This window comes from Homo sapiens, chromosome 9 (genome assembly GCF_000001405.40).
Source record: "Homo sapiens chromosome 9, GRCh38.p14 Primary Assembly".
Taxonomy (NCBI): Eukaryota; Metazoa; Chordata; class Mammalia; order Primates; family Hominidae; genus Homo; species Homo sapiens.
Window position 1 is genome coordinate 86,637,074 of NC_000009.12, and position 144,179 is coordinate 86,781,252.

General features: G+C 41.3%; 2 long non-coding RNA genes across 4 annotated transcripts, besides 1 other annotated feature; one reads left to right on the forward strand and one right to left on the reverse strand.

The window, feature by feature from the left end:
* Positions 2,386 to 2,886: an enhancer, noted in NCBI's record as "H3K4me1 hESC enhancer chr9:89254374-89254874 (GRCh37/hg19 assembly coordinates)". NCBI's record gives its function as "activates a minimal SCP1, AML or CMV promoter by ChIP-STARR-seq in primed H9 embryonic stem cells {active_cell/tissue: H9 hESC(primed)}" and the evidence as "EXISTENCE:reporter gene assay evidence [ECO:0000049][PMID:30033119]".
* On the reverse strand, positions 32,199 to 71,232 carry LINC02834 (long intergenic non-protein coding RNA 2834). 3 transcript variants are annotated; one of them, XR_930070.3, is made up of 3 exons: positions 71,142 to 71,232; positions 68,115 to 68,385; positions 32,199 to 33,357 (listed from the first exon to the last, which is right to left on the reverse strand). It is a non-coding gene; the product is annotated as a long intergenic non-protein coding RNA 2834 (long non-coding RNA). The 3 variants fall into 3 exon arrangements; XR_930071.1 differs by lacking the exon at positions 32,199 to 33,357 and adding an exon at positions 63,602 to 63,964; XR_930069.1 differs by lacking the exon at positions 32,199 to 33,357 and adding an exon at positions 63,602 to 64,164.
* A 42,731-nt stretch (positions 71,233 to 113,963) lies between these two features.
* LOC124902195 (uncharacterized) lies at positions 113,964 to 118,133 on the forward strand. The gene is made up of 2 exons (XR_007061637.1): positions 113,964 to 114,632; positions 117,897 to 118,133. It is a non-coding gene; the product is annotated as an uncharacterized LOC124902195 (long non-coding RNA).
* Positions 118,134 to 144,179: the final 26,046 nt, after the last annotated feature.

Sequence of the window (144,179 nt, forward strand, 5' to 3'; positions counted from 1 at the left end):
AATATGTATGCATATATGTATGTGCATACATATAAATATGTATATGTATGAATTATTCTTATCATTTCCTAGTCATCATTTTATGTGAAATGCGGCAATAATGGAGAACTTACGGGAGGCAAATTCAATGTTATGATTGACATTCTGAAAGGACCCTATGTGGGGGAGGAGGGGGGTGCAGTAATATATGACTTCGTTTGCGGTGAGAGGGCGTGCAGTTTTAAGTATGTGTGGCCTTCCAATTGTCTCTAGTTTGTTTTCTAAAACCACAGTTCATGACATCCAGCTTTTACAAGACGAAATGTTTCCCTGATGAAAAAAATATTAGCAGTAGGTTAGAAATATCGAAAGAAACACATAAGTTTGTGCCCTCCAATGTGTCTGTAAGACTCCTCGGAAAGATATCAGCTGGTATTCAAGAATTTTTTCTAACTTAAATTCATTTCTCCTCCTCCCTCCCCACCATTTTTTCCTAGTTAGAATTTAGTGTTTGCCGGCTGGGCTTGTTCAGCCTGTGCTTGTCGGCTCCAGCTTGGGTCAAACGTGAGCGGCTGGACATCAGGGACCACAAGGTGGCGCTCTTGCCCGTGGGGGTGGGATCTGGCCCACCTTAAGATGGCCTCCATCTCCCCTTGGCTGTGGTTCAGAATCCCCCCAGACTCATGCAAAGAGGGCACAGCTATTTGTGAAGGAGGTCAGTGCCTGCAGCGAGATGATTGAAAGAAGGGGCGGAGCTCTGGATTCCTCTCTCTGGGTCAGCCTCTGGACTGATGCAGCGTTGATGCTGCACGTCCTGTGGAGTGGGTACACTGGGAGTCTAACCTGGAGACAGCCACTCACGCTTGACCCCTGTCCCAAAAAGAAAAAGGGTCACGAAGCTTTCAGGAAGCTCTACTCTGCTTTCTTCCCAATGATCTCCACAGCAATGGGCATTTCTTTTCTTTTTCCCCCTTGAAATTTAACTTAACGTTACATTTTATTTAATTATTTCTCCCCATGCCAAAAAAAAAAAAAGATACAGAATAGCTTAATTGAGACACTAAAAGAGAATAAACTGAATAAAAGGAACTCATGGCAAATGGAAATTAAAATGAAGATCAAGTTAGACTCAGTGTGCAAACCTATAGAGCCTATATATTTATGCTTGAAGTTCTCAGGGAAGCAAAAGCTCTTGCCTTGGGCCCCCTGCTGTAATGCAATTTGTGCAGACCCTGAAGGTATTCACAGAGCTGTCTGGGCCCTAAAGGCTGTCAGCCCCATCCTCCAGGCCCTCTCTCTCTTCCTTGACGGCTGGTCAGATGTTAGAGGTTGCAGCAGAGGACTCTGAGACCCTAGGGAATGGCAGGGCCACAAAAAGAAAGTGCCTGGGTCCCTGAATTGCTGTGTGGATGAGAGCTTCCCACTGACCAGGAACCCCTCTTGGAACTTTATAAGGTCTGTTGTGTTTGAAATTGTTGGTTGAAGCAATAGCCTGTCTGATTAATATGCTTTCCATTGTAGTCTGGGCAGCCTTGAGAACCACCAGGAGCTTGAGCGACAGTCAGAATCATGTTGGCTGTGAGCCTGTAACCTGGTTGATTGTGTGCCTGTCCTGTGTGTCCCAGCTGGTGCCATGTGCCTCCTTAGGCCTGCTATAGATTTGTGATTCTATCACTGAAATTTGCTTTGGTCGCTGATTATCACTTTCTTCCTACTGCTGCTTATTTTCTGCCCATTCAGAAGTGGAGGATGATTTTTTTCTCAATTGACCAAAGATTTAGCTCTAGCATTAGATATTCAGCTTACCAAGGCATTACACCTTTTGCCTATAGCTTTTCTTCTTTCCCAGTCCATTCCCCAGGATACCGTTTCCCAAATTGTTCTGTGGAACACTAGCTTAGTACATGATATCGATAAATATGTGGGGATAAAGAAGGGTTTTATGGCCAAATTATTGAGGAAAAAAATGGATTAGATGAAGTTAAAGATTTCTTGATGAGTATGGTGGCACATGCCTGTAGTCCAGGCTACCTGAGAGGCTGAGGCAGGAGGATTGCTTGAGCCCAGGAGTTAGAGTCCAGCCTAGGCAACATAGTGACACTCTCTGTAAAATAAATAAACAAGACAATTAAAAAAAAAGATTTCTTTAATGCAGGACTTCTCGGAGCTTTTAACATTCTAGTGAAGGGAACAGCAAAGTGTGGCTCATAGGCCAAATCTGACCTGCCATCTGCTTTTGCAAGTAAAGTTTTATTGGAACACAGCCATGCTCATTTGTTGACATATTCTCCATGGCTGCATTCTTGCTGCAGTGGCAGAGGTGAGTAGCTACCTCAGTGACCAAATAGCACACAAAGCAGAAAATATGTACTTTTTGGCCTTTTAGAGAAAAGGTTTCCCAACCTCTGCTCCCATGTCTCCAAAAGGAGGAATACATGTGGGTTCACACATAGGGGTTCACACTTTTTTGGCTTCAAATCCCTTCCTTCCTTGGACAACCTATTAACCTCTTGAGAGTTTCAGTTACTCTTGGAAGATGTCATCAGAAGATTGGAAGGCCTTCGTATGACCCTTCGTATTACCATATATTCATATTATCTTTTATCTCTACCTCCACTGCCAAACTCAAACACATTTCTAGTTGCCCATGAACCCTCATCTCAACTTTTTTCTCACAGCAAGTTCCCTGCCCTGTTTCTTTTCCAACTCCTCAGTCCCAGGAGTTACTTCTCTTAATCCTGGTGTTCTGAATGACTGCAGGATTGAAATTCTGCGTCCTACTTCTCTCTAAGAGCACTGGATGGCAAGGTTCTGCAGGTGGGCAGGTCTGCCCATCCCCTGTATTAACCATGGTGGAGGGCGATGAACCTGACAGAGTGCACAGGCTGCCAGCTGCCCTGGAGCCTGCCTGCTCCTAACTGGCATGCAGGCCATGTATGGTAATGCAGGAGGCCAGCCTCCGGCCTCGGGAAGGCTCATTCCTACCTCCGGGCAACTGTAGGTGTGCAAATAGCTCAAGGAAGGATCATTTTAAATGCCTTGAAAGCCTGATTTGTAAATAATCTAAGACCAAAGACAGAGCAAGTTAAATATTTATTTGAAGATTATGTCTCTAAGGAGGGATTGTTGAAAATTAGTGAGTGCCTTCCCTTCTTGCCTTCCCTCCCATGCTGGAGGGCATATTATTTTTATGGCTGTGTTTGACAGCCAGAACAAGCCTCTGTAGATTTACTGGTTGTTTGTAGTGGCATTTATGTGTTTGAATGAGCTGGGCAAACAAGAAGGAGGGAGGTGCGGGTGGTTAATTAACTCTGAGAATCTCTTTGCCCACACTTCCATACTCGGGAAATGCTGGTAAAAGAACCATTCACAGGTTTTTTAAGAAGAATAGCCACACAAAAATCCTTCCCTTCACAGGGCTGGTTTGGAAAGCACAGCAAATCAGCACTCCTGCCATTGTAGACTCAGAATCTCCAGGGTGAAAGGCTTGCTTCTGAGCAGAAAATATATGTGGCCATGACTTTCTGGATCAGAAAACCAGCAGTCCAGTCAGTTCCTGGGATACTGGCATTCATTCATTCACCCAATAGTTTCTTGCCACTTGATAGCTGTAGGGCCTGGGTATGTTCATATATATATACATATATCCAGGTCAGCCTGCTTTCTGAGGTATACACAGAAACAGATTTGAAAAATTGCTATTTTATTCTTTTTTAATGAATAAATATATAGTGAAAATCAAGCCTGATGGGAAAAAAAAAAAAACTCCAAAAGTCTTGGTCGATCAACCTTGCATTTAACCATCTATAGCACTTTCCTCTCCTGGGATATTTTATAAGATAAACTAGGCTCAGACTGTGGGCACCTGGATTCTCATCCCATTTCTCCCAGACAGAATCTGTGAATTCTTGGGGGAAGCCCCTCACCTCTTTTGGCCTCACTGTTGAGATGAAGGTGTTGGATCACCTCACTCTCTGGGCCTCCTTGTTGAGATGAACAACTTGCATTAAATAAATGTCCCCTCAACTTGCATGATCTTAGGAATCATCTGGAGGATCCAATTCAGTAGACCTGGGGTAAGGCCTGGGAATCTAAGATTCTATTAAAAGCCCCAGGTGATGGTCATGGGAACATCTGGGAAACACTGGATTGGATGATCTTTGTGGTCCCCTCTGGATATGACCTTTTAATATCATCATTTTTCCAGGAACTCCCCAACCCACTTCAATGGATATCTCTGAAAAAGCTTTAATAAGAGTCCAGAGAATCACTGGACTTTTCAAACCACACAGACAAAAAGAGAAGCATCAGAGAAAGGTCATACACAAACGTTTCAAAACCACTGATGCACCGTAGCTCACAGGTGTTCTCCTTGAATGGGGTAGCAGGGACATAAATGGGGCAGATTCCCTTAGTGACAAAAAGCACAATGGCGAAATGAGGACAAAGTCACTCTACTGTGCCGTGGCCCCAGGAATGTGGAGAGTGCATGGGAGGATGGGACCATGTGTGGATGTGGGGTCAGAAGCCACCCATCCAGCTTTGACACTGTGGATGCCGTTGGGCACTGATTTCAGGAGATACACAGAGGAAGGGGGAGCTGTGGGCACCTCTTCTTTCCCTGACTTACCATGGCCCTCTGGGGTAGGGAGGTTAAGAACTTATAGGCACTCACTCTCCCCTCTGTCCCAGGCTCTCATCCCAGGCCCTGGGATGCTGCTGCCAGCTCTCTGGGTCATCCTCTAGTACTTGCTCTCCTTCCATCTCTTCTCCAAGGCACCTTTCCTCCCTCTGCAAGAAACTTTTCATGCCTACAAGCCCCACTCCTTGTGCATGAGAGAAAAATGAGAGAAGCTCTTTTTTGTTGTGCACAGAGGTTTTGCAATACCTCCTTCTCCTCTTGCTCTGTGGGTCTAGCCCTAACTCCTGCTAACTCCTGCTAGGTGGCTTAAGCTTTTGGGCTCTGGTGAGCCCTTCACCACTCATTGTCCCTCTAGCCTTAGGGGAGGCATCAGCTTTATGCTCTTCTGAGCTTTAGGTTGCCTCAGCATCTCTTGTTGGGCTTCTCAGCTCTTACATCATCTTTGTGTTAGTTTGTGGCATTAAGTTCCTTTGGTGTAAGAGACCTGTATGCGTTTCTGTTTTTCTGACTTGACCGCAAACATCCTAATTTTCAAGGTAGGCCCCCGGGCTTAATTGCTGCTCTGAGTAATGCATATAGCAGTAGCATCTGACAAGTGACTGGCTGAGATGCCATACTTAAACAAAAACCTCACACTTAGGATGTCCCAAATTGAATACATTGACCTTTCCAATTGTCTTCTGATCTCAGTGTTTACAGAATAACATTTCTGGCCTGTTGCAGTTGCCAGTGTTCAGATTCTCAATGTTCTCTACACCTCTTCCCTCTACCTCACCCCGCACATTCAATAGAATGCCAGTCCTCTCGATGACAGTGCCCTGATAAGTACGAATCCACACCCCCATAAGCATCCCCATAAACCAGCTTCAGGCTGTTATTTTTCCTTTTGCTGCAAAGGCCTCTGCTGGTCCCTGGCTTTTGGTGTCTTCCCACCTCTGATCCACACATGTGCTTCTGGAGGGATATTAGTCAAGCACAACTGTGTTCTGTCCACCGCTGACAAGATAAAGGTCCCACTCTCCTGGCAAATGAGCCCTTGGAGGATCTAACCCATCTATATAGCCTCACTCCTGGCAGGCGGTACCTCTCACCATTTCTCAGGCATACCTTGCATTTCCTGCATTCACACTGTTCCCTCCTCTCAGAATGCCCTTTCTTCTTATTTCTACCTAGCTTCAAGTCCTTGGTTTAATGCCAGCTCCAACCTAAAGCCTCTCCTAATCCTCCTATCTGGAACTAATCTCTCCTTCCTCAACGCGCTCCTGCGTTTCATTGTTCAGCCCCTTTGCCTCTTACCACATTCTGCCTTATAGGGTCGCTATGTTGCTAAGTCACCCCCAAATGGAAAGTCCTCTGGATGTGGTGCTTGTTCATATGTACAGCTCCTATCAAATAGTTGCTGTTCAGTGGAGACTGGGTAGAAGACATGTTATGGTCACTCAGTTAATGCATATCACATTTGTGAATTACAGCAATGCTTTCATACATACCTCTCTATATTTAAATCTATCTATTATTTTGTCAATGACATTGCTATTCTTCTTGGGAAATAGTACTGGCTTCTCTTTTTAACCCAGTCTCTTAAACACAATCACTGGATATTAATAATTTATTAGACAAAATTTCCCATACAGATGATTTGAGTGTCAGTCACATGCACATGTTAGGTGATTTGCATACATTATTTTATATAATCCTCTCAAGGCGGGACTCTCTTTATTTTATAGATGAGAAAAACTAAGGCTCATACAGATTAAAGACTTTTATCAGCACTGTTAGCTGGTGAGTGGCGGGGCCAGGATCTGAAGGGGGATCTACATGATTTAAAACCTTACGTCATAGAAGGATACGTTCTTTACCTTCATCTTGGGGAAGAAAGATTTATCTCATGAGAAAAGACTAAATTTACAGACGAAAACTTCCATTTCTTGTGTCTTACTGGGCTTGGAATGTCTCCGCTGGTCTTTGATGACCCTGGGCACTAGTGAGGTTGCCCACCTTACTCCATTTCTCCTCTGGTTTTCTCCATAGTAACACAGATACTTCTTAATGAAGTCCTGCACCCCAGATTCCCAATCTAGTTCTTTCACCAGCTCACTATCATTAACCCCACCCCCGGCCCCAGGTAGGCATGCCATCCTAATTCTCAATAGCTCACCAGTTGAAAAATAGCTTCTCCTTGGAAAAGACCCAGAGGATGCCATGCTGGCTGGTGGGAGATGGATCTTGCCATCACGGTCACAGACGCGAGATGAGCAGCAGAATTCCTGGCTTGGCCTCCGTGTCGGGTCTGAGGAGGCTGGAGCTGTTGGCAATTCTTTCCCGGGTCTGTCTTGCCTGCCAAGTTGGTTGACCTCTGGGGCATGGTGAAAGGTGTAGCTTTTTGGTTAGCTATTTTTCAGGGCTTTTCGGTTCCCTTGCTTTCTTTCCCCTTTAGTTTTTCTTTTCAGAGAGACTCTTAGCTTCCTCATTCAATGCAATAGCCCAGATGCATTGAGGCATGGGGGCCCAGAGGCACTGGACTCATTAACATGAGTCCTGTAAGTGAGTATAAAAGTGTTAATACAGTAGCAACGTGAGCCGGCTCCCTTTAAAAACAAAAAACAAAAAACAAAAAAAACTCTTAGTGTTAGGTAATCCTCATTGTCTTTCTTGCCTTATTTCTTCTCCACTCAAGAGTTTCTGTCTTTCCTTTTACCCTTTCTTTACTCTTCTCTCCATCTCCCTTTGTCTTTCATCTCTCTTTAAAGGCAAAACACGACACAGCTTCTCAGTGTATGCCTGTCAGACTTGTTGGCCCTCAGGCTGAAAAAGTTCTCTGAGTTCTCAGGAATCCTCCCAAGGCTGGCTGGCTGGCTTTGAGGACTATCACACCAAAAAGTACTGCTGCCTTCCAGGTACAGACCAGGTTGGACTGGATTGGGAGTCTAATTACCAGCAGAAAATTAAAGAAAGGTAATAATTGCCCTTAAGCACTTAACAAAAGCAAATCTCACCTTGAAGGTTTGTAAATTTGTAGTGAGGACTGATTTAAGGGAGCTTGTGCTGCACTCTTTGTGTTTGATTTGCAAACCAGAATGCACACGCCTCCATATGCATAATTGGATCCTCACGGTCTCTGCCTCCATGTGACCATGCAGTAGTTTATTTATCCAGTGCTCATTCAAAGAAAAGCTGAATGGAACAAGAAAACTCCTACTTTGCGATAGGATTAGATACCATGGAGTATTCCTCCCCCGTACTCTTTCAAAGATTTTTTTTTTAAGTTTCTAAATCTGCTTGGGAAGAAAAAGTAAATTGCCAGAAGTGAGATTAGTGGGGAATATTGTTCTTAGGACAATAGTGTCTTTATGGCTTGACTGGTATGAGCTCCCCGCTTCAAAAAAATACAAGAGCTGGAGGTGTGGGGGTTCTTAATTGCCTACATCTGATCAACTGGCAGCAAAAAAAAAAAAAAAAGAAGAAGAAGAAGAAGAAAGAAATCTCATTCAGCTCTGATTTGGCCTGGATCAAGTCCACTTGCTAATCAGAGTTTAATGAGGATGCCACTGGCCCTGTTGTATTTGCCGATGCTCCCACTAAGGTCCCTGGCCTTATGTTTGTGCAGGGAGCCCTTGCATCCCGCCGCCCCACGAAGCAGGATGCGGGCTGAGATGGAAAAGTCCCGGCCCGGAGAAGTTAATTAAGTTTAGGCCCTTGGCATTCCAAGTCACCGGAACCGATGGTGGGAAGCCTCACCCACCGGCACAAAAGAGACCCACATGGAGCTCTGAATGACTGTCCCTGGCGGTGGTAGCTGGGCTTCTGCGCGCCCCACTGCCAGCTCTTAACCCCGGGAACTGTGTCCCCTCCCCTCCACTGCACAAACTGAATAGGCCTTCAGGACCGCGGAGGGCCCTGGCTCTGGCGTAGGAGGTTTTGGGAAGCGCATGGTCCAGCATCGGATGTTACAAGAGCGCGGATGCCAGGCCCTGGCAGGGATTGACAGATCTGTGAAGGCTCAGACGAAGGCCTGATTTGTTTTGTGACAGTTCCTTTGGTTTTTAACACAAATTATCATAAGCAAAAAAATTGAACTTGAGGTGAGCAAGCCACTCTTTCTTTCTTTTTTTTTTTTCAATTGTATATTCCATAATCTCTGAGTAGAGGAAACTGAGCATCTGTGTCTCCATGGGGATGCTGCGGAGAGCTGTAGGTCTTGGGTTCAAGGAGCCCCAGGGTAAGGGACTCCCCCTCCTTGCTGCCTGTTTGTGTTCCTGGCAAGCAAAGCCAGGAGGACAGTGGAAAGAATGGGAGGTTGAGAGGCTTACTGACTTGGGTTTGAGTTCCAGGCCCACCTGAATTCTTTGAGGCTCAGTGTCCCTTATGACAAATAGAAAAATCATAGTCATTGGCCAGATAACAATGTCTCGGTCAAGACAGGGCTAGTATATGACAGTGGTCCCATAAGATTAGATGGAGCTGAAAAAATCCTATCACTTAGAGACATGATAACTGTGGTAATGTCATAGCACAAGGCATTGCTCACGTGTTTATGGTGATCCTGGCAGAAACAAACCTACTGCGATGCTGGCTGTATAACAGTCGGACACATACATACATATGTGCAGTGCATACTACTTGATAATGATAATAAATGACTGTTATTCATTTGTGTATTTACAATACTATACTTTTTATTATTATTTTGGAGTGTACATCTACTGAAAAAAAAAGTTAACTGTAAAAGAGCCTCAGGCAGGTCCTTCAGAAGGTATAATAGCAGAAGGGATTGTTATTCTAGGACCAGATGGCTCCACGTGTGCTTCTGTCCCTGAAGACCTTCCAGTGGGAGAAGATGTGGAGGTGGAAGACAGTGATATTGATGATCCTGACCCTGTGTAGGCCTAGGTGTGTTTTTAGTCTTAGGTTTTAGCAAAAAAGTTTACAAAGTAAAAAGTAAAAGCTTAAAAAATAGAAAAAGCTTATAGAAAAATGATATAAAGAAAAATGTTTTTGTAAAGCTGTAAAATGTGTTTGGGTTTCAAGCTAAATGTTATCATAAAAGAGTCAAAAAGCTTAAAAAAGAAAACTTTAGGCCAGGTGCGGTGGCTCACGCTTGTAATCCCAGCACTTTGGGAGGCCGAGGCAGGTGGATCATGAGGTCAGGAGTTCAAGGCCAGCCTGGCCAAGATGGTGAAACCAAGTCTCTACTAAAAATACAAAAATTAGCTGGGCGTGGTGGCGGGCACCTGTAATCCCAGCTACTTGGGAGGCTGAGGTAGAGAATTGCTTGAACCTGGGAGGTGGAGGTTGTAGTGAGCTGAGATTGCACCACTGCACTCCAGCCTGGGCGACAGAACAAGACTTCATCTCAAAAAAAAAAAAAAAAGAAAAAAAAAACAGAAAAAGAAAAAGAAAACTTTAAAAAGTAAAACAGTTACAATAAACTAGGGTTAATTTATTATTGAAGAAAGAAATTTTAAACATAAATTTAGGGTAACCTAAGTGTCCAGTGTTTATAACATCTGCAATAATGCACAGTCATGCCCTAGGCCTTCACGTTCACCCAGCACTCACTCATGAACTCACCCAGAGCAACTTCCAGTCCTGCAAGGTCCATTCATGGCAAGTGCCCTATAAAGGTGTATTGTTAAAAAAGTAATTTTTTTTAATATTTTTTTTTTCATTTTTACAAGACAGAGTCCTGATATGTTGCCCAGGTTGGTCTCAAACTCTTGAGTGATCTGCCGGCCTTGACCTCCCAAAGTGCTGGGATTACAGGCATGAGCCCCTGCACTCAGCCCTAAAATGAAATATTTTATACTGTATTTGTACTGTACCTATTCTATGTTTAGATATGTTTAGGTACACAAATAGCTGCCATTGTGTTTCGGTTGCCTACAGTATTCAGTGTAGTACCATGCTGCCCAAGTTTGTAACCTAGGAGCATAGGCCATACCATATAGCCTAGCTGTGTAGGAGGCTATACTTTCTAGATGTGTATAAGTACGCTCTACGATGTTTACACAATGAAGAAATCACCTACAGTTGTGTTTCTCAGAATGTGTCCCTGCCGTTAGGTGACACATGACTGTACTTACCATAGTGTAAGGATTGAGATATGTGTGGACATTGTCAGGAGTGTCATTCTCAAGGTCACATGATAAGTGGGCCTGTTCCTTCCAGGCTGATGGTTCTCAAAATCTAGCCATCATTAGAATTCCCTAAAGAGCTAGTGAGCATGCGTGCTCCTGGGCTCCACCTACAGAGACTGATTCAGCAGGCCTGAGAATGTGCATTCCTAACAAGATCCAGGTGATGCTGATGCAGGTGAATTGTGGACCAGGTTTCAAGACATAACCTTAGATGATAGGGCAGTCGGGCAGGGTTCTGCAAGTACTAAGTAGTTTTATGACATCTGAAGCCACCTGCATTTACAGTATTATGGGTAGAATTTATTCTACTGGTCTATAATTATTTTTTCTTTCAGTGTCTCTCTTATTAACATTTATTGAACATTTTCTGTGTCCCAAGCATTATATTATACTAAGCCTATTACCAATATTATCTCATTTAATCCTCTCCTTTTCTCATTAAAACTTGCAACTAGCTGCATGGCTTTCTCACGCCATTCATAATAACTTAAGCTCAAACTGTTACCTTTTCAATGAGGACTTACGCTTTTTAAAATCAAATCCTCTCTTCGTTCCTCAGCACATCTTAGCCTCCTTTTCTGCTTTTTATTTCCCTTTGAAAAGTATTAATCGCTATTGAATATACTATGTATTTTATTTATTTCATTTGTTATCTGAATACCCTCAAGATTTCCTTCCTCCCTCCCTTCCTTCCTTCCTTCCTTCCTTCCTTCCTTCCTTCCTTCCTTCCTTCCTTCTTTCCTTCCTTCCTCCCTCCCTCCCTCCCTCCCTCCCTCCCTTCCTTCCTTTCTTCTGTGTTGTTTACTGGGATTTCTCTAGTCTCTACAACAGTCACTGACCCATTCTAGGTGTGCTATTAAAATGCATTAAACAAATGAAAGAACCAGCTCAGGAAGTAGATACTTCACTTTGTGGATGAAAAACAGGTTTAGGAAAGATAGGTAATTTGGTCAAGATTGCATACCAATAGGTGGACAAGAAACAACAAAAACTCAGGTATGTGTGTCTCCAAAGCCGTGCTCTCAACCCGGGGCCACCTGCCCTCACTGCCATCATGCTCTGGGCTAATTTGGGCAGGTTCCACTGGGAGCCCAGAAACCTAACATGCAGCATCCCACGGGGCTCCGAAGGCCTATTCTCTCCTGAGAGAGCAAACTGAGAGTGTAGGGTGCAGGTTGACCCGAGGTGGGGAAGATGGTCTTCTGAGAACATCACACCTCAGCCAGCCCATCGTTTTGGAACATCTGGGTGCAGCAACAGAGAATTTTACCAACACACCACTCCCTCTTTGCTGAAGAGCTGACTGAACATGTTTTTCTGCTTCACAATTTGAATTCTCCCTCCAAGAAAATCCTTTCTCCAGCCCATAGGCAAGCTCATATATCTTATTTTATAATCCCACTGCTGAAATGTCAGCTGTAAACTGTGGAAGCCCATTTGGTTTTAATGCATGAGTGGCTCAATACATATTTGAGCAAATTAGTGAACAAAACTTTTTAAATTAAACTATTTTTTTGAGATAATTGTAGATTCATGTGCAGTTGTAAGAAATAATGCAGAGATATTCCTCAAACCCTTTACCCTGTTTCTCCCAATGATGATATCTTGCATAGCTGTAGTTCAATATCACAATCAGGATATTGACATTGATGCAGTGAAAATGCAGAACATTTCCATCTCCACAAGCATCTCTCATGTCGCTCTTTTATAGACACACCTAGTTCCCTTCTATCTTCCCTGTCCATAACCTCCTGGCAATCACTCATCTGTTCTCCATTTCTATAATTTTGTCATTTCAAGCATGTTTTATAAATGGAAACATACAGTATGTAGCCTGGTAGGATTGACTTTTCTCACTTAACATAATTCTCTAAAAATTCATCCAAGATGTTGTATGGGCCAGCAGTTCATTTCTTCACTGCTGGGTAGTATTACTTCATGATGTAGTTATACTAATTGTTTAACCATTTACCTATTGAAGGACATTTAGATTGCTTCCAATGTTTGTCTATTAAGAATAAAGCAGCTATGAATATTCATGGATAGGTTTTTGTGTGAACGTGAGTTTTCATTATTCTGGGATAAATGTGCAGGTTTATAATTGCTGGGCCATATGAAAGTTGATGTTTAATGTTTTTCTAAAACCACCAAACTGTTTTCCAGAGTGGCTGCAGCATTTTGCACTCCCACCAGCAATGTATGAGTGACCTGGTTTCTCTGTATCTTCCTCGGCATTTGGTGTTGTCATAAATTTTTATTTATATCATTCACATTAGGTGTGTAGCAATATCTCACTGTGGTTTGAATTTGCATTTCCCTAGTGGCGAATGATGCGGAACAACTTTTCACTTGCTTATTTGCCATCCGTATTTCCTCCCTGGTGAAATATCTGTTTATGTTGTTTGCCCACTTTCTAATTATACTGCTTGCTTTGTTGTTATTGAGTTTTCAGAATTTTGTATACATTCTAGATACTAGTCTCTTGTGAGAGATGTGATTTGTAAATATATTCTCTCAGTCTGTATCTTGTGTTTCTTTTTTTTTTTTTTCCATTTTCTTACCGGGGATTTTCACAGAGTAAAAGTTTTTAATTTTGGTGAAGTTCAGTTTATCAATTTTTTTTCTTTTATGCATTGTGCTTTGACATCTACTGTATGAACTCTTAGCCCTCGATACTGAAGATTTCCTCCTACATTATTTCCCAAAAGTTTTACATTTTACACTTAAGTCCATAATACATCTTGTGTTAAGTTTCGTATAAGGTATAAACTTAAATCAAGTTTTATTTTTTTCATTGGTGAATGCCCAATTACTTTAGCACCATTTATTGACAAGACTATCCTTCCTCCATTAAATGAGTGGCACTTTTGTCAAAAAGTTGAGTATATTTATGTGTCTGTTTCTGGGTTCTTTATTCTATTCCGTTGATCTGTGTGTCTATCTTTCCACCAATACTACACTCTTGATTAATGTACGTTTTGATTAATATAAGTTTTGAAATCGAGGGGACTGATTCTTCTTACTTCATTCTTCTTTTTCAAAATTGTTTAACTCTTCTAGTTTCTTTTGCATTTCCATATAAATTTTAGAATAATCTCATCTGTATCTATAAAAAATCTTGGCAGTGTTTTGGTAGGAACTGCCTTAAATCTTTATTTAATTTGGGAGAATTGACATCTTTACTATGTGGAGGGTTCTAGTCCATGTCCATGTGAGATATACTATGTCTTTGATTTCTTTCATCAGTATTTTGATGTTTTAAGCATGTGAGTCCTATACATATTTTGTTAGATTTACACCTGCTTTGTTTTTTGAGCTACTGGAAATGATAGTGCTTTAAAATTTGTTACCCTGTGTTTATTCATAATGTATAGACACGCAATTAATTCCTATATATTGATCTTATATCCTGCAGCCTTGTAGAAGTCACTTATTAGTTTTAGGAATTTTTTTTGGTAACTATCTTGAGATCTTCTCTGTAGGAAAATCTGTCTGCATGTAGAGGCAATTTTATTTCTTCCTTTCCAAGCTATATGCCTTTATTTACGTTTCTTGCCTTATTGTCTTGGCTAGAACGTCCAGTACTACATTGGATTAATGATGCATGCAGATATCCTTGTCTGATTTCATTCTTGGAGGAGAAGCATTCAGTCTTTCACCATCAGGTATAATTTTGGCTGTAAGTTTTTTTTGTAGATGCTCTTTATCAAGTTCTAGAAGTTCTTCTCTATTCCTGTTTTTCTGGGAATTTTCATCATGAATGGGTATTGGATTTCATCAAATGATTTTTCTGTATCAATTGATAAGATCATGTGACTTTTTTCTTCTTTAACTTATTAATATGGTAGATCTTGTTGATTGATTTTCAAATATCAATTGGTTTTGCATATCTGAGAATAAAGCCCACTTCGTCATGGTGTATAATTATTTTTTTGTATTGCTGAATTTTATCTGCTAATATTTTGTCAAGAAGTTTTGCATCTAAATTCATAAGGGATATTGGTCTGTGTTTTCTTTTCCTTCTCCTTTTTTGTACTGCCTTATTGTCTTTATCTGGTTTTGGCACCAGGGTAATAGAAGCTTCATAAAATGAATTGGTAAGTATAACCTCCTCTTCTATTTTCTGGAAGAGATTATGTAGAATTAATGCTAGTTCTTCTTTAAACATTCTCCAATGAAACCACCTGGACCTGGAGATCTCTTTTTTGGGAATTTTTAAATTACAAAGTCAATTTCATTAGTAGTTGTAGGGCTATTCAGATTTTCCAATGATTGATTCCAATGTTGGGTGAGTTGTGAGAAATTGGTTCATGTCCTCTAAGTGTCAATTTTATGTGTGTAGAGTTGTTTGTAGTACAGAATGGGGGGTCCCTGACTTATGATGGTTTTAATGCAGGACAAGTGGGGCTCAAAGTGGGACTTAGCCCATGAGGGTTCTTGGCTTTGCCCAGGAAATAATTCAAAGGCAAGCCAGAGGTAGAAGAAAACAGCTTTATTGAAGTGGCAGTGTTACTGCACTGATGGTGTTACAGCTCCGTGACTGCTCCTGCAGAGCAGGGCTACCCAGTAGGCAGAAAGTAGCAGCTCAGGACAGTCTTGCAGTCGTATCTATACCCACTTTTAATTGCATGCAGATTGAGGGATAGTTTATTAAGAAATTTCTAGGGAAGGGGTAGTAATTTTGGGGTCATTGGACCATTGCCATGGAAAGGGGTGGTAACTCCCGGGTGTTGCCATGGCAATGATAAATTGCCATGGCACACTGGTGGGCACGTCTGATTGGAAAGCTGCTTCTGCCCCAGCCCTGTTTTAGCTAGTCCTCAATCTGGTCCGGTGTCTGAACCCTGCCTCTGGAGTCAAGTCCCGCCTCCTACCTCAGTTCCATGAGAGTTTTGGATGGTGGGTGCTCTAGTTTTTTCTCTCTCGAGTTTTGTCTCTCTTTCTTTCTCTAACAGTGACTTATACCATCATTAGATTTCTCTAGTCAATTTTCCCGGCAATGTAACAGCACTTTCATATGTGAGGCACTGAGAAAATACTGAAAAGACAGGCAAAGGCATAACTTGGCCCTCAGGGGAATCATAAACTAACCCAGACAGATGCTTGCTTGCCCAAAATGATCCTGTTCAGATAAAATAAGATGCAATTTGAAATCTAGCCCCTAATTCAAGTTAAAAAACAACCTCCATGGTTTTATTTATAGCTTATTTCTTGATTCCAGCACCTTTCCTGTCCAAGTAAGAACCAGTCCTCCCTCATGTGTGAAGGCACAACAACTGAGTCTGACTCACTGCCTAGCTCTATATGATGTAAACACAATAAAAGTATATTAAGCCAACTTTGATTCAATAATACAAGCAAATTTTCTTTTATTGTGGTAAAATATACATAACATAAAATTTACCATTTTAATCATTTTTAAGTGTACAGTTTTGTGACATTAGTATACTCTCATTGTTGTGCAACCATCACCACTATCCATCTCCAGCAGTCTGTAATTATCCTTGCTGAAACTCTATACCCATTAAACATTAACTCCTCATGTCTGTCTCCCCCACCCTCCTGGTTTAAACTTTATTTTGATGGTAAGGGTTAAAGAACATGTAGCCCTTGGAAGGCGTATGAAGCACATGCTCCAACTCTTTCTTTCTTTTTTTCAATAGTCCTTTATATCGGACCCAACACTGTGTGTATTAGTTAGGTTTCCATACCTATTTTACAGATAGGAAACCAAGGCCTAGTAAGCTAATGTCACCCCCTTTAACTGAACACAATTCTTGCTTGGCCTTTCCTTCTTGCCTAGGTGAATTATCTGCCCACCAAGAGTCAGATGACATTTTATGGCCTCCGTTGCTGGCTCATGCACTGCCCTGGGGTTTCTGAAATTCCAGCAGTGTGCAGGTGACTTGTAGATGATTGTATTTGTATTAGTCCGTTTTCACACTGCTATAAAGATACTACCTGAAACTGGGTAATTTATAAGCAAAAGAGGGTTAATTAGCTCACAGTTCTGCATGGCTGAGGAGGCCTCAGGAAACTTACAATCATGGTGGAAGGAGAAGGGGAAGCAGGTCCCTTCTTCACAAGACAGCAGGAGAGAGAGAGCTCGGGGAAACTGCCACTTTTAAACCATCAGATCTCATGAGAACTCCCTCACTATCATGAGAACAGCATGGAGGAAACCAACCCCATGATCAATCACTTCTCACCAGTTCCCTCCCTGGAGGTCTGTCCCTCCCAATTTGAGATGAGATTTGGGTGGGGACACAGAGCCAAACCATATCAGTATTGATGGTTCTGCTGTCATTGATTCTGTTTTCCAGTTACATCAGCAAGGAACCTGGGGCTCCACCTACAGGTGTTTAACTATGAGAGAATGAGATCTCTGGTTTTAAAGGGGTTCTTAGCCTAGATTCCAGGCTTGACTCTACCTCTCAACCACGGTTCAACTTTGAGCAGATTACATGGTCTCTCTAAATCTCAGCTTCCTCACTGTAAAGGAGCTTCAGTTTCTCCATGGTGCAACAGGGATAGTAACATGTTTGATGTTCCCACTTAGATATCTGATAGGCATCTCAAACTCAACAGAATGAAATTGAATTTTGATTTTTTTCCTCCTGAATTGGTTTCTTCTGCAGTCCTCTTTAGATTAATTAATGGATCTGACAGATGACATGACAGAAACCCAGAAGGAGACCTCCATTCCTTTTTTTTTCTTGATCATCAGAAAGTCCTATTTATTATGCCTGAGTTACAGTTTTGTTACGTACATCAATTTCTCTTCAATTTCACAGCCATTACCCTGGTTCAGCTCCAAAAAGGACTATGAAAATAGCCTCTCAACAGGTCTACCTGGTGCTTCTCTATCATCTTTAACAATACAAATGAGGATAAAAATAAGAATGTTTTTACAGTGCTTGGTCTGCCAGCCACTGTTCTAAGTGTATTACATATATTAATTTATTTAATCCATGTACCAGTCTTAGGCAAATCCCCTACTTAAAATTAATCCATGGCTTCTCATTGTTTTAAGAATAAAATTCAAGCTCTCTGTCTTGCTCTGCAAGATTCTGAATGATCTCACTTCTCCCTCCAATCTCTCCTCCCCAGTCTTCACCTTCACTCTTCAGAGGCTGACTACACTGCCTTCCTTTTTATTTCTCAAATATGTTCTCAAGTCTTTGCAGTTCCTGTTTTTTTCTGTTTTGTCTCCCAACTCTTTGCATGGCTAGGTTATTCCCATGCTTGAAGTCTTAGCTCATAAAATACCTCCTTGGAGAGGCCTTCCCAATCTTGTTTATCCTGTTTATGGGCCAAGAATTCTTGATCACATCATCCAGGTTATGATATGATGTGAACAATGCCTATCCCAGTTTGTATTGATCTTGTTTGTTTATTTGTGTATTTTTTTATTACCCCATTAGGCTGAAAGCTCTATGAGGGCAGAGACTTCATCTGTTTTGTTCCCTGTTCTTTTCAGCACCAAGGAGAATGCCTGGGTCCCAAGGGACTCAGTGGCTGTGGCTAGAATGAATCAGTGAAAGAATAAATCACACATGACAGAGGGCCTTTGACCTCATAAGGGTATTGGAGGATTAAAATGCATGGGATAGCCTATTGGTTGTACTTTATGAATCAGTCACCAGCTCAGATGTTTGAAAAGAATAATTATTTTCTTTTCTGTTATTTATCATTTCCTATAGCAGTTTTAAGTCGAAAGTTTCTTTTTCTTAGACAAGCAGACATGATAACCATAGTCTTCCTCTTTCAGACCCCTCCCAGATGTGTGCCAACTCAGGAATACCTTGTAATGCCAAAATTACATGAGGCAGGGCGATCAAGTTACTGCCAAGAACCAAGAGCCATGTCTACACAGCTCTGGGTGTAGCTCTTTTTTTTCTTTTCTTTTTCTTTTTTTGAGACAGGGTCTCACTCTGTCGCCCAGGCTGGAGTGCAGTGGCACAATCGTGGCTCACTGCAGCCTTGACCTCCAGGGCTGAAGTGATCCTCCCACCTCAGCCTCCTGAATAGCTGGGACTACAAGTGTGTGCCATCATGCCTGGCTAATTTTTAAATTTTTTGTAGAGACGAAGTCTCATTATGTTGCCCAGGCTGGTCTCGAACTCCTGAGCTCAAGCAATCCTCTTGTCTTGGCCTCCCAAAGTGCTGAGATTTGAGTGTAGCTCCTTAAAGAATTCAGGACCCACTCAGGTAGGGGACCTTCGGAGACTCCTGGCATCTGCTCTGTCTGGATGGACATGCAGCCGCTTCTCTGGGATCCTGCCCCTTCCTCTGTGGCATTGCCAGGAGAGGCCCACTGGTCTTACTCTTCCCACCCCTCCGCTAGGCTAGGGAACACTTAGGGGAGGGGGGAGCAAAGGAGGAGTCCTGCTGAACCCCTTACGCCTGGCAAAGACCTCATTCCTGCTCTTCAATCCCCTAGGGTCTTGCGGCTTAGATTCCTGGGAGATGATGGTCGGGGAGATTTTCAGGCTGCCTCCATTTATCCTCCCTTGAGTCAGTGATTACAGAAAGGAAAGGAAAAACACAAGAGGAAAACCATATAATGATACATCATAAAAAATATCTAGCCAACACTCACAGAGCACCAGTTACAGTGACCACCTAATAGATATTAATTCCTACTTTTGTCACATTCCTCCCTCCCTTAAAGGTCTCACAAATGATCTGTGGAGTGAAACCCCATTGGGTCATTAAGGCTGACCAGGATGAAACAACCACTTCTCTTACCAACTTATCTGTTTCCACAGGACTCACACTGTGGGGTAGCATGTAAAGTTCTTTCTCCCATTAGAAATTGTCCAAACAGGCATCCAGGTGACTTATCCAAACTCCACTTTTGTATGGAGTTTGGATAAATCCTCCTTTTTCTCTGCTTCCCAGAATGGTGCTATTGGGTTTGAGATATTCATATGCACAAAGTGGGGGTGACCTGCTTCAAAATCCCCGGGCCTGGGTTTATCCACATTACCAAGCTTCATCTCCCATCCTGTGTTCTCTGGTTTCCAGATGCCTTTGTTCAGGGCTTTGTATGAAGCAGATCCTCTCCAAGGACTGTTGAGAAAAGCCAAGGCCAAGGGCAATGTCCCTGTGGAGTGCCTGGAGAAAGAATTCAGGGACAATCTCCATTCTCTGTAACTCTCTTCACCGTGGTCCTACTTTACTATATATTTAGTATCTCACTGTAGGTTTTTTTTTTTTAAATAGACTTTGTTTTAGAGAAGTTTTATGTTCACAGTGAAATAGACCAGAAGGTATAAAGATTTCCCATATACCCCCTGCCTCCACACATGTACAGTTGATGCCATTATCAACATTCCCACCAACATGGTCCATTTGTTACATTTGATGAGCCTACATCAGTACATTATCATCACCCACAGTCCTTAGTTTACATTAGGGTTTACTGTTGGTGTTGTACATTCTATAGACTTGGACAAATGTGTAGTTGTGTGTATCCAGCACTGTAGTATCATACGGAGTGCTGTCACTGCCCTAAACATCTTCTGTGCTCCACCTATTCATCCCTTCTTCTCCCCACTGATCTATTTAGCCTTACCTTTTCCAGAATGTCATAGAGTTGGAATCGTGTGATATGTAGCCTTTGCACATCGGCTTCTTTTACTTAATAATATGCACTAAAGGGTCTTCCATGTCTTTTGTGGCTTGATAGCTCATTTCTTTTTAGAGCTGAATAATATTCCTTCGTTTAGATGTACCACAGTTTATGTATTCACCTACTGAAGGTCATCTGGTTACCTCCAAATTTTGCCAATTGTGAATAAAGCTGCTGTAAACATCTATGTGGAGCATTTTGTGTGTGAACATAGTTTTGAACTCTTTTGGGTAAATACCAAGGAGTGCATTGCTGGATCAAATGGCAGACTCACTCAGTTTTATTTTTAACCACCCATTATGGAGAATTTTGAACATATGCAAGAGTAGTCAGAATAATCAAATGAACACCTCTAAACCCATCAGTGAGAGCCAACAATCATCAGTCCATGGCCAATCCTATCCCATCCACACACTCATTCATCCCCCTACCCAAATTATTTTGATGCAAATCCCAGACATTATATAATTTATTTTGTAAATATCCCAGTACACATGTCTAAATGATAAGGACCTTTTACTATGCCATTACCACAAAACCATGATCATATCTGAAGTAAATTAATAAAATATCCACCTTTAATATCATCAATTAAGCAGTGTTCAAATTCCAGTTATCTCATGCTTATCATACATACTTTTATAGCTTTATGTTTGAATCTATTCCAGTAAGATCCTCACATTGTCATTGTTAGATGTGTCTTATAAGTATTCATAGGTTTCCTCTTTTGTCTTTTTTTTCTGTAATTTTTAGAAACTGAATTGTCTCTTTGAGTTTCCTGCAGCCTGCACTTGGAGTTTCCCACAGCCTGCACTTTGACGATTGTTTCTGTGTCACGCAGGAATTTTTTTTTTTGTTGTTGAGACGGAGACTCTCTCTGTTGCCCAGGCTGGAGTGCAGTGGTGCGATCTCGGCTGACTGCAACCTCCACCTCCCGGGTTCAAGTGATTCTCCAGCCTCAGCCTCCTGAGTAGCTGGGATTACAGGCACCCACCACCATGCCCAGCTAATTTTTATATTTTTAGTAGAGGCGGTGTTTTGCCATGTTGGCCATGCTGGTCTCGAACTCCTGACCTCAGATGATCCGCCCACCTCGGCCTCCCAAAGTGCTGGAATTACAGGTGGGAGCCACTGCGCCCGGCCATTTTTACATGTTCTTCCAGTTTCTGCATTTCCTTGAATCATAGTCTTGATAAAATTCAAGTTCTATTATTCTGGCAATAGTACATCAGAGATGGTGTCCTGTTCTCAAACCTGGGTCTTGTAGAATAGCTCTGTCCAATAAACTTCATGTGATGATAGAAACAGTCTATATTTGTGTTGTAGAATTATGGTAGCCACTAGCTCTATGTCACTATTAAGCACTTGTAAAGTGGCTAGTGCAACCAAGGAATTACATTTTAAATTGTATTTAATGAAATCTAAAGAGCTACCTGTGGCTGGTGGCTACCATATTGAATAGCACAGCTCTTGAGTTTCTGAAGTCATTGTTAGTGAGCAAAGTGTGGCCTGTGGGGCTGTAGTTAGGGGCTGGTGATGAAACGTCTTTAAAAAACAAGCAAGCCAGCAACTTCTCCCTCCACATGATGCAGTCAACACAGTTGCATCATTTACTACCTGAAAGGGCCAAAGCTGAGCTCCAGCACCCATCTTTTCCTTTTGGACTGAAAGGAGAACTCAGTCCTGTGTGCATCTCCTATACGCTGGGACCTGGGCACTGGCTGCTGCCTCCTCTTCATCTGTGGATGTCCTCAATAGTCCTAGCCCCCAGGCATCCTCAAGAAAACATACAATGATCATACATAATTCTCATAGCTATCTTCTGTAGAAGACCCTTTTGAGTATATGTGGTTTTAGTTTTTCAAATGAGTATCAATTGCCTTGAGAGGGATCTTTACTATGGAGTAAGTAAAGAAAGGCAGGATATTATCCAATCAAAGATGCCACCCAAGAAAAAACAGTGGTACAATGGGATTTGGCTGCTCCTGGGCTGACACCAGCCTTCCTTTCAGGTGACTTTGATCCTGTGAAACACACAGAGGTAGTCATTAGTGCTACACTGGTACCCAATTCTTTCCTTCAAGACACACAAAAAGCTGTTTCCTGTCCCCCTCTGTGGTTGAGCAGAGCCATCTGACCTGATCTGGCCAATGAGATGTGATAAGTGTTTCAAGCTAGAACAGTTCATCTTCTTTTTTTTCTTCAGAAATGAAACTTCCTCAGCTTGAGTTCTTGAGTGAAGATAGTAAAAAGAAGAATGTGTTCCAAGTGAAGGACACGTAACATGAGAAATAAACCTTTGCTGTTTTCAGCTACTGTCATTTTAGGAGTGCCTGTTACCTCGGCTGAACATAACCTGTTCTAGTGAGTGCACCTGTTTTAAGCCTAGCAAGAGGATGACTCAATGTGCTATGAAGAAACGGCATACACAGATTACAGTCCATTTAGAAAAAAAAAAAAAACAAAGGAGGAACTTATTAAAGTTGGTAACTAGGTTTCCTGAAGATTGGGTCTCTGCAATTGGATCTGCTCTTCTCTCCATAGGACTTCACTGGACCTCCAGAATCTTCTTCATGGATATTCATTGCGTAAGATAAAGACTCAGTGCATTAGCACTGAGATTCTAATTCTGCATTAGAACTGAGAGTTAATGTAAAGTGGTGTTAAAATGAGTGTTATATGTACACATATTTATTTTTTGATTGTTGGTTAATGTTTGCTCCCTAAACTAGACTCTAAAATCCATCATAGCAAAGACTGAATCAGTTTATCACTGTGTCCCTAAATAACTATGAATGAATGAGTGAATATATGTAGATATGTATCACTGAGCATTCCTTGAGTGTTTCAGTGGGTGTGGAGCAGCTGTCTCTGTCAAAAGGCACAGGATGTGGTGGGGTGTGGGGTGAGAAGGTTTGTGGTGTGATCCACGATCCACAGCCAGCAGATTTCCTGACTCAGAGCTCAGAAGAGAGAAACCTGCACACTTGAAATGTAACAGGAGAAATGCTTATAAGTACACTACTGTGAAGTCAAATACAATAGCATATTTCAGTGACATGAAAAATAATAAATATGCATTATATAGATTCTCCTTGATTTACGATGGAGCTACGTCCTGATAAGCCCATCACAGGTTGAAGATATCATTAAGTAGAAAATACATGTAATACACCTAACCTACCAAGCATCATAGCTTAGCTCAGCCTCCCTTAAACATCCTCAGAACACTTACCTTAGCCTACAGTTGGGCAAATTATCTGGCAACACGGCACACTCTAGGGTGTGGGTTGCTTACCCTCGTGATCACAGGGCTGGCTGGGAGCTGCAGCTCGCTGTCACTGCCCAGCATCCCAAGAGTATTGTACTGTTTATCAACATCCTGGGGAAAGATGAAAACTCAAAATTTGAAGTTTGATTTCTACTGAATGCATTTTGCTTTCGTACCATTGTAAAGTAGACAAATCATAAGTCAAGCCATCATAAGTTGAGGACCATCTAAAAAACAACGCAGCTGCCTGTCTTGTTTCAGCTTTGGTCCATGTAGAATACATGTACATTTGTCTTCATTTATAAAGATGCCAATGCTAATTTAGCCAGTTGTCCCAATGCACAGCATAAGAGGTAGTTACTTTTTTTTTTTTTTTTTTTTTTTGAGATAGAGGCTTGCTCTGTTGCCCAGGCTGGAGTACAGTGGTGCAATCATGGCTCACTGCAAACTGCCTCCCAGGTTCAAGCGATTCTTGTGCCTTAGCCTCCCGAGTAGCTGGGACTATAGGCATGCGCCACTATGCCTGGCTAATTCTTGTATTTTTAGCTGAGACAAAGTTTCTCTATGTTGGCCAGGCTGAGGTGATTACTTTTAAAACATTGTAAATGGCTTCTAAAGCAATTGTTGATAGTTATTCATCATGCAGTACTCATACACATTTATATATAAATATAAATAATTGCTTTTCAGTCCAACATTGCTATTAGTTTTTATTCAATTTCAAATTCTGGTTTTGTGACTCGTTTGTAGCATCAGCTATCTTAGCGTCATGGGTGGGCTGACTGGCCCTTTAACATCATCTGCAGCTTTTTTCAAGCCATACTGGGTGCAAAATTGACAGGTAAGTAATTGAGAAATATGGATTATACTGCAAATAATTTTAATTTTAAATTTCTCGATGGTGGAATTTGGATAAGTGTTTGTGTAATTCTTACTGTATCTTTAGAGATAGAAAAGATATATGTGGATTGATTTCTTCCTTCATGGGAAAACAGTTAAGAAGACAAGGCTAACAGAGGTAGAATGCTTTTCTATCATTTTGTATAATTCAATATCATACACCATATTATGTGATAAAGAACTGTAGATGCTATAGAAATATACAGAAAAAAGAGATGATTCAGCTGAATTAATCAGAGAAGGCTCACATGGGCCTCAGAGCTTGAGTTGGATATGGTACCCCGAAGATAAAGGGGAGGGAAACCAGACAGGTGAGCCTGTGCACATGAAATGTGGGAAGGAGTACACACAGCACATGTCCATTAAGATTAGAGGCTGTGTGGCTGTGAGTCCTCAGAAATACGGTAGGGTGGGGAGGATGGGTACAAATACCAAGAGACTAGAAAACGACTGTTGTATAGCTTTGAAAAGACTCCATACACTTCCATAGTTTGCTATGTGAGTGACATGTGTTTTGCTGTGCTAAGAACTTGCCCTGCCCCTTGGGAATGTGATGGTTCCACTTTATCAGACTCCATATGTGAGTTACTGATCTCAACCACTGGACTCCATCATACATATAAACCTAAGAGTTTGACAGAGACTTTGGGAGCTTAGGTTGTGGCAGGGTGCACTCCGTCAGCCGCCTCTTTAAAATCTGAGAGCTCAGGCTACGGCAGGGCCACACCCTATTGGCTTTGGAGCTGATCTCTGGAGCCTCACCAGCCTACACTAGCACCTCTCAAGCACTAAGCATTCTTGCATGTCATTATAGATCTTCACTGTGTTGTTCACTGTGTTGATTGAGCCTTCTCTTCCAAGAACCTCTTGTATAAAGCTACACCTCAAACTTTAATTAGACTTACATTCCACCGAGGCTTGCATCTATCGTCATTGAGCAACCAGACTTTAATAATTGGACTCTAACAAAATTGAAGCTACGTGGTTACTGTACCACATTAATAGTACACAATAATGTACACTGCACACTATATATACAGTACAGTATGCAACGTATACCATGTACAAAATAATGGTACACAATAAAGTCTATTGAGTATATTTTCAATGAGATTTGTCCTTGTTACTCTCCTCTTAAGCTTTATGAATGAAAGCAAAACTTTGTCTTTGTATGGCAAACCATGTGATTTGTGAAATCATTCTCTGATCATCCCTTTATTTTAACTGTGCAAAAAAAAATCACCCCAAGAGGGTTGTCAGAGGCAATGGAGAGCTTTGAGAGAAAGTGTATCCATTGAGAAGCTTTGAGATACAAGTAATAGAAACTTTGACTCAACTGGCTTTAAGAAAAAGAAAACATATCGTTACTTCACACAGAAGTCTGAATGTGGGGCTGGGGCTGGCTCTTTTCCCTCCATCATTCTCTGCTGGTTGGCTTGTTCTGAGGCTGGCTGTCCTCCCTGTCACAAGATGGCTGCTATGATTCCAGAAATCACATCCAAACACAACAAAGTCCAGATGACAAAGATAGGGCACTCCACCCTGGGTGGCTTTTAAAACAAAAATGAAAAATATAAAGCTTTAATCAAAGAAGCAAACCTTTCACCAACTCCCCCAGTAGACTTTTCTTCCTATTCATCGCCCAGAGTTACACCACATGTGTATGCCTAAAACAGTTACTGGAAGGGGAATGGGGTCCTATGGGAGTACAGCTGGAACCACCTCCCTTGAAACCCAAGGTCAGACAGAAGAAAGTGGGTCCCTGAATACATTTGTATTCTCTTAGGAGAAAGGAAGGGGAATTGACTATTGGCAAGGTAGCTCAGGTTTTATATGGCTCGCTGCTCATGTATTTTAGGGTCCTCTTTAAGAAAAGGCATACAAACTTATAAATGCAAAATTAGGAATGAAAAAAGAATATTTTCATAGACTGAGAAAGGAAACCGTAACAAATTACAAAATAAAAAAATGGTAAAATGTCATAAAAAATCTAAAGATGTAAAATGACTTTTCAAATAATTGCCTGGGGTATTCCTATGACTTTTTTCCTGCTTTTTATTTGAGGCAGGGGCTATATAGTCTTTAAAAGTCTCTTCACATGACAGTGATTTTGCATATCATCTTCTATATCATGATAGAAATATAATTCAGTTTTTCCTTGACATGGTAAATCAAATAAAAAAAATTGATGGTTTAAGAAAGTTCCTTTCAGCCTGATGCCTTCCTGGGGGTAAGGTGAGGTAAAGATTTAGGGTTGTTGCTAACGTTGCACAAACCTCCATCCAGCTTCTTTCATACATGAGTTTGTAAGAGCTCTCAGATTTCAAGCTGTCTTATGTGTTGACTAATCTCAAATACTCTTTTCAATCATTACACTCATCAAACATTTGATCGTCAATGTCCTCACTGTAATGTGTATTATGAGGTTTGGGCTAAACTTGTTGACATTGGTATTTTGTGCCAAATCAGCAAGAAATTAAAATTGTTTCCGTTGTGTCCACATGATTCAAATTATTAATCAAATTATCAAATAATCCAAGAGCCTATTTATCACTTTTATTCAAAATCTGTCTTTTCTTCCTAATGTATTACTGTTTTGTATTTATTTATTTGTTATTATGTAGAGTTGATTTAAATGTAGGAATACATGTGAGTTTTCAGGGGTTTTTTTAGGAGATACAGTTTAATTTTATTTATTTTAAATTTTTATTTATTTTTGACCCATAATTGTCCATATTTATAGGGTATATAGTGATGTTTCAATACATACACTGCATAGTGATCAGAGCAGGGTAATTAGCATATCCATCATCTCAAACATTTATAATTTCTTTGCATTACTGCTTTTTATTCCCCAAAATGTTCTGAGTATAATCAAAACAGTTTCTAAACCTCACTATTTGCTTTCAACCAATGCGGGCACCTTTAAGTAAACCACACAAACATGTTCCACTGAACCCGAACTGAATGTATCACCAACTCCACTTCCCTTTATGAGCATATCATAAAAGACCTGCAGACACCCCACCGCCATTCAACATGAGGGAAACGGGTGAAAAATGACAGGGGTCACAACCACGGTGGTTAAAATATCTTACACAAACATGTAACCTTGTCAGTGAAATGCTCGCCTCTTCCTGGGCCTTGGAAAGGAGCCCAGGCAAGTGAGTGCGCTTGGAACTCCAACCTCAGGAGCTTCATCCTGATCGCCCTCTGGCAAGGGTGTCTGGAATCAGGGATGGCAGGAACCAAGCCATGTCTGCGATCCAGGAAGACCTGGACAGGGGAGAGGCAGCAGGCCTGGAATGGATGTGGGAGGTAGGAGACCCAGGAGGCAAGCATCTCAACACCTGGGGAGTGAGTGGATGTGGCAGATGAGAGAGTGACTCAATCAATGACAAGTCTCACTGTTCCAGGTTGGATCGGCAGGAAGATGGGGCATTACCGATGGGAGCAAAGAGGTTGGAAGGGTGGGATTTTTTATATCCCATTACAAGACAGAGCATGGCTTAACTAAGTGCGTCAGGAGAGCGTTAGACCTGAAGCTGGCTGAGCCCTCAAAGGATTTCGGAAGGTGATTTGGTGCTAGGAGAAGTGCCTTATTCAGGGCTATTCCTTAGTGCATGGGAAAGCTGGAAAGAAACCCAGTTTTTCTGACGCTCTGTTCTTTTCTTTACCCCAGGCTGCCTCCCAAATACAACCTTTACCCCACACTAAGCATCCCAAACTTGAGGAAGTTCTTAATTCTTGCTTAAGGAGAGCCTTCCTGGGCGGTTGCTCCAGCAAGTCTTGGTGGGTGGTTCCTGTTATTGATGATTTTATCAGTTGTAGGAAATCTGTGCTGGGTGCTAAGAACATCCATAAAACAGGGGAGGCATGGGGGGAATCCTATTGTATTAAGTCCTTTTCTCTCACTTCAGTTCTCCCCCACCCTAAGGCCTCCCACAGACATCTGGGATCCAGTGCCAAAATATGCATTCTAGAGCCTTCAAGCAAAACTAGGTCTTCTGCCAGCAAGAACGCTGAATCAAAGCTTTCTGTATCCCACTCCCTCTAAAAACCCTTTATCAAACTTTCACCACACAAAAATGGAAGCATTTCAGTCTCTGAAGCAGTTCAATGTGACTGTGGCTACTGCATCTTGAAGGGGATATTCATTCATTCAACAAATGCATTTTAAATTCTGCAATGTGATCAACACCATGCTAGACACGAGAGATACAGCAGTGAGCATGTGTAGTCACGGTCCCTGCCATCTGGGAGACTCTTCTCAAATAAATCACAAACAAATGTAAAATTGCAACAGTGACCCAAAGGAGAGGGACATACATGGCTGATGTGTATTCTGCCGTCCTTCACTTTCCTTCCCTCTGTACACACAATGCTGTTCTGCCCCTCAAGAGGTGAAGTCTTTTCCCTCCCTTGAATCAGGACTGGCCTTGGGAATTGCTTTGAGCAGCGTACTGGAGGGACACTGAGACTTCTGAGCCAAAGCCTTAAGAGAACGGGCAGATCTATTTCTACCCTCTTAGAAGCCATTGGCCATATGAAAAGCCCAACTATCCAGAGACCACCGTGGTGTGAAGAAACCAAGCTGGTCTGAGGGACAGGCTCTATGGAGGCAGCAATGCCCAGCCATGTCTCCACTCTTCAGCCACCCCAGCTGAGACACCAGGCACGTGATTGGAGAAGCCATCTTGGACATTCCTGCCCCAGTAAACACACGGGGAGCAGGAAGATCACCCCGCTGAAGCCAGTCCAGACTGAAAAATTGTGAGAAAGAATCAATTGTTTAAAGCTACGGAGTTTTGGGGAGGGGTGTTATACAGCTGTAGAGCTGTTGCCATGGGCTCCCAGAGCGCCCAATCCCCTGTGTCCTGGACCCTTCAAGCCCTGTCTCCAGTACCCCTGGGACTGCTCCCCCTACCTGTGTGTTAGTACTAAGTGGTTAATTCCTGGTCCAGAAGGAAGCCTCCATGATCTTGTCCCAGCATCCATTCTAATGGGGCCTAGGTTCTGGTTGGTCAATATCTGCACAGTACCAGTCAAGGTTTTGAGTAGCAACCTTGGCTGCAGGGTGCTCTCAGGTCTTATAGTGATGGCGTTTTACCTCTTCAAAGAGTCCAGGAAAGGAGTCTGTGAGGAAGTGGCACTGAGCTGAGATCTGAAGTGTGTAAAGGTGTGAATTTGGTGGTGAAGGAGAGGGAGGCATGACTTCAGAGGGGGCATGTAGGAGGGCTTTGTGGTAGGACAGAAGACGGTGGAAAGAGGAACTGTCTGGACCTTATAATGCAGGGCACGGTGGATTAGACTAGACAGCACCCTTCCCTAGGCTGGCCAAAGACCTAGGAGAGTCTGACTAAGACTGATGCATGCTGGAAGGTGACTGACCAGCCCAATCAGGTCCTGTCTTTCAAAGAGTTCAAATCAAGATGCACCAAGAGAGCCAGTTGGTCAAGAGCAGAAGTGCAGCTGAGCCACCATAATGAAGGCTGGGGCTGGGGCACAGGACACCTATCCTCAGTTGAGGACTGACCTCCATTGTTGCTGCAAAGCAGAGGTCGCAACCCGCAGGGTGGTTGGTTGGGGTGGCCAATGTGTCCCTTTTTTGGTCCATCCACATAGGGTTGCCAGAACAATATTTTATTATTAAATTAGTTGCCAGCATTGAAATATCAAAGGTTTTCAAATATGAAGATCTCAAACGTGGGAAATTTTGGAATATTTCTGCCACATCCCTGATTGCAGCAATAGCTAGAGGTGAGTAGGAACTACTCACTTTAGATGGAGCGTGTGTAGTGCACACCAGTGTATTACATGTCCACTGCTCCCCGGGGGGACCCCCACAATTGAGATGAGTGTGAGTCATCATGCGTCATCCCACACAGGCCCTGCTGCACACATTCACACTGCCTACCCAGCTCCTGCAGGCATTGGACAGTGTAATTTCTTTTGTTGGGACACTGAGGCTGCTGTTGTAAACCAAAGACCTTAATGTCCTCCTGGTTGTCTGTGTGGTGGGGTTGCTAGATTTAGCAAACACAAAATGCTGAAGCAGAACAACCACCACCCAAGAACAAAATAAAATGGAATGTCCAGGTAAATTTATATTTCAGACAAACAACGAATGATTTTTCAATATAAGTATGTCTTCAGTACTGACATTTTCTCTAGCCTCTTTGTGAAGCAAAGCAGCATTGGTGCTGAGATGGTGTCCTGACCTTGTATTTCTGGTACACAGAACCAGGTACATTCCCTACCCATGGCTGCCCATTCTATGCCTCCATTGACTGAGGTCACCTCGAGAGAGGCTCTGCTTCTTGCACCTGATGCTCCACAATAGCCCAGGTGTTGGATGAGTAGCCTGTCGGAATAGATTGGCTCAGAGGAATGATGAGAGCCAAAGTTGGAAGGTCATTTGGGGACAGACTGCAGAGGGCCCTTATGCCAGAATCAAGATTGAAGGCGACACCATGGCAGTGGCATTTCAAGAAGATGCAGCTGACATTGTTTTGAGAAACAGGAAGACAGCATTCCTGGGGGTGAGGAGCTCCCAAGAAAGTTGTGGGGATACTGAGGTTGGCAGTAATGAGGGTCTCCATTGGAAGGTGGAGGCTGGAATGGAGAGGAGTTGACATAGGCAACCAGTGTTGTAGGAAGAATCAAGAGGTTTGGTGACAGCTTGAATGAGTTGGTGACACTTCTATGGTTATCGAATGGGGGCAGCAGCACTGCCCTGAGCTATATTTCCCAGGAAGCTGGGAGGGGAGCTGCCCTGAAGAGAAAAGGAACAATGCCTTTTTAGATGTGTTGACCTGGAGGTGCAGTCAAATAGAAAAATCCAGTAAGAGGTTGAAAATTCTGGTAAGTTACAAAAGGAGTTAGGATTTACTGTGTGCTTGCTATGTATTTCCTGTTCTAAGAACTTTATATATATTAATTTGTGAAATCATTACTAAAACTTTCTGAGAGATATACTATTTTTATTCCCACTGTATAGATTAGGAAAGTGAGTAACAGTGTGGTAACTGGCCTGAAGTCACACAGCTACAGCTGGTAATGTTCCACCCTAGCTGTCTTGTAATGACTGTGCCTCACTTCCTCACAATTTAAACCCAAGGATTCACTCCTCCACTTTCCTTTTAGCTGATCAAATCAATCTACAGCTAAGAAGAAAAAGTTTTGTCAGTATCATGTTAGTTAAAATTTTATAATAAAACATGGACAATAAAGCCCAACATCCAAAATCAAATTAGATTTATATATAAAAAGAATCAAAATGGGTATATGGCCATGTGGGACATTTATTTTGTGGCTTCTAACTAGGATGCTTTAATTTTACATCGCCATCTCTGTATTTGGTAAGGCCATAGGTGGAGATCAGTAGTGAAATGAACCAACAATAATAATATTATGCCTTTGAATAACTTTTTAAATATGATTAAAATTATTAGCCATAATATATTAATTAATGAATTCTAGCCTTAATTTAATGCTATATATCTAATTATAATTAAATTCTACTTTAATATATCATATTCAGTTATAAAATGCGAATCCATGGCAATTTTCCTATATAGTTGGCTGAAAGCAAGCAGCTTGCAAGTAATACAGTTTATCTTTAAGAAATCTTTATTTTTTTCTGTGTAAAATGCTAATGCATTTTCATAAATCAATTTACTTGTCATACATTCTTGCTGGGCTGAAAATTGTTATTTTGTATTTTTGGAGAGAATTGTTGGATCTAAGTTCTTGGATTAATAGCTGCCATTGCTCCCTTGTTTTGGAAACATTTTGAAAGAGACCGTTGCATTCCTGAAGTCGGAATGTGGTTAATTCAGCTTTCATACACACAAGTTCTATTGGAAGGGAGAAACTTGAGGGAGGGGAAATTGCATCCCTGGAGATGTAAAGGGCTCATCACCAGTAGAGGAGATTTAGGGCACAGGTGCACAAGACAACTGTTGCCTCTTCCCGCTGAGCCAGCAACAGTGCTTCCAACTTCACAAGCAGCAGGGAGAAATCTGGGGAAGAAAAACGTCTTCACTCTTGTGCATGTTTTGGCCTGTTGCTGACTCTGCTACAGGTCATTTGGGGTGTGAGAGCAGCCTGGCTCTTTTTAACACCCTGTTTTTTTCCTGGTAATGGAGCAATAAAGAAACTTGGAAAAAGTGATAGCCTGGAGAGTGAAATTCAGGAACACCCATGGAGCCATGGGGAGTTCCCAGATCTCCCCAACAATTCACTGCTGACACTCCTGGTCTGACTCTGAGGAAACTCATTTGTGTTATTATTGATGGCAGGGCTGGGGTACTTTGGGGTGGACTGAAGACAAAGTCTCTCAGTGCTCTGTGAAATGCCAGTGGGCTCAGGGTCCTGGGTTGTTGAACCATTGAAGGGTAATTGACATGTGCATTTCACAGGCAAATTGGCAAAGTTTTTGTGAACTTGTGCAAATCATATAAATAGGCTTGAAGTAGATGAATTATGATCAGTTCCTATAATGGGGCCTAGCCTGAGAGCTGCGAGAATAAGAATCTCATGGAGAAATCCCGACAGGTTGCTAAATAGGGTTGTATATGTGTGTCTATGTGCATGTGTGTTTAAGAACCCTGCTCCCAAATTGCTATATGACTTCCAGTACTTGTATCCAAATTCCTCTTTCTGTTCTAATGGCATTCCTTCTCAGCTCTCCCCCTGCAGCACATCATCCCTTTCTTCTCATTTCTAAACTTCAATAGTGAATTCAACAGTATTCTTTTTCTCTTCTTGGACGCATGATTTTTTTAACCTAGGAAAGAAGGGAGAAAACTCCTTGGAGATTTATTTGAACACTTGATTAAAACAAATCTTATAATTGAAAATATTAATGGTTCATATTTTTTAGGGGATACAAAATTGACTTGTTTCACACAAGTTCTATTGGCCACTTGGAATAAAGTCAAAACACCTTTTGGATAGGTCATCTAAATGTATTTTTTCTTGTACATAGGTTTAAGTAAAACCAGACTGCTATGTCCTTGTTTCCTTGACATTGCTATGTGATGTTACTTGTCTGAAGGCGAGACACAAAATGAGGTGTGTGTGTGCGGACATATGGAACTAGTTTTCCTCTCAATGACAAACACATGAGTGGATACTATGCTTCCTCCCTGGTTATGCAGCTTCAAGCACGTCGACAATGAGGCTACCCCAAAACTGTGCTATTTGGGGTAGAGTGGAAATTCTCTCACAGACTCCTTCAACTTCTTTTCTGGTGGTAGCTTAAGAAATAAGATGAGAACAGGAAATAAGTCTCTTCAGAAATAAAAGGTCTAAGTCAAACTTTTAATTTGGGAAATCTTCTGCAAACTTGATTACTTGACTTAAACTTACTGATTCACACTCTAGGGGGTTCGGCTGACTGTATATTGTACTCTTAACAGCCATGATTAGTATTTTATTTGCTTTTATTTTTTTCTCTCTGGAGTAAAGGGAGGGTAGGAGGCAGCATAAAACTATTTCCAAGTTATTTAAATGAAAACTATTAAGCAATGGATGATTTATTATATTCATATTCTACATTTTTAAAAAAATCTAGGCCATTTATGTTTATTGTGTTTAGGATACTCTGAGAAAATAGTGGGAGTAAAACATTTCACTTTTCCTTGTCTAACAGTTTTACATGCAAATTTGGTTAAATGATAGAGGATGCATGTAAGGGAAACAAATGAAAAAGTGGTAGTGAAAAGAAAAAAATTGTATATATTCTTAGAAGAAGCTGTTAAACTAGCTTTATAAATATAAACTGTAATCACTAACAGATAAGTAGCAAATATATTTTAAATTTAATAGCACATGCAGAACCATAATAATTACTGTCCAGTTATACTAAGATGTATATATTATGTTATATTCCTTAATGGGGTGGTGTGAAGGACTTTTTGCAGCCCTTCCTAGTAAATGTGTCATGGTTGGGTAAATGATCATTTTAAGGGTCTGTTGTAAGTGGTAGATGCCTCAGAAGCCTTTTGTTGTTTAGTTGTTTTGGGGGCAGTGAATATTTTCACTTTGTGTTTTATACAAAGGCAGGAAGGAAGAGCTGCTGGGGAGGATAGATGGGCACATCCCCTTGTCCTCTGGGGCTTTTGAAAACTGCCTTGTCTTCCTGGCAGGTTATGATAGGCAGAGCCTATTACCTCCTTTATGGAACACCCACTTTCTCCTTTATCCCCAATCCATGCCAGCTCCTATAACTGAAGAGAATGTGTCTTATCAGGTGTTTTGGGACAGGAAAAATGTTTGAGAAAATGATTAGTATTTCTGAGAGAATTTTTATTTCCAAAAATAGGGTGTATTCTATCACCAAATATCACTCTGCCAGTCAAGCAAGATAATGTTATGCATCTATAATCAGTGATGATTTCCAAAAAATTTATATTTTATACTCAACATACTATGCAAGATCTTGCAGAATTCATTTTGCACTGCATGACTGCTTAAAGGCTCACCCAGAGGGCTACTTCAAGCAAGAAACCTTTAAAGTTCTTCTTTTGAACCGTGGTAGGAAGAAGAGGATGTAAACATGATTTCTTTTTTTAAGTCACTGAAATATTTTATTTCAGTTTATTTTAATTTAAATGATTCATCTAAAAGATTGTTTAAGGTGGTATCAAACCCCAGTGATCATGAGAGAACTTACAACTTCTGCCAGCCAAAAGATCTGAAATGTTGCCAAGATGCCCTGGATTCAACCAACTTGAATGATGATCTATCAGCTTTGGGGATTCGGATTCTGAGATTAGAGGCAGCTGTGAGTAGAAAGAAAAATCCACCCCGAACTCCACCCCTCCTTCTTCGTTCTAACATTCCCACAGAAATGAATATGCTTTTAGTTGAGCCGACTCAGACACAGAGGACTCAAGGCTGGAGGATTTATTTGAAAAGGAAACCCAAGAAAAATCCTGACACATCTTGAAAAAGCCTCTATAAATCTAAACCTAACTGCAGTCCGAAGGCCTGCCCACGAGATGCAGGTCGAAGGGAGATGGTCCGGACTTGAAGAGCCTAAATCCACCGATAATTTTTTGTGAATTTGGGTCTGGCTCTCTGACACATATGGCATTCAGGATTCCATAAAGGAGACAGTCCATCTGTGGGGCACAAACAGCTCCTTCTTGGAGGTGGTGGTTCTCGGACAAAACATAGTATCTCCAGAGTGTAGTACACAATAGAGTGTGGGAAGGTACTTTTAAATACTTCCATTTTGGCTTTTCCACTGTCAATTTCTGCCCCATTTATAACACTTATAAAGATGGATAACTTAGATTCTGAAGAAAGGTTATTTTTTCTTCACTTTTCTCCTTCAAATGGGAGATAAAGTAGTTTAGGGGAGGCATGTTAAAGAAGGCTATCAAGACCTGTCCCCCACACTCTCTGTGTCCTATAAACCAGCAGAGCGCTGCATGGAAAAAGTCTTCTGTCTTCTATGTAGCTGGAATAAAAGGAAAGGGAAGGAAAACACCCCAACTGCCAATCCCACTGCAGTCATGAAACTTGAGAAGTCTCTGTTGTCTGTTCTCAGGAAATGGTGTGGGTTCTTTTTGGAGTGGTTATGTTCAGGAAACCCAGAGCTGAGATGGAGAGGACTTCAGGAAGTTTATGCAGTGTATCCTTCACTTGCGCAGGAGGATAATGTATAAGAACAAACTGGACTACATGTAGGCATGCATGAAAATAAGTATTCCTGAACATACTGAAGTTGGACTAGTATAATTAGTGATTGCTAAGTGCCCTTGGGCCAAGAAGGAGTGATAAGTGAATGGAGACCCTTAGGGCTGATCATCCTGGGAAGAAAGTGCTCTTTGGCATGGGATGAAGCAAGAGCTGGGCCATAGCCTGAGTGAGTGGGGCCTCTTATTCTCTCTCTCTCTCTCTCTCCCCGTCTCAGGGACCTCATGGCAAAAGTCTGCACCTCCAGAAAGAAGATAGGAGAGCCGGACTTTGTGACATGGTGACAGGCTATGACACAGGAAGGGGGACTCCTGGGACCCATAGAGGATGAGCCTGTTGGTTGGCGATTAAGCAGGTTTACCTATTAAGCAAGGTCATCCCTAAGGAAGTTCCCATAAGGTACTTCCATGAGTGCTCAGGCTTTTTGGAAAACAAACTCCAACAGATAGTGAGCACCTTAATCGCTCAGTTGAGTGATCAGTTGTGAAAAGGGATTTAATATTTTTGGAAGTAAATGGGCCAGTGTTCCATGCATCTGCTTTCTCACCCCAAACCTCTCTTCTCACTGCTAGTGGTTCTTAGGCTAAAGAGGCTTGATTTCATCATCTTTCATCTTGCTTCTGTTGCTCCCTGTTGCTAAGAGAATAGTTATATTTCTCAGGTCTTCTCTTGCCCCACAGTTGATGATTCTATAGTAGATGATATGGAGAAGGAAAGAAAATAATCAAACAATTGTCCATGCCAAGCCCTTTGCCTATGTTTTTGTATTTGTTCCTTTTGGAAATTATGACACATGAATATTATTATTCCTATTTTACAGATGAGAAAACCAAGGCACAGAAAAGCCAAATCACTTGGCTAAGCACAGCTCACGAATGAGGGGAAGACCCATGTATTGAACCTAGAATCATCTTCCTCCAGAATACCTGCTGGGTTTTTTTTTATGCCATCTCCTTGCGTTTCACTCCTGGGCACTTTTTCAAATTCACTCTGGAGAGATGAGTATACATTTAGGTAGCATGCAGGAGCAGGATAGGTATGCAGATGTGCAGGTGATATACAGGAGCAGGATAAGTGTGTGGATATGCAGGTGGCATGCAGAAGCGGGATAGGTGTGGGGATGTGCAGGTGGCATACAGGAGCAGGAGACAAGCCTGGAAGCATAGTAAATACTAATCTCCTGGCCTTTTCTGACTCTACCTCATGCCCCCTCCTCCCAGCCTCCAACAATCTCCTGCCTCTGAAAGAAGTCACAACAAGGGATTTTTGTCATGAGATCAAACCAGTGATCCATCCAGCTCTGTTTCCTGCCTCTTCAGTTTGGTTGAGTCATGACACTTGAGCAGGAGGCAGAAGGCTCAGCAGCCCCTAAGGCGAGCAAACAATATTGCATATTGTAAATGGGATGAAAACATACCAGCTGACCCCCAGACCCATGTGTGCCCGAAAGCAGGAGATTTAATGAAGCAAATGGCCAGGTGAGGTCACAGACCAAATTCCAGGCATGCTTTGCCCACACTGGCTTCAAGGGTCTCCTTGCATCTCCCTGTCATATTTATAGACACATCTGAATCTCATTTTTAAAATTCCAGCCTCTGAGCTTTGATATATTCCTTTCTAATACTTTTCTGCTGTGACCTGATGAGCAAGAGGGGACATTTGCATCTGCCTTGCAATTAAGCTAAACAAGAGAGGAAAATTTTAAACAATCTTTAAAATTACTTTAATAACACTTATAACACTTGCATATTAGGGTACAGGAAGAAAAGCGGCTTCTATTTTAAAATATTTTCTTATGTCAGATGAAGCTGGTTTATATCCACAACCCTTCCTTTCATGTCATCTCTTAACTTATTTTCCCACCACTTAAGCATGCTGGCTGCTGCCAAAAGTGAGATCTTCTGCCCTACCAGGGCTAATGGTTCATCAGCAAGCAAGGCCAGTCACAAGAGCCATCTCAGTGGCTGGTCGGATAGATTCTGGGTCAGATACAGAAGGAGCAGGAACTCAAAGGACCTGATGTCTTACAAAGCACTCAGCTCTGGCTCTGAGAGTGGCAATCTGGGAACATACTGGAAATGTGGGGAGCCACAGCAGAGGGGAGCTTGCATGGGTATGGAAGCTATAATCAGAGGCCAGCCTCCAAAGCTGCTTGGATTAAAGATCCATGGTGCAGGTCCCTGAGGTGACCAGGCCAGAGGTCGCCCCCTTGCCTCTGCAGTGGATCCTCTGTGCTGTACACTGAGCCATCCAGGGCCAGGCCAGGGCTCCTGCAGGATGCATGCAGGGTCTCCTGCAGGGACCGGAGAACTTGATACTGTTGGTGCAATTGCAGGATTGAGTCTTTTTTTTTTCTTTAACTTTTCCCCTGCTTCTTTTTTTGCCCAACGTGTGAATTTTTGTTTATTCCTTTCACATCCCTTTTGCACTAATTTTTGTCTTTTTCTTTTTCTGTGAGGCTGAATTAAGTCTGGCCTACAGGAGATGTGCAGAGTCAGTTGAAAGAGGAGCAACAGAGCAACATTCCCTTTTCTTCGTGCCTTTTTTTTTTTAATGGCATTTGAACACAAAAGGTGGATCTCAGGATCTTGCCTGGAACTTTTCTCAGATTACCAGGGTTGCAATACAGTGGCTGAACTCTGAGTCATTTTTCGAGCCCTTCCCTGAGAGCCAATACCAGGCATGCAGAGTCTCTTCTGATGGCGTACGGAGTCCAGAATCAGTCCCTGGGGTTTGAGAAGAAGGGCAGATTCGCCTTGGTAGGGGTGGTCAAGGGTTTAGGTTGATTACATTGGCATTTCTCTTTGGAAAGTTGCAAAGCATTGACATTAAAATATCCTCCCTGTTAATTAAGAGTTTTCATATAACAGGGGTAAAGAACTTTAATGAGCATCATGGCACCCTGGTCGCTGAATTAATGGCTAAGCGAGGGGGTCTCGGGCTTCAGGCTTATCTGCCATTAGGCATCTCTGAGCTGGCAGGAGGAGCAAACTGACAAGAATCACTGTGGAAATGATTGAGTTTCTCAAGCAGCCTGTGTTATTTTAATTAGACCAGGATATTGAGAACATGGTGCATTGATAAATTGGAGAAATAATGAAGGTTGTTTCTTCTCCTCTCATCTCTTTCCACCCCCTTCAAATGAAGCAATTATTTCTCTGACCTCAGGAACTGCATTTCAAAGAGGTCTGAAGACAGGCTTAGGCCTGCTGCTCCAGTGAATTCTGTGGTGCCCAATTACTGACCTCAGGAGTCAGCATTCTGAAGATTAGAGTCACGGGGAGTTTGCTTCACAGACTCACTTCTAATAATATACCTTCCATGCAGACACCATTAACCTGCCTTTTCCAGTTAGCCAATAAGGTACATCGAAGGGCAAAATTGTTATCAGCTCTCCAGGGGTCAGGCCCCTGGCTCTAATTAGAAACAGGGGTATCTGCAAGGGAAAGTCATAAAAGCACCTAGTCAGTAAAAGCTGACAGTGAATGAAGGCGAGGTGAGAAGTCATTCAGGCCTGGAACCTGTGGACATAATGCATCTTTGGTGCTGAAAGAATCACAGCTCATTTAGGCTATCCAGCATTTTAAAGCTTAGCTCTTCTTTTCCTTGCCAGTTTTATTCCTATAAACTGGTGAGGACACAGTGAATCCTTCTCCTTGCCCCCAAACCTGGAGACCTTAGTCATTTAGTTGAACTAAACACACATTGACTGAGAGCTACCGTGTGTCAAACACCATGTGGGTGGATAGCTGGCCCTTCTCCATGGGGTTCTCTGAGAGAATTGAACCCTAATGCCCAAGGCATCTATAGTATATCTTAATGTTTTTCCTACCCATCTAGAAAGATGCTAGCTACATGGTATCCGTGGGAGTGAAGCAAGAGAATAGGGTCTGGAGGCAGGGAACCTAAGGCCGATTTGAGCTGACTTCTTAGAACTAAATCAAAAGGAAAACCCCAACTTCCCACACCTAAGTAACAAAAGGACCAGAGGCTACTCCATTTGCAAAGCACCCCCCGCCCCGCCCCGACACACACCCGTTTTCTCTGTGACAGATAGAAAATGGAAAGTATCTCTAATTGATGGAAAATGGAAAGTATCTCTAATTGGTTGTTTTCTGCACCAGACGTTGGCATAGGAATGTAACTTTGTAACTTCACTTCAGCCTCTGACTGGTTGCTTTCCACAACCAACCAGACTGATTGCCGGCCAAGTCTTCATTTGCATAGAAGTTAACTTTATTACTTCATTTTAGCCTCTGATTGGTTGATTTCCACAACCAATCAGATGCTTGCATAGGGTGTAACCTTTGTAACTTCACTTCAGCCTCTGATTGTGGGCCATGACTTCATTTACATAGGGTGCACACCAAGTAACCAATGGGAAACCTCTGGAGGGTATTTAAACACCAGAGAATTCTGTAATCGGGGCCTTGAACCCCTGTGCTCAGGCCCGCTCCCACTCTGTGGAGTATACTTTCATTTTCAATAAATCTCTGCTTTTGTGGCTTCATTCTTTCCTTGCTTTGCTTGTGCATTTTGTCCAATTTTTTGTTCAAAAACGCTGAGAACCTGGACACCTTCAACTGGTAACAACAGGATTGAGAAAATAGTCACCCGTTTTCTATAGGGCTTAATTTCCTTGGGTGGCCCCCATTGACAAAGGCTGGATCATAAACACAATTTCTCCTCTCCCACTTGTCCTATTCCAGCCAAAAAGGAAAGTAATAGCATGAAGTTTTGTGATAAAGTCTGGAGGAGGGGCATGTGCTCCCTCAGCATGGATGAAGCAGCTAGCTTGGTCAGAGAGGCTAAGACAGTTAAGGGAAGTCTTCCTAAGGGAGAAACATTTACGCTCCTGTCTGGTGGAAGAATTAGAGCTAGTCAGAGGAGGGGAAAAGAAATTTCCAGGTGGAGGGAACAGTGTGATAACATGAGTGAAGGCCTTGAAGGAGTCAGAGGGTGGCTATTCCTGAGTGGACATTTTGATGACCAGTGATTCTTCAGCATTGGGCACATAGTCTTTTTAGCATGACACACAGAAGATGTTCTGTAAATGTTGAAGGTTAGGGGGAGAATGGTGATGATGGAGAAAGGGTTGGGAAGGAACAAGTCTGGAAGTGTTAATAAGAACTTTACCAGCCGCCTTAAATAATTAGGGCTTTATGCCAAAGGTGCCAGGAGCTGCTAAAGGACTGTGAAACTGATTATGTAGCTTCTTAGTCAAGTATCTGAAGTATGGGAGGGAGCCAGGTGTGGGGGCTCATGCCTGTAATCCCAACACTTTTGGAGGCCGAGGTGGGAGTATCACTTGAGGCCAGGAGTTTGAGACCAGCCTGGGCAACATAGTGAGACACCGTCTCTACAAAAAAATTAAAAAATTAACCAGGTGTGGTAGCACGTGCCTATAGTCCCAGCTACTAGGGAGGCTGAGGTGGGAGGATTGCTTGAGCCAAGGAGTTTGAGGCTGCAGTGAGCTATGATCATACCATTGTACTCCAGCCTGGGTGACAGAGCAAGACCCTGTCTCAAAACAACAACAACAACAACAACAGCAAACAACAACACAAAACAAAAATAAGTACTGGAGAGTATATAAGTCCAATTCTGCACCGGAGAGTAAGTCTTGCAATTAGCTGATGACAAACAGGCTGGTTGAGAGGCTGGTAACCCATGCAGAGCCCACCTCTGTTGGCCATCCTGAAGTTCTCTTCTCTCACTGGGCTCTCTGTCTCCTTCCCTCTTCTCCTTCTCTCCATCCCTTTTCCTACCCCTCTGCCCTTCTTCAGGACCCTGGCCATACTTGGAGAAGCAGCCTCAGATCCTGAGGTCCAGTGGTTTGGGAGAAAGCCCCAGTTTCTTTGCATTCTGTGATAGAGCATCTCTGAGATAGCTCTCTCATCCTATAGCATAACTTTGATATGCTATTATGCTTGGGAACTTTATTCAACTTTGTATGATTCTACACTTGTCCTTTTTGACATTTATCATCTTTCCAAATGTCCCAAGTAGTTAACGGCAGCAGTTGTTTTAGGGCAATGAGGTCAGTGAGAACTTCTCTCAAAGTCATTAATAATATAATTAGGTTAGTTTTATTTTAAATATTCATTTTATAATGAAAGCATTGTAGTTACAAGTTATTATTATTTTTTTCATGTGGAGCTTTGCTTTCTCTCCAATGCTCTGGAATCTGGGCTTTTATAACTTTCATACCTCATTTCTTCTATCAGTTAGATTCCAACACACTCCAAGACTTAGAGAATGGTTTCCAAACTGGGGCCCCTGGTGGGCCCCAGTTTGATGCGTGTAGAAGGGTGTGGGGGGGACAATGGGGGAAGGCAGGTTCCAGGCTCTCACATCCCTGCTTCATCCCCAGCGTTGACCTCAGGGTTAGATTCCACTGGAATCACGGACTCCACCAATGACCAAATGTTGAAAAGAGAGTAGCTCAAGGTTGACAGCATAGAAGTAAGTGAGGAGCCATTAACTGTCAGTACCACGAAGAGTGTGTTGTCTTCAACCGTAGACCTAGAGGAAAAGCATCTAAGAGTCTGGGAGCCTTGGAGTCACTCACTGCTGCTACATTTTAAGGACCTGCAATAATTCCCCACCATTCGTTTGGGAATCCTCAAGACAAACCACTATGAGATTTAAGAGATGAACTGAATGGAGGAAACCAGCCAGCATTTATTGGCATCTCCTAAGTATCAGGCCCTGTGCTGAAAGCTTTATGTATGTTATTCCATTTACTTTCCTTAGAAACTGTAGGAGAAAGGTTTGGAAAAGAAGAGAAACATTGCTGATTCTAAGTCCATGTAGCTCCTGATGGAGCACTCACAAGCCAGAAAGAATGTGACCTTACATTCCATAACTTGCAGTTACTATTGATTGGAAAGATCAAGTTAGAAGCAAGGTCTCCAGATGCTCCAACTTGCCATTGGCCGGATTATTAACCATAGAGGTTATAAAACAAGGCTGTGGAAATTTTAGAATTGAGGTTTTCAAACTTTAGTCTGTAAATATCACCTGGGAACTTAATAAAAATAAAAATTTTCAGTCTCCACCTGTGGAGATACTGATCTGACAGGCCTAGAGAAGGGTCCGAGAAACAACATTTCGTTATGTGGTTGAGAAGTGCTGGTAGACCATGTGAATAGGAAGGCAAAATAACCTTCTATTAAACCTGGAAGCTGGCTTTGCTCATGTTTGTTTGCATTAGATAAGATATGACTGCTAATTGATTTGGAAATCAAAGTTGTTGCATTGATTTGCGTTTGGTTATTGTCCTGCAAAGCATTGGTAAGCAAGTGTGGCTAGAATTCTTCAAGATGGTGCAATATCTTCAGCATCTATATTAGCATAATAGAAATGTTCTTACCTCCCTTTTTCTATTTTTCTTATAAGCTACAATGTCTGATGGCAAGTAATTGAGCATTCCCTTATAGCTGATTATTTTGTGAAGTGTATCTGTCCATACCACTAATTCAACCTTGCAAATACATTCCATTTCCAAAGTCAGTAAGCCTGAAGACCATCTGGGGAGATCCTTTCTTCACCATGGGCAGGAGCCCTTGCACCCCTGTGCCTTTGTTTGTTTCTTTGGCATAGGATGCCCTCTTCACCTTGTCAAATCTTATTGATCCTCAAAGGCTTATTGAAAATGTCATGTTCTTCTAAAGCATTTCCTGATTTGCCTCTTCTACTTCCTTTTTATTGTGTAGTCAAATAGGGATTTTCATTATCTTTGAGTATGCAAAACTTGTGATTATAATTCTTTAATGTTGCATATGTTTTCTTTTTACATTCAATTTGTATTGTTTTATTAAATTACTAAAAATGCTTATTGTAATACAGTCATTTGTTTCTTAATGGTGTGAATATGTTCTAAGAAATGTGTCAGGCTGGGTGTGGTGGCTCACACCTGTAATCCCAGCACTTTGGGAGGCCGAGGCAGGCGGATCTTGAGGTCGAGAGATTGAGACCATCCTGGCCAACATGGTGAAACCCCATCTCTGCTAAAAATACAAAAATTAGCTGGGCATGATGGTGTTCGCCTGTAATCCCAGCTACTTAGGAGGCTGAGGTAGGAGAATCAGTTGAACCTGGGAGGCGGAGGTTGCAGTGAGCTGAGATTGCGCCACTGCACTCCAGCCTGGTGACAGAGTGAGACTCCGTCTCAAAAAAAAAAAAAAAAAAAAAAAAAAAAAAAGAAATGTGTCATTAGGCAATTTTGTGATTGTGTCAGCATTATAAGTTTACTTACACAAACCTAGATGGTATAGCCTAATACACACCTAGGCTACAAACCCATACAAGCTGTTACTGTATGGAATACTGTGGGCAATTGTAACACAACGTTAAGTATTTGTGTATCTAAACAGAAAAGGTAGTGTGCTGCACATTATGACAGCTATAATGTCACTAGACAATAGGAATTTTTAGCTCCATTGTAATATTATGGGACCATCATCAATATGCAGTCTGTTGTTGACTGAAACATTATTATGTGGCATGAATGTAATTAAGTGCTACAGAAGCACATAGAATAAAAAGCTAAGCCTCTGTCATCTGCATCAGTTCACTCCCCACTACAGACCTTTTAAAAATGTGTTTGCCAGTAAAATAGAAAGCATAAATTTAAAGTTTGATAACAGGGCAGGATAACTATACATAAAAAATGTATTGTACTCAGGTGAGGACACCCCAAATGCCCTGACATGATCACTACCCATTATATATACATGTAAAAATTTTCTCACGTAGCCCACAAATTTGTACTAATAATTAAAATAAAATAAAATGCATTTGCAATCTGCATCTGTCACATAAGCACCCCTTCCTCCCAAACACACACAGACTTACTGTACTTTTTAGAGAAGGTTTCAGCTGTGGCAAAGTCGGCTTCCCGTCAGCTGCTGCAGCACATAGGTGGAATTGCAAAGAATGTTCAGTCTGTCCCTAATTTGGATTTAAACAATATGATGCATTCCATAGAGAAATTAACAAGTGGATATCCTAGTTTATCCATGTTGTCCTGATCTCTTTGAGGACACCGGTGTTACTTCCTGGTTCTTCAGGTTCCCCTTACACGTAGTCTCACAGTCAGAAATGAAAGTGGCCCCTGGATTGGCCCCTTACTCTCATGTTGCTCTTTTCTCTCCTCCTCGGTCTTTCTCTTTTTATCTCTTTTATTTATCTCATCCAGCGGTTGGCAAACCTTTCCTGCAAAGGGCCAGAGAGTAAAGACGTTGGGCTTTGGGCCATGTGGTCTCTGCTGGACCACTCGACTCTGCTGTTGCAGTGCCAGACAGCCATAGACCATGTACAGACAAATGCGGGCGTTTGTGTTCCAGTGAACCTTACTTATGGACACTAAAATGTGAATGTTATATAATTATTACATCACAAAATATTGTTCTTTTTATTTTTTCCAACTATTTAGAAATGTAAAAAAACCCCTGTTAACTTGTTTGCCATACAGAAACAGGCATCTGGCCACTTTGACCCAAGGACCAGAGTTGCCATCCCTTGCCCTCCTCCAAACTCTCATTCCCTATTGTATCCAGTTTTTGATGAAAATGACAATAATTTTCTATTACCCCTACAAAGGATGGTATAGGGGCATGGATCTTCAGATTCTGAAGCTCTAGGAGGGATGGCGAAAGAGGTCCTCAAATTGTTTTGGGCTTTAGGAAAATATCTAGATGGCAACAAACAAAAACAGTATTAGATCTTCATATCTTTTATCTTACAGTGCTAAAAGAGTGTACCCTTGCTGGTCTGGACTTAAAACATCATCGTTTATTGTACATATTTTATTCTACTTCATTAGATTAGCTTTCTGAAAATAAGGACTTTGAAAACTCTGTTGTCTCTGCATCTGAATGCCTGGTACAAATTCAGTGGTCAAACCTCTTGAACAGTTCTTGATATCTCTATTAACCCTATACTTCTTAGCCAATACGCTTTATCTTTCTATCTCTACTCCTTTCTGCTATTCCACATATAAATTAGTAAATAGAAAATGAGGCCGGGTGTGGTGGCTGACACCTGTAATCCCAGCCCTTTGGGAGGCCAAGGTGGGCAGATTGCTTGAGGCCAGGAGTTTGAGACCAGCCTGACTAACATGGTGAAACCCTGTCATTACAAAAATTACCTGGGCATGGGGAGCATGCCTGTAATCCCAGCAACTTGGGAGGCTGAGGCACTAGAATCGCTTGAGCCTGGGAGCTGGAGGTTGCAGTGAGCCAAGATAGCACCACCTGACTCCATCCAGCCTGGGCCACAGAGCGAGACTCTGACTTAAAAAAACAAAACAAAACTGTGAGGATGTATCTTTAAAATTCTTTTATAAACAGAGACTCATGAAAATAAAACAAAAATGGAGTAGAATCAAAGGAAGACATTTACCTCTCCAGTTTCTTTTCTTAAATCGCAAGGTGTGGTTCACAGGGGATGGAGGGTACAAATCTTTTCAGCTGCTATCCTGTAATAAACCTAAATGTGGTGAATTTGGGCTGGCTTTCTAAAAAGTTCAACATTCTCAGCCACTTATATGAAGATGGCAATAAGATTCTGTCTGCATACCGGTTGAGTGTATCTTACCTCTGTCACCAAATCTAGAGTTGCTTCTGACCACCATCTCCACCCCATTCTTGCCTTCTTTGCCTTTCTGGCAAGAAGATGTGGAATTCTTAGTAAAGACTGAGTCTTTCTTTATATTAGTAACATCTGAGTTTTGGTGACCATGGAGAAATGGACATTGGTCAAAATAGCAGAAGGGAGGAGATGGGTAAGAGGGGAACTTCCAGAATGCTGAAATATACCTTTGACTCTGAAATCTGAGCTCACACATCAGGGTCTTCAGTTTACAAATGTTTCCCTGGTCAAAAAAAATAAAATGTCTAACAAGCTTACAAGTATACTCAGTAGCCATATTAAAGTTCTCATAAATCATTTATAGGATTCAAAGTAAACATGCCTGGCTCTTTGTATTTTAGTTCCTTGGCAGAAATCTCCATTCCAGCTGGCCTCAGGTCAGCATGGGTGCTTTTCCCAAACACTCAAGTTCCTTCTTCTAACGTGATCTTCTTTCATTTTTTAGATGAATACCTAACTGTCTGTCCTGTTTACAGCTGCACATGTGGCCTACATGAACAATTTAGAAGTATGCTTTGCCATCACTTGACAGAATGAGACCCTACTGCTCATAAGCCAGAGAATAAACACATGCTGCCTTTATCTAGAAAAAGCCTTTCATGGATATATTTTCAAGGAATCATGGATCCACTTGCAAATATTAGCTTTGATTCTGCTAATGCAGTGTAAGAGCAAGAGTTAGCAAACTGTAGTAATGTCTGCTTTTGTGTGGCTCATGAGTTAAGAATGGTTTTTACATGTTAAACTTACCTTGAAAAATCAACGAATAATATTTAGTGGCATGTAAAAATTTTGTAAAATTCAAACTTCAGTGTCCATAAATTAAGTTTCATTGGATCCCAGTCATGCCCATATGTTTACATATTGTTTATAGCTGTGTTCGCACTGCAGTGGCAGAGTAGAGTCCCCCTGGTAGAGACTTCTGAAAGAGTTTGCTGAACCCTGGTTAAAGGCATGGGCTTTGGGTAGGACTTTCTGGTTTGAATTCTGGCTCTGCCACTTATAGTGTGAAACCTGTAAATTTTCCTTGTCTATAAAATATTTTCTTGTATGCAAAATAGGTGCAGAATATGATTCACTTTATTGTTTTCTTGTGAAAATGAGTTGGTATCAAGTTGGGGCTTCTCCATATTCTGCATTCCCTCCAGATGCCACTGTTCCAGTTGTGGGAATTCTGCTCCTTCCTGATCAAGGACAAGATTTGCAAATAGACTTTGCAAGGATTTAACTGGTATTTGGATTCAGTGAACAACAGTATCAGTCTTTTGGGTTTTGGCTTTCCATCATCTCAACTCTAAGAAGATAAGAAACATTTTCAGCACTCACGGAAAAGCCATGTGTGGTGTTGTTTTCCATGCCACAGGCTGGAAACTCCAAGGTTTCCGCGTGTATTCTGTAACTTTAATTCATCCTGTGCATTCAGAAGTAGCTCTTAGTGCTTACATGGGCTGGTTCCCACCCCTCTCAGATCACAGATAGGAATCCCACTTCTTTTGTGCCTCATCTCAGTATGATAACCACATTTCTTTCATTGTACTCTTTGTCACTATGTTATCAGCTGTGGTTGTTTGCATGTATACAACGTAAATACAGTCTGGTAAAGAATGAAGCAATTGTTGGAAAGATATTGGGTGGCTAACAAAATTGGAAGAAGAAATAATGAGTTGCCCACTCAACTTCAAGGAAGCCTTGAGGGTTTGAGAGCACAGAACTTGTAGACTATCTCAAGATGCTGCTTTTGGGTGACTCACCCACATTACTGCTGTCCCTATGACTTTAGGGACAACAGCCAAGGATCTGAGAGAACAAATCTGATGAGCTACTCATGTGGTCGGGAGGAGGGTCCTGTCATTGAAATCCCTTTAGTATCACATGAGGAGGGATGCCCAGTCGTCCAAAATGAGATACATTAACTTCACTCTATCTTTTATATTTTTGGTTCTGGTGGGTGCAGGAGAGGGAGAAGGGGGATACTATTTAAGTTTTCTTTAAACCTTAGTTTCTTAATATACAAAAGCCAGATAACACTCTTTTAACTCTATTGATGTAAAGATTAAATAAAATAATATATGGAAAGTGGTTTACACCATGCTTGGCACACAGTGAGCGTATAGTGACTGGTAACTATTATTCAATTATTGTTCTCTATGTCAATTTCCATATATAACATTTTTTAAAAAATCAAAAGCTGTGATCTCAGCACCCAGGACCCATAATCTAGAACCCATTTCCTGTTTCTAGGCATAAGACACAGCAGAAATTGCACTTATGGATAAAGGGTTTGATCATGTAAATGGCTCATCACTCTTTAAACAAATGGTTTAAGTCCCTGCCAAGGCCATTTGTATACCAGGTCAGTAGCTGTTTGCTGACTTGTTTATGCGTTAGACTGAAATCTCTCTTAAAACAAGACTGGGGGCTGGGCGCGGTGGCTCATGCCTGAAATCCCAGCACTCTGGGAGGCCGAGGCGGGCGGATCACGAGGTCAGGAGATGGAGACCGTCCTGGCTAACACGGTGAAACCCCGTCTCTACTGAAAATACAGAAAAATTAGCCGGGCGTGGTGGCGGGCTCCTGTAGTCCCAACTACTCAGGAGGCTGAGGCAGGAGAATGGTGTGAACCCGGGAGCCATGCAGTGAGCCGAGATTGAGCTCCTGCACTCCAGCCTGGGAGACAGAGCGAGACTCCATCTCAAAAAAAAGAAAAACAAAAAATGAAAAACAAGACTGGGTCTTTTTTTCATTTTTAAGCTTAATTCAATTAATTTTTAAGTAGACGGAGCATCTACTACAGGCAAAGGTCTGCTGAGGAGGAATGGGGAGGCATACAAAGGGAATTCTTCATTAGTAGAAGCAAAGCCATTGTCCCTTCATTACAAAACAATTCCAATGCAGGAGCCAGGGGTCGAGGTGTTACCCTAAAGGTTCTCGGGATTACCAGGCTACAGAGACTAATTAAAGATCACAGAGATTATAACAATGTTCTGTGGGTCCATCTGAATATGATAGTGTTGAGAAGATGTTATTGTACTATGTCTGCTGCAGTTTAACTGTGTTTTACTAATGTAGCCTGAGTGTATTTACCAGCCAAATTGTGGATGAGAAAAAGGGATATCCAACTAGTTGTCTTTGTTTACATTTTACAGCAGAGTTTTCACGTTTAAGAGTCTTTATCTCAGTCCCATTGTGTGAGTAACTTTATATAATAAGAATTCAGTGGTAAACGTATATGCAGGCAGAAATGCATCTCTAGTCTTCTCCCCATGTTCATTCTCATGAATATTTGCTCTAAAGATCTATGAAATATAAGAACATTTTCGGTTTATCTTTGTACTCTAGAAATCAGTCTTAAATTAGCTGGGCATGGTGGTGCGTGCCTGTAACCCCAGCTACTTGGGAGGCTGAAGCAGGAGAATCCCTTGAACCCAGGAGGTGGAGGTTCCAGTGAGCTGAGAGCGCACCATTGCACTTTAGCCTGGGTGACAGAGCAAGACTTTGTTTCAAAAATAAATAAATAAATAAATAAATATAAATAAAAATCAATCTTGCTCTGCACAAGTCTAGTATCTCTAGTATCTCTCAATAATACTAATTGAATTAGAGTTAGAGCTAGTTTATTCCTTCCCTCATGTTTTTTAATCTTTGGGGAATTACTGAAGACCTTTTGTGACCAGTTAATATATCATTTTAAAAATGATTAAAAATTTGTTTTTACCAAAGAAATTATTACAGCTATTTATTATAGTGTTTTTGTGGGAGTTAAAAATAATAGTAAGAGTAGCATAAGAGTGAGTATAAAATAATAACATCATTTCTCAAGCACCTTATACTAGATGCTTTGGTTATCTATTACTGTGTAACAAATGACACCAAAACTTAGTGGTTTAAAACAGCCATTTTGCTTTGCTCATGATCTTGTGAGTCAGGACTTTGGGAATGGCTTGGCTGGGTGGTTTGTCTCTGCTCCACATGATGTCCGCAGGGGCAACTGGCACCGGAGGCTCCACTCCCTAGGTGGCCTCTGCAATCACAGTATCTGACTCCTCCCTGCTTTTTGGTTTCTCTCCCTTCACATGGCATTTCCTCCTCCAGCCTCCCTCCATGTGGCTTGAGCTTCTCACATCATGGCTGTCTCAGAACAGTTTTACTTCCTTTTGCGGCAGCTAGTTTCTAAGAGGCAGAAGCAAAAACTGCCAGGTCACTTATGGGCTATGCTCAGAAGTGGCACAGCATCACTTCCTCCGTATTTTTCGCTTGTTTGTTTGTTTGTTTGTTTGTTTGTTTCTTTGTTTTCTGAGACAGAGTCTAGCTCTGTTGCCCAGGCTGGAGTGCAGTGGCACCAGTCATGGCTCACTACAGCCACGACTTCCTAGGCTCAAGCAATCCTCCCACTTCGGCCACCCAATTCACTGGGACTACAGGCATGTGCCAACGTGCCTAGCTGATTTTTTTTTTTTTTTTTTTTTTTTTAGAGACAGGGTCTCATTATGTTACCCAGGCTGGTCTTGAATTTCTGGACTCAAGCAATCCTCCTACCTTGGCCTCTCAAAGTGCTGGAATTATAGGCATAGGCCATTGTGCCTGGCCCCTTCCTCCACATTCTTTTGGTCAAAGCAGACCCATGGTATGCGCAGGTTGAAGCGAGTAGAGAAATAGAGTGCACCTCTTGATGGAGGAGTGTCAAAGTCACTTCAAAAAAGAGCACATGCAATGGGGGTCATCTTTGTTACAGGCATCTTTGGAAAATACAGTCTGTCACATTAGAACATGTTTAAGATACTTCTTCAAGAATTCCACTCACTTAAGCCTTTCAATAACTCTCTTAAGTAGTCACTATTATCACTACCATTTTGCAGATGACAAAACTGAGTCCCATGGAACTAAATAACTGGTCCAAGGGTACACAGCTTGTAAAAGATAATTTTACTTAAATAATGAGGAATCTGGTTCTCAGGCCAAAGTTCTTCACCCTGTGTTTTCTTACCTATGGTATTAGACACGTCTATATAAGCTATGTAAGCTGGGCAAGTTGCTTAACTTCTCTGGATATTGGCATCCCTAAAAGCAAGAGGAAAGGTACTCTCCTTCAAGTGTTTTTGTAAGGATTAAAAGAGAACATGTAAGGATGATGCTTAGTACAGCCTGGATAGAAGAGACACATGATAAGTGTGTCTTACTGAAGCATATGAGCTCAGAGGCTGTGAACATGTTGATTTTCTTCTTGTTCACCTAAATAAACCTCATCCTGCCTCTACATTCTGGTGGCAGAGGTGCAGCTTGCCCTGTTATTCTCTTCATTGCAATTTGGCTCTGGGTTCAAACTCTGGCTATCTTCCCCCAGGCCATGTTTTCCCTTTACTTACCCTTAATTTTAGCTTAAATTAAGTAAATTCAGAGGCTTTACATTTTAGAGTGTGCACAGAGAATACTGCAGTAAATATCTTTGTAGGTGTGTCATTGGCTTATTTTGTATATCTATATACAAAAATGACTTGCTAGATGAAAAGGTGCATAGTTGTAAATTTGATAAATTCTACCAAATGTCTGCCCATAGGCTTTTTTCAACTTATAATCCCCCAACAATGTATGTGAGGCCTGTTTTCCATCACTTTGCCAAAAGTGTGATTTGAAGCTTTTTGATCTTTGCCAAATTAGTCAGTGAAATATGGTATCTTGTTGTAATATAATTAGCATTTCTCTTATCAAGGGTGATGTTATTTGTCTTCTCATGTGTACGAGAACCACTTGTGTTTCCTTTTCTGTAAACTGTATCTCCATATTGTTGCCAATAATTTTCTAATAGAATATATAACATGTATATAAGAAATTTGCTTCCAACAGCACTTTTGTATTAAGAACCTTAGCATTTTGCCTGCATATGTGCATCTTTACTGGCTTTTGCATGTGAGCTTGCTGTTTTTTGTTATGCAGAATTTAAAATTTTTTTATATAGCCATGTTTTGTGTTTTTTTCCTTGTTTCCTGCCATACCTAAAAAGATTTTTTTTCCATTCTAAGATTAGGAAAATCATCTTCCATGTTTTATTTCACACTTTTATGAATCATGCAGTTTCTCTTCATTTGATTGAGACAAACTTATAAAATTAGGTTAACTTACATAAAAATCTGGAGGCTTGGTTTGGGAGATCTGCAGCCCTCCCCTATACTTCCACATGGAAACAATTGGCTGGAGGTGAAGGGCAGGCCTGCCCCTTTGGACAGGACCAGTTCTCTCTGCCTTGCCAGGGTCCCTACCTTGCCCTTTGTACTCACTGGCATTCCAAGCAAGTCCTCCTAGTCAATTAAGCTTGCTACTTCTGAATTAGAGCCTTATGTGGGGTTAGGAAGTGGAAGGACTGAGCTGATGAAAGAGAGTTGGGATCTCTTGGCAGAGCAGTCTGTTTTTGTAAGTTTTCACATTTCTCTTCATTTTGAACATTATAATGTGGCTTCCAAAAATCAGGTACACACCTATGTTTTGGAAGTAGACAAAGCCATCAAACAAATGTCGTACATCTTACATAGTTTGACTATGAAATTGGTGTGATGATAGTGGTGTGCAATTTAATTGGTAAATTATTTAAAACGTTGTTAAAAACAAGCATGGATTTAATTTGGAGTATAAATAAATATTTGGATGACTTTTTTTCTAAGATTAAAAAACCGTGGCTATATTCTCTTGCCTCAGGCATGTGGTCATTCAACTCTGATGTCAGGATCACTTGGGTATACGTTTGATACCACTGGATAATGACTTCTACAAGATGCCTAGAGATAAATAAATTTCATTGACAAGTCAAGTCTTGTACTTTATATAATCATCTTATTTCCAATAGCTGATATTGGACTGGTGCCCTGTTAATTTGAGTTTTCAGGTAAAAATTAGGTTACTTGGTTCATGAAACCAGAGGAGTATTTTTAATTAACATAGTGTGTATAAAGACTGTGTGTTAATCAAACGGAAACATTTCTATGTATGAGAAAAGAATTAAAAATGAAAAGCCAAGAGGGAGAACTTATGTTGTTTCTCTGTAAGTCTTTTCAGAATTTTATTCAGATAACAGAGAATAGATTTATTTCAAACAAGAAACATTTATTAACTCTTTAATGTGTGCAAGGAATTACTAGTGTAGCAGAATAGAGCAGTTTGAGTACTTACAATCTGGTTGGGAAAGAAGGATAACTCCATAAATAAATAAATAGTGTTAGCCAAAAAGCACTCTAGACTCTATGCATGTGTCCCTCCAGGTGCATAACACTTAAAATGATGAATGAAATGTATTTTAAAATAAAACATTTAAAAAGCATAGCTGAGCTGACAGCAAAGAAAATACCGAAGCTAAGAAATGATGAGAGAACACCTATTTTTTTTTTGGCTTGGGTACATCTGTCAGTGTATGGTGTTCTACAGACTTGGTTTTAATGGACTGTAGTATGGAAGTCACAGGCCAAACCTAGAATCGAGACAGGTGAGAAATCTGATTGGGGAACCCTGAAGAAAAATGACACCCTAAAGGTTAATGCTCACAAAGGGCAAACTAGAAAGCCCAACCCCACAAAGGGGACTTGACTGCCTTAGACTTTGCCCTGAATTCTGTAAAAGATGACAAGGAAAAATAAAAGCCTCATATGAGAATTCCTAATCATAAGCCAGAATGGGCTTGTATTTGGAGGCCATAATTCACACTGTATGAGTAGTCTTAACAAAATTTCAGGATGGAAATTTAGTAAAGAGTGGTCCTACGTTGATAAGTACCTGCAGGCAACTGATGGAAGCAAACAGATCCTTTTTTGAGGATGCATGTTAAACACAGGTTTCAGAGAATTCTGAAAGAAACATGAGCTCACAATTTAAAAAAAAATTTTAAAAATCATTAAACATACAAGAAAATTGGACACTATGAGAGAGAGACAACAGAAAGCCAGCAAATGGCAGAATCAGGTTTGTAAAAACTGCAGGCTCAACAGACACAGACTATAAAACAAATATATTTCACACATTTAAATAAACCAGTGAAGATACTGAAATCATGGTAAAAGAACAAGAAACTATGAATATTGATGAGGCAGATTTTTTTTTTCTGAGACAGGATCTCACTCTGTTGCCCAGGCTGTGTGCGATGGCATGATCATAGCTCACTGCAGCCTCGAACTCATAGGCTCAAGCTATCCTCCTGCTTCAGCCTCCTAAGTAGCTAGGATTACAGGCACACACCACAAAACCTGGCTAATTTTTGTATCTTTTGTAGAGATGGGGTTTCATCATATTGCCCAGTCTGGTCTGAAACTCCTGGGCTCAAGTGATTCACCCACCTTGGCCTCCCGAAGTGCTGGGATTACAGGTGTGAGCCACTGTGCCTGGCCAAGGCAGATTTTTATAATAAAACCAAATAAAACTTCTATAAATAAAAATACGTAGTATTACATTTTAAAACAGTCAGGTAAACAGCAAATTAAAAACAGCCAACAAGAAAATTAGTGAAATAGAAGATAGATCTGAAGACATTACTCGGGAAATAGCACAAAAATAAAAAGATAAAACGTACAAAAGAGAAGTTTAGACATAGAGGATATAGTATGAAGGTCTAATAAGTGTTTAAGTGAAAACCCAGAAAGATAAAATAGAGAAAACTGGAGAGAGATAATATTCAAAGAGATAGTAGCTGAGAAGTTTCCTTAATTGATGAATAGCTACAATCCTTATGTTTATGTAGCTCAAGGAACTTTAAGCTGGATTAAAATGAAATTTCATCTGAAAACATCCTAGTGAAACTGAAAATAACCAAAGACAAAGAGCTGATCTTGAAAGCAATCAGAAAAAGAAAAAGCAGCCCGAGAGGAAAGAAAGGTTATCTGTAGAGGTGTGTTCACTTATATAACTTCTCAATAGCAACAGTGGAAGCCAGAAGAAAAAGTAATAATATTCCTCAATATACTGAAGAAAAAATAATTGACAACAAACAATTAAATATAGAATTAAATATCTATTACAAGTACCTGTTGAGAATGAAGCCAAAATAAAGATATTTTTAGAAAAAACAAACAAGGCGGGACACGGTGGCTCACGCCTGTAATCCCAGCCCTTTGGGAGGCCAAGGTGGGTGGATCACGAGGTCAGGAGTTTGAGACCAGCCTGGCCAACATGATGAAACCCTGTCTCTACTAAAAATACAAAAATTTGCTGGGCTTGGTGGCGCATGCCTGTAATCTCAGGTACTCGGGAGGGTGAGGCAGGAGAATCACTTGAACCTGGGAGGCGGAAGTTGCAGTGAGCCAAGATTGTGTCATTGCACTCCAGCCTGGGCAACAAGAACGAAACTCTATCCCAAAAAAGAAAAAAAAAAAGAAAGAAAGAAAAGAAAAAACAAGCAACAGAACTGGCAAAAACCTGAGAGGGTTTACTGTGAGTAGCTCCCCATTAATGCCTAAGGACTATATTTCAGGAAGGAAAAAATGAGCCGAGAAGGAGTACCCAAGATACAAAAAGGAACAATGAATAAATAATACAGTGTACTTTTGGGTAAATATAGATAAACACAGACTACATAAACAAATTAAAAATCTATCCTATGGGTATATAAGATCGATACAGCAATAAAATCCTCAAATACATAGCATATAAATCAGAAGGCATGTGACCAATGTTTAAATGCTCTAAGTTTCATTTATTTTCAAAGGAAGGTAAAACTATTGATTAGCCTCTACTTTTTAAAGTTAATAAGTATGCATGTTGATCATTTCTAATATACTGCTAACAGAATTAACATATAAAGTATGATTTTCAAGTGAGAAGAGGAAAAAAGTGAAATGAGGAGGGGAAAAGCAACACTATCAAGTCAAAAGGAGGCAGAACAAGCGGGAAAAGTTAAAAAGTTAAAGAAAATACAAAACTAAGTGGTAAAAATTAATCCAAATGCAATATTAAGAAAATGAATATTAGTTGAGTAAAATTTATAGTTAAAAGTCAAAAAGTGTCAGACTGGTTTGAAAACATCAACAAATAAACATCAGTGCTACAAATTCAGATATGGATTTGTGGAGTTATAAGTTCAAATAAAAGGTTATAGAAGGTTGAAAGTAAATGGATGGAAAAAATTATACCAGACGATACAAACTCAAGAAAACTGTTATAGCCAGATTAATACTAGACAAAAATCTATTTTAAGGCAAAAGACATTCTGGAGATCATTACAAGATGTCTAATTTAAAAACTTCAACATTTGACTAAATTGCAGAAATGGACAAATCATCCATCATAGTGGGAGATTTTCAGACTATTTCCTTAGCCATTTATAGACAAGGCAGACAAAGAATCAGTAAATGTATAGATTAAGCAGCTCTAATGGACATATATGGAATACTTCCCACAACCAGTGGAGTACATTCAGAGGGTTTATGAAAACTGACCTGGGTGTGAGGCATAAGGTAATTCCCAATAAAAATTATGAATGAGTGTCATATGGACCACATTATAGAAACAGAATGGAGTTAAGCTAAAAATCTATAATAAAAAGTAACTTTAGGACACACTGTGGGCCTAGATATTTAAAAATACACCTCAAACTTCCCTGAATCAAAGAAGAAAGCAATACAAGAATTAGAAAATTGTGTAAAACTAACATTTAATAAAACTGCTGTTTATGGAAATCTGTGGACAGTTGCTGTTCAATTCTAGCTGGTGATGTGGGGGCTAAAAAATGTCAGAACTTCTGTTTTTTTTTCCCAAAGAAATTCAGGAATCTGAGATTTTTATTGAAAAAATTTCTGGTGTTTATGACATTGTGTGTGTCTCCTCACCTCCCCCCAAAATATTGGCGTGCCTGTATCCATTTGGTTTGACATTTCTAATGTGAGAAATAGGAAATCATTGAAGTTTTAATGAACTGAAGAATGACATGATCAAATTAGTTTGATTGGAAATACTCAGGTGCTAGTAATATTGTATATATTGTTATTATTTCATATCTTATATATCTTCGTTATATAAGATATACAAAATACTATACATATATATATTTTTTTTATTTTTGAGGCAGAGTCTCGCTCTCTTGCCCAGGTTGGAGTGCAGTGGCATGATCTCAGCTCAATGCAACCTCCACCTCTTAGGTTCAAGTGGTTCTCGTGCCTCAGCCACCTGAGTAGCTGGGACTACAGGCACATGTCACCATGACTGTCCTATACATATATTTTTAAATAGAAATAAATCTGGCTCAGTCTTTCACTGCCAAAGTATATACAGCATTTATCAGTTGATTTTGAAGTTTCCCAACATTAATCACCTTCTTTTAGGTTGCACACAATCCCTGCAGTCTTTATAAGCCCAGGAAAATGTAAAAGGTCCCCAGTCCTAAGCCTGGTGACAGCTGCGGCCATTGCTTCTTTGCATTGATCTGTGTGGCACAGTGTAAGCACCTAATAAATATTAGTTGTTGTTATTCTTGTGCCCAAGAAGTAAAATAGATTTAATAATACCAGCATCATAGTGCTGTTCTGAGGATCATCCAATACTTCGGGCAGAGACAGTGAACAGAGGCTACCACCCTTTTTCAGTCTGTTGAATAAATGAAACTAGAAGTCAAGGGAATGGCCTGCTTAGTGGAAGGCCTGGCCTTGGAAGGCTGTTGCAGTATAAGTATCCCAGATCTACGGTAGAGGAAAGGGAGACGGAAAGGAGCTGAGTAAAGGAAGAGAGATAGGGTAAGCTTCTTGATCCTTCCTGTCACTGAAGTTTTAGGTTATAATGTCACTTCAGAGAGGACGTCCCTGATCACCCAGTTTCTTCCATGGCATGGCCTTTTCTAATGATGTGGAAAGGAAGTGTTACAACCTGACATCTTCTTGTTTATTTGTTTGCTATTGTTCACTCTGCTAGAATAAAAGATAAATTTCTGTCTTGTTCACTACGGAGTCTCTAGAACCTAGAGCACACACTACACACAGTAGGCAGTCCATAAATATTAGTTGGCTGAGCAAGTATATACTTTATAAATTTGCCTGACTTTACTTTTATTTTTGAACATTAGGAAGAGCCTACTGAGGTCTGGATTCTGGCAAGATAGGAATTATTAGTAAAGATGACTCAGCGATTGCATTTACATCCTCTGTCTTTTCTCCAAATTCATTCAGGCCTTCAGGACCTGGACTTCCTTTGGAAAGTCCAAACTTCCTTTGGAAAAAAGACTAAGAGGAATTCTTCCTGAAGTTCCTTGTCTGACTGTGGCCACTGTCTCCCTGGAGAACTGCACTTATTTCAGAAAGAAGAGAGACTTCTAGATAAAGCGAGGTGATGCTGGCTTCAAACCAAATTAAAAAAAAAAGCTGGAGATATGCAAGTTGCTAAACCAGCCCTTCCCTCAGGCTCAAATCAGAGGACAATTGGTAACAACCACCTTTCTCTCATTTGGTTTTGCAGCTCAAACAAAACTGTCACCCTCGCCAAAACCCCTGAAATACAGAAATGTGGTATTAAAACAGTTATGACTGGAAAAGAGGTTCAATGGCCTCATTTCATGATGAAATTACCTATTGCTCTTATTATGAATAGTGAATTCTACTGTTTATATAAGTTTTGATTTAATGTACACCTGACATTTCAAAGTGCTCTTTCCTTTACATTTCACTTTATACTTGTGACATTCTTAGATATGTTATATCCCATTTTAGAGGGTATAAAAACTGTGACTCAAAATGATTACAAGCTTTTCCCAGGATCACTTAATTACTTATCAGAAGACCAGGATTCTAGTCTTGGCTTTGCTGCTGTGTAATGTCCTGTGCTTCTGTCTGTCTGTGCTACCCGTCTCAAAGCTAACTCTTTCTTAAGAAACTGAAAACGTCTTTAAATTATATCAAATAAGATACAGATTTAGAAAATGAGAGGAAATACTCTAGGATTCCTTGTTGAAGAAAGTCTACATGTTATGATTATCCAGGTTTGTGCTGATTATTTTTGACAACATTACATGCAGTAATTTAAAAATTATATTTTATACAAGACATAGATAATAGTTTTAAGGAGATAATGATGATACTCTGTAATTACACTGTGCTTTTTTATCTTTCCAAAGAACATTAAAATCTATTATTTCATTTTATCCTTACAAATGATACCTTAAATTATCATAATATTGTATTTTTTTAGCAGGTTATAGAATCAGGTATCTCTAAATAATGTTTGCAAACTATAACAGAAGGCCCATGCAATTGCTTAGGGTGAAAAGGAAGTTGAGTTGCCTTTAAAAATACCTGGCAGTAAATTAAAAGTGGAGAAAGAAAAATCCTCCCCATTTAAAAACTTATCTATCTAATTCCCTTGGGATTTCAGGCTCTGTTCACGATAGTGACTGTTTTGGCATCAACTAAAACTGCAAGTTGTATTCATTATAGTCAAGAGTGAAATGGCAGTGAGCTTTGGCTTTCACTGGTTGCTGGGATTAAGAACATGCTAGTAATTAGCTATAACTCATTTGCCTCAGCAATTATCCACAATTACTCATAATCTCATGGGTAATGGAACACACAATGCAGTTGGCTCATGCTGCCTTTTGGGTACTGACCTCTTGGGTGAGAGGTCATCCCAGGCATGAGAAGGGGTGGGCTTTCAGCAGAGTCAGTGGGTCTGCAGACAATAATTTACTAGAGACACCACAGAAACATTGTGTACACAGGGAAATATTGTCAATTTTTTTTAGAAGTGGAAGAACAGAAATAATTTTTGACTTGTTTTTTGTTTGAAAAGAATGCCCTGGAAAACAATATGGTGGACTGTCCTTGGAGTGTGCAACACAACTAGGTCTTGTGTAGAAACCATGTATCTCTTCTAGGTAGAAAACTATACGGGAGAAGGGAGTGGATTGTGGAGCACAATACCTGGGCCAAGCAATCCTTGGGATGGAAGCTTGTAGAGCCTTAGCCCACAGCCCTTTCAGGAGCAAACATACATGTAAGCATCATGTTACTTTATTCTTTGCAGAACCCCAAAGGGAGCTTACAAAGGAAACTCTCGTTCCTTCTATATTCATTAACTGGGATTCTTCTGTAAGCAAGAGCTGTCCCTTCCTCCCCCATTTATTTGTTGATTCAATTATTCGTTAATATCAATATACAATCCTAGACAATTATTTTATTCTATGGGCTATGATCCAGTACTACAATTAATACTTTCTTTGCTCCAGTTATGGCAGCTTGCCCGTGGGGATCTCCTCCAAGTTGTGTCTTTGTCTTTTGGCATGTCCCATCCTTTCTTGAACATTTTCTTATTTCCTGGCAGCACAAGATCTTTCAAGCTCATCTTTTAATTTTCCTGTCCCAGCCTTGGAATCAACCTCTTTTCCAAGGAACCTTGTTTCTTTCGTTGGAAAATGGTATATAGGAACCAAGATCCAGACACTAGGGCTGCTCAAATTGCTATGGGATTGTCATTGCTCCGAGGCTGTCTCACAGCTAGGAAACATGTACACACAAATACACTTATATTTCTATATCTACCTATCTGCATATATATGAATTCATATTGAGTGCAGGAGTTCATACTGATACCTCCCAATTCAGCATGCATGTTCATTCTAGCCTGTCCTTTTGTTTATCTGTAACTTCTTTCTCCAATGATGAGAAGTCTGGCTCTTGTTATCTACAATATATTTACTTACCAAAGAATGAAATAAATTGTTGTAGGTTTATGCTATATATATAACACGCAGGAAACCTTTGTAACAAAAACTATACTACTACTATACTCTCTATATTCACACTACTCTCTATATTGCAATATATATATTCACACTACTCTCTATATTGCAAGATTTCTCAGCTCTGTTTTCTACATATATTTCACATACAACCAGCCTACAATTTTTCATCTTTCCCACTGATTCTCCCACTTGGCAGCCTCATGCCTTTCTGCACATTGAAGGCTGTGGTATAGTCTGTGGTACTGGCCATGACACAACTGTCTGGTATACCAAGTTGCTAGTAGGGGTGTTACTAACTGAAGACTGGAAGAAGCAACATCCCTTGCTACAGTTTTATCAGTGAATGCCCTACATGCTGCCCTGAACAAGGAAATACTAGTCACCTTGTGTCTGAAAAGGGTCAGGTATGGCGGGGGGAGGCTATCATATGGTCATCTCTCAGATTTAACCACATGTTTATGGGAGAACTCTGTTTTCCTTCCATGAGTTTCCTAAGGTACCAGACAAACCCACAGCATAACCTGGAAGTCTAGAGTGGAAGTCTACCAGACCTCTCTTGGTGAATTACCACAAATGTTGGCTAAATGTACTTCTTTAAAAACATCGCAGACAGCAGGCATGTTTGGGTGCTCCCAAGGTAAGCCAGTCTGGTGAACTAGCTATAAGATGACTTACTCTCTATGTAAAAGGTCTATGATACCTTTTTCTCCAAATCCTCATCTCATTTGAAACACGGAGAAGCCAGAGTCAGCAGAGGGAGGGAAGGAGGAGAAGAGAAAGAGCCAGATTAAAAAAAAAAAATCACAGAGAGGCTCATCACACCCCATCCACTCCTGCAGGTTTCCAAGCTGGTTCTTGCCCAAGCAAGGCCAGGTGAGAAATTTTAAATTAGATAACAGCTTGGCACTTTACTATGGAATCTTCCCGGTATTTCATCTAGGGCAGAGAAGAATGATTTGGCAAAATTTGGTTGAAAGTGTTTTGCAAATGAGAATGAGTTATATGTAGGAGGACATTTCTCCACCGTGTGTGTGTGTGTGTGTGTGTGTGTGTGTATTTTCTTCTGAAATTGGGATGCATCTTAACACCAGTGAGTACGTTTATGGAGGTAATTTTCTTCCTTTCCCTCCCTCCTTCCATTTTTCTTTTTTTCTTCTTATTTTTTCTGAATAGTTGTTATTGAAACCATATTGTATCTTACAATCAGAGCTGAGGAATTACTGCAAGTTCTATTTTTTAAAAATTTGTATACGTTTATGGGGTACAAAGCACAGTTTTGTAACAGCATAGTGGCCAAGTCAGGGCTTTTAGGGTATCCATCACCTGAATGATGTACATTATACCTGCTTAGTAATTTCTCATTATCTATCCTGCTCCCACCCTTCACCCTACCTGTCCTATCATTCCACTCTCTGTGTCCATGTCCACCCATTTTTATCACCCACTTATGAGTAAGTTCTATTGTTACTACACTTGTTCTTAGCCAAAAGGCCAAGAAACGATAAAAGTTCTATTGTTTAATGCAATATTGCTAGTGTGAGTTTTTCAGTGGAAGAATGCTTCTTAAGCATAAAACTGTTCCTTAATTTGTATTATGTTATCAAGCTCACAATCTCACAACAAGAAATGGACAGCTAACTTTCCCCACCGTTAGCTATCTTTGGACTTACTTCAAGACAGATTTAATCTTTTAGGCAGAACACTTCGTCTGTAGTGAGTATATTTTCCTTTCTCAGGATGGTTTCAGAAAGGGAAAAGAAAAAGAAGTTTATTTCTGTAGGAAAAATTGGAACCAAACTGACAATCTGTCTATTAACTTTGGCTATTTTGGTTTTTCTTTTTAATTGTACAGTAAAAGGCAGAACCAGATTTAAGTTTCTCAGAATCTAACAACAACAACAACAACAAGAACAACAATAACCACAACACAACAAAATGTCCTCATTTTTGACGAGCTATGTAGAAGTTTCTACTTTATGTGATTTAAAAGGGGAGAGCTGGAGAATCCTGAAAAGATGGAGCTTCTAATGGAAAGGCTGACAGACCCTTAACGACGAGCCTGTTGCCAGGCGCCACCGTAATAAATGGTGGCCAGCTTCCAGGAGGGCTCACAGCTGCATGTCTGAACTTTATCCAGCTAGAGTTTGCAGGCTCTGGCCAGCTTGTAATTCATTCTTGGCTGACACATTCCAGTTCATAATTAGTGTAGTGCTAATATGATCCTCATTTTTTAATTCTTTCCTGTAAAACTGGACTGTTTCAAAAGACAAAGATGTACTTCACTTGGCCATCAGGAAATCCACACGGTTGGATTCTCCAGGCGCTCACGTGTGGCTGGAATCTATAGAAAAGGGAAGTAGGTTCAGCTTTCTTCTGTTTCCCTGTGAAGCAGCCTATAGATCCCCAGATTTTATTTCAGCATATGTTGTCAGTCTCTCCCCTCATAAAATCTTGTTTTCTTTTGGCCTCCTAATGCATAGAAAATGGATCACCACTCTCCCTTGATCTCACTCCTCATGGACAAGTGTATATAGATGCAGCCTGTCAAATGGAATGAACAGTATGTGCACAGATCATACATTTCCATAATGGATCTGCAACTTGCATGTTTCACATTTGTTATAATTTCCTGAAGTTGCTCTGATGGATTTGTAGTGTGGGCACTTGGCCGAGGTGAAACTACATTTCCCAGAATTCTCTACCTGCATGGTTCCAGGTTGGCTTGCACCACAAGAAGTGAGAGGTAGAAGTGACATTCGGGGGTGCAGAAGCACCTTGTTGGTAGCTTCTCCAATTCCTGGGCCAAGTGTAGATTTTGTTCTGTGATGAGAAAGGTGCCAGAATCACATCCTTTAATGGGATGTTTGGAGAAACCAATATGGATTTCAGTCCATCCTCATGGGTTCAAGCTCATTGCCATGGGATCCACTTTTGTCCCACTCTCCCCCACTTCAATTCCGTCTTTCTTTCCCAGGTGCCTGCCCTGCTGACTTTAGAGCCAACACAGACACAACAGCCTTACAGCCTTACACAGACTGTTTAATCATCACCTATCATTGTGTAAGGTCAAATTCTCATAACAAATCCCTTATTTTATATCACTGTAGTGATTCTTCTCCTCTAATCTCACTCTGCCTGATACAGTTACATAACCCTTCACAATCTTGCCCTAGAACAGTGCCCAGGAAGTACGCAATCAATTTTTGTTACTGAGGCAGAACGGGTATCTTTATTGTCCTTTTATAGCTGAGAAAACTGTGGACAAAGGGATTCAGTGACTTAACCCAGCCAGTAAATACCAGAGATAGGATTTGAATCAGACCTTCTGAGACCATACCCAGTATACCTGAGTGGGTACCATATGTAAACTGAAATCAAAAGAAGTAACATGTGAAGAGGTACTCAACATTCCCAGTAATCAGGATCACACAAATATGAGATGCCATTTTTTTTTACCCATCTGGCTGCAAAAGTTTGTAATGGTAGATATGAGAAAGAATCTTCTCATGAGAAGAGGAAATACTTATGAACTGCTGGCATTAACTGGGGTAGTCACTTGCGACAATTTGGTATTTGCTAAAATTTAAAGAATTCATATCCATGACCCAGCAAGTTCATTATGCATGATTTACTTCAGCATACACTTCCATGTGTGCGCAAGGAGGCATTTTTAAAGATGCTCAGTAGAATAAAATGATGCACATTAGCCTGATGAAAAGGTGATGATGCATTCATACTCCAGAACAAGGTAGTCCTGTCTACACTCAGGTGGAAACCACTTCATGAGTATTGTAACATAAACAAGAAGCAAATTACAGAATTATATGTTTAAGGAGTACAATTCGTGTAAAAACACACAAATTAAACGGGGCTTTATGTTTTCCGTGACCAAATATATGTAAGTAAAAGTATTTTTTAAAAAGTTGGCAAGCTAATGATGATTAGAAGAGAGAGGGAGGAAGCTGTGATAGGGAGTGATAAAGCTGGATTTAATTTATTATGTTTTTTTCTTTTATAAAGAAAATGCATTTATTACCTATGTAATTAATTTTTTGGCTCCAAAAATAAAGGTAACATGTATGAAAGATGAGTTATAGGCCTCACTGAGTACTAAAAGAGGAATGGTATGTTTGAATTAATTTCATTAACACTTTCATTTTATAGAGAAGGAAATTGGTACCCAGAGGCAGGAAATGATTGGCTGAAGGCAGAATCCAGTAAAAATTTGAAATCAGGAGTGTCTCAGAAAAGTTGTTGACAGAGTTTCTGAAATAATCTCTGAAAATACTTTGATGAAATCAGAGTGTATTTCAGAGCACCATTGTGGGGACCCCCTGAATAAACATGATCCAGTTTCAGGGGCTGTGATTTAGCCAGTTGGCAATGTTGCCCAGGGACCCTGTTAAGATCACACAACACCTTACTATCATCTTTGATTCTTATAGTCTATTGCTAATTCTATATGTTTTTCTAACATCTTCAACCTTTGTTGCCTCAGTAAATTCATTTTCTCTGTAGCAAGTTCAAAAACACTTTGACCTTTGTCCTTCCTCAAGGTGGGCCATTTTTGCAATATTTACCTAAAGGACAGAAAACTCAGAGGCAGTTCCCTACAAAGCCGTTCTTTAAACCAACAGAAATATGTTGGTGGTAAATTTTTGGTGGTAAATTCTGAGTTTATTTTTCTGATGACCCAGGATAGAGGGAACTGGGTTCTGCTTCTACGAATATACAGTACAATCGTGCTGCATAACAACGTTTTGGTTGATGACAAACCACATATACCATAGTGGTCCCATAAGATAAAGGAGCTGAAAAATTCATCTTGCCTAGTGACGTCGTAGCTGTCAAAACGTAGACAATGCATGACTCATATGTTTGTAGTTATGCTGGTATAAAGAAACCTACTGCACTGCCAGTCATATAAAAGTATAGCATATACAATTATGAATAGTGTATAATATTTAATAATGACAATAAGTAACTCTGTTACTGTTTTTTTACTATACTTTTTAGCATTTTAGAGTGTACCCCTTCTACTTAGACACACACACACACAAGTACACACACATATGTATATGTATGTAAAGTTAACTGTAAAACAGTCTTAGGCTGATTCTTCAGAAGGTATCCAGAAGAAGGCATGGCTACCATGGGAGATGATGGCTCCTTGAAAATCTTTCGAAGGACAAGATGAGGAAGTGAAAGAGAGTGATATTGATGATCCTGATGCTGTGTAGCCTTGGCTATTGTGTGTGCATATGTCTTAGTTTGTAACAAAAAATTTAATAAGAAAAAACATTTTTAAATAGAAAAACACATAGAATAAGGACATAAGGAGAGAAAATATTTCTGTGTAGCTATACAATGTGTAAGAATTTTAAGCTAAGTTGTTACTATAAGAGTCAAAAAGTTAAAAAAATTAAAAAGTTTATAAAGTAAAAACGCTATAGTAAGCTAAGGTTAATTTATTATTGAATAAAGAAAAATATATATATTTTTATAAATCTAGTGTCACTTAAGTGTCCAGTGTTGATAAAGCCTACAGTAGTGTACAGTCATGCCCTAGGACTTCACATTCACTCACCACTCACTCACCGACTCACCCAGAGCAACTTCCAGTCCTGCAAGCTCCATGTATAGTAAGTGCCCCATACAGGTGTACCATGTTTTATCTTTTATATCATATTTTAATTGTACCTTCTCTATGTTTAGATTTGTTTAGAGACACAAATATGATGTGTTACAATTGCATATGGTATTCAGTATGGTAACAGGCTGTTCCGACTTACAGCCTAGGTGCAATAGACTACACCATACAGCCTGGGTGTGTAGTAGGCAATACAATTTAGGTTTGTATAAGTATACTCTAAGATGTTTGCACAACAACAAAAATGCCTAATGCATCTCTCAGAAAGTACTCCTATTGCTTAGCGAGACATAACTGTAGCTGCACTTGACCTTCTCAAGGTTGGGAAAAAACCAACCATAAAGCAGCCTGACAGATAGAAGTCTCTTTGGCGGATAGCCTAACTGCAGTCTGTTTGTAGAGTTCTGCTTGATGAATAGAATTGACGAGTGCCCTGACTTGTACCCATCATTGAAGTCCTATATGTGTCATCCCCAGCTCTAAAGATCTTCTCTGAATCGCTGACCCTCACTCTCTACCTTAGGTGCTCTCCCTTCAGATCACCTGGGCTCACCCAATTTGTGTTGGAAGAATCTACTCTGTGTTTTTCTCTTTCACAGTATTGTGAGCAGAGGGAGAGCTGCTGGGTGCTTGTGGGGATGAAGCTCAGAGGCAGGGGACCTCCCTGTGACTTCCTTCCCTCTGGGCCTCAGGCTCTATCATTGCCTTTACCAGAACATCTTTTTCATCATAGTTACAGCAACCACCACACAGTATGGTACCTGAACAAAATTGCTGAAAAGATGCAACTTATGGAGATGTTACTCAGCCAGAACAATGTCTTTCCTTGTTGCCGCCTTACCTTTCTTAGCTCTGTGTCCGCCAGCCTCCTTTGCCTCTCAGACAGCAAGCTCTTTCCAGGGCCACCGTTTCCTCCTCTGCTATTCTTTTCTCACGGAGAGTGGAAGCTCTCATGGTGCTTCCAGAAGCAATTCTGTTCCTCTCCTTTGGGGCTGAGCTCTTCTCTTCAATCCTGGTTCCATGATGCAGAAGAGGCACTCGAGCAATCACAACTGCCTACAGCTCTCACAAAATGTTTTATTCCATTAAATGTGTTCACAAGGTTCACCTTTCTACAAGCAAAAAAGAAACACTTTTTTTTCTGTACTCTGATACCTGGAGGTGTAGTATTATATTACATCCCCTTTTCATCCTCTGCAATGTAAAGGGTGGGGGAGATCGTGGCCTCATCTCTATGCTGAGTCTCAAATGAATCAGAATCCAAGGCTGTCCAGCATCCAGTCTCCTCCAAGGCTTACTCTCTTTAGGTTAACATTTCTGAGCTCTGGATCAACAAGTATCAACACACGCCACATATGTTACTCATATTCTTCAACGTACTGAAAAGAAAAATACCCAAGCCTACTGTGTTACCGGAACTGAAGTAAACATTGGCAACAAATATGGAAAGGCTGACCTGCTGGTTTAATATTTTCCCATTTCAACCTCTTAAGTGCATCGTGTGAATCACCTAACACCAAAATATTGTGCTACCCAAGCTCTATAAGGTCTTTTTTGTTACTTATACAGTGAATTTTGCCTTCAGTTTTATGTTTTGTGTGATCACGTGTTTGTGTGATGTTTTTGAAATGTTAAGGGTTCTGTTGCTTAATTCTTGGACCGATTTATTGGAAAAGGGAACTCCTCTCCTCTTATCTATCCACCTTAGTCTTCCAAGATTTTATTTCTAATGTTTACAAAAAAGAAAAGTTCCTCTGATGATGTGAATTGGTATGATCTTTTGTAGGGAGATGATAAAGAAACAGTAATTAGTTGATGTTTTATCAAAAGTAGCTTATTCTACTACTAATAAAATCAATGAAAAATGTACTGTGAGCTAGGTATTTTGAAAGTAAAAACCATGAATAAAAGGTGGTTCTATTCCCAAAGAGGGGACACTTACATGTATTTGATGAAAATTAATAATCACCAAATTCTCTGGCCATGCCATTGGGTTCTGTACTGCTGGTGGCATTAGGGGGGTCTGCTGGTATACCCTCTCGTCCTCTACAGAGTCTACCCGCTGAGGCAATGCCTCTCACAAACCCCAGCCCAAACCTCCCTGGAAGAGCAGGCAGGACAAACCAACTCTGGGCTGTACTAGTTCATGCCAGGACTCAAGATTCCCCCCTCCACTCTTAAGATGATTGTATGAGACTCACCAATCCAGCTAAACCCACAGTTCCTTGTCTTTTAATCAGTGGTTAACAGAGTGTGGTCTCCAGACCAGCATCATCAACATTGCATGGGAACTTACTAAAGAGTAAATTCTCAGGTCTGACCTCAGACTTCCTGAATTGGAAATCCTGGAGTGGGGGAGGGGGCTCAGTGATCTCTGTTTTAATAAGCCTTCCAGGTGATCCTGATGTCCTCTCAAGTTTGAGAACTACTGTCTTCAGCCCTTTCCTGGGTAGAAGCCCTCCTGCTTCGAGTTCATTAAACACGGGGCTCCCCCCTCAGCCCCATCACCTTGCCTGGGAGGGGAACCATCTCTGGAAGTACATTTGCATTTCACCTCTAGGCATGGGCTGAAGACCTACTAGCTCTTCCCCCCAACCCCCAAGCCCTCGTCCTATATTAGTTTAGAGCTTTGATTGTACCTTTATTGTCAGCTCTATTTATTTACTTTTCTTTTTTGGTGGCCATTGATCCTTCAGTGGGCTAACTCACCCAGGCTGGAAGCAAACTTAATTTGGGAGAGTCCAATTTTATCAAATGTATCACAGAATCTGTTTTTGAGCTAAAATGAAACTACGGCTATAATTCACCAAAAGTTAGTTAGCGTTCTGTCCTGCAGTTATTGCAAACCAAGTTGCCTGCCAGATTTCTTCAATACTCTGGGGTTGTTGGAAATAGAATTTCATGCGTTCCCACCTTAGGAGTTGGTGGAAGCCAGGTAGGGGCCTCAGATTAATGTCAGAATGTCCACTTTCATCTATGATTATGACAGTGTTGTTGCTGCCCTTGCTGGAAAAATCTCGTTGTTAGCTACATCTCTCCAGAGCCAGATGGAAGACTGCTTTGGTATGTGAGAAAGTTCTCAAAGGAGAAGGCAGAGACCCTTCTGACAACTTGAATGAGCTCTGCTGTTTTCCCTATCACTTCCTATCCCTTTCCTTTCAGTTCTAAATCTGTTGTCCCTTTTCCTCTTTTGCTGGCTGATCCCTTTTGGCTCACCCTTTAGAGATGGGCTTCGGAGTTCCTCACTTCTGTCCTGTCTTCATTCTCCACTCTGGGAATGTACTTTCGTTCCCACATCTATACCTCTGAACCTGAAGGTTCCACTCCCTGCTGGGCTATTACCACTGGGCCATCTCATCAGAGAAGAGATGAGGGCTTCCACCAGCCCCTAAGGTGAGAATGCATGAAATTCTATTTCCAACAACCCAAGATTTTTGAAGAAATCTGGCAAGTGACTTGGTTTGCAATAATCTCAGGACAGAACACTAACTTTGGGGAATTATAGCCATGGTTTACATTTTAGCTCAAAAACAGATTCTGTGATACATTTGATAAAATTGGACACTCCCAAATTATGTTTGCTTCCTTAACTTCACTAAGTGGAGCCTTTGTTTTCAAGTCCCAGCTCTTCCTCTTCTCATTGTCCATTTTATACACATTGGCATGACTTCAACTACTCTTCCCCTCTTGCTGTGTGTCTGCCAGTCAGTCAGTTATACATAGTTTATCCCCATTGCACATCATATCTCTGCCCTCTTGCCACTGCTTGGCCTCAAGCTGTGGGCAATTCTTGTTTATGTTATCACAATAACCTTTCAGCTGTTCTCTGTCTCTCTAATCTCTTACTAAATTAGCGTGCTCTACATACCACCACAAATGATCATCTTTCTAAAACGCAGATTAGATATTTCTTTCTCCTTGTTGAAACATGCCATGGCTTCCTATGGCCCTATAAGGGAATAAAGTCCCAGATCCTTAGTAGGTGCTCAAAGTTGACACGATGAGGCTGCTCAACCTACCTTCATGCCATTGTGACACGTAACCTCCATGAAGTAGCCTGTTTCCTGAGCTGTTGCACATTTGTATCTGCCTATTTCTTTTCTTATGTTATTCCCTGCACATTACCCCAGGCCACTCTTCTGCTTGTCAAAACTCTGCTCATTAATTAAAGTTTACCTTAAAATATTACTCACAATATTTTATTCACAAGGACACAATATGTGTCCCTTTCTCTGTTAAATTATTCCATCTGTTGAACTTCCCACTGAATTTGGATACACTGTGATTGCATTCATTTAATCTTACTTTTCTATGAGTTTGTCTTTTTTACTAGATTGTTCATCTCTGGGTAGCTTAGGTGTCACTTTGTCCCCTAACTGCTTTGGATGTTTCTGCATCCACTCTTAGGTTGGTGGAAGTCTGAGGCCCTCTCTAGATTTCTGCTGAATATGGGGAATGTAAGCGTGTGTGTGTGTGTGTGTGTGTGTGTGTGTGTAACACGGGGGGCCACATTCTCCTGACTTTCTCTGCTTATCTGACTTTGTTCACTTGTTGAGTTTGATGGCATCATTTTGTTCCCAATAAGAAACATCTTTGCTTCCATAATGAGGAATGTACTTATTTCTCACACTGAGGTCTCATGAGTTTGATAGACTTTCTAGAAAAAGAAAATTGTTGGGTGAAGCAGTCATGGGGTGACCACATCATTGAGTTCTCAGCCTTCCACCAGCGGGAGCTCTGCTGCCTCCTTCCCCGTCTCTCCCTCCCAGCTTCACTTCCCTCCCCTCGCAGGTGGTCTGGGACCTGCAGTTGGTGACATTTCAACTTTCAGGACAACTTCCCTTCTCGTTAGCCTGGGTGCAGGAGGAGCCTGTGACACTCAGAACGCTTACCTTTTCCAAGACTCTGATAAAAGAATTTTACTTAACACAGTTGCTTCTTAAAGGAAATCCTGGTGTCAGCTGTGAAGATCCTCACATTGTCTCTTTCTCAGAGCAGCACATGTGTATTCTCACATTTTTGGTATAATGTTGCCAAAGACATTCAGAAAACAAATAATTGGCTGCCTGCCACTGAATGCTTTTCTCTTTAGAGAGGGAATCCCAGGAAAGGTAGAAGTTGATGGCGCCCGATATGGACTCTCCAGAGGGTCTTTGGGAAATGATACAGATCTAACTGCAGAGGCAAGTGTCCAGTGCTGTGGAATGAAGGGCCTAAAGGTGGTGTGGTGGTGACAGTGTGTCTGAGGTCCCCGGCACCACTGGGCATGTCCTATGACTGTTGCTCCTGTGGCTGGATCACAGCTGCTCTCTGCCTTCCTGGGTTCCTTCCAAGTCTTGCTCTCTAGCTGTCTCACACATTTCCCAAGCTTCCCTCTATTTGTCTCATAAGTTCTTTCTTTCGGTGCCCCTTTTTGTTGTTTGCCACCAAAAGCCCAGACTGGTACAAAAGCTTTGCATATGGTTTATGCTGAAAAATATCTTTAGAGGAATCTAGTGAATGCTTAAAATTACCAAAATTATAAATTATAATTTCTTTTATCATTTGGGTAGTATGAACTTGACCAACATTATCCCATGTTTTTCCTCTGTCCCCATGTTTAATCCAACTATTTCCATGTTTTAGTCTCTGTGAATTTAAGGCTAAAGTAATTTTTTTTTTTTTTTGAGACAGTTTTGCACTGTTGCCCGGGCTGGAGTGTAATGGCGCAATCTTGGCTCACTGCAACCTCTGCCTCCCGGGTTCAAGCAATTCTCCTGCCTCAGCCTCCTGAGTAGCTGGGATTACAGGCTCCCACCACTAAGCCCGGCTAATTTTTTGTATTTTTTTAGTAGAAAGGGGGTCTCATCATGTTGGCCAAGCTGGTCTCGAACTCCTGACTTCGTGATCCACCCACCTCAGCCTCCCAAAGTGCTGAGATTACAGGCGTGAGCCACCGCACCTGGCATTTTTTTTTTTTTTTTTTTGAGACAGAGTTTTGCTCTTGTTGCCCAGGGGTGGAGTGTTATGGCATGATCTTGGCTCACTGCAACCTCCACCTCCCAGGTTCAAGCGATTCTCCTGCCTCAGCCTCCCAAGTAGCTGGGATTACAGACACCTGCTACCACCCTTGGCTAATTTTTGTATTTTTGGTAGAGATGGGGTTTCATGATGTTGGCCAGGCTGGTCTCAAACTCCTGACCTCAGGTAATCCACCTACCTCGGCCTCCCAAAGTGCTAGGATTACAGGCGTGAGTAAATTTTTTTATTAGATTATAAAAGCTTATTTTTTATTGAACTCTCAGAGAGCTTAAAATGTCTAGATGTTATTGGTTCTGAGTATACACCAATTCCTGCTTTTGTAGTTAACTCTAAGTGACGTGCTTGGGGAATGGATTTAACCTGTTTTCTTGGATGAAAAGTAGGTGCTTCTAGACAAAGCATTGTAAAGAAAGTCCCAAAGTCATTTGCAGATGTTAGTCATCTCCTAATTCCTTTATAAGTTCCTCATTTTGGTACGCCTGGACCACATGCCATCCACAACTGTTGAAGGGAGTGTCTGTGGGCAAAAAATAGCTCAAAACCTTTGAATTTAGAATTTTATTTAAGTGGTGCTTATAGCAAGAGTTTTGAAACAGTGATCTGCAGAGCCAGGCTGGGGGTCTTACAGGAGATGTGCATGGAGAAGTGACAAGGCCAACACCTCTTCATGCAGGACAGCATCTCTCTCTCTTTTTTTTTTTTTCTGTTCAAGTATTACATTTTCACACAAACCAATGGGCCCCTGTTGAACCTAGCAAAAACTGGACTACTACCCCTTCCACGTACACCTAGGAAAAAAATGTACATATGCACATAGAGAAATTTTTGCATGCAACTTAGGATGTTCGTGGACCCTCTGAAGATCTTCGTAGACTTCCATTCCATAGGTTCCCAGATTAAGGAATTTCTAAAAAGCTTTCTTAGTTGAAAGCTGCTTTGACTCAAGAAGGAAGAAGATGAAGGAAAGCCTCTGTTCTATCTATATTCCTATGCCTTCAGGTTCTCTCAGTATCTTCATATCTGGTTGGTTTTCAAGAACCGCCTTTTCATGGCCCTCTGAAAATAGATTTCATTTGCACAATAAAGGTGTGTGTGATGAAGCTTTGCTCTTGGACAAACCCAGGCTACCTATTGGCTTTGTGTTCAGAAGATCATTTACTAAGACAAGTTTGTTTCTCTGCAGAGTATGTCTTTGCATGCTTTTGTGCTGAAGATGACTCCAAGTTTCATAGGAACAGGCTGACATAAGGAGCTCATGGTCTGGAAGCCATCCTCAGGACCCCAGGGACCCAGTGGGGCCTAGATCAATAATAGAGAAAAGGCAAGAGAATGCTGAGAGCCAGGTATGGGGCAAGAAGAAAAGAAGCATAGGGAAATGAAGAAGGAAGGAAGGAGAACTTGGTGAGGGTCAGAAACTAGCTGATGCATTTTTCCTTCCCTAGAAACTGCTCAACTATTGCTCCTTTTGCCTGGATCTTTTATTCCCCTATTTATGGAACTGACCCCCTCACATTCTTTGGGTCTTAGATGAAATATCACCTCCTTTAACTTACCCCTAATATAAGTAGATTTCCTCTGTTTGTTCTTTCTCATAGCATTTCAAATACCCTGTTTATAGCACATATCACAATTTAATATTGTGTATATGTATATATATATGTTTGTGTGCGTGTGTAAATTTGTATATGTGTGTGTGCATAATTTTATGTAACACACATATACACACATATATACATAACATTACATATATATCAGTGTATACTCTTTCTTAATTATTGGCTATCTCTGTCTTTTAGTGTAAGCCACAGTAAGGGCAGGGACTTATGTCTCTTTTGTGCATGATATAGAGTACAGTTGTTTACCCAAAATAATTATTGAGTAAGTGAATGAATAAACGGATCATTGGAAGTTTTTTGGGGGGGTCTTGTTTTGTCACCCAGGCTAGAGTGCACTGGCGTGATCATAGCTCGTTGCAGCCTCGAACTCCTGGGCTTAAGCGATCCTCTCACTTCAGCCTCCTGAGTAGTTGGGACTATCGGAGTGCGCTACCATGCATGACTGTTTTTTTTTTTAAAGATGAGATCTTGCTATGTTTCCCAGGCTGGTCTCAAACTCCTGGCCTCAAGAGGTCCTCTCACCCATGACCTCCCTGAGCACTGGGATTATAGGTATGAGCCACCACACCTGGCTTTCCCTGGAAGTTTTGATGCCAGGAAGATGCCTGAAGTATGGTTCTCTCTGAACTATGGAAAGAGCCATGCTACCCAGTGGCTTAAAGATGGATGACTTAGACTCGGGGAATTCACTGGATAAAATAGGAGAATGTGGACTTTTCCCAAAAGGACACAATTGGGAAAAATCTAAACTCAGAAATTGCTTTGCTCTGGATTTCAGTGTGAAAACCCCAAAGGGAGGACCACCACAAACTAGATCTAGCTGGGATCTGTTGACAATCTGAGCTTTTATTGCTAGCTTGGAAGGTGTCGTGCCCCTGAGAAGGAATGCAAGGGAGTGGGCCGAGAGCAACGCCACTTTCTGGAGTCCAGAATGTTAAAGCAGCAGATCCTAACACATCTCATGAAGACAGTGGAAATAGCAGGGAAGGTGACCAGCCTTGCCTTCTTTTGGTTTCACAAAGAGTGATCTCCAAGCTTATGTATAGCCCACGGCATTGACACCCCATGAGAAACACTGTTGAGGGTGAGTAAGAACTGCTCAGAAAGTGGGCAGTTTCTATCTTCTCTGACATTTGCTGATAAGTCTCAAATCTTTAGCCTTGTGGATGCCAGCAGATACTTTAAAAAGCCAGCATTCAAGGAAGACATTCTGCAATGCAAACTGGAACTGGAAATCTTCCCCTTCCTAGACTTAACCCAAGGTAAAAGGAAGATATCTGCTGGAAAAGCAGATATTTCCTCTGGAAAGATGTCCTAAATGGAAATGGAAGAACTGAATCCATTATATTTAGAAGTTTTCTCATTTGTAGTATCTATCTCTAAGTGTATTAGCTTTCTTATAAACAATGATAAAATGTATAAAAGGCGTAAGCATTACATTTTCTTAGTTTGGGTTCTCATGAGTTGAATTTTCTTGATCAATTAAAGGAAAAATAATTCTCTCAACTTGCCTGGTTTGCCTGAATTATTCTAGAGAGTGGTTTAAGTTTCCACTTCACTTCATGTTCTGTAGATGTGGTATTGGCAAATCCTGTATACATTCTCTGCAGTAAAAACTCTAGGAATGTTTGGCGATTGAACTTAAGGAGTCAGAAACTTGGTTTTGAGTCCAGGCCTGCCACTTACTACATGGATGACCTTGGAGAAGTGACTCAGTAACTGGCCATTTGTGACTAAGAATGAAAGCATTGGTTTAGATGGTCTCCAAGCTCCAATTATAAGATCAGGTGATATTCTTTGTGAACCCGGGAATTTATGTTGATGTCCTTTTTCTCCTGTAAATTAAAGAAGAGGAGGCTGACCAGTGAACATAAATGATGTTCCTTCTCCAATTTATCCCACAAATTAGCACGGATCTTACCTCTCACTTGTCCCTACCCTTCCCGGGGAGGGCCAAGATATGTCCCTCAGTGGGTTTCACCCATCCTGATACAACATAAGGAAAGGAGTGGGGGCTTATATATTCTTGCTGAACAAACCAAACTTATAGGAAATGTCAAAATCCTGGACTTTACTTCAGCCTACAGTCAAAGAATGTGCTAAGGAGATGAAATAGACCACTCCACCTAAGAGAGAAGCCATCCAATCCCTCGCAAACTGAAGTGAAGTCACTTATATCATTGTTTCACAGTTTAACAATGTGGGAGTTAAAGCCAAATTTTTATGAAGAACAGATGGGCCCACAGGCCACAGAAAGGGAAAAAACTGCTCCAAAATAGGCTTGCTAAATATTATTATCTCTAAATATAAGCAGGGAGAAAATTCATTCTGTTTAAAACATGCTAAAAATGTCTTATGATATTTTGTAGTATTTTTAATTAATATATTTTTTAAAGATGGAATCTTGCTATGTTGCCCAGGCTGGGCTCAAACTTCTGGGCTCATGTTACCCTCCTGCCTCAGCCTCCCAAGTAGCTGGAATTACAGGTGTACTCTACCACACTCGGCTGTCTTAGGGTCTTTTTAGTTCAGTATCATTCCTCTAGCACGTAGATAAATGAGCCGCAAACCATGTAATACTGCCCATTCTATTACACTTAGCATTATTTTCATTAGCAAATTCAACTCTGTTTTATAAAGTATTTTATCCAAAGACATTGTCTCTGAGAGATATATTGAGAATCTAAGTACAGCCTAGGAAATGTGGACCAAGGTCGGCTTTTCTAATCTATTGGATGGGTCAGTAACAAGTGGTCTGGAAACCAGGAACTTCCCCTTGCTTCTCCCAAGTATTTTTTTGTCCTGTCTGTTACAGATTCCTGAAATTTCTTTCCCAGTGACTTTCTTTCATTTTATAACTAAAATGAGATATAAGAGACAAATGCTTCTACAGATGTAGCACCTTGGCTAAAGTTCTTACTAAAGTGTAAATGACTGATAGAAAAATTTTCCTCAAAGAGTGAATTTCAGTGGGGTAGCTGGGGTAGGTCATGTAAAGAAGGTACAGATTTGCCTTCAAGGAGCATATCTACCACGAAAATAATTTCTTATGTCAGTTTACTCTGCATTTTTTACAACACAACATATGCTGTATTTCAGGTCTGTCAATCTCTAAATGTCCAGTTGCACATAAAGCTCACTCCCATGCAATCCAGATGATCTCATCCAGAGAAGCTCCACATTGCACTCAGTTAGCTGCGTCATTAGGAGATCATGCGAAAGTCAGAGGTGGCCAGAGTCAAGAGCCAGGTTTCATTATAATTCTCGAGTGGTCATGGATAGCTGGAGCCTTTGAAATGGACATGGATTATTTATGGATAGAAAGCATTTAGAGGATAAAGTCTCTGGAATGAAAATCCAAGAGGAGAAATAAATGGGGAATGCATCTCAGGGAGATGAATAATATTTCCTAAAGTGTGTTTTTTTCCAAGCAGATTCCTTTATTTTTACTGCTTATAGAGGTAGTCTTTGTGAGAAATTTCAGACCTGAAGAAAGGGCTGGTGGAATGAAGTCTGCTTTGTGAAGTGCTCATCTTTGGTGTCTGCATGCATGGGGAGGGGGCTGGGTGGCTTCTCTAGGGGGGCTGTATTTTTTTTTTTTTTGAGTTGGAGTCTCACTCTGTCGCTCAGGCTGAAGTGCAGTGGCGCGATCTTGGCTCACTGCAACCCCCACCTCCCCGGTTTAAGCAATTCTCCTACCTCAGCCTCCCAAGCAGCTGGGACTACAGACGCGTGCCTCCACACTCGGCTAATTTTTGTGTTTTTAGTAGAGACGGGGTTTCACTATGTTGGCCAGGCTGGTCTTGAACTCCTCACCTCAAGTGATCCACCAGCCTCGGGCTCCCAAAGTGCTGGGATTACAGGCGTGAGCCACTGCGCCCGGCCTGGAGGGCTGTGTTCATATATTTGCCTTCTTTTTCCTTCTTCAACCTCTTCCAGAAGCTTTTCCTTCAGCAAGTATTTCCTTAAACACCGATTATATACCTGCAATGATACTAAGCAAAGGAGGTACAGCAATAAACAAACGATCCACAGTCCTGCTGGAGACACAGGCATGAAGCAAATGACCACCAACAACTCGCCGATTTTACTTGGAATAAAAATGTTAGGAAGGAGAAGGACACAGCAGTGGACGTTTCAGCCACTTGGTCTGAAAATGGAAGCTTCCCTAATTGTGTCCTGAGTTCCAGACTTGGTTTGTCTTTATTGACTGTGAACAGGATTTGGTCACACTGAGCATAGACAAGGAGGACCCCATCCTTTGCTGCCCTTCTGACCTGGGTTTTTCTCCACCACCATAGTCCTCAGTGCCCCCATCATTCTGTTAGTCCTGTGTAGACTGTGAACTCCTTTAGGAAGGAGGAACCACGGTCTTACCTTTGAGTATTAATGTTCCATACAGTGACTGTTGCATAGTAACTGCCAAATGAATGTTAGTTTGATTGAACTAGACCTTCCTGTTTCCTCTGTAATTCCAAGTACAGACATCCTCTGGGAAGAAGGGCTGTGGGTTCCATCTGGGTATTATTCATCAGTTACACCCTGTGGAGTGCTTTTTTCACTGTGGTGTCTGGCTGAGAGGCCCGGACAAGATGCTGAAAGGTGAACAGGGCTGGTTGCATGAGGCAAAGTCTTCTACTCCAAGCCCTCCAGGTCCTCTGTAGGATGAGACAGGCTTTGTGAAGATTCCTCTCTCACACTCTCAACAGATGGGGGAGATTTGGATGTCAACTTTTCCCCTAAAGGGTTCCAGAATCAGACTGATGGCTACATCTCAGCCAGCCTTCCAGATCTTCTCTGAGGTGCCTCCAGCGCATCCAGATGGAAATTGTCAGCATTTCATGGAAAGCACGCCATAATAAAAATTAGCTCTACATTCCCCCCAACAAAAAATAGTTTTTCCTTGCATCCTTTGGGTTGCTACCATCCACTGAGAAACATTATTATTAGGTTGGTGCAAAAGTAATTGAGGTTTTTACAATTAAAAGTAATCACAAAAACCACAATTACTTTTGCACCAACTGAATATTATCCTAAAATCCAACTTTCTTTCCACCACTACTTGCTTTCCCTTCAAGCTCATAGCTGCTAAGTCTACCTCCTAAATCTGTTTTACAACTCTCCTCCCAGTCTCTAAGTTCTAATTACTTAGAACAGGCAACTGGCCACCCTCTTTCCAGCCCCGGCTATCTGCAGAGACATCTTTTCAATGTATAGAAATTTGTAATGACTATCTTTAATGGGATGCTGTCACCCACAGTGTAAAATACAGTCCTTAGGTGGACATAAAAAGCCCTGATGATCTGATCCCAGGCCACATGATTGTCCTTGTCCTCCATTCTCTGTCCCTTCTCAGACGTTCTCTGCCCGTTACACTTGTGACACTGTGTACCATCTCTTCGAATACCCCTCCAGCCTCTCACTGCTCCTTTCTCCATATCAGCCTTGTCAATGTCTACTCATCATTCAAGATCAAGCTGAAGTACCTTTGCTTCTGAGAAGTCCGCCTCCCAGCCTTCCCACCCATTCAACTTACCCAGTTAATTGCACCCTCTTCCAGGACACTATGGTTTCTGCATGACTCTCCTGGAGATCATCATACAGTGCTGGAATTTCCAAAGGCTGTCCTTTAGTTCTTGCTTGTGTCTTGTTCAGACTTAGGTTCCCAGACCCTCACACTCTACCCTTTATTAACCATGTGACCTTGGGCACATTACATAACCCCTCAACTTCATTTTTAGTTTATTAAAAAGGACCAATTTATTTCAGCTTATTTAAGGACAAATAAGACTGTTATGAGGGTTAAATGAGATGAAGCATATAGCACCAGGCCTGGCACATAGTAACTATCTAATACGTGGCATTATCTGTTGTTATTATTATCAAGTAGGATAATATCAATGCAGATATCAATTGTTTTCTGGAGCTGTTCTGGGACTGGGGGTGCCATCAGAGGGAAAACTTTCTCCTGTGCTTTGGGCTTCAAGTAACAGATTTAGAGGAGTGGGTGTAGCTATTACCACTGGCTGCTGAAGGGAGATTCTTACTAAGGAACCAATGGTTGTCCTTGAGAGAAGATGGATGTGAGCTTTGACTGAGCTAGCCTGGAGCTGTTGGGATTGCAGGTGTGCTGCATGGAAAATGAATAGGCTTTTATTTTAGTTGTGCCACCATTAGAATTTCAAACCAAGATGGATATGACCTGGACAGAATCATTAAAAAATCTTATATGAATATATTTTATGGATTTGAGTTAGCCTATTGCATGGCCACTATGAAACTATGACAAAAGAAGTTCAAGGTATTGTTCCAGGCTTCGATGTTCAAACCCCTACTTCCTGCAATGGGGAGAGAAAGCTACTTATATTTTGGCATCAGTGTATAACCCCAGGCATAGTTGATCCAGTCTGGCGTGATACGGACTTGGTCTCTTGGAGTTCAGTGAAAGTGAGGTCAGCATGTACAGAGGCCTGGGGAAAACAAACTGATTTAAGGTACTAAACTGGAAAATACTGTTCCATTTCTTTCTGAATGGAGTCCACAGTGGTGCTGGAAAATCATCTGGAGAAACACAGCCCCAAGAGTAATAGCATGCTGTAATGCATTTGATTAAAAAGAGGAAGGAAAAAAACATGTTATGTGCTGTCCTCATGCTAGGATCGGGGAACAGGCAGCCTGTGAGCTGTGGCCCGTGGAGATTTCACCTGGATTACTTTAAAAGCACTTTTGCAGAGCCAGGCAAATGAAAATCATGTGTTTATTTATCAAGGAGACCTTCTCTTGGGAATATTTTATTTGCAGATCTACGAAGAGGCAAAACCTCCACATTTTTAATCTCTCGTGCAAGAACTTCTAAGTGCTGAAAAAGCAGCGACAGGAAGAATGAGTTTGGATGTCCCAGAAATCCTGATAAAGTTTGGAAACTTGTCCAGATTGTTTGAACTTTTCGTCTGGACCGTATTAGATTCTGTGTCTCTGAGAGCAAGTTCATTTATATCGTGTACATTTCTCAAGCTACAGTGTTTCAGTGTTTTTATCAACGGCTTGGCAAAGATGACACTGAGACACTCAGTCTTTAATGTAGGTATGTCTGAATATCGCCAAATGTCCTCAGGCTTCGGTGGGTATTTGAGAGACATGTTCAGGTCATTCAATTCATCAGAGGGACATTTTCTGCCAATCAAAAGTGCCTTTGAGGGATTTCGGTGGTCAGTCTCCAGTCTTCTCAGTCAAGTGGTGTCAGCCTAGTATAAAGGGTTGTGCCATAATATCACGGGACTCGTGGAATAAGACTTTTTACTTCATTGTTTGGAGACTTCAGAATGTTTAAATGTAGACCCAATAAGCAACACTACTTTGTGCTTTGGTTTGAACCATGGGAAACTGAGTCGAACAGCAGATAGTCAACTTTAGCTCCTCGTGATTCTCTGGAGAGTCAGGGTGACAAGTCATGAAGTTTCAGGGTACTAAGTACATTTTTAGTGTGCTGAGTCTGGAGGAGGCTGGAAATGGGCTTTAATTTCTTCGTCTCACTTAATTTTGTGTACCACTGGACACACATGGGGTGTGGCAAATGGAAAACAAGTAAGCTTTTATTTTAGTTGTGCCATGGGAAACTGGGTTCAACCATGTCTGCTCCATGTTTGTTCCATGGGCAAATGGAGTTACTTTTGAGGAAATATGTGCATTAGTTATCTATTGCTACATAACAAATTACTCCAGAATTTAGCAGATTAAAACAACAGTTATTATCTCACAGTTCTGCAGATCAGAATTCAGGAGTGGCTTAACCGGGTGGTTCTGGTTCAAAATCTCTCACGAGGTTGCAGACAAGGTGTCAGCTGGGGCTGCAGCCCTATGAAGGCTCAATTGGGGCTGGAGTGTCTCCTTCCAAGATGGCTCTGTCCCATGGGTGTTGCAAGAGGCCTCAGCTCTTCGTCACTTGGTGTCTCCATAGGGCTTCTTGAGTGTCTTCATGACATGGCAGCTGGCTTCCTCAAGAGCAAACCAAGTGCATAGGTTTGCATGCACACTCACGTGAGAGAGTAAGAGAGAGAGAACAAACAAGAAGTCACAATAAATTGACCTAATTTTGGAAGTCACACAGTTTCGAAGTGGGCCTCTAAGTACAATCTACTTTTAAGGGCAGAAAAATTAATGTCCACCTTATGAAGGGAGGAATATCAAAGAATTTGTAGACATATTTTAAAAGCAGCACACCACGAGTCTCAGAAGTCATTGACATGAATGTGAATCTCCAGTCTGTCTCTTATTCATTGCGTTGCTGGGGACAAATTGATGAATCTTTGAACTTCAGTTTAGTCATTTATGAACTGAAACTCAAAATACCTACACTGCAGTGTTATTGATAGCATTAGAAATTCTGCTTATAATATATCTCAAAGAGTTCCTAGCCTAAAGTTCGTGCTAAATAAAGAGTAGATATGGGGATGATAATGACCGTCATGGGGATGATGATAAATAACCTTGGGTAAGTGACACAGTCTCTTTGCACCTCATTTGGTTTATAATATGTACACCATGGAACTGTATCAAGAATAAATACTGTAATTTATGGAAAAGAAGTTCCTGGCAGAAAGTATATTAATTTCCCCACTCTTTTGAAGAAACACCAATAAAATGATATTTTGGCTGTTTTTGTTGCTACAATGCATCATGTTTAAAAAACCATTAACGTCATAAATATTAAAATTTCTAGAGCACAACCACTGGAAAAAATAGAGGACTCACACCGTAAAATCCACTGATCTAGACAAAAGTGCTCATCTCTCCATTAGAGCAACGATTTTCTTGTGTGATTTATTGCACTGATTGGTGGTTCTGTGTCAGCCGGTCCTTTCTCGGAATTATACCTTGAGATGACATTTATCATGTCCCCTAAAATACACACTTACACACACAGATACACATCAATCTGTCATTTAGTACATTGCCATCATCCAAAAATAATTATTCTCTGGATGATGACTTGACTGGATATGAAAATGGATGGAAAATATCATAGAGTGAGGCATTTGATGGCAGATGCTTTTTCACTCTTTCAAAATGATGCTTTGCCGGGAAGCCAGCGGGACTTTTGGTATGATATTGGGGTGAAAGAGTTGCCTGGTGTTGCGTAGCTTCCCAATGGGGCGATCAAATCTCAGAACCCAAGCTCAGAACAGTAGCAGAGTGGCCCAATCACCACTATTTTTTTTTTAAGCTGGGTCCCTTGTCTCCCAAAAACCATTTAATTGAGCAGTTCCTGGCAAGGTTACTCCAGCAAAGCACTGTCTACGTGTGGTAATTTCAAGGTTCCAGGAATTTAAGATAATGTTGGCAAAGCTACCATTAATTTGAGGAGCAAGGGAAAGCAGTGTTGTAACAGTGATGCAAATGTGGGAAGAACTAGGAACAAAGGCCATCATGTTCAGGTCTCCCTTCCTTTCCACCTCCTTAGTCAAAGGCAGGGTGGGTGGAGAAGGTTCCAGTTTTCCCTGGAATGAATTGTCAAGACTTTCCCCTCCAGGCTTGAAACATGTTCCCCTCTGAGCCACTCAGCACTTGTCAAACCGGTCTTTACTTGAAAGACACACGGCATCAACATGAAGGTTGTCACATAAGTTCCCCTCTCCCCAGTTTCTGAGGGTTTTGAAAGATGTCACATCCTGCCTCTGGAGCCAGCAGAGCAGAGTCTGCAGCCAGTCCTGCAGGGGAAGCTGCCAGGGGGCCAGAGACCCCCCCCCCCACCCCCACCGCCCCCCGCTCTGGAGAGGGTCCCTGGCTGGTTTCTGTAGAGCAAATGAAGGAGAAAACTACAGACAAGGCAGGTGAGGGGAGACAAAGCAGGCAACAGGAGAAGTCAGTTTTATGGAGCTTGCAGACCTGAGCTCAAATATTAAAAATGCTTTCATCAGTCTTCTTAATCCAAAGAAATTCTTTTTGGCTTAGATGGGAGGAAAAATCAGTCCCTTAAGGGGAAAGCAAGAGGAGAAGGAGGTAATAAGGATGTGAGTCAGACGCAGGGAATTGCTGGCAAATGCATTCGTTTTGGGAGGCAGAGGAGGACTGTTTTCAAGCTGCTCTAACGTTACAGGCCACTGATAACACCCGCCTGCTTTTTATTGATTTCTCCCTTTAGTTATTAAAAGGTTTGATTCCATTAAGTGGGGGAAAGGTGAGGAAAAAAGAGCCATTTTTTTTTCATGCTTATTTTTTTCTCCTCTGGGGAATAAGCGGCACTTGGGCTCCAAAGCTGTGTTTTTCTTTGGGTTTTGCCTTTTAATAGGGGTTGAAGAAAGTGGTTATAGACATTTGAGGGGAAATAAAGCCTGTGGTTTATTAACAGGGCTGGTTTTAATCAGCAGTGATTTGACTAGGGTAACATTAGAGCTGCAACAATGATAGCTGATACTATGATTTTCTATGCTTTTAACCCCAGACTGAAGTCTTGTGGGTTCATGGACAGAATTCATTTGTTCCCCTGGCCAGGCTGTGGGGAGGAGTGTTCTGTGACAGCCTCAGGTAAGGGGAGGAGAGGGCTGGGGACTGGGGTAGATGCCTCAGGGGTTCTTCCCTGCTGGAATTCCAGCTGCTGGGAAGCAAGCTTCACAGATGGAGGGTTTTGAAGGACCAAAATGGAAGGTGGGTTTGGGACCCCATTTGGCCACTCTGTGTCTAGATCCAGATGGATAAATATTCATGAGCTTATCTTTCCAGACCTGAGGCAAAATCTCAGATCATGACACCTTACACTCTTATTAGGAAAGTCAAGAAAGAATAGGCCACTTCCCAGGTGGAAGGCTGCTCTCAAGTGAAACCTAGTCTTGTCCTACCCAGGATGAAATCTTTCGGAACTTTCGCACCCAGCCCATTATTTACTATAGCCACTGCCAAATCACTGCTAACATCCCAACAAATTTGGGATAAAGATCAAACTCCTATATTAGTCACCAATTATGATTTGCCATCTCTGCAGCCAGCAGTAGCAACAGGATTTCTGGGAATGTTCTCTTTAAAAGTAAGACACTTTATTTTTCAGCATATTTTCTAAAAAAGGAGAAAAAGAAGATCAACATTTACCCGTGTCAACTACAAGACCTGCCTGCTTTGAAGATGAATAAGGTCATTTACAAAAGCTTATGGAGAGGCCCATGAGTGCGGGGCTGATGGGGGGAGTGTGAGTGGATGGACTCAGCCCCCAACAGTCCTCTTGATTTTCTGTAACATTCTGTGTTCATGTGTTTACATATATACAAGCTACTCTTCCCAGCAGTAGAAGAGTGCTTGCTCTCTTGCTCTTGTTCTTCTGCTGTCTTGTTCTTGTTTCTTGTTCTCTTGTTGTTGTTCTCCCAACTGAGAAGCACTGACCAATCCCCAGTCTCTCTCCCTTGGTGCCCCGTGTGAAAGGGGCAGGTAAACAGGAGATGGTGCCTGAGATGAGAACAGAACCAATATGTGGTACAGGGAGGAATCTGAGAGGTCCCCTAGCTTGAAGTCAGAGTTAACTCACTCCACCCACCCCCCATCTCTTGCTTCCTCCTCCCCCTCCTCCCTGACCACATCCCCTCCTATCACTCTGCAGTGGCATCTCTTGAAGGAAGTGCTCACTTCACAGCAATAACTCCCTCTCGGCAGCTGCCCCTGCCCCTGACTGCACGAGGTGACCTGCAGGAGCCAGGTCTTACCATCCTGGCTGAGGAGTGGATGCCCAGCTCTGGAGCAATAGATTGTCTGTCTCAGGAATATGAGATCCTGGGACTCACAGAGGGCAGGATTTGTTAGCGTGGAGTCCCATTAATGACAGTATTCTAGAGCAGTAGTTGCCAAGCATTTTTTTTTCCATTATGCTTGGGTGAAAAAAAAAATGGGACACATGTTCCTAATATGTTTATATTTATAGGTTATCTACATGTATTACTATTACTAGCTAATATCTCAAGACCTACTATATACTTAAGGTTTTTAAAATGGAAGGTAAATATGGCCCAGTAGTAATGAGCACACTTAGCACCCAGATCTTAGTTTCTAATACTGTTCTCCAGTGAGGAGAACCACAACTCACTGGACAAATGTGTGATCCTAGGATTGGGAAATGAAAGGAGCATCTTATAGTCCCCCAAATAAGGAATTGCCCAAACAATAACAAGAACAATATCGTAATATTAATAATAATGGGGAATGTCAAAGGGACACAGGAGCCAACTGAAAGAGCTACCAATGGCCAAAGTTGGAACAATTTGGGCAAGAAAATAAATAAAATAGTATAGTGTCATAACCCAAAGTATAACATAAATATCCGTGAATTCACACAGATATAAGTAAGTGATTGAATAAATAAATGGGGGAGGAGAGCAAGTTTTATGTGCAGAAGGTTTCCAAATAATTTATGGAGATACTCTGCCATTGAAGAGGTGAAACATCCCTTCCCACTGATAAGGGTGGGCCACACATTGTGACTTCCTTCAAAAAGGTACGGTATGGAAAGGGGACGGGGAGAAAGAGCGGGTTTACTGGGTTTACAGTGGAGAAACCTGACAAGCAGTACCCCAGTCAGTGACTGAGGGCAACATCTACAGTGATAAGACACGCTGATAAGATACACCCTTGATAGAATGGCACTCAGGTCTTTCTCCCAAAACCCCCAAACCCAAACTAATGATGAGAAAAACATCAGACCAATCCCAATTGAAGAACATTAGACAAAATACCTGACCAGTACCTCCCAAAATTGTCAAGGTCATCAAAAACAAGGAAAGTTTGAGAAGCAACCAAGAGGAATTGAGGAATAACAAGAAGACATGATTAAATGTAATGTGGTGTACTGGTTGTGAGCCTGGAACACAAAAAGGACACTAGAGAAAAAAAAAAAACTAAGAAAATTTGAATTAAGTATGGACTTCAGTTAATAATCTAAATAATTAGCTTTGGATAGTGTATCAGGATTGGTTCATTAACTATGACAAATGGTCCATACCAATGTAAGAAGTTAATAATGGGGGAAGTGAATATGGGATATATGAGAACTTCTTATACTATCTTCATAGTTTTTCATGTAAATCTAAAACTATCCTAAAAACGAAGTTTATTATTTTAAAAAAAGTAAATATGTTGTAAGAGTTGGGTTCAAACATGTGTCTTGGCCTTGGTACTAGTGACATTTGAGGCCGGATAATTGTCTGTTGTGGGAGGCCACCCTGTGCCTTGCAGGATGGCCAGTAGCATCCCTGGCCTGGACACACTAGAGAACAGTAGCACCTTCCCAGTTGTGACTACCAAAAGAGTCTCCAAATGTTGTCAAATGTCCCCTGGGGCACAAAAATCGCCCTCAATTGAAAACCACTTGATTTAAACAAATAGTGGATTAGGTAGGAGGGCTGGTATGAGATTAACAGTGTGAGAACATTCTCACATATAAAAAGTGGCCACCCTAATTTTGACGACTACATGTGTGTTTGCTTGTGCATGTGTGTGCACTTATTTCTTTATCTATTATCTCTCACCTTCCCTGTTCATTTATTTCATTATTAGTTGAATTAGAGGAAATGACCAGCTGAGAAATTATGATTCTTTATGTTGTATGGAGCTGGTGCAGAGTATGAAGTAACAGCTTCATAAAAGTAAGGAAGAACAAACAGCAGAAGACGTCAGGAATGTGAAAAGCAGAGAAAACAAAAAGTGGAACCAGGAATCTCTAAGGGTCTAATAGTGGATGGTGATACCTCGTGCTTGTGAGAGGAGCTCTTGTATCGCCTCCCATTAAACTCAAACAAATATTAATAGAGCACTTGGCTAAACCAGGCACATGCTATGCACTGTATAACCCTCTTTCATGTGGCCCGTGCATCTCCATTCCCAGACTCATCCTTCCCTCAGCATCCTCATGATGCTATCGGGCAGTCTAGGACAGACAGGCCTAGGCTCCACAATTGGGTCTGACTCCTCAGAGAAAAGCCAAATGCTCAGGCCGTTCCCTGACAGTAAAAACCTCTAAGGTTCCTTTTCTCTGGCCTCTGCTGTACACACACACATGTGCGTGTACACACACACACACACACACATTATAAAACTGCTTTTACCGGGCGCGGTGGCTCACACCTGTAATCCCAGCACTTTGGAAGGCCAAGGCAGGTGGATCATGAGGTCAGGAGATCGAGACCATCCTGGCTAACATGGTGAAACCCCGTCTCTACTAAAAATACAAAAACAAAATTAGCCAGGCGTGGGGTTGGGCACCTGTAGTCCCAGCTACTCGGGAGGCTGAGGCAGGAGAATGGCTTGAACCCGGGAGGCAGAGCTTACAGTGAGCCGAGATCACGCCATTGCACTCCAGCCTGGGTGACAGTGAGACTCCATCTCAAAAAAAAATTGCTTTATATTTATATTACTACATATATGTTCAAATTATACACGTTTGCATCTATATTTAATTTGATAAACTACAAGAGTTCCCCTGTCCTACTAAATCCTATCTTTCCTTAAAGATCCCAATCAAATGTCATTTTTAGGAACCATTCCTTGATTTTCCCAATCAGGAGTAGTTTCTTTTTCCTGCACACTTTCATAACTTTCCCAGTGGTCTGACAAAGGTACTGATAGCCTGCATATCTTTTTCCTAATAGACTGCACACTGCCTTTGTGACTGGAGTGCCATTATCATCATCATCATCATTTTAATCTTTGTATTCTCTGCCAACCCAGTGCTCCAAAACTTGTTATATAAATCAAAACCTATGTATAAATTATCTTTAATAAATTAGTGTATTACTCTTTATCCTGTTGACATTCTTCAAGTTCAGTAGGAACTTTTTGGAATAGCACAATACTGAACTTAAAAGAACAGAGTGGGCATTTAAGGTACGAGGCCAGGGTAGTCATATCCATTAGGAGGAGACATTATTTCTGACTCCAAATCCCATCCTGCCAGTGGAGTCCTAATCTGCTATGCCTGAAACCTGCTTTGACCTTGATCCTGAATACATGGGGATCAAGGTTGAAGAACTGATTTCTTATAGAAAATACTTTTGGAACTTTTCTGTGTAATAAACCACCCCCAAAAGTAGTGATTTTAAATGACAATGAAATACTGTTTTTCAAGATGCTGTAGGTTGGTGGCACAGTTCCTCTGCTGGTTTTTCCTGCGGCTCACTTATGTGGCTGCACTCGTCTTGGGAGCCAGCTGGGCCAGAGGGCTCAAGATGGCCTCCCACACAAGATTGGCAGGTGGTGCTGGCTCTTGGCCTGGATGCCTGGATTCTCCTCCACGTAGCCTCTCATCCTCCAGGAGGCTGGACAAGCTTCCTTACATAGCAGTCTCAAGGTTGCTTTCCAAGATGGCAAGAACAGAAGCTACAAGGCCTCTTTAGGCCAAGGCTCAAGAATTTATACAACATTAATTTCACTACATTCTATTTGTCAAAAGCCAGTCACAGGGCAGCCCAGAATGAAAAGATGGGGATGCTCTGCTCAATGGGAGGAGCAGCAAAGGCTTTATGGGCTTGTGTCATCTACTTCATGCAGCAATGAAGCATCTCCTTGATGCAGATCCTGGGGTTACTCCTGGGAACTTGGCAGAAGTCCTGTACTTATTCTGCTCTCAAAGGGACAGAGGTAGAAGTATAAATGTCTGACTGATATCCTTGAAGACGTCTCTTTTTGCCTGGAGATGGGAGAATTTGACCTGTCTCATCTATGAAGAAGAGTCCTATCTTGGCTGACCACAAATTTCAGGAAAACTAACCACTTACCACTTGCCACTCTAAAAATGGCAAGATACTGCTCAAATTTTGGAATAATTTCTTGCAAGTGGTAATAACTTCATAAAGGTTGATATTTTACGCCTGGGAATATGAAGTAACTAAAATAACATTATCATTGTAATAGTCTGTTCTCACGCTGCTAATAAAGACATACCCAAGACTGGGTAATTTATAAAGGAAAGAGGTTTAATGGATTCACAATTCCAGATGGCTGAGGAGGCCTCACAGTCATGGCAGAAGGCAAAGGAGAAGAAAAGGCACATCATACATGGTGGCGGACAAGAGAGTGTGTGCAGGGTAACTGTCCTTTATAAAATCACCAGATTTCATGAGACTTATTCACTACCACGAGAACAGTATGGGGGAAACAGCCTCTATGATTCAACTATCTCCGCCTGGTCACGCCCTTGACATGTGGGGATTATTACTATTCAAGGTGAAATTTGGGTGGGGACACAGCCAAACCGTATCAATTATAAAACTGCATTTCTGAAACACTGAGCCTGAGAGGAATTTAGACGTGAGAAAGGGAAGCTTTTATCATTCATAGTAAGTTGAGCAGTTTCCCCCAAGTATAGTCTTTTCTCTGCCCCAACAGTTGGTAGTAAGAGTGAGTATGGTGCAGTGAATTCCCTGGTCATCCCCTTCCACTCAGATATGAGGGAGCGTTTTCCATAGCATCCCTTAGCACAGTCAGGGAAAGGGACGTGGTGGTGAGTTCACCCAGCCCCTCATTCAAGGCTCACAGCCGTACTCCCAGGGAGGAATTAGCATCGCACAGCAGAGGAAATGGAGTTCTGAGAGGTTAGGGAATTGTCCAAGGTCTCACAGCTTGTAATTATTGGAACTGGAATTTATGCTCCATTTCAGGTCTTTCTGAAGCTAAACTCACCACCACCACTTCATTTCCCAGGAGGATGTGAACAAAGACTCTGCCAGATTGATCATGACTTGGGTGAAAGAATATAAGAAAACAAGGACTTAAGAGAAAAGAAGCATAGAGAGTTAAGTATTGGGGGGAATTCTTGAGATGGCTTAGAAGCACAATGTTACTTAATCCCTACCTGTATAAGAAAGGTCCAACAAAGAATAATTAATAAAGATGAGAGAGAGAGAGGACTGCAGGCCAAAAGTGTGTGTTCTGGCCTTCAACAATGTCTCCTTGACCAAAAGTCATTTCACATTGGCCGAGGAGGAGTTCAAAACACTCTCCGGTGTGCTGTCCAGGCCAGCCTTGGCTTTCCAGCCAAGTATGTGATATGGGTAGGGGAGTTTAGGGTGACCCTGGGAAAAGCTATTGGCTTATGGAATAATTCCATTTTCTCTGGCATTGCATGGGAAATTAATTGTCTTTTCAAGTAAGATCCTGTGCTTTGCAGGGTACATATCACATATACATATATATCTGTGAAAAATCTATTGAGATATTAGTTTTGTCTTGTTTTCACTCTTTCAAAAGAGAAAGACTGAGATGAGAAGGAGTGAGGGATGCCCTCCCCACAGAACCCTGGGAGGGAGCAGGGCCTTGGAGTAGGTGTCTAGGGGCTGTCTAGGGACTGATCTCCAATGTCGAAGCCCAGCCTGGCGCTGAGTTCCATACCTTGAGAAGTGTGGTATTTATATACATTTTGGACCTGTTGTGTGTGTGTTAGTGACTGACCCATGATAAAGGAAGAGCTCACTCAACAGTGGGCTTAGTCAAAGAAGGTGTGGTAGAATTCATGTCTCGAGGCCAGTGTGGTGGCTCACGCCTGTAATCCCAGCACTTTGGGAGGCCAAGACGGGTGGATCACCCAAGGTCAGGAGTTCGAGACCAGCCTGGCCAACATGATGAAACCACATCTCCACTAACAATACAAAAATTAGCTAGGTGTGGAGGCAGGTGCCTATAATCCCAGCACTCGGGAGGCTGAGGCAGGAGAATTGCTTGAACCTGGGAGGCAGCGGTTGCACCAGCCTGGGCAACAAGAGAGAAACTCTGTCTCAGAAAAAAAAAAAAAAAAGAGTCCATGTCTCTCAACACACACGAAGGGCCAGGATAACCAGGGATTCTTCCAGAATGTGATGGAGGAGAGAAAGGAGCCTACAAATACTGATGCCAGATGTTCTGCTAGTCAGATAGATAAAGACTGGGAACCAGATTTGCCTGATCTGGAAGAATGAAGGTAGTACATCTCTCATACTCAAGTGTTGTGGGGCTAATTCATACTTAGTATATACATTTATGGAAATACACTTTCTTGCAGTATTTTCTGGTTATTGCATGTTCTTCAATCTTACTTCTCCTGCTAAGTTCTTGGGGAGGGAGAGATCATTTTTTATATTTGCGTCTTCCTTAGTTCTAGGTTTACAACAGCCGCCATAACAGACATGTGTTGCTTTTGATGCTTGCAGCATATCTGAAGCTTATTAAAGCTTATTAAAAGAGTCTTAATTTTCTAACTATTTTAACAAGAGGAACCAATCCAATGGCACAGCTGAGGGAGACCCTGCTTGTCCCAGAAGCTGGCATGTGGATCTCAACCCTGATACATATTTAGGGTGGCAAGTGTCTTGATGCTCATTCTGGGGAGAAGCCAGCTGACTCACCCAGCTGTCCTGTCTCTGTGAGTCTCGCCATCGCAGGGAGAGATTTTGTCCAGTGTTTGCCTTTAGAAAACACACTGCCTTGTCAGCAATCTCTTCCTAGTGCCTTCCTCCATGGCAGCTATGTCTGATGATCCCATTCTGCTGAAATCAGTACCCATTCCCTTCTAGATTAAGATTTGGGGGAGAACTTCCTTTGCCATGTAAGGGCAATATGCGTTCAGTTACATTTGCAGTTAGACTGACATGTTCAGTGTCTCTCTATAGGGCTGATGGGGCTGGCTGCTGCTGTTTTCATTTATATAAAGGGGATGATGAATGCTCAGGTGAGTGCAGGCAGATCACGACTCCTCAGGTTTTCAGAGGCCACATTTTCAGAGCCACCACTGAGAAGCTGCAGCTGTCAAACTGCGCCACTCAGGGTGATAACCTGCATTCTCCTTATTCTCCAGTGTGAGTGAGCGTGTATGTGTGTGTGAGCCCACAGTCCTTTCCCCACCTGCTTAGAAAGTACTTAATAGGTGGAGATGTAGAATTCTGAAGACAAAGGTTTGTAACAAGTTCATAGAGGCTGAATGTTTCTTTAACAGAGCTGATACTATCATAGGAAAGCCTGGGCTTTTTCATTTGTGAAATGAGAAAGTAGGATAGTTTAGTTATCAGGCTGTGTTCTTGAAAATAAATATTGTTACATTTCTAAGTACGTAATATACATTTATTATAGAAAATTTAGGCGAACCAAAAAATACAAAAGAAAAAATCACCTATAACTCTATAACTTTAATGTTTGTATGTAACATTAAAATAAATACGGATCTATAACCTAGGCAGAGTATACAATATGATGTGATTTTTAATAAAGTATAAAACATTATATTGAATTAAATATAATATGTGATATGTAACTACTATAAAATATTATGTTGCATTATATATTTTTCCCACAAAATTGGAATATATATATATATAGTATATTGCAACTTAATGGTATATATGTTCAGACTCTTAAATGTGAATGAGTAAATGTTTGATGAAAGAATAAATAAATGAACTCATACATTAAATGAACAAGTGCATAGAAACGTTAATTTTTCTTCTGGCAGGGGAGGACTTACAAGTTTTCTAAATATTTTAAATGAAAGGAAATCTGAGAGATTTAGACTAACTTCCTTATAATGGGATATTATTCCCTTCATCCTGACCCTGTCCCTATAACATACACATACACACACACACACACACACACACACACTCGTCACCACATATTGTTTCCCTAATCATATAAATCATTCATGTGGAAAGCCCTCATGTATTCCAGATATTTCAACATTGTTTATGTTGGGCTGAATTTAGGTGTTATCTTTCTTTCCTCACTTTTTCTTTTTGGCATCCAAATACTTCTCTTTAGAGATAAGCTATTATTCAACAAATAGAGCTTCAAATAAAAACCTGCCCAGTTATTCTAAGGTCAACTGCCTCTGACTCAAGCAGTTGCTAAATTGTTTTGAGACTGGAGCTGTACTCCTCAGTCTTCCAAACATTGCAGAAAGAGGAAAAATGGAAAAACAAACGTAAGGCAGAAAAGATGGGAGAAGAGTAAATCAAATCTCATTTGCCTCTGCTCCAGTGTTGTTTAGAGGTGAAGAAGAGGGTTCTGATGTCAGAGAGATCTGACTTGAATCCTGACATTGCCACACTTAGCCATGTGACCTTGAACATTTATTTATTTTGGCCTCTTAAAGTTCTAGTTTTCTCATTAATAAGATGGGGATAATAGCAGTCCTATTTTATAAGATTAGTGTGAGGATTAAACAAGATAATATGTACAGTACTTAGAACAAGGACTTTTAAAGACTAGGTGCTAAATACTAAGCAACTATAATTTTAATATTATTATTTTTAGGTCTTTCTTAATGTTGATATTATCAGGCAAGCTTTGACCTTGAAACTAAAGAATTGTAGAGGGAGCCACAAAATTCACTGTAAATTTCATTCTCAAAACTATTTAAGTGTTTTTCTTGTATCTTTAAAATGAATACTAACATGGATCACATCTCTAAGGGACTGGTGGGAAGCAGTCAATTTTCTGCTCATAAAAGGAACCTAATACTGTTAAAAAAAATAAGTACTCACTCAGACCTGCCTAGGATAATTATAAGGGCATGCCACAATCCATAGTGCTATATTGTCTCTTGATTTCAGTACCCTATCCAGATTATAAATTAAGGCCTCTGATCTTGGTTGGAGAATTACCCCATGCAGTTAATATTGCTTCTTGAGAGTGGCTGTAAATGAAAATCCAGTTCTGTTAAAGATTCAGTTGCAAAACAGAATGTCAAAGCTGATGAGGTATGATGTTGTCATGGGATTGGGGTTTAGCACCGTGAAACTGATCATCCATGAGTCATTTTTTGGCTCCAATATGGGTGCACCTCCAGGGAACAGTAATGGGATTTACAAGTATCCTGGCAGCCATCTGATTGCTGTGTGTTCTGCCCAAACTGCACAAACTGTGAGATGAGGACGAATGAACCCAAGAGGGAATTGCATTTCATGGATTAATTCTTTCTGGCATTTTCAAGGTATCAGGGCTTGAGAGAACACTGTGTTGATTAGCATTTGGTGTTAAACAGGGTGGGGACGAGAAGACAGGAGGACATATGGTATTTCCCTTCCTACTTCTAGGAAGATGTCTAGCTGGCCCAGAGGGCTCACCAGCAGTTGGTGAGAGAGGCTCGGGCACAAGAGTAGTGGGGAAAAAGAGAAATCTCTGAAGAGTTGACAGGGATACGAAACAGACAATAGAGCCAACGAGGAAAGAGACTGAGGCCAGCACCCTGAGCATGTCCATTGCGAGGGCACATTTTATGGCTCCCGTGAAATGTGGTCTGCAGCATCTCACTAAGCCATCTGCAGCAAATGAGGCTACAGTTTCCCTGCGGACTGTGTTGAATCCGAACTGAATGTGGCAGTGCATTTTCTTTGCTCAGTTGTCCTCCTTCTTGTATGTGTACATTGTCCCCTTGGCCATCTTGGTCTTCTCTCTTCAGCCTGCCAGAAATGACGTTCTTGGTCACAGAGGCTCCAGTGTACTTTTATCAGTGTGACTCTTCCCACAGTGGGCACGACAGAGTCCCCTGGGTTCTGTCCTTTTCCTACACTCTCATGGGAATTATGAATGGGATGAGTTCATTGCTTGAATAGGAAGGCTGTTTCTTCATGGGCATACATGTATCTATTAGCACTCTAGTGACATGTTAATTGATAGGAAATGACATATGCATTGAAGAAGGATGGCTGACCAGTCAGATAGACATCCTCTAAGTCTGGTGTGAGAGCCACTGATTTCTACCAGGGCTTTCCTGTGTGCCTTCCCCGGTGAGCCACTTAACTTCTCTGGATCTCAGTTTCTGGAGGCAGTTGGTTAAGCTTTTGTACCTTTAAGCTCAAATTTTCATTGCTGGTTGTTTGATATTGTTTGTGCGTGTTTTTGTATATGTGTGTGGAAAGACAGATAAATATAAATACATGTACTAGTCAGAGCTCTCCAGAAGGATAGAACAAACAGGATATATGTATATATAAAAGGGAGTTTATTAGGGAGAATTGGCTCACATAATTACAAGCTGAAGTCCCATAATAGGCTGCCTGCAAGCTAGGGAAAGAGAAAAGCCAGTAGTGGCTCAGTCCAAGCCCGAAAGCCTCAAAATCCGGGAAGCCAACAGTGCATCCTTCAGTCTGTGGCTGGAGGCCCAAAGCTCCCTGGGCAGCCGTCAGTGCAAGTTCCAGAGCCCTAAGGCCAAAGAACCTGGAGTCTGATGTCCAACAGGAGGAGGAGGAGAAGCAGGCGTCTGGCATGGGAAGAAGAAAGAGAGCCAGAAGACTCAGCAAGCACATTTATCCATCTTCTTCCACCCGCCCTGTTCTAGCTGCACTGGCAGCTGACTGGATAGTGCCCATCCACATTACGCACCCTCTCCCTCTCCCAGTCCACTGACTCAAATGTCAATCTCCTCTGGCAACACCCTCACAAACACACCCAGAAACAACACTTCACCAGCCCTCTAGGCGTCCCTCAACCCAGTCAAGTTGACACCTAAAATTAACCATCCCAAAGTATATGTAGTTTCTTTAGCTGTAAACAAAATTTCTACTTCTTGGTTGTTTTGAGGCTTAAAGAGATATGGATGTAAAATCTTCCAAGCACAATGTTTGGTGCATAAGAGCCACTCAATAAATACATGATGAATGAGTTAATATTACTATGCACATAGGGACATGTGCTCAAGCCACCCCTGACTTACAAACCCTCAGTTGAGCTCAGTCCCTGCACATGAACACGATGACTGTAGGGATCCAGCCTCTTCCTTTGGCCTTTCCTATTGCTGCTGCCTACAGTCCTGGCCACCATGCAGCCATTCCATCTGGTTTCATGGAACTACTGGAATGTCAAGAACTACTGGAGGTGGGGCAGCTTACCCCCATTTACTCAACTTGAGAGGGTGAGATCCCCTCTTCCTGCTGGGGCAACATTGGGAATGGATAATTTCCTGGCAATCTGACTTGCTCCTTGAAGTAAATTTTCCCAGGGAGCAATGTTTTACATGGTAGTTGATATCTTGGAGCAGCCTGCAAAAGAATCTTACATGAGTCAGGGAGGAAACACATGACACACTCAAACTGGATAATTTAAGAGAGTTTAATAAAGGGATTGTTTCCAGAGATGTTGGCAGCATGTAGAGAAATCACAAGGGATGATGCAGTCACATGGAGAATGTCAATGGGAAACCTCAGGTGTCACGCTGGGCCTCAAGAGGCAATGACAGGAGTAGTTATCAAAACTTGGGGGAGACAGCTTTGTGGGTACGGCCACCAGCCAGACCATCTTCAGTGGAGAGACACAGTCAGCTTGTGCTAAGTGAGCAGGGAGCCAGGGAGTCAACATCCAAATCTCCATCTCCCTCCACCCATTGGGTGAACCCAACCAGAAGCCAGAGAACAAAGGGGCCAGTGAGTGCAGATCATTCAGATCAGCCTTTTGGGTGGAGCAGGATGAAAGAGGGCAGACTGGGGATCTGCAATCGTAAAATGGTTTTCTAAAAGGTCTTAGAATCTGTAAACCAAAAATAAAATTCTAAGTCCTCCAACTGACTTAATGGAACCCTGCTGTCAGCCAAGGGGACTCACTGAAACCTGAAAAACCAGTTGAGACCCTGATGGGAAGGGGGTGTCAGACATAGCTCATTATGGTCTCCACCCTTTGGAGTTCAGGCACAACTGACAAGCATTGACATTAAAACAAAGATCCTAAGACCGACAGAACAGACTCTTTGTAGCAGTAAGATACCAAATTCCAACCTGACTCTAGGATAGCATCACAGGATAGATAGCAGGGCCTTGAAATAAATCAAAGTGTTTTAGCCCCAAATATATTTCTTTGACGTGTTTTTGTCAAAGAAATACGCAAAGCTGTCTCTTGTGGGGGAAATTTACATTCTATAGAGAATCCCCTTCCCTTTCCAGGTATTTTCTGATCCTAAAGAGATTGGCTGAGAGCCCAGCACCTGTTAAAAGTCTAAATAGGAAACATTTGCCATTGCTTCTAAGGGCAGCCACCTATGAGACTTTATCTACAAAATAAGAACTTTGGTCTCCACAACCCCTTATCTTAACCCAGACACTCCTTTCTATTGATTCCAAGTCTTTAGATATAACTTAACTCTTTCAACCAATTGCCAACCAAAAAAATATTTGAATCCACCTATAAAAACCCCTGGAAGCCCACCTCCCGCAACACTTTACATTATCCCACCTTTCCAGAGCGAACCAACGTATATTCACATGTATTGATTGATGCCTTAGGTCTCACTAAAATGTATAAAACTGAGCTGTAGCCCAGCCACCTTGGGCACATGCCCATAGGCCCTCTGGAGGATGTGCCATGAGTCACAATTCATAACCTTGGCAAAATAAACTTCTAAATTAATTGAGACATCTTTTGGTTTACAAACCCAACCACCCTGTGTGATATTGTTTCTGAAGGAAAATGGATTCCAAGTTCTACTGTGTGCATTTTTAATGCACGTAGTCTCTCTCCCACTCATGTGCATACATGTTCTGTGTGCACGCATACACATATATTTAAGGATACTTATGCATATAGGTTAGTGTAATTACAATAAGCATTTAATTTTGAGAGTGAAGGGGGTACTACTATTAATTATTCTGGTCAACAGGGAAACTGGCACCTTTCTGGGCAAACTGGGGCATATGACACTCTAGCTGAAATGCAGCAAGATGGATTTCATAAGTGACAAATGAATCTTAATCTTGTTACTTGGTAATCATCTGTATTTAAGATACATGTCATACATGCATGACGAGCAGAGAATAGGTGTATCTGCAAGGTGCAATTTGAGAATATGCCAGTTAAAAGAAGAAAGGTCTCCTAACTCAAATAATCACCATGCTTGCCCTGCCCAACACCTCAAATGTCACTGTTAGCACGTTTTTCCTTTGCATTGAGGTATTTTCTCCCATATAAATATAGATGTCCCTAAGAAAGGTTTTGTATTAGGCTGCTTTTGCTATTGATACTGTACTGATCACAGATTTTTCAAGTTCTGGCCATCCTGAAGATGGCGTCCTGTGGGAAGAGGATACATAGGAAGACCCTTCTGATGAGGAGAAATGGCTGAAAGGCCTTGGTTGCTGGCTAGGAAACAATCTTCCAGTCTGAGTATCTAGACTCTAAGCTACCTCTTTTGCCTTCTGGACCCTGGTGCAGACCCAGCCCCACATCTCTCTCTATCTGATTTATCATCACAAACCTTCTTTTAGAGCCAAGCAAAGCTGCATTTTATTAGTTGTCAGCTGTATCCTATGGGTGATACTCAAGGTAATTTCAAACAGAATTCAGATATGAAATTAAAGTACATGGAATCCCAGACTAAAATAGTTATTCCTGTAACAGACTTTACTAATTGCCTGGTGAGCCTCAACTTATTTAGGTAAACACCTCCTTATCAGAGGAAGTGACTCTATGTCCAGCTCAGGAGTAAATCTAGGTTGGTCTAAAGCATCATGATAATTTCATTCTTTTGTATTGGCTTACAAAAGACTATGAGACAAGTTCTAGCCAATGAGACATGAGAGGAAGTGCCCTGCAAGCTTCTGAAAGGGGTTTTTAATTTCATAAGCCTGCTTCTTCTTCAGTCAAATGGAGATGACGGTTTTGCTCAACCAAAATTATCTCCTGCCTCAGCCTCTGGGAAAACTTTCATGACACAATTTTGTACTTTTTATAATGAGTGATGGTGTACTGCTGGGCCCCTCTTCCCAGACCTTTTAGTTTTCCTTTATCCCTCTTCAACCATTAAACTTTTCCTCATCACAAGCTTCACAGATTTATGTTACAAACACAAGCAAGTCTTTGCTATCCTAAGACAAAACCTGTGACTCTACCACGTCACCAAGCCACTCTGCTTGATCCTTCCCGGCACCACCCACCTCCTTGCTGGAGCTGGCTGTGTTCTGCATGTTTTCTCAATTCCCACAGCTCCTTGTATATGGGCATCTGTGTTTATGACCCATGGAAATCTCTCTCATAAAAATCGACGAACCACCTCTTACTCACCGACGTCAATCGCTTTTATTCAAGCCCATCATTATTATCCTCGAAGTTACTGCACTGTCCCTTCTGATTTCCCTACAACTTGCCCACATCTTTGTGAACAATCCCTTTGTTAAATTCTCCTAGGCTACCCAATTTTTTTTTTTGGACGGAGTCTCACTCTGCCACCCAGGCTGGAGTGCAATGGCATGATCTCTGCTCACTGCAACCTCCGCCTCCCGGGTTCAAGCAATTCTTCTACCTCAGCCTCCCAAATAGCTGGGACTACAGGCGTGTGCCACCATGCCCAGCTAATTTTTGTATTTTTAGTAGAGACAGGGTTTCACCATATTGGCCAGGCTGGTCTCAAACTCTTGACCTTGTGATCTGCCCGCCTCGGCCTCCCAAAGTGCTGGGATTACAGGTGTGAGCCACCACGCCTGGCTTAGGCTATCCAGTTTGAGTGTGCTGTGTGTTTCCTCCCTGACTCATGCAATAGGCTTTGGGCACTGGTCCAAGAAACACACTGTCCCATGGGAAAACTCATTCTTCTTACACTTTCTTTCCTCCCTTCACTTCCATGTCATCATTCTCATTTGGGTGTTTTCCTCTGGCTCCTCCCTCCAGTCACTCACTGGCTCAGGTTCTTCCACGTACACCTCAACCTTGGCATTTCCCAGGTCTCTGCCCTCTGCCATTTCTCTCCAGCCTGTCTTTGGGGTTCTCATCTACCTGTGGTTTCCACCTTAGGTTCCACAGTCAGATCTGTCAGATGCTCTCTTCTTCACTTCTGCCAGGGGGTGCAGAGAAACCTCAAACATAAGAGGTCCTCGGTTAGACGTGATCTCTGTGTTCTGTCCTGTTCTCCATCTCAGACAGTGACTCTGCCATTCATCCAGTCATCCATGCTGAAGCCATCGGAGTCACCCAAGAGCCTCTTTCCATAGCTCCCCTGTGGTATCCTCCTAGTTCCTGTCCCTTCCGCTCCTAGAGTCTCTGCTCCTATCCATCCCTCTCAGTGTCTCCCCTCTCACTCCCTCAGTGGGAGCCCTTCTCTTTCATACAGCCTGCTTTTCAGACTCCTAAGTGGCTCCTGCTCTTGTCCATTCTCCAAATGGCCACCACTATGTCTTTCAAAAATAAATTGGATGGTGTTTCCTACTTTAAAATCTCAGATGCCTTCTTATTGCTGATGGAAGTCTCACCACCTCAGCATGGCACACACAGTTGACTTGGGCTACTTTTTCAGATTTGTTACCACCACCCTCTTTTATTCATCAAAAATGCTAGCCATAAAGAAGTCCTAGTTGTCCCTTGAACATATGGTGCATTACTTCATGGGGGAACCTTTAAATGGGTAAATCATTTCAGGAATGTTCTTCCCAAGCGTCTCATCCTGCTTAATTTTCAAGGTCAGATTTAAAGTGCTCTGGACTCCACAGGTGATGGGATAAAATATAGATGTTAAGAACTAGGGATTCTTAGTTAAAATTCTGCCAAACTTGATTCCCATTTGGGTAATGGCTTTGCCGCCATGTCCTCGATGGCTGGTCCAGTCCTGGTCTGGAGGAAGGGCTCAGCAACTTCTAGCTAAGTAAATGCAGTGTTATTTCCCTAGGCATCACTGATCTCCCTAGCTGCCTGCATCTGAGCCTCCTGCACCATCACACATCCCCTCAGTGGGCACTACTCTTATTTGTGATGTTTCCCCTACTGAGCTATGACCTCTGAAGATCAGGGACCACAGTCATTCATCCTACAAACTGGTATTAGCTCTACTCAGTGCTAGGCGCTGTCCTAGGGGATTAGGTTTTAGCAAGGCACAAAACTGACCAAGGTCTCTGCCCTTAGATAGCTTACATTTTAGCACTGGCAGACTCAGGAGCATATTCAGTGAATAAATTGTGTGATATTAGAAAACAGTGCTAGTAAAAACATAGTACAGCAGAGCTAGGAGTCATGGCTCATGCCCAAATTCCCAGCTACTCCGGAGGCAGAGGCAGGAGGATACCTTGGACCCAGGAGTTGGAGGCTGCGGTAAGCTGTGATCACACCACTGCACTCCAACCTGGGGGACAGAATGAGACTCTGTCTTCTTAAAAAAACAAAAAACAAAGTAGAGCAGGAGAGGAAATTGGGGGTTGCAAAGGTTGGACTGTCAGGATACATTTCAGAGGGAAGACACAGAGTAAAATTTGAAGGCAGCTGGGCATCATTCATTAAAATTCTGCTGAAATGTAGTCTCTATTTGGATAATATCAACCAAGGATTTGCCAAGGAGCTCTCTGAACAGAGAACATTCCAGATAGAGGGGACAGTTGAAGAAAGGCCCCATAAGGGACACGGATGAAGCTGGAAACCATCATTCTCAGCAAACTATCGCAAGGACAAAAAACCAGACACCTCATTTTCTCACTCATAGGTGGGAATTGAAACGTGAGAACACATGGACACAGGAAGGGGAACATCACACTGGGGCCTGTTGTGGGGTGGGGGGATGGGGGAGGGATAGCATTTGGAGATATACCTAATGTTAAATGACGAGTTACTGGGTGCAGCACACCAACATGGCGCATGTATACATATGTAATTATCCTGCACGTTGTGCACATGTACCCTAAAACCTAAAGTATAATAAAAAAAAGAAAAGAATAAAAGGCCCCAAGGCCGACCTGTGCCTGGAACTTCTGGGAACACAGAGGAAGCTGAGCCTCTGGTGTAGAGCAAGTGAGTAAGGGGCGGGAGGTAAAGAGGGGAGTCAGGGAGGTGAGGAGCATGGGGCCTTGGGCAGGGTCCCATCTGTAAAACGCAGATGACCTCAAGGATGCTGTTTGAAGGTTAGATGAGGTGATATATGAAAAGTACTCGGCACAGTCTAACACCACAGGGCTGTCCAATGGAAACATCATGTGAGCCACACGCGCAATCCTAAATTCCTAATAGCCACAATTTTAAAATGCCAAGAAATGGTGAAATTAAATTAAATAATATTTTCCTTAACTTTCTGTATATTGTCTTGCTATATATAAACATAATAGTATATATATATTTAACAACAAAATATTATCATTCTAATGTGTCATCAATGTAAAAAATTATTAATAAGATATTTTACATTTTTTTAAATAAAATCTTCAGAATCTGGTGTGTGTTTTATTCTTACATCTCAATTCAGCCAGTCACATTTTAAGGACTGCACAGCCAAGTGTGGCTAACAACTGCCGTATTAGACAGTGCAGGTCTGGCACATTGTAAATGCTTAAAAAACATTAAATATCATGAAACACGACAGGAATTGGGAAATATGCTTGGTCCTGGTATTGAAGGAGGAAGAAATGGAAACTTTGGAGGCTTGTATCAAATAAAGGTCTGATGGCCTCTCCTGCTGGTTTTCCTCCCTGTCCCTTGGTATGGGATCCCAGAATTTCTCAACTTGAAGTGACCTAGAAATGCAGTCTAACAGGAAAGATCAGGTGCCAGCCTGTAGGTGACTTGGAGAGGCAAGAATGTGAGTCCTCTGTCTCCCGGGGTTCCTCTGCCACCTCTGTTCCAGCTCCTATTGCGACTCATATCTCACTACACCATGAGTCACTTCATCCAAGTCTCTGCTTGGCCTAAGGTCACACCCAGAATTTCTACCCTGGGAGTTTCTCCACTGAAGGTGTCTGATTTCAAGATCTGGGTTGTGTTTTCAAACAACACTTCAGCACCTTTCAAAGTGACGTCATGGTAAGAGTGATGGTATTAACTCCAGCCCTGGTACTAGGGGATGGATGGCAAGAGCTCAGACTCCCGGCAAGCTGGCTGCTCAGAGAGGGACACAAGGGAAAGCTCCACCTATTAGCTGTGTTTTTCCAACTAAAGATTTAATTAAGCCACTGCTGTGTCAATATTCTTAGCATGCCACCCACCTCTTCCCTTGGATGAAAACATTGTTTGGTTGCCAAGCACGGATTCAGAGGGGAATTGAAGCTCGCTAGAGGGAAAACAGTATCGAGATGCAACCTATAGTCCCTCCATGGAAGGGCCATTTGGTGTGGGCTTCTGGTTGCTTTGTGGTTTCTGCAGGCTGTGCACACAGCTGCACTCCAGACCTGGAACAGGGCCTCAAACCTTTCAAAGGGCTCCTATGGAATTACTTGACTTCCTTTTTCTCTTCTGTCAGCTTCTGTCTTTCTCTCAGGAAAGAGTGTCCAGTGGGCAAACTGGGTTTGCCACCCTGGTTCCTTAAAACCATAATTGTTAGTCTTTCTGTTCGAACAGCTCTTTATTATAACAGTGCTGCTTTTGCCGTTGTGTTTTGAGCACCTGTCTTATGACTTGAACCTTGCATCTGTCATTTCTTATCTTCTACAAGCCTGTGAGGGAGGTGGCATTACTATCTTTATTTTAAATGGTTGAGCAAATAGAAGGATTGAGAGGTTAAGTAACTTGCTCAAGGTCACTAAGTCTCAGACTTGGGATTTGACTTGACTATTGCTACTTTCAAAAAAAAAATAGTAATAACAATAAAATATAGTAAGTGGCAATACACAATGAGCATCCAATGAAAGGAAGCATCATTATAACACAAATTGGATAAATGTATAATTTATGTTGGCACCTCACTCTTCCTGCTACTGGGCCAGAAGTGCTGTCATTACACAGACTTGCTTTGCATTTTAATAGATAATAACGGATTCCCGAGGAAGCAGTGTCTTCTTCTGGTGCTACTGATTCTCAAGTGATGGACAGTCAAGTTCTGAGGGAATGAGGCAGTCTAGGAGCTTGCATTTGCAGAGAAAGGGTGAAAAGAAAGAGTGGCACAGGTTTCCAGATAGAAAGAGGGCAAAGATCGATTTACTCGCTTTAATTTTGTATGTGGCTGATTGTGGCAGAGATGATTCCTGCTTCCTGGATATTCCCTATGCCCCTCTCCATTTTCCAGCCTCCCTTGCAATTAGATCAGGTCATGTGACTTGTCCTAGTGAATTAAAGCGGGGGCACTGTATATATCTTTCTGGCTAAGAGGGCATTTGTTTCCTCCATCCCTTTCTTTTCCTACCTTAGCAATCTCAAAAAGCACATGTTCCAAAAGCCTACAGGATGGAGGACAGCGTCTGAATCCCTTTAGACTTTGAAGCAACCAAGAAATAAGGCTTTATTGTGCTATGCTACTGAAATTCTAGGGCTCATCTGTCCCTGCAGCAGAGCCTGGCCCATTCTGAATGGTGCGCCCATGACCCTTGATTGTCAAGTCCCTTCACCGTCAGCATTTTTTTTTGTATGAGCCAGTTTCTACTTCTCAGAAGGGAGCAAAATGGTGCTTTGGCCAAGGATTGGCTTATTCTTCACCCTGAAATGGCGTGGCCTAGGATTGGCCTATTCTTCACCCTGAAATGTGACCATCCTGAGATTATTTTCCCAGTGGTAATAAGGTGTTGGCACCATTTCCTCTGCCTCTTTTGGCATAGGGCAGAGGCAACCATCCCTCTAGGAGGACAGAGACACTTGCAGATGAGGACTTCTCAGTCAGTTCTCTTGGTTTCTATGTCTTTGTCCTCTCCCGGTTTCTTTTCTACTTCATGGGAGAATCCTTGAGTTCCTGCTGACTTCTCCCTCCCTTCTCCATATCTGAACTTTAGGGCACCCCCAGAGTTATATCCTGGAACTCCTTCTCTTGGCATCCCAGGTGATTCCCCTGGTCCATGACTTTAAACACCATCCCTATGCAGATGATTCCCATCTTCATATCTCTATCCCTGACCTGGAGCCAAGAGGACCCATTTATTCAGTTGCTTCCCTGACATCTCTACTCTCATAGACATTAAAAACTTAGCATGCCCATAAGGAGCCACGGATTTACCCACACCTCCTCCTTCTGTCTTTCTCAGAAGACTCCTCCTGTGCCATGTCTCTGTTAATGACACCACTCACAACTCAGTTAAGCAGATCTGAATCTAGGCTTCATCTCTGATTCCCCTCCTTACCTTACCTTCCACATCTAATCCATCACGAAGTTCTCTCAGCTCTAGCTCCAAAACATATATCCTGAATTTTCCATGTCTTCCCACCTTTGCAGCTACTGACTCATCCAGACATTACTAAATCTCACCTGGACTAGGCCTCTTGTGTTGTGTGCCTGCTTTCATCCACTATTTTCTTTCCTTGTTCTTTACATAGCAGCATGGGGTATTATTCAATAACATAAATCAGGTCACTGGATATCTAGTGGCTTTTCATGACACTTTGAACAATAATCTGCCATAAAATATAGTTATATACCTTGACCTAGTGTCGGTTGCCTCTCTTTCCTCATCTCTTGCCCGTTTCCTTTTGGTCACTGGACTCGAGCCCATTGGCTTTCTTTTGGCTTCTCTAACACTATAAGCTTTGTCCTGCCTCAGGGACTTTGCACCTGCTATTCCCTGTGCCCTCAGGACTTTACATGGCTGGATCCTTCTTGACATTTATGTCTTGAGTCAAAAGTCACCTTCTCAAAGAGATCTCAAAGAGGCCATACTCAAAGTAAATCAGGCTGGGGATCCCCGCTGTCTCTGATTGCCCTGCTTCCATGGCCATGGCCTCACAGTGCTCATCATCTTCTGAAGTAGCAGTATTATTTATCTGTGTAATTATCATTATGTGGAGTAAGAATCTAAGTGTCATGAAAGCAAGAACTTTGTCTTTTCACTGCTGTATCCCTACCTAGCATGTAGTTGATCAATACAATACTTGTTGGAAGATGAATGAATGAAAGGAAGTACCTACTTGAGGTCAATTCCCTGTAGTGGTCTATACGTTTAACAGCTAGAAAAGAGGGCTTCACCTAGGAAGTTCTGCCTCTACTTAGACCTGAACGAAAGCCACCTCTATCCTGGACCTGTTGCTTTATAGGGCCTTACTCTGACCCTTCTCTGGCCTTGCTGCTCCCCATAGGATCAAGGGGCAAAGAGGATGTGCCCTCCCAGAGTGCAGTCTAGCAGGAGGTATGACCCTTCCAGAAATCCTTTCTAGAGTGCCCCCTTTCTAGACTCCAGAATTCCCTGTGCAAGGACCTCAAGCCCGCTTCCACGGCCTGCATAGGATCTTTCCCCATGTCTGTCCTCTAAAGGGCAGTCCAATGTGTGCAACCCTAGGTGCCAGTTTCAACATGGAACTCCAAGAATTCTGCAAATTCCATGTTGGAAGTTGGCCTTCTAGGTCATGATGAAGGCAGGAGGATAGAAGATTACGTATCAGGCAGTTTGTGAGCTTGGTTTCTATATTCTAAGTATTTATGTGTGACCTCCATTGGGACTGTTTTCTAAGCCTGCAAATGCTGCGGGCAGGCCTGCTTCAGCGTGCGGGGTAGATTCCTCTTGCATTTATGTGAGATCGGGTGGAGGTTGGTGAACTCCCTTCAGTCATCAAAGCGGAGGGGCCTCCCTAGGAAAGAGCCCCCAACTTCATAGGATGCAATAAGCCACGTTCCTTTCCTACTTTTGTATTTCCAATATCCCCTGCTTGCTCTCCCTACGATAATTAAGAGAAGTTATGGTAAAGAATTTGTGAACAAGCTACATGTCCCATAACAGGGGATTAAATAAATAAATTAAGTGAATCTGTCCAATGCAATGCTCTGTATATATTACAATGTTTTAGAAAAATAATTGGCAGCACTGGAATAATAACAATGATGGCAGTGCCCACATCTTGGGTGCTTGGCCTTGGCCAGGAAGTGTGCACAACCCTTCACATGTACGATCTCATTTAGGTCTCACAACTAAATGGTGCTTTATTAGTTTGAGTTATCAGTGAGGGAACCAAGCTTTAAAGAATTTAATTATCCAAGGGTGTGGGACTAGAGAGTTGTTCTCTGAGTCTTTGGAACTGGACCATAGCTCCTCCTTGGAAGTGGAGTCTTCTAGAATTGCTGGAGCCCTTCCCCTAGGAGAAGTGAGCCCTGAACCCTTTGACTCTCATCTTGCTTTCCCCTTCCCTTGGCCTCTGAATATTCAACCTCTTTAAGCCTCAGTTTTTTCACCAGTGAAATGGGAATAGCAATTGTAGTGATGCCTGTAATTATGAAGATTATGTGGAATAAGCATGTAAGCTGGGAAGTGCTCATAAACCATACCCAGTAAGGGTTGGTCCTGGCTCTTTCTGTAAGTCCCAATTTTTCTTCTTTGATGCTGGTCATCTGCTATTCATCTCCTCCCAGGCATGCAGGGACCAGGAGGTGGGAGAAGTGGCTGTCCTCATCATTCCATCCCTGTGGGTGGGGGCATGGTTGAAACCATCTGGAGCTTCCACACCACCTGAATGACCTCTTCCTCCTTGCAGCTCTCCGGCTTGGTGGGCTAAATGATTTGATTTCCTTTCCTGTTTTGAGATGCCCATCAAGGCCCCTTCAGTATGACCAGACTCCAGGAACAGAGTGAGCGAGGGGAGAGAAAAGAGAATGAAAAGTGAAGAAAAATGAAATAAAACATATATAAATTAGTATTCATTGAGAAAGATCTGGAAAAATCTTACCCAAGAGATTAATGGTAATAATATTGGGGTTCTGGAAATATGGCTACTTTCATTTTTTTTCCTTTAAACTTACATGCATTTTCTACTTCATTCTACAGTGGACACTAACTCATTTTGGTCATTAAAAAAAAATGCATTTTTTTTTTTTTAGGTAAAGAACCTGGGTGCTTGCCGTCAGGGGAATGAGGGAAGGTAGAGACAGGGAGGTGGCCTCCTCTTGGGTAGTTCCTCTTGGGCACAAAAGACCCTACGGTGTAGAGTGGGGAAGATGGAAGAGGAAATTGAGCATGAAGGCCGGGCGTGATGTCTCCCGCCTGTAATCCCAGCACTTTGGGAGGCCAAGGCGGGTGGATCACGAGGTCAGGAGATCGAGACCATCCTGGCTAACACGGTGAAACCCTGTCTCTACTAAAGATACAAAAAATTAGCCTGGCGTGGTGGCGGGCGCCTGTAGTCCCAGCTACTCCGGAGGCTGAGGCAGGAGAATGGCGTGAACCCGGGAGGCGGAGCTTGCAGTGAGCCGAGATTGCGCCACTGCACTCCAGCCTGGGCGACAGAGCGAGACTCCGTCTCAAAAATAAATTAAAAAAAAAAAAAAAGACAGAAATGCAGCATGAAGAGGTGCTTGTTGGGAAGTGGGAGATGGAGTGGAAAGCAGCTGAGTCCTTATGGATCAGGTACCGCGGGTCTTCCAGCAGGTAGGCTGGCAGGGTCCCAACACATACCAATAAGTACAGCAGAATGTCAACTAAAGCACTGCTTTCAGTGAATGAACCAAAGTAAATGTGTTTTCTCCTGTAAAACAGTTTTCCCTCATGGTAAGTGAATCACTGCCGGGGACAGCATGGCACAGCTCGCTATTGATTTCCCCAACATAGCTTCCCATACCTGCGGGAGAGAGCGACTCAGGCTCTCGAGGAACACACACATAAGCCAAATGTAATTCAATGTGACCATAAACTTTCTATGACTTTCACCTCTTAGAAGCTCTTCTTAACAGAATGCCACTGAGCTAGGTTCTCTCCCACTGACCTGAGAAGCATCTGCTTTAGGTGATCTAAGGACAAGATAGGCCATCCTGCTTTATTTTCACAAAATCCAGAACAAGAAATACCTGCTTTGTTGGTCAAAAAAACGATGGTGTGCTTGATTGGACAGGGAATTTCCCTGGCTCTTCTCCTAATCTTTTCCCAGTTATGTTCCCATGCAAAAGACACACTTGAATTTAACCCCTAAGTTGACAGATACCCACCACTGGTCCTTCCATTCTCTACAGCTTTCTTTGCTATGGTCTGATGGTTCTTTCCACACAAATGTGAGGACTATTATTTACTGAGAATTTTGTCTGCAGAAATATGAGGATATAAGATGCGTGTCACTCTAGCTGACATCTATAACCTCAATCCTGAATTCACCCAACATTCCTCTCATTGCAGGGTTGAGAAAATGCCTTTTGGTAAAATCATAGAATGGTAAAGCAATAAGGAACCTTTGGGATCTGCTCAATGCCTGCTCATGGACACAGGCTTCTTAGTGACAGAGCCAGGGCTAAAACAATGAAAGCTATTTCTTTTGCTGGCTATGCATCAACTACTTAATTGAACGTGGTGGCAGTTCAAAATCCTCAGTCCCAGCCCCTTTTCTCACTCTGTGCTCTAACACCAGGTGGACACATTCATTTCCAGATGTTAAATACTGTTGTATGCCTATGACTTCCAAAGTTAGATTTTTAAGCTCCAGACTCATGTATCTAACTGCCTACACACTCTTTCTCCTTGGCTGTCTTGCACATATATCTAAATTTGTCTGAAACAAAGCTCTTGGTCATACACCCAACATTTTACTCCTCACAACCTCCCTCATCTCAGTAAATGTCACCATCATCCACCTGGTTGTTAAAGCTGGAAGTTGGAAGTCGCCCTGGAGTGCTTTCTTTAGTCCACATCTACTTCCAGTCCTGTTGGTTCCACAGCAGGGTAGGTCTCCAACCAATCCATGCCTCTCCATCCCCAAGAGTGTGCTCTCCCAGGTCACTGTTATCTCATATGTAGACTATTCCAACAGTTCCTGAATTTTTTATTTCTTCTTCTTTACCTACTGCTATGATTTGAATACTTGTCCCCTCCAAAACTCAAGCTGAAACTTTCCCAGTGTAACAATATTATGAAGTGGAGCCTTTAAGAAGTGATTGGGTCATGAGGGCCCTCATAGATGGATTAATCTATTCATGGATTAATAAATTAGTGGGTTATGGAGGGAGTGAGGTAGTTATCACGAGAGTGGATCTGTTATAAAAGTCAATTTGGCCATCTCTTGTGAGCTCCGTCACCATGTGATGCCTTGCACCACCTCAGGACTCTGCAGGGAGTCCCTACCAGCAAGAAGGTCCTCTCCAAAGGCAGCTACTAAGTCTTGGACTTCCCAGCCTCCACAATTGTAAGACATAATTTTTTTTTCTTTATAAACACCCAGTCTCAAGTATTGAGTTATAGTAACAGAAAATGAACAAAAATCCCTACCATCCAACCCATTCTCCACACAGCATTCAGCATAATCTAATGATGTAAGCCAGGTTCTATCATGATTGCTAGTTACAATCCTTCTAATTGCATATGGAGTAAAATCCACAATCCACAGTGGTGTGGAAAGCTCTGACAATCCAGTCCCTGCACATCTCTAACTGCAGTTTATCTCACTCTCACCTTTGGTCACTCAGGTTCAGCCATGCTGGCCTTCTTTTAGTTTCTCAAATGTGCACAGTGATTCCTTGTCTCTGGGTCTCTGGCTGTGCTGTTCTTCTGCTTGGAAACACTCTGCCTTCTTCCCCTCCTCATACTCCAGACCTCAGCTTAAGTATGACATCCTCAGAGGGGCTTTTTCTGATAACTTGCCAGTCTCTAAGTCAGTCCTTTGTTAGTTTCCTTTGTAGCACTTATCGCAATTTGTAATTCTTTTATTAATAAGTCCTTTTATTCAAATTCATTTATTGTGACTACTCCAAGAGCAAAGCCAAGTTTGCCTTTCTTATTGTAATATCTATAGCACCTGTCACAGTGCCTGACACATAAGAAGTGCTCATAATATATTTGTTAAAGAAAAATATAAAATCACAGTGCCTCCCTAACATTGGCTTATTATTTTAGAATGAGTTTGCATACCATCCCAGTGAGAAAGTTTTTCTTCTCCGATTAGATCTTTATAAACAATTTCTTCTTCTTTTTGCTTAGAATTTTGCTTCCTTTTAGTATAAATACAGGAATTTGAGAGCTTGTTTGGCAGTAACTATGCTGTTGGCTTATGTACTTTACTTTAGAAAGCATGCAGATGCTAAGTAAACTGCACAGGCCCAGAGATGTATATCCATGTGTCTTTAAAAAATAGACATCTGTTCTTTCTGATCTTCTTCTATGTTCACTGCTGCAGAGAATCCAAACTCAAGCAGATGAGTTAGAATCATTATTCTGAACCTCGTGGTTTTTAATGAATGGCTCCAACTCTTTGTTCTAATAGACATAATCTGTATAAATTCATTGAATGGGACAATGCTGCAAGAGAAAGAAGGTTTTGAAGAATCCACTGGCAAGAGTCCATTTGCTCGTCAGTGATAAGTAACAGGTCACATGGTTTGTCCATAGCCTGGAGGATGATGTCACGGAAGCTGAGGGATTTGCAGAAGAGTCTGACCCTGTATTAACCTCATCATTTGCTTGGATAAACTTCAACCTGGCGTTGCTTTCTTTACTTTGTATATTTCAAATTAGTTCTTCTAGGGGTGATGTAACCCAGAGAAACACAACTACAGGAGTTGTTCAGATGTACATTATTTCCAAAACACAAACAAATCCCCAAGTTTCCAAAAGTAGGGTTTTCCAGTGCTTCTAAATATAGAAGCACAGCCTCAACATTCCTTGGAGAATTTTCTGGAAGTATAAGGAATTGTTAAACTGTAAGGAAGGGAAGAATTAGAGAGTACAATGTCTATAAAGGAGATGACTGAGTATGTAACTACGAAAGAATTCTTCTAAGGCGAGAGACATCTTCTATCATAAATTTACCATCTAAGACTTTCTTGAACTTTTTCAAATTTGCAAAATATACATCATATTGGCTTCATTGATACCAGATAATAAAGCCTCATAAACCTGTGTCTGTGAACCCTCTGTTACATAGTGTATCTACAGCTATGCCCAATCAGGCACTTATTAAATGCTTTTAATTGACACACCTTTAAAAGTTGGGGTAAAAATACCTTTTAGAAAGCTCAAGTAAGTGTTTTCTTAGCTTAGAAAATAGCCTGAAACTGGCCCTGTCTGCTACCTTGTACAAGAAACTCAACCCCATTTTCCATACGTTAATGCAAAATACAGTTTAAAACACAGTTGCCACTGGCAGAAGAAAGCAAAGCAATTGCCCGCATAACCCAATTTCACTTTAGCCTTTGCTGAAGTTGGCCCAGGTTCAGCGTGTCTACACTCATGCCACACGCCTGCGGCCTGGGTTCCTACACCTCCCTAAGTTCCCAGGCAGCCCTGGGCTGGAGGCACAGAGAACACCCAATTTCCCATTAAGCCTCCCCCGCCCTACCCGAACGCCAGGCAGAGTCTTCCCCTGCTTGTCACCTGGTTGGGAACCTTTAGAGGCAGCTCATCTTTGCATCTCCCCATCACAGGGAGCAGTGGTTTTGGTACCCACAGGACTTAGCCTTTGGTTTGCATCTGTCCTTCAGAGGAGGAGGATACAGAGGCTGGTTTTGAGATTATTTGGAGCTGGTGATCAGTGAGGTCTCTTTAAGCTGATTGAGCCAACTGTGCTGACTTAGTCAGTTAACCTAGATAAATACCACTCTGAGTTTTCTTTTTTCATTTAAGAAAAATAGTGTCAGAGTACAGGATGGACTCCCCCAGTGGGAGAGCTGACACCATGTAAATGATTCATTAGCAGATGCTTTAGCTGAACCTCAGCTGTTTTCACCAGTGACGTCGATGTGACGGAGATATTTGTTCAGGTGATGGGACTTGAGTGGGCCTTGGGCCAGACCTCCACCCCCAGGGACCACCCTTCTAGCACTGAAAGGCAATAGTCTTCACACTGGCTGAATCCTGTATTTTCTCAATCCTCCAAATCCGACCAACTTCTCTAAATTGTACTGCAAGGTTTTGGCAGCCAGAGCTCCCACTCCTTGCCACCATCCCACCGCCACCACTGGAGGTGCTGAAGGCCAAGTACAAGCCATCCGGGTGGAAACCTGTATTTGAAGGTCTGCACCGCGGGTAAGTCTCCCTGCCTTTCTCTGCTGTGGTTGATCCCCCTGATGAGGTGGGTTTGTTCATGAGTGTGCGGAGGTCTTGAATTAGAGCAGCTCATCTCCAGGTGGCCGATGCCACATGTATTTGCAATGGATTTTGCCAACTAACTCACTGGATTATCTATCCCTGGTTAGGTATCTCAGAGGTCCAGAGATTTTTGAGGTTTCAAACTTCCCATTTTTTAAGGTTTCCAGTATTTTAAAAAATGAAGAAACACCTACAAATGGTTCTTTAAAAACACCTTATGATATGTTCAGTTTACTTGGTCTATTTCTGGAATTGTATGCTATCCCTAGCTAGAAATGACAACACAAACAAAATCGGAGCTCTCCTGATGTGAAGATTGGACCAAACAGCTTCTCTAGCCTCAGCAGCTCCCTGCCAGCTCCTGAGCCTGCCTGTCCTCTGTGGACTCTGGCCTGTGGTCAAACCTGTTAGGGAATGGCTGGGTGCGGTGGCTCACACCTGTAACTCCAGCACTTTGGGAGGCCAAGGCAGTAAGATCATGAGGTCAAGAGATAGAGACCATCCTGGCTAACACGGTGAAACCCTATCTTTACTAAATATACAAAAAATTAGCTGGGCGTGGTGGCACGTGCCTGTAGTCCCAGCTACTCGGGAGGCTGAGGCAGGAGAATGGCTTGAACCCAGGAGGCGGAGGTTGCAGTGAGTCAAGATCGTGTCACTGCACTCCAGCCTGGGCAACACAGCAAGATTCCATCTCAAAAAAACAACAAAAACCCCCCAAAACATGTATCACCCAACTGAGAGGTACATGGAGAAGATCAAAGAGGCCTCAGCCAGTAGTTGGGGTTTGACTGGTAGGGGTTAATGACTTTCCTGTTAAGTTTTAAACCCGGTGGTGACAGCATTTTCCTCTTTATTTTGTTTTTGGAACTCCTGTCTGGTAGGGTAGCCGGGATGCCAGTGGCAATTCCATACCAAGTATTTGGTTTTTAATCCATAGCCTTTACCCACCACCCCATGTCTCTCAAGACTCCAGGGGAAGGGAAACATCTTTTCTTTGGGGATGACCCTTCATTAGAGCAAAGAATCCACCTCTTTGGTGGTTCCGAAATGTCATGATAGAGAGTGGTTCCAGGAGGGAATGAACAAATGTGTGTGGCAGAGGTGATGGAGCTCAACACACATTCCATCAACTGTCCCCCATGCCCGGCCCACTATGGTTAAGCAGATCATGTGACTAGCTCTGACCAATGGGCAGGAAGTGGAAATGGCATATGTCATTTCAGGGCTAAGGCATAGAAGAGTTGGTGTGTGACCCTTAATAGCTGTCTATTCTCTTCCTGTGGGGTCTGGAGATGCTTGACATGATAGGGCCTGATTTCTATAAAGCAAAACTCCTCTCCCTGCCATACCTCTGAAGATACAGCAGAGTGAGAAACAAACTTGTGCATGTTAAGCCATCTAGATTTCAGAGACCATTTGTTACCACTGCATAGCCTAACCTACCCTGATTGATACAACATGTATTTTAAGTATATCTTATTTAAACAATTACATTTGAAAGTATTTTAAACATTCTGATGTATGCATTGTATTGCATATATGTAAAATATAAGATTAGAAAGTTTTGATAGATAAAATTCTTCGGTGCAGCAAACAAAACACAGATTCGCATCTCTTTTTGTTTTTATGGTCTTTTAGATTTTGCATGTATTAAACACAAGATGCTAAGATTGTTACCCAATGTGGGCAGTGGGTTTAGAAGTGTGTAAATCAAATTTTCTTGGCAGTGAGTGAATGAAGCCTGAGACAGTCTATGGTCTCAGGAAACTCAGAAGAGTGGGGGAAAGGCCTGGAATAGGAATCAGGGGATGTATGGGCCACAGGATATTCAGGATCACTCTCTTTTTGTTTTCTTTTTTCTTTTTGTTTTTGAGATGGAGTCTCGCTCTGCCACCAGGCTGGAGTGCAGTGGCTCAGTCTCGGCTCACTGCAACCTCCGACTCCCAGGTTCAAACGATTCTCCTGCCTTAGCCTCCTGAGTAGCTGTGATTACAGGTACACGCCACCATGCCCAGCTAATTTTTGTATTTTTAGTAGAGATAGTGTTTCACCATGTTGGCCAGGATGGTCTCCATCTCCTGACCTCATGACAGGATCACACTCTTAAAGGAGGCTTAATTCTTTCTCCACGATCCTTCCTCATTCAATCCCACACTAGTCTATCCCCTTCTGAACTGCTATAGCAGCGGTTGTCTTTGCTTCACGTTAATTATAGTCTGTCTTACATCTGTCCATTCATTCTAGAAATATTTGCTGAGCCCCTAGGATGGAATTCCATGCTGGATTCTGGGAACACAGAGACCAGAGCCAGCCCTGAAAGACCTCACAATCTAAGAAGGTCACTTATAGTCTACTCAGAGTTTCCAAGTTGTTAGTTTTGCCCTTTATCACTTCCTCCTTAGAGGGAAGGAATTTTGTCTTTGGGTTCCCATTTATCATCCTCATGCAAGGTTACTGCTGGCAATGCGGAGACTGCTTCAGAGATGGCTGATGCCGTGTGTGTTGGGCACACTGATCAGCCACTGTGTCTGTCTTCATATTTATTGAAATCTATTCCCAAAGTAAAATGGTTCTCCTGGTTTTAGATCCATTCTCCATACTCAATCACTACAGCCTGCTTTGGGTTGCTTCATGTTATATGCTTCTGGAAAAGTCGTCATCATTTTCCATCCATACCACTTGGAGACAGCCAGGTTTTGCACTGGAGAGTGAGCAGCCGTAGAAGCGTTGCTCATGGTGGTGAAAGTAAAGGCTGTGAGATGGCAAAGCACCCGGCAGAAATCTGACTTGCTCATGAACATGCTCTCTTAAAGTGCTATTAACATGAAGCAGGCATTTCGTGGGAAGGCCATTGCAAGCATCTCCCTTTTGCCCATCACTGACACTCAACTTGAAGTATCCTCCTTCCATATGCAAGTCAAAGCAAGACTTTTCCAAGTGTCAGCACCACAAGCTCAAGCTAGTTCTTGGCAGTGATCTGGGTTTCCTTTTGCCCCTGGCAGAGTATTAGCAACCAAAGCACAGCTAAGGAGCAGAGCTGCACCAATGGACTGGGTGTGAGAGATCACCTTGGTGCCAGCCTGCCCAACCCTCTGAAACACACCTGCCCCTGGTTTCCAGGGGCTCAGGGTATGCAGTCAGAAATGACACAATTATAGCCTCTTTTTTTTTTTTTTGCTTCTTTTTTTTTTTTTGTAGGGCAAAGGGCCAGCTTGTTCCCTCTGCAACTGGATGAGCTGAATTGGCAGCAGACAACCAGCGTTTCTCAGGAAGCTGTACCAACAAGATGCAAAAGGGAGAGGTGGAGCAGAGGAGGGCAGTTCATGAGCTGATTGTGCTAAGCCCTGTCAAATAATCCTTTAGAAACCCGATGGTAATCAATGCCACCCAAGGGCACCACATGTGCCAATAAAAACCTCTTGCATTTTGGCTAAATGTGGCTCGAGATTAGCATTGGGTGAGAATATCTGTTGTTTGCAGGCACTCCAGACTGCTGAATTCCAAAGTGACTCTTTTGATATTGATAAATAATGTGGCACACGATTCCTCCCCCATCCCAATAGAAATTGTGCAAATCCTTAATTATGAGGGCACTTTCTCAAGGGCACATTAGAATATCAGGCTAAATTGAGTTGTTATCTTCGCCTTTGCCAGGGCTTTCAAAAAACTGCACAGCAAGCTGCCCTTAGAAGTTTTCTCTTTTGTTTGCAAATCATCAGTTCAATTTGGACTAAGCTTTCCAGGAATTAAAAAGAAAGAAAAAGTGCAGAAAAAATTACATAGAGTGAGCCTTCTAAAGTAGGTTTTGTTTTTTTCTTTTTTTTCTTTTGGTGAACGGGTCACAAGATTGCAATTCTAAACAATCTCACAATTAATTCTTGAGCTATGCAGTCCAATTAGAACAAACGCTTCCTTTCTGATTTAATTAGAGATGAGGACACGCCTGTGAGCTTATTTGTATAAAATACGTGCTCATTAAACAAGGTTTGGATCAGGTTCAGCTTGTTAGAAATGCCATGAAAAGGAGGCTGTCTCTCACTGTCTCTGGCTTCTTTAACCCCTTTAATGCCGAGAATGAGCTTCACAGGTGTGGCGAATATAAAGCGTCTCTTTGCTGAAACCTGGTGAACTTGAAAGAGGTGGTTTGTGACCAGCTTGACCAACATGGCGAAACCTCATCTCTACTAAAACTACAAAATTAGCTGGGCATGGTGGTGGGTGCCTGTAATCCCAGCTACTTGGGAGGCTCAGGCAGGAGAATCACTTGAACCGGGGAGTCGGAGGTTGCAATGAGCCAAGATCGCGCCATTGCACTCCAGCCCGGGCGACAGAGTGAGACGTCATCTCAGAAAAAAAGAAAAAAAAAAAAAAGGTGGTGTGTTTGTTGATCCGCCCATCTACTCATCTTCTGACATTTAGCATCTTCTTTTCCCTTCCCCAGGCCACTGTAGGCAGAAAATCAAGTTGGGAGTCTGAGGAAAGCTACTCTAATCATAGAAAAATTCTTGTATTATTTGTGTTTCTCAAATCTCACTACTCAGAGTGGGAGCCGCGGACCAGCAGCAGTAGCAGCAATGCCTGGGAGCTTGCTAGAAACACAGAATGTCACTCCCCACCCCAGACTAATGAGAATCTGCGTCTTGACAAGATCCCTGGCTGATGCCTGTACAGCTTTACAGTTTGAAGAGCACTGGTCTAAAGGCAACAAATCATGAAGATTTTATTTCAAAAATCCAAGGGCCCTTGGGACCCCAGAGAATGCCACTTCACTTGAATAAAACCAGACCTGGGTGCCCTCTCTACCACGGGGGAATTGCCACTTTGACCCTCCTGAACACTCTACTTAAGACTCAGGTGTGTCCCTCTTGTCTCATCCTTCAGTGAGCCCCCACGACTGGAAGCGCCCGTGGGCAAGGACACAGGTCACGGGGCAACCTCTGCCCTCATGTGTGCCTCTCATCTCTCGCTCATGCCTTCAGCACAGAACTGAGCATTTGCTGTCCATCAGGCCCTGGGGTGGCTCTCTGGCTACAGAGAGAAAGGAAGATTCCTGCCCCGGAGGGGCTCCCACTCTATGGGCTGATGCTGGAGGGAGAGAGATGACAGTAGCTGGTGAGTGGGAGAAGTCTTTAGACTCTCAGGCCCCACGTGCCATCACTGACAGGCTGCTCATGACAGCCAACATCAGAAAGCCAAATGTCCTGGGAGTAGGAATCTCTGTCTTCCCGGGGAAGGCTCCATCCATGCAGTATCTGTCACGTGCAAAGAGACAGCTTCCAAGACACAGCGTGTGCACGTGGTATTGAACATTAAAGAGAACGTAGGCTGCCGAGTGTGCTGTGTGCCATCTTGATGTGTTATTCTCCTCCAAAAGAGTTTGTCTTTTTTTTTTTTTTTCATTTATTTTCTCAGAAAGCGAAACTCGCATCCAGGAAAACGACAGCATCAGGAGAGTGACTCAGTGTTCTCTCATGTTGCTCAGTCCTCGCACTTTCTTCAAGCAGCCTGGTGGGGAGAAAATATTGACAAGTTTCTGTCTCACTGCTTGGTGCCTACAATAGCACTGAGCAGGCCATAGCAGATTTAAAATTTCTATCCTTCCATCCCAGACTCAAACTAATGTCACTGCTAACTAGGGGACATTAAAGGAGCCCAAACCAGCAGGTAAATTGTCATCAGTGATCCTTGAGGCTGGCCCTGGTCTGACCTGGTGCCCTGCATACCATGATTGCCCTGGTGATGGGCTCAGCCCTGCCACCTTCACCACTCCGTCTTAATGATGGACAGTACCACAGGCAGCTCCAAACAGCCTCAGCTGCTGCATCCCCAACCCTCAGCTCCAGCCTGCATGTAGAACTGCCCTGGCTTCCCCATTCCTGCTCCCTTGGACCTTTCACTGGTAAAACAGGAGACTGGAGAAAGACCTGGGGAGGGGAATGGGGAAAAAAGCCTCACTCCAAGTCAGTATGACTTCCTTAAGATGACGATGATCGCATTGTAAACCAGCTCATCAACATCTAACAGGGATGGGATGGTGGAAGGAGATTTGGGGGAGGAAGATTCAGCTGAGATGAGAATAAATCTGGAAACATCAAGAATAGGGAGCTGGGATCAGGTAATTACGTGGTCTGCTAGGAACCTTAAACATAATTTTGAAAAGTTCAGTTGGAGTTCTAGTCTAAGCCTTTTAAAATAAGTTTACTATTTTTGAAAATCACTCAAGCAAAAGGTGTTCCTTGTTTTAAAATAAAATAAAAATTTAAGTGATTAAACATTACTCAACTATCACTCTTAACACTTTTGTATATTATATCCTTCTACAATTTATGTATATAAAGACAAATAGAAATAGAGAATTATAGATCTGGATACAGCATGAGATGGAATCGTACTGCACATATTAGCTTGTATGTGCTATTTAGTTAATCCTATAATCATGAAAATCTTCTATAATATCATTGTAAATGACTGCATAGTTTTACACTGGTATGTACACTATAGTTTTTGCAGCTGACTTGCTGTTATTGGATATTTAGGTTGTTTCTGTTTCTCTACCTACATCTATCTATCTATCTATCTATCTATCTATCTATCTATCTATCTATCTATCATCTCTTATCTATCATCTTATCTATCTATCTATCATCTATCTATCTATCTATCTATCTATCTATCTATCTATCTATCTATCTATCTATGTTTTACTAGCCTAAAGAGTATTAAACTCTTTTCTTATAGTTAAATCTTTGTGTACATCCTCAACTATTTCCTCAGAATAAACACATAAATATATAATTGCCTGGTTAGAAAGAATTTGCATTTTAGGAATTTTGAAGTATATTGCCAAGTCGTCTTCCAGAAAGCTTGGACCAATTTGTAGTCTTGTGAGAAATATCTTTCTCACTCTAACCAGTGGTTTTTGGGAGAAAAATTCCCACTGTGTTTTAAGGCAAACAATTGGATTTAACTTTTATCAAAGTTCCACCAAGAATCATTCTTGAATTCTCTTTCAATCATGCATAACATAAAATCTGAGTCTCCAAGAGCCTGGGATCCAGAAGAAGGCATCTCAAAGACTGGCTCTCATTGCCTCCTATGTGCTTGAGGGGGTGAATTAGAAAGTGAGAACCCTGGGCACTGCAGCCAGAGAGGCCACTGCACTGGTGCCTGGATGAGGGACACTGTGCCAACCGACTGCTGCTACCATCTCATTGCAGAGACTGTGTGTGCTGCCACAGAGAGTGTCACAGCTACTGGGAAGCAAGAAAAAGTCCGCCATATGTAAAGAAATAAAATAAACAGGGAAGAGGATCAACCTGAGCAATCAGGGCTGTGGCTCCCCAGAGTGGAAGAGACAAAAGGGTACTTTAGTTAAAAAAAACAAAAAACAAACAAACAAAAAAAACAAACAAAAAAACACCTCTCAAAGAGATGCATTCACAGAACCCCTAAAAGGAATTTTAAAACTAAAATACATGTTTGCAAGTTAAAACGTTTAATAGGAGAAATGTAAAGACAATAATCATGGCCAATAATTAAATATCTTGTAATAAAAAATGCAAATGAAGAAAAGGAAAAAAGGAAGGAAGGAGGGAAGGAGGGAAGGAAGGAAGGAAAAAAGAAAGCAATGAGGAAAACTGTAAGAGAGTTGGAGACTCAAGAAAATATTTTATGCAATAGTGAGGAATTTCAACAGAAAAAAAGAATAAAGAAGTAATACAAAATTCATAAAAGAAAACATGAACTGAAGAAAACCTCCATTTTAAAATTGAAAGATCTTGGCAAGTGCCATGCATGATTAATAATAACATTAATGATGATAATAATAATAATATAGACCAGACCAGAGCTGGCCAATAGAACTTCCTGCAGTGGTGAAAATGTTCTGTGTAGTTCAGTATGGCAGCCACCAGCCACATGGGCTATTGATCACTTGAAATGACTGGTATGACGAAGAAACTGACTTTTAAATTTTACTTAGTTTTAATTTATTAACATTCGCATTTAAATAGTCATATGTGGCTAGTCATTATCACATTGGACATCAGATCTAGACATTTCCTGGTGAAATTTCTTAAATATAAGCATTGAAGTAAAAGCTTATAAACTTGTGGGCTTTCGTATTCAAGAGGGGATACATTCCAAGACCCCCAGTGGATGCCTGATTCAGTGGATAGTATATTATGTTTTTTCTTATACATACACACAATAAAGTTTATTTTGTAAATTAGTCATAGTAAGGCATCAACAAAAAATACAGACAATAAAATAGAACAATGATAACAACATGCCAGCATCACTACTCTTGTGCTTCGAGGCCCTTATTTAGTTAAGATACGGGTTACTTGAGAACAAGCACTACGATACCACAGCAGTTGATCTGATAACTGAGAGGGCTACTAAGCCATTAAAGGGTGGGTAACCATCCAGCGAAGATACACCAAATAATTCACATCCTGGCGGGAGGAGGAGGACTGCGTGAGATTTCATCACCATACTCAGAACAGTGCACAAAACTTACAAATTGTTAAGTATAACGGTGTAACAAAACTTACAAATTGTTAATTTCTGGAATTTCCTACTTAATATTTTTAGACCTCAGTTGACCGCAGTTGATGGCAGGTAACCGAAACCTCAGAAAGTGAAACCAAGGATACAGGAGGACTACTGTGTAGAAAATCAGATTTGTATTGGACTTCTTATCTGAAACACTGAAGGTTAAAATAAATAGAAGAATTTACAAACTGTTAATAGAAAACACTGATTGGAGGCGGGTCATGGTGGCTCACACCTGTAATTGCAGCAGTTTGGGAGGCTGAGGCAGGCAGATCACTTGAGCTCAGGAGTTCCAGGCCAGCCTGGGCAACATAGTGAAACCCCATCTCCACAAAAAATATACACATTCGCTGAGCATGGTGGCACTTGTCTGTGGTCTCGGCTACTCTGGAGGCAGAAGTGGAAGGGTTGCTTGAGCTTGGAAGATCGAGGCTGCACTGTGATCGAGAGCTGTGATCATGCCACTGCACTCCAACCTGGGCAAGAGAGTGAGACCCTGTCTCAAGAAAAGAAAAGAAAGAAAAATGTAGATAAAGAACAACACAGTAGAGCAAAAGGGGTTATAAGTAAAGGATTAATAAAAATAAAACTTGAAATTAATGTAATATAAAAGATAAAACAGAAAAATAAAATAAAAATTTAGTTTTTTAAAAGATAAAATAGATAAAATACTAGACTGGTAGGTAAAACAGATAGAAAACAAAAAATATAACATTAAGTATGAAAAATGAGGCATAACTATGGATACTAAATAAGAAAAAACTGTGTTTATGCAACTCTACAATAATACATTTGAAAAATATTAAAGTTGATGATTTTCTAACAAAAGATGAAGCAACAAAATTGGCTCAATGGTGTTAGGAAAAGAAACAAAAATATTCTCAGTTCTGAGGATTTTCACAGCTAACATCCATCTTATATTCAAAGAATAGCTAATTCTTAGGTTTTTAAAAATTTTCTTGTCTATAGAAAGTTATAATTTCTTCAATTTATTTCAAATCTATTACAGTCTTAATATCAAAATTTGAGAAGGGTAGCACTGAAACAAAGACTATAGAACAATAAACCTATGAATAAAGTGACAGATTTTAAATAAGAAATTGGCAAATATAATCCAGCAAGACAGTAGAAGAATGACAATTACAGCATGACCCAGTAGGGTGTATTAGTCTGTTTTCATGCTGCTGATAAAAATATATTCAAGACTGGGTAATTTATAAAGGAAAAGAGGTTTAATGGACTCACAGTTCCACATGGCTGGGGAGGCCTCACAATCATGGTGGAAGGTGAAAGGCACATCTTACATGGTGGGAGCAAAAGGAAAATGAGAGACAAAGAAAAGGGATTTCCCCTTACATATAAAATATATATAGCCATCAGATCTAGAGAGACTTATTCACTACCACGAGAACAGTATGGGGAAACCACACCTATGAATCAATGATCTCTCACTGGGTCCCTCCCACAACATGTGGGAATTATGGGAGCTACAGTTCAAGATGAGATTTGAGTAGGGACACAGCCAAACCCTATCTTAGGGTTTATAATTGAAAGAACAGTTCACCATTAGAAAATCCAGAAACATAATTATTAATTTAATTAAAGGAGAAAAACAAAATAATTGTATCAGTAGATTCTAAAGAAGAACTTGATAACATTTTGAAGACGTTCTTCATCAAAACTCTGCCTCAGCTCAGACAGAGGTAAACAGTAAAACAGAGACATCCTAAAGACTATGAGAAACACATTAAAATGCTTTAACTGTTTTTATTAAATCAAAGATAAGAGTGGGTGCCCTATTATTTCACATAATTTGAAGGTTCTAGCAAGATACATTATAATTAAAGTTCCTCAAAATGATCTTGTTTTCAGATAATTAATGTATTCTTAGGAAATGTGAAAGATTATTTAAAAACCATTTAGAAGTGAGATTTTGATAAGGTATATATAGTTGTGTTTGTATACATAAACTCAAGAGTTCTTTCCCTGATATAGACATAAATGGTTAGAAAAAGGAATAGAAAAAATATCACATTTGTAATAGACACAAAAACTATGAAATCATCAGGAATGAATTTAATAACAATGAAAACTGTAAAACTTTATTGAAAGACTTAAAACAAGGTAGAAACAAATGGAGAAATACATCATGTTCCTGGAGGAGAGACTTAATATCTTAAGTCTCCTCTGTGCATGGATACATGAAAGTCATTTCCCATCAGAATCCCTCCTCTTTTTCTGTGGGGCTTTAGGAATTGGACTTCTTGATTTGAAGTATTTATGAAAGTACAAATGTGTAAGAATTTCCAATAAAAACTTGAAAAGGAGGAATAAGAAGGGGTGGCAGGGAGGATTTTGCCCAGCCAGATGTGAAAACATGCTATAAACCTGCTGGATTCAACATAGTGAAGCAATGAAATTAGGGCGAGTGAAGGCTAAACAAGCCCCCAGAGCTCGTTGGAGGAGGTAGGTTGGAGGAAAGCAAATGACAGGAGAAGGACATTACAAAGGGCTTTTCAAATTGGGGTATATGAGTATCTGTAGGGATCTGACAACTCTGTCTGCAAACCTAAAATGTGTTTTGTTTTAAATTATAATGGCAAAAAAAAAAACAACAACAACAATCTTACTCTGGGTCATCTGATCAACACCGATAGCTAAGGACTGCCACAAAATGTCTCTGCCATTTTTGCATTTACAATTAAGATTCATTTGCAAATTGCATTGGTGGTAAGTAGCACTGATTTAATAGCCCTGTGCTAGTAAGAACAGAGGTGGATTTAAAACACAGATGAAGTGTTTAACTTGAGTGCTAAATGCCAACACACACCAAACTGCTAAACCCTGGCCGCCTTGATGGAGCAGAGAGTGACAGTGCAGCTGGATTTGAATGGGCCAGAGGAGACGCTGGCTTTATATTTATTACTGAGTCTACTGCAACAATCGCATAATGAGGTTGTTCTTTGAAAGGAGAAATCAATCGAGTCTATGTAGCTCAAGGCCTAACTATCAAAGTGGGAGGACGTTTTATGGCTCAGTGTGATAAGTACCATAACTTAGTGATGGATTGGTTTTGGTAGTGTGCATTATGGTATATGAAAGGGGTGAGGAGTGGTGGCCCCCAAAAAGATCGGTCTAGGTCCAAATCCCTGGACCCTAAGGATACTACTTTATTTGGAAAAAGGGTCTTTGCAGATGTAATCAATTAAAGATGTTGAGATGAGATCTTCCTGGATTTCCTGGGTGGGTCCTCAGTCCCAAGACAAATGTCCTGATAAGAGATAGGCAGAGAGAGATTTGAGACATGCAGAGGAGTAGGTGATGTGAAGACAGAGGCAGAGATTAGAGTGATGCAGCCACAAGCCAAGGTATGCCTGGAGACAGAACCTGGAGGATGCGAGAAGTGGACTTTCCATCCCTGTAGGGAACATGGCCCTGCCAATGCCTTGATTTCGGAGTTCTGGCCTTCCGAACTGAGGTAGAATACATTTCTGTTGTTTCAAGCCAGCCAGTTTGAGGAAATTTGTTACAGCAGTCACAGCAAAATAATATAGGAAGGTAACTTATATTTTTCTGGAATGGTTCAGGCAGGCTTTACTAGAATTGTGGCTCTTGTAAGCTGCACCTAAAGGGGAAGTAGAAAAGGGAAGGAAGTCTACTCTGGGCAGGGAAGACAGCATGAGCAAAGGCACAGAGGCCTGAGGGGTTGGATTCACTGTGGCTGGGTGTATTTAGCAGGTGAGGTTGGGGATAAGCCGGAGGGTGAAATATCATGTTTTCTGCTGACTCTTTAGCTGAAGAAACTAATTCACAAACAATTGAAGGATATTTCTAAGAGGACTGAGAAAATTCATGACAGAGACAGAAATCTGGTAAAATCTATCTTCAGTGTCATATTCACAAGGCAGGAAATTGCATCCCTGTAAAGCCCGAAGAAAAAGAGAACTGAGAACGGACTCCTCATATTCAAAATGCAGCAGCTTGTTGGGTCTTGAGGGCTCCCTTCACAGCCAGTTTGCTCACATTCCTAGGCGGACGGCTTGCTCTGGTATCCACGTAATCCCTGCCAGAATGGGAAGCACCTAAGCTAGGTAGAAAACAAAATATTTTCGCCATTTGACATGATAAAGCGTGTGGCTCTTGAGTAGAAGAACTGTCGCAACCATGGGAGTGTTCTGTCCCATCTACCCACTCCATCCGCCGTGGGAAACACATCTCCCCCAACCAGCACATCGAAGGTGGCCTGGACAGTGACAGAAGCCACCCCCTTTGATTTCTGTATGTGGACATGACTTGCCACCGGCGTGGATTCCGCCTCCTGCTCAGCAGTGTTTGTGGCAGCTGAGAGTACCTTCTCCTTGATACCCTTAGGAATATCCAAGTGGGGTATTGCATACTGAGGCCAAAAATGGATCTGCGCACATGCCAGGATCACTTGCAGATGTAGGGTTGAAAACATTTGTTTCACAGGACTGACACTATAAATAGGATTCTCGATGTGGATCAGCAGGAAGGCAGCAGTTTCCATGGGTGGCCTTGTCTCTATGGCAGAGATATTTCCCAGAAGCTCGCACCAGTGGGGCTGGCTCTGGATCCAATGAAGCTGCCGCGTCATCACTGTGACATGGCTCACAACTGCTGGGGTGCCAAGCCCTTTCCCTCACTGCTCAAAGACACATCTGGAATCATCTCCAGAAACTTCTGTGACAGGCTGGGGGCCCTCATCCGTTGGCGGCACACCATGAGTGTGACTGCGCGAATGTGTATAGTGTGTGAGTATGTGTGTGTATATGTGAGTGTGTGTATATGTGGGTGTGTATATGTGTATGAGTGAGTGTGCGTCTGTGTATATGCGTGTCTGTGTGAGAGCGTATGACTGTAAATGAGTGTGTTTGTGTGTGTGAGTGCCTGAGTGTAGGTCTGTGTGTGTGTGACTGAGTGTGCAGGTACATCTGTGTATGCGAGTGTGTATATGTGTGTGAATGTGTCTGTGTGAGAGAATGTGTGTCTGTTTATATGGGTGTCTGTGTGAGAGAGTGTATGACTATAAATGAGTGTACTTGTGTGTGTGAGTGCCTGAACGTATGTCTGTGTGTGTGTGACTGAGTGTGCAGGTACATCTGTGTATGTGTGTGAGCATGTATGTGTGTGTGTCTGTGTGAGACAGTGTGTGACTGTGCGGAATGTGTTTGTGTACATGAGTGTGTGTATGGGGGGGAGTATGTGAGTGTGAATACCTGAGTGTGTGGATGTGTCTGGGTCTGTGTGGGGAGAATATGGGTGTGAGAGTGTGTGACTGCGTGACTGCATATGTATGTGTGTTAGCGTGTGCATGAGTGTGTGTGAGTGTGTGTGGATGTGTGCATGCTGCCCAGGCTGGAGTGCAGTGGCACGACCTGGGCTCACTGCAACCTCCATATCCCAGGATCAAGCGATCCTTGTGCCTCAGTAGCTAAGACTACAGGGGTGCACCACCACATCCAGCTAATTGTGTTGTATTTTTTAGTAGAGACTTGGTTTCACCACGTTGGCCAGACTGGTCTCGAACTCCTGACCTCAAGTCATCTGCCCACCTCTGCCTCCCGAAGTGCTGCAGTTACGGGCATGAGCCACCCCGCCCGGCCTGGAGTGGGAGTTCTGTCCACCTCAGGGTGGGAGGCTGTGGCACAGCTGCGTCTCGCTTTCCCCCAAACTGAGGAAGAGGTTTCCTGTCTGCTCTTGGGCAGAACTGAAAACCTGAGGCTAGGAGAGTAAGGACGCAAAGAAGTTGGAGAGTGGGGATTCACCTGGAGGGTGACAAGGCACACAGTGGAAGCCTGTGGTGGGAGGGGACAGCAGCAGCAGCTGCAGGAGGAGGGGCAGGACTCACCTTGCCCATGCAGGCCTGCAGGAGGAAGCAGGGGAGTGGGAAGGAGAGGGTCACAGCCGAAGGGATTCTTCAGTTCCAGCAGCCCATGAACTGGCAAGAGGAAACAAAAGGGGAACAACAACGCTTCTGTGGGATGAAAGGCTGGTGAAGCAGAGCGGTTGAAGGCTTGGTCTGGAAGCTGGTTATGATAAAACTTTCACATGGTTGGGAAGAAACCCTGGGCCTCACTTGCTGTGTCCCCCAAATGTTTCTTTCCCTTCCCAACTTGGAAATAAATGAAGGCACTGTGTGGGGTTCTCTGACATTCACTATCTCATAGTCAAGCCTCACAAATCTTAGGACCGTTTTACAAAAGGGGAGATTGAGGCTCACAGAGATGAAGTAACTTGCCGAGGGCATAGGGTAGGGTCATAAGCCCAGGTCTCGGGGACGTGCCTGGGCAATGGCAGAAAGTCCCCCTTGCGCTTTTCTTGGGTAGTAATGTAGATATTCTTAATGTCAAAGGGCATCTTCCTCCTCTTGTGACACAAACACCAAGTGCTTAATTTGGAAACTGTCGTAGACACTAAAATCCACTGTCTCATTTGTTCCTCATGATCTTGCAAATTAGCTATCATTACCCCATTATCTGAAGCAAACTGAAGGGACTTCTCCAAGGACACACAGCTATGTCATGCTGGAGCCAGGATTCAAACCCAAACCCATTTTGCCCATGCTCTGGTCTACTGCACTATCCTGCCTTCCTCATGGGAGAAAGGGCTCCTCCCACTGACTCCCTGCCCCCCTTTTGGCTCTGCCCACGAAAGGAGGTGCATTGCACCCATGCAACAATGCTCATTGCTCATTACTCACGGCCTCCCAGGCCTCCCAGTGATTAAGCCCTTAGAACTTCCCTTCGGCCGCGGGTGACATCATTGCATAATTAAGGTGACTGTGATGCCCAACTGCGTGCACCAAACAAAGGTTCCTTGTTTTAATTTATCATCCCAGCTCTCCTTGTGCAAGACTGAGCTCCAACTGGTAATTAAGGGAGACGGTTTAACCTGGCTGAATGAGAGCAGGGCTTGGGGCAAAGTGGCAGAAGGGTGACCCAATGTCAACTCTTAATTTGATATGGTAATGAGGATACCAATAAAAGATAATAAGGAGTAGGCTTACCCCAGAAAGAGGAGAGCTCAACACTAATCTGAAGCTTTCCTTTTATGTAATTTTCTTGCCAAGTAGCTAAAAAGATTTTTTTGTCTTCTTTTATTTCTCAGCTGACCCTTTGATGGAGCTACTACTGAGCAGTCACATGCCCTGAAGTTGGTCACTTTCTACCCAGAGCATCGTGTTAATGCACATAGATTCTGCAACACAGGCTACAAAGATTCAAAGACAGCTTTGCTGTTTGCTAGCTTTGTGACCTCAAGCAAGTTACTGAAATTCCTGTCCCTCCGTTACTGCATCCATAAAAGGGCAGTTGCAAAACTAGTACCTGCCTCATCAGGGTGTTGTGGGGTTGAAAGTGAATTAATATGTGTTCGGTCTCGAGGTCAGTGCCTGTTGCATAAGCACTTTGTATCTGTTATTATTGCCTTCAAAACTCTCTTCACTGTCTGTGTACGACTTTCCAGCGTCTTGCATAGATTAAGTGTTTAATAAATATCTCTTCATGACATTTTATGTCTTCCCCTCTTCCCTCTCTTTGTCCTTCTCTCTCCACAAATGGGGACCTCATTTCTACCTTCATACATAAAGGGAAATATGGAGCAGACCCATTAGTTTGCAAGTACAATGAGTTAGGAAGGGACTCGCCCCTCGTAGGGTGCAGAGGCCAGGTGAATAGCAACTTGGAGTATGGTAGCCGGATAGAGAAGTTGGTTGGGACATGGGCTTGTATTTAAAAAGCAGCTAACAGATGAGGTTTTCACTGTCTCTAGGAATTGACCAAGCCTGGGAGGAACAGTCCCTCCAGGGCCAGCAAGACCTCAGAGGTCAAAACATCAGAATGCAGAAAATGAAAGACATGGTTTACATACTCTCTTGCTTTCTCCCCTTCTGAGAACTGTCAGTTGCCTTAATATAACTTACATTCAGGAGACTCTCAAGGGAGGCTAAATTGTACAGCAAAGTTTGTTTTCTTTATTGAGCTGAGCTCCCTTGAACCCGCATAGCTACCTGGCCAGGATGGGGACTCAGACCTCACCAGGGTCTGCCAGCTGGGGCCAGGGCTGTGCCCTTGGGTGTCTCCTCGGAGAGGCATTCTTCACCTGCATCTACTTGTCTAAGTAACACCTCTCCTTTGGGGTGAACTGTAACCTGCCTCATCACTACCTTTCCCAGCTTCCCAACACTTTCCCAGTTACTTCGTTGTTTCCTCTCCTGAATTTCCAGACTATTTTTTCTATTCTTCTTCTTCTTATTTTTATTCCAATAGTTTTTGGAGTACAGGTGATTTTTGTTACATGGATGAGTTCTTTAGTGGGGAATTCTGATATTTTAGTGCACCAGTCACCCGAGCAGTGTACATGGCAGGCATATGCCATCTTTTATCCCTCACTCCCCTTCCAACCTCCCATCTGTGAGTCCCCAAAGTCCATTATATCACTCTATGTTTTTGCATCCCCATAGCTTAGATTCCCCACCTATATTTGAGAACATACAGTTTTCTATTTCTGAGTGACTTCACATAGAATAATGGTCTCCAGCTCCATCCAAGTTTCACAAAATACGTTATTTTGTTCCTTTTTTATGGCTGAGTAGTATTCCATTATAACCACTCTGTCAATGGGCACTTTGGTTGGTTCCATATCCTTGCAATCGCAAACTGTGCTCCTATAAATATATGTGCACATGTCTTTTTCATATAATGACTTATTTTCCTTTGGGTAGATACCTAGTAGTGAGATTTCTGGATCAAATGACAGTTCTATTTTTAGTTCTTTAAGGAATCTTCACACTGTTTTCCATAATGTTTATACTAGTTTACATTCCCACCAGCAGTGTAGAAGTGTTCCCTGATCACTGCATCCATGCCAACATCTACTGTTTTTTGATTTTTTGATTATGGCCATTCTTGCAGGAGTAAGGTGGTATTACATTGTGGTTTTGATTTGCATTTCCCTGATGATTAGTGATGTTGAGCATTATTTTCATATGTTTGTTGGCTGTTTGTATATGTTCTTTTTAGAAATGTCTATTCATGTCCTTTGCCTATTTTTGATGGGATTATTTCCTTTTTTCCTTGCAGATTTGTTTGAGTTCCTTGTAGATTCTGGATACCAGTCCTTTGCCGGATGCATAGTTTACAAATATTTTCACCCACTCTGTGGATTTTCTGTTTACTTTGCTGATTATTTCTTTTGTGGTGCAGGAGCTTTTTAGTGTAATTAGATCCAATTTATTATTATTATTATTATTTGCATTTGCTTTTGGGGTCTTATTCATGAATACTTTGCCTAAGGCAATGTGCGGAAGAGTTTTCCCAATGTTATCTTCTAGAATTTTTATGGTTTCAGGTCTTAGATTTAAGTCTTTGATCCATCTTGAGTTTATTTTTGTATAAGATTGTGGGGGGGGGGGGACTTAGTTCCAAAAGATAGGGGAAGAGGAATTCCTGCCTAAATTGTTCTATGAAGCCAGTATCACCCTAACAACAAAACAGGAAAGGATATAACAACAACAACAATAAACTATAGACCAATACCCTTGATGAAAACAGATTCAAAAATCCTCAACAAAATACTATCTAACTGAAGCCAACAGCACATCAAGAAGATAATATATCATGATTAAGTGGGTTTCATCCCAGGGATGCAGGGATGGTTTAACATATGGAAGTTAATAAAAGTGTTGCGTCACATAAAGAAAATTAAAAATAAAAGCCATATGATCATCTCAATAGAAATGCAGAAAATGAATTTGATGAAATCCAACATTGCTTTATGATAAAAACCCTCAACAAAACAGACATAGAAGGGACTTACCTCAAAGTGATAAAAGCCATGTATGACAAACACACAGCCAACATTATACTGAATGGGAAAAAGTTGAAAACATTCCCCTTGAGAAGTGGAACAAGATAAGGATGCCCACTTTCACCACTCCTATTCAACATAGTACTGAAAGGCCTAGCCAGGGCAATCAGGCAAGCAAAATAGATAAAGGCCATCCAAATTGGAAAAGAGGAAAACTGTTGCTGTTCACTCATGATGTGGTTGTATACCTAGAAAACTGTAAAAACTCATCCTAAAGGCTCCTAGATGTGATGAATGAATTCAGTAAAGTCTCAGGTTACAAAATCAATGTATACAAATCAGTAGCACTGCTATACCTCAACAAAGATCAATCTGAGAATTAAACCAAAAACTGAATCCCTTTTACAACAGCTGCAAAAAAATAAAATACTTAGGAATGTACTTACCCAAGGAGGTGAAAGATCTCTACAAGGAAAACTACAAAACACTGCTGAAAGAAATCACAGATGACACAAACAAATGGATACACATCCCATGCTCATGAATGGGAAGAATCAATAATATGAAAATGACCATACTAGCCAAAGCAATCTACAGATTCAATGCAATTCCCATCAAAATTCCATCATGATTTTTCACAGAACTAGAAAAAACAATCCTAAAATTAATAGGGAACCAAAAAAGAGCCTACCTAGCCAAAACAATACTAAGCAAAAAGAACAAATCTGGAGACATCATATTACCTGACTTCAAATTACACCCACAAGACTACAGCTACCAAAACAATATGATACCGCTGTAATAATAGGCACTTAGGCCAATGGAACAAGATAGAGGACCCAGAAATACAGGCAAATACTTACAGCCAACTGATTTTCGACAAAGCATACAAAAACAGAAATTGGGGAAAGGACACTCTATTCCGTAAATGGTGCTGGGAAAACTGGTAAGCCACATGTAGTAGAATGGAACTAGGTCCCCATCTATTCTTCTTTTATGGAAATTTTCACTTTCTGTCATTTGATATATGTTGTGTATCTGCCTTTATCACCTTTAAAAAACATGCGAGTACCCTGAGGACAGGGACTGAGCAACTGCACCTTACTCGTTCTAGTGTTACTCTTTCCTTCTCTATATTCCTAGCATTCAGCATGATGCTTGGTGCATGAGCATTTGATGAGCATTTATTGAGTAACAGAAACTTAATATTTTATGTTAGGTCCCCCAGAAGCTGACACTCAAGCAAGGATTCAGAGCAAGTTGTTTGTTTAAACAGTGATCCTAGGAAGCACTGGTAGAAGGGTGGAGAAGGAGAAGTGGAAGTTGTGGGGGGACTGTTTAGTGCATGCTAATGACCTGTTTACCACTGATGGCAACTCGGGCTCTGTTTTGCAGGTACTCTGTAGGACACAGCTCAAGTTGTCCCATCTGGGTTATTTGTCCATATGCCATTGGAGGTGGGCTGCCCCTGGGTCAGTGAACTCCATGACACATGAGCAGAACAATGGCCAGAGCAGACTCTCCACAGGGTCCCAGATGGCTATGGCAAGAAATCAAGCCATTGACCTTGAGTGCCAGTGTGTTATGGGTGGGTACATAGCCATCTGCTATACCTAAGTTGTAAAATCAAGGTTAAATAGCCACAGGTTCTAAAATCGAGGTACCTGCAACTATCAGCCAAGAGGCAGAGAAAAAACAAGAACAGACTTAAAGTCATTTATCCATTTTATTGTTATTGTCTTGAGTTTCTCGTGGGAAGGGGTCAGCTGACATTGAGAGTAGGTGGTTGACATCCTCATGGACCCCTGCATTTTCCCACCCTATGCCTGGCTCCACAGCTGGGAACATCTGGGCTGCATCCCAAGGTAAGCTGTCCAGAAAGCTGTGGGATGGCCAAGATGTGCCTTGGTTGAGGCGGGCTGGGGGGACGTTCCAGCTGCCGTGACTTCAACTCCCCCTGGATAGCCCTCCCCTTACTCCAAGCAGCAATATTTCTCCAAGGATGATGCTTTCATCTTTTTCCCTTCACTCAAAGAAAGGGCATGTTTCCCCTTTGCAGAACATGTTGATGACCATTTCCTCTTGGAAACATCTGTGCCTCTAGGCTCCAAGCTATGTCTGCCTTTCTTATTTTGCCCCAAGTTCTCCCACTGCACAGAGGTAGGGGCCTCTTGGAGCCTTGGACCACATCATTCTGGTGAAGTGCAAAATGGGATAACTTCGAGTAAACTTAAAGCCAAAAGTAATCAAGATAATCTGGGCCCCTGACCTCGTTCAGGAGACCTACATTAAGAAGGCAGAGCAGGATGCAGTGGGAATGGGGTGGAAAGTGGAGACTGTTGACGCCAAATGCTCCTGAGTCTGGCTTGAGTGAAGATGTTGTCACTTAGCTCAATGCACAAAAGCATCCCAGCAAAGTTCCATACTTTAGACATTCTTGAATTTGGCAATTTCTATTTTATATTTTTGGACACTCTTCTGGAATAATCTGTCAATTAACATATACCAGATTCGCTTTGTTTTTTTTCCTTTGGCAAAACCCTACAAAAATGTTTCCCAAACCCTTCAGTTCCCCAGAGTTTTCTAGTAATCACAAGCAGACCTCCCCATGTGTCGGCTGACTGCAGTGTTCCCTAACATTCCACCGGCACCGCAAGTTTGAGTACTCCTCTGGGACAAAACCTTCCATCATGCTCTGGCCAGGATCCTGCACTGACAGAGCCAGGTACATCTGTAGAATTGACAAGGGTATTTTTTAGAAACACAGCAAATTGATTCTGGATTATGTTTTAAGTACAGTAATGAGGTTAAAAGAAACAAGAGCAGAAAAAACAGGTACCACAGATTAGCAAAGAGAATGTTGTCACAAGAATACTGGCTTACAAGCTCAGAAACCTGGGTCTCATCCCAAAATGCTACTAAAGATCAATGCGACCTTTGAAAAATTTGTCAACATTGCTGGCTCCACTTTCCTCCTCAATTATCAAATGGGGCATTGGACCATATTCCAACTCTAAAATTGTTAAGAATACATAGATTTTCAAAATACGTAATATAGATGTCTTCATACACTTTGGAGAAAAAAACAGTGCCTTATGTGATAAATAGATGCTTAGTAGAGCGGAAATCAAGTAGCACATGGGAAGAAACTGCTATCTCACTGTTTGGTGATCCCATCTCTCAAATTGAATAATTGTATAGTTTTATAAATGGTTTATATTAGCAATACCCTGAAATAGAAAATACTGTTTTTTTTGAATCATCACTTAAAGATTTTTCTTCTCATTCTTTCAGGTGTCAGAATAACAACTTCAATTTATTATGAACCTCTTGTTTGTTAGGCGTCACATTACAGTAATCACTTTTTCACACACTAATTCAATGGAGTAGTGTCATTTTTATGCCCCTTCTTCTGATGAAGAAATTAAGCTTCGGAGAGGTTAAAGACCTTTCCCAAGTCACACAGCTGGTAAGTGTCAGGGCTGGGATCTGGAACCAGACATCTGACCATAGTGACGACTTCTGTCCATTCATCACCAGCGCCATCCTGGTGATACTGAGAGAAATACTCTGAAATTCACTTGACTTCTCTCCAATGTACTTAATGCTGTGAAAAGAACTTTCAGAAAGGGTGAAGACTGAGAAACTACCTTTGTCTTCAGAAGAATTCTAGGGGTACAGGCTGTGTGAATTATGGGTAAGGTCCGCGTAATATCCCCAACAAGATAGGAGGCTCTAGCTTGTTGGAGTGCTTGTTCTCTCTCCTTATTATCTACTCCTGGTAGAGATAACACAGATAGCTCCTCTGAACAACAAAAGGGTCGTCTTCTCAAGGTCTTTTACCTTAAGACTTAAGCTTCACCACATCACATTGATTTAACTTCTCTCTTTTGCGTTTGGCTTGCCAAGATTCCAAAAACAAGTTTTACTGTGTCACCAGATTGGTACTTATGGAACTCAAGTTTTCATGGTTTCATCTGAAGCTGGAAACAGAATTAAGCGATTCCAAAATGACCATCGGACACCAGATTCTATTCCCAGCCCCTCCTGGAGCCAGGGGAGAATGATACAATTTGCCAAGTCTCAAATCCATCCCACACGGCCAGCCTGAAAATGCATCCTGACTCAGGCTTTTTCTTGTTTTAATTTGTTTATTTGTGATGGGGACTTGCTGCTTCTAGGAGGGTTCCATTTAAAAAAAAAATCTCAGAAGACATCAAAAAGTTCTGACAAAACAACATGTTGATGATTTAAGTGTAAATATGTCAGAGACATATGGTTTCTATTATTCATGAAATAACACGTGGGTTTAAAAATCAAGGGGAAAAGTGTTTGGTAAAACACATTGAGGACTTGGCTAAATGTTTTTTAAAGGCCAGTTCTGAAGCCTCAAGGGGGAAACACACTGAGGGGAACAAATCCAGGCTCCCAGCCCCTCCCTTGTTTGTCTCTTTTCTTGATCAGAGATGGCACATGTGTTGTCACCAGAGCACTGATGCATCTGCCACCACAGTGACATTTATCCAGCAAATTGTGTTTTGATGGACAAGACTAGGTCCTGATTGAATCCCTGTTGTTTGCTAGCAATGGTAGTTTGAGGCAAGTTAATGGATCTGAAAAATGGAAAAATATAGCTCACAGAATTATTCTGAGCATTTGTGTTAATATATGTCAATTGCCTGGCACATAGTAGATGCTTAACAAGAGGGAGCTTTTAATAATAATCATTGTTCACTTGAAAAGTGGTAATAGGAAGGGTGGGTAAGGGAACCTAGGACCAAAATTGTTTCTGGAGTATGAAGAATCTGTAGGATCACAGGAGATCCTCTAACCCCCTCTCTACCCAAAGATGCAACCAGTGGGGGAAGAGAGATACTGTACTGGCTGTTGCTAAAGGCAAACAAAAAACAAGAAAGAGCACAAATCCGGGAGGTCATAATAAACTCAGTCTCCGTTGACCAACTCACCAAGGTACTTGTCGTTCAAGGCACACTTTTAAACGGTTTTCCTAATTTAAGGATATTTATTCAAATCTGATAATATTTGGATTAAGTTTTTTAAGTCAATGAATTTTGACAGCTTTATTGAGTTATGATTGACTTACCAAAAAATGACACATCTTTAAAGTGTATAATTTGATAAGGTTTGACATACATATATACCTGTAAGACCATCACCACAGTTAACATACTAAATGTATCCATCACCCCAAAAGTTTTCTCATGCCTCTTTGTAATTCCCTTCACCCCACATCTCCATACAACCACCAAAGTGCCTTCTGTCACTATAGATTGGTTTGCATTTTCTAGAATTTTATATAAATGAAACGATATAATATTTACCTTTTTGTCTGATTTCTTTCACTCAACATTATACTTGAGATGTATCCTCTTTTGTACGTAACGTTGCTCATTTCTTTTCATTGCAAAGTAATATTCCATTATATAGATATAGCACAACTTATCATTGTTGATGGCCATTGAGATTGTTTCCGGTTTTGTTTCTTTAGTATGAAAAACAAATCTTCTGTGAACATTTGAGTATAAATTCGTATCTTTTCTTTTCTCATGGTAAGTACCTAGGAATGTAGTAGCTAGAAATTTTTTTAGGTATATGTTTAACTTTTTAAGAAACTGCCAAACTGTTTTCTAAAGTGGTTGTAGCATTTTACATTCCCAGCTGCAGCACATTTGAGATCCAGTTGTTACTCGTCCTTGCCCACATTTGATGTGGCAGTCTTTTTAAGTTTAGACATTTTAATAGATGTATAGTGTCATTTCATTGTGGTTTTAATTTTCATTTCCGTAGTGACTAGTGGTGCTGGCAATCTTTTTATGTGCTTACTTATCATTTCTATGTCTTCTTTGGTGAAGTATAGGCTTAAATCTTTTGCTTATTTTGAGTTCTTTGTTTTCTTATTATTAAGTTTGCAGTGTTTTTATACTTTATGGATATAATTCCTTTATCAGATATATAATTTGCAAATATTTCCTCCTAGTCTGTGGCTTGTCTTTTTATTCTCTTAATAATATCTTTCAAGGAGCAGAAGTTGTAAATTTTGATGAAGTTCATTATATATTTTTTATTTTATGTTTTGTGCTTTTAGTGTTGTAGCTAAGTAATCTTTGCCTAACTAGAAGTTGCAAAGACTTCTCCTACATTTCTTTCTAGAAGTTTTATGTCTTACCCTTAGGTGTATGTTCTATTTTGAGCTAACTTTTGTGTATGGCGTAAAACTTGATTCAAGGTTTATTTGTTTTGTTTCATTTTTGCATGTGGTTATCCAATTGACTTAGCATAGTTTATTTAAAAGCTTATCCATTCTCCACTGAATTGCCTTTGTACCTATGTCAAAAATCAGTTAATCATATGTGTATGTAGGTCTATTTCTGGACTCTTTTATTTCATGTTATATTTGTCTCTGTTGACACCAATACCACATTTTCTTGATTACTACAGCTTTATAGTAAGCTTTATATTAATCACACTGCCTCACTTCACATAGCTTTATAACTAGGACCTTCCCACATTGTGTTTCCTTTGCTCAACCTGAAGAATTGTCACATAAAGCATATAGCTTTCTATGAAGTGAGGCAGTGTGATTACTCCAACTTTATTCTTTTTCAAAATAATTTGGGTTGTTTGAGGTCCTTTGCATTTCCTTATTAATTTTAGACTCAGCTTGCCAATTTCTACCAAAAGAACAGCCTGCTAGGTTGTTGATTAAGATTACATTGACTCTCTAGATCAATTTGGGGAGAACAGACATTTTAAAAGTAGTGTGTCTTCTGACCCCTGAACAAGGTGTACCTGTCCACTTATTTGAGTCTTCTTTAATTTCTCTCAGCAATTTATTTCAACCTATAGGTCTTTCACATCTTTTGTAAAATTTATCCCTAAGTATTTAATATTGTGATGTTATTATAAATTGCATTTATTTAGATTATAATTTCTGATTTCTCATTGTTGGTATTTAGCAACACAATTGACTTTTACATATTGACTTTATTCTGTAATCTTGGTAAACTCATTTATTAATTTTAGTAGATTCCATAATGTTTTCTATATAAATGTTCATGTTGTCCATGCATGAAGACGGTTTTACTTTTTCCTTTCTAATCTGGATGTCATTGAAAAGTTTTTTCGCCTTGTTGTACTGACTAAAATCTCCAATATGATGTTGAATAGAAGTAGCGAGAGTGAACGTCTTTGCCTTGTTCGTAGTTGTAGGGAGAAATAATTAAATTTTTCTCCACTAGGAATGATGTTAGCTATAGGTTTTTTTGTAGATGTCTTTTGTCAGGCTAAGGCTATTCTTTTATATTCCTAGTTTTTGTGAATTTTTATCAGAATTTGATGTTGAGTTTTGTCAAAACCATTGAGATGATTGTATGGTTTTTCTTTTTTAGTCTGTTAGTGGAGTGTTTTATGTTGATTGACTTTCTAATGTTAAACCGTTTTAGCATTCTTGCCATGATACAATATCCTTGTTGGGTTCAGTTTGCTAAAGTTTGCTAATAATATTTGCATCTGTATTTATGAAGGACATTAATTTATATTTTTTTCTTATAAGGTTTTTGTTTGGTTTTGGTATTAGTGTACTGCTTCCCTCATAGACTGAGTTGTAAAGTATTCCCTCCTCTTCAATTTTCTAGAAGAATTTGTGTTGAATTCATATTATTTATTTCTTAAATGCTTGGTAGAATTTGCTAATGAAGCCATCTGGGCCTGGAATTTTATTTGTTTTAAGGTTTTAAGTTACAAATTTCTTAATACATATACAAATTCCTTAATACATATACTATAGGGCCTTCAGGTTATCTATTTATCTTAAACGAACTTTGGTAATTTGTGAGATTCAAGAAATGTTTCCATTTTATGTAAGTTCTAGAATTTATCCTCCTAAAGTTATTGATAATATTTCATTACTATCATTTTAATATATGTGTAATTTGTAATGATGTTGCCTCCCTCATTCATAATATTGGTAATTTGTATCTTTTCTCATTTTCGTACTGATCGGGGTGGCTAGAGGTTTGTGGCTAGAGGTTTGTCAGTTTTAATAATCTTCTTAAAGAACCACAGAACCAACTCTTGATTTTATTGATTTTCTCAAGGTGAAAAGTCAGGTCATTGATTTGAGACTTTCTTCTTTTCTAATAACGGCATTTTGGTCCTATACATGTCCCTCTATGTACTGCTTTAGCTTCATTCTACAAATTTTTCCATATGTTATATTTTCATTTCATTTAGTTTAAAATATTTTCTAAATATTTTTATTTCCCTTTTAATTTTGATAGTGGGACTAAGGAAGAGAGATTGGAAGACAGTGTTTCTTTTAATTAAGCCTCTACCACTATAAACATCCTCTGAAGTTCTCTAATGTCTTTTACCAAAAAGTTGATTGAATCTTTTCAGTCCCTCTGTGTTTTGGCATCACCGATCTTAATATTTCTGGTCAGATATAAATGTTATTTCAATATGAGGTACAGTTAATATGGTATGTTGAACTAAATTAGATGGAATAAAGATGTGGAGAAGTTTATCAGAGAAAAATAACACTGAGGCCTAGGAATCCTTCATGGGGAAACAAAAAATATCTGCAATCAAAAGAACAAAGGAAAAGAGACAGTTATTGAATAACATATACCAAAGAGTCTGCCAATGAACCTCAGATTGCTAGGAACTTCCCACACGTGTTTTCTTTGCCCAACCTGAAGAATTTCTGAGTTGGTGATGTGCTCTTCATGTAGGCATTCTGTGACCTGCTTCATTTGCTCTTTTCATGTTGTGTTTGCCCTTGTACATTCAGTTTCAATTAAGAAAGGGAGAGAGGAGGCTGTATACTGCCAGCTTAGCCCTGTAAATATTTGCAGTGTTTATGACAGATGTTTTCCTATTATGAAGGAATCTGACCTTCATTAAAAATCTGGAACTTTTAAAATGTAGTGGCAAAACATCACGAACAATAGCGGGGTTTGCTGGTGATTTTCATATATTTTGAGATGCAGAGTCTTACTTGAAGAAACCAGTAATTATCACGACTATTAACTATTTGTTAGGAAAGTGGTCAGACAGTAGAAAAGAAGCACAGTTTCTCTTTTGTGGCTCTAATCATCATCCTACTCCAGCATTCTGCAAGACGGGCCATCTAATACTATCATTTCATAAACCAACAATATGGCTTTCCTTATATCTAGTGAAGTAGTCTTCTTCCTGGTGTTTGGAATACAAATTAAAGCACACGCAAATAACCCTTAATATCAAGCTTATGTGTTTCTCATAATTTTTACCATTAAAGTGATATAAATGTGTGACATATGAAAAACTGCATAAAAATACCATGAAAAAACATAATACAAGTTTTAGGGTTTTCTGACTGACCACACCTTTTGCCCGAATGAATGGGTTAAGACAATCTGAGTTTCCCTAGGTCCACTAACTTCTTTTAGGTTGAGGCTTATGGGCTTGGATTTACCCACTTGGCTGACATATTGCCTTCTTTAGGATTATTGGAATTTGGATTCACCATGACGTCTGTTTGCAAGGGAAGAAAAAGTATATATGACATTGTTGTTCCTCAGGATTTCCAGAACTGGAATGTGCAAATTGTAGAAACCGTATGCACATGGACACAACGTATGTTACTTGCATTGTAGACCCAGGAAAAGAAAACTAGAGTGCTGTGACCAAGGACCATCTAGAAAATTAACTCTGAGCAAGAAAAGTAAGTCACAGAAAGACACATACAATATGAAACCATTTCTGTGTTTTTAAAACTCTCAGAACAATACCATAATTAGTTTATGGAAACATACATATGTGGTTAAAACAAAAACAGAAACAAAAAAATGTACTCAACAGTTCTCAAGATTATGTCTTCTTCTGGGAAACTAGAGAAAGGAATAGAATTGGGTGGGCTGAAAAAGGTAATTCAACTTTATCTAAAGTTTCACTTCTTTAAAAAATTTGATGAAATATCAATATAAATTATTCATATTTATTTATTTTATATATTATTTATTTGTTTATACTTATATAGGTTGTGGGAACATAGATTATTTTCCATTCTCTATTTTCCCTGTCTTTTAAATAATTTATAATTAAAATTCTAAAAAGAAATTTATATTCCCTGACATGGAAAATTCTCCCTTGTTAATGGAAAAAGTGATTATAGAAAAATATATATTTTCTGTTACAATTTATGAAAAAGATGAATATAGAATTGTATTCTGGACATTCATATATATTATAATTACATAAATACAATTAAATTATATATGTTTATAATTACTTATATAAAGTTATACATTATGCATACAGTTATATATAATAGATAATATATATTCAATTTACATATAAAATGTATGATTCGAAATATATAATTACATATATAAGTAACTATATAATTATGTATTACATAATATATAATATGTAATATATTATATAATTAAATATATTACAAATACATAAAAATATGTAATTAAATGTATATAATGAATACATAGAATTATAAATACATACAAGAAGTTGACTATACACCAAGTTTTTTTTTGTAGTTATGTGCTGGCAAGAAAGTGGAATTGTGTGAGGGGTATGGGTAAAGGGGTAGCTTCACTTTTTTTACTTTGTATACTTACTTAATTTTATTAAATGCACATGATTCATCTATTGCTTTATAAATAAAAAAATGGAAAGACGAACCTGTGTTCTTTCTATGAAAACAAAGAATAACAACACTAGCAATGTCTACATATTTCATAGTCTTCAGAGCTGTGTCTCTCTGCAGAATTGCAGGAATTTCACTCAAACTCAGTTTTTTCTAGATCACAAAGACCTGTATTTCTCACTCCAAGACCCCAAATAAAGGCCATGGTAACCTTATCTCGTTGGCTATTCCTTGGGGGAGGAGATAATTGATAATACTGAGAACCCAACCAGGATAAGCCAGCCAGAGCACAGGGGAAGAGTGGAAAAGACACTGGTTTAGGGTCAGTTAGTGTCCCCAAAGCCACCTGAAGGCACTGGGTCCCTACGACTGAACACAATGTTCTAACAGAATTTCAGAAGTTTGCAAAATCCTCAGAGGTTATAGGA